The sequence below is a fragment of the Nipponia nippon genome, unplaced genomic scaffold (assembly GCF_047370975.1).
Source record: "Nipponia nippon isolate SJK-2023a ecotype South Korea unplaced genomic scaffold, ASM4737097v1 scaffold_5, whole genome shotgun sequence".
Lineage (NCBI taxonomy): Eukaryota > Metazoa > Chordata > Aves > Pelecaniformes > Threskiornithidae > Nipponia > Nipponia nippon.
In genome coordinates this window covers 5,301,699-5,445,877 of record NW_028262369.1, presented here as the reverse complement: position 1 = coordinate 5,445,877, position 144,179 = coordinate 5,301,699, and the positions used below count along the sequence as shown (strand labels likewise).

The 144,179-nt window shown below is 38.5% G+C and overlaps 1 long non-coding RNA gene across 1 annotated transcript; it reads left to right on the top strand.

Annotated features, from left to right (window-relative positions):
* Positions 1-50,234: 50,234 nt before the first annotated feature.
* Positions 50,235-119,525, top strand: LOC148052009 (uncharacterized). The gene is made up of 4 exons (XR_015699203.1): positions 50,235-50,313; positions 82,597-82,717; positions 117,854-117,938; positions 119,254-119,525. It is a non-coding gene; the product is annotated as an uncharacterized LOC148052009 (long non-coding RNA).
* Positions 119,526-144,179: the final 24,654 nt, after the last annotated feature.

Sequence of the window (144,179 nt, the reverse complement as noted above, 5' to 3'; positions counted from 1 at the left end):
GGCAAAAAACACTTTGTAAGTGAGGAACAAAACCTTCATTAGAGAAAAAGCACCTGAAAATCTCCTCTCCAGCAAAATAACCCTTTGCAATCCCATTAGCCTGCCATCAAAAAATTGTTCTCTGTGGTGGTATACTCTCTACACACCCTTGTTAATCCATTTTGAGATACTAAAAAAAAAAATCCAAATAAATAGTTTATTTACTGTTTCAGTTCAAAGCTAATACATTTAAAAAGTGTAAAATTGTTTCACAGTTGTGTAGGACAACCTTTGCTAAACTCAAATGGAAACAAATAACAGTTCATCGTACCCCAGCTGAATCTTTTCTTGTCAAACACTCAGATGCAGCCCTCTGTTAAAAATCTCATTATATCTCTCATCACATGGCTGCACGTTCAGTTTAAGTTGCAACAAGAATTGGCTGCAGTAGCCATATCTCGTGTAAGATATGACCATAATAATGAATGTAGCATTGCAACCTAATTCTCTGTCTCTTTTCCATCCCTGTATGACAAAGGGAAGGTGCTGGTCGGAGTCCTGAAATATGCTTTTGCTCTTGGGTTTGTTGGTTGTTTGGGGGAGCACTGGGGTGTGTGATTGCAAGCACGGTCTGTTTCATGGTCATTTGACAATTGTCAAGGAGCACATACAGAAAATAGGTGCTACTTTTTAATGGATGAAATTAAATGGAATAAGAGGAGCACTGTTGGAATGATGCTAATATATTTATTTTGTACCGTACTGGTGGGTAATTGGCATTGTAACAAAGACCACTTGTCCACCTACCTCAACAAAAGTTATTGGTAGTTGCCTGTACCAAGGGCTTAGGAAGAGCTGAGAAACCCTAATGTACTTAACTGATTATGTAATTCTGTTCCCTAGAGGAGAAAAAAGAGTTTCTCAACGCAGCTGGTGATGAGCTTGTTCCCTAGAGCATGAAACATTAATCTACATTTCTAAAGCCTCTTAGCTGAATATTAGTTAGCGGCCTGTGAACCCAAAAAGGTTCAGAGCAGGGTGAATTGTTAGGGGGTGGTTGGTGCTATGAACTTAGTGCTTCGTTTCAGTCACTGAGAGCTGTCTTTGTGTGTACTGAATGTTGTTCAAAATAAAAATTGAACGCATTTTCTTAATTGCTAGCAAATTGTTCACTTTAATTTTCATTTCATCACTTGTTTCTCATTCTTTTCATTGCTAATTTAATGCAACAGAAAAACACGACTTACAAACATCATTTCCCCTTGCCATCATCTTGGCAAAGTACAATGGTGTTTCATCTTGCCATTATTTTGACAAATGTATAAAAAGGATTACATAACACAAAATGTATGCTTTTAGAAGGAGAAAATTGAGTGTGGGGTATGAATCCTCGGGCACTCGGCATGTTGGTGTCACCAGGGGGGTTTAAAAAGAGACTAAAATTCCATTTGTCTGCACTACATTATATTGTATTAAGCTTTTGAGGTTTGCAGCATATACCTGAATAAGCGAGTACCAAACTACTTTGCCTCTTGTAGTTCCTGGGTTGACTTTTTTGTCCCCCTCCATCTAACTCTGAAACACCGAACCCTGACTGTAGTGAAAGACAAATTAGGATCAAATAGGCAATGTGATGTGCTATTATGCCTTGTGCTTTTAAGATAACCGTTTGCTGTGTGTTGATGATGAGCTAAAGCTTAAACTTGCACGTGGGATGCATAGAAATTTTACCTAGCTCAGAGTAGCCATACCTGTTGCAGGTTTTTTCTATTCTTCTACAGAAAAGGCGTGCAATTGGAGATGATCTGGAAATTTTGCTTGCCAAATCCCCTGCTACTACAGGAACCTAAAACCCTGGTGATAACTTTGCTCCTACCTCCACCCAGTCTGTAGCATTTTATGATTTCTATGCAATTTTAGCTATTCTGTTATTACTCGTTGAATACTGGATACTGCATTTGAGGATTCAGTCCAGTGTTCTTAAGCAATATTTAATATCTATTTAACATTAATATTTTTTCATCAAAGTCACAATTTTATTTTAAATAATGGTTTTTCTCATTATTTTTTTAGCCATTGATCATGTTATCATGGTTCTGTACTCGATATGACAGCTTAGAAATTTTTTATTCTCTAATAATGAAAACTGAGGTTCTTATGTTATCGCTAGCATCTGAAAATGATAGGTTTAGCCAGCATCAAGAATAATGAGACTTTCAGTTTGGTCACAAGAGACAGTAAAACTATTTGTTGTAGCATTTCCAATTTTTTGTCCAGGTGAGAAATACTAGAAAAAAGTATTCTAATGGGTTTTGACTGTCTGCTCTGTTCCCAAAAGGATTTAAAAAAACCTCTTTCATGTTAACTTAGAAGGAAAGGTTTGGGATGTTGTTTTCTCTGATACATTTCATACGTTTCAGTAACCCAGGTCTAAATAATTTGGAACTTCAGGGATATGTGGAATATAAACCAACCTGTGATGGCATCTAAGACAAATGGATTCATACCTTTGTTTTATGCCATGTCTTGTCAAATTGGGAATGCGTTCACATTTGCTGATTCTACAAGATATACAGCTTTATATGCCCGCATATCTAACATAAAAATCAAATCCTTTATCTTTTCCCATCATTTGCTAGGTAGCTCTCTTCTTCTTAGTCTTGGGTTTTTTTTTTAAAGGGAATTATGATAACTTACTGCTTTATCTAATCACAGAATGCAAGGAAGAATCCACATAATTAAGATTTTAATTAATTTTATGGCCCTAACTTTCTCATTTTGCCAATAATATCAAAGTGAAGGGAGAAATTTACAATTGAATGATAATATTAAGTTTGAGAAACTGTAAAGAAAATTTAGTCTAAAGCATTATTAATCAAGAAGACACCTTGACAGATCTATGGATCTGTTTGTGGTTCTTTGTCTGGTACCCCAAAAAAGGTTGATTGAAGGTAGAATTTTAACAGACTTTATGTGTATTTTCACACCATTAAAAATAAAAATGCAACATCATTCAACTGTTATCTTGAAGTAAAAAAACATGGGTGTACTCAAATGCTAAACAAGAGTTGGTCCTTCTGGGGTCCCAAGGAGGTGCACCCCCATGAGAATTTTATTGAGAGTCACATCAATAAAGTCTTTGTGAATTACTTGTCTCCCTTGCACCTGGCAAGGATTCCAGAGGCAGACAGCCACAGTGTATGTGCCAATAACCTGCCCAGCATCACAACGTTTAGAAGAAGATGGACTTAGTGCCTCCCTTTTGAGATCCCCATCGGGTAAAAAGAATGACAGCAGCCAGTGGAGTAACGTGCTGAAAAATAGTGGTCCAGGACACACAGTAACAGTGGGGCTCAGAAGGGCTGCCAAGGTAATTTGACAGCTGTTAGTGGAACTGTGCACTCAGCACTGATTAAACAGGTTGAGTTGCTGGCCTGGGGCTCAGGCTGTGCTTGGGGATGGGCTTCTGAGAACAATAAATCTCAGATACGTACCAAGAGCAGGGAACAGAAGAGGTTGCTGCAGCAAAGCAAGAGTGCAACTAGACCGCTCTATGAAAAAATTAAGTTCAGGGACTGGGGAGTCCCATGGCTGTTGTCTCAGCCTAGAGTAAGATTTGGTGTTCGAGAAGGAGAAAACTGAGTCATAAAGGAAGAGTGTATCTGACAAGTGGCTGTATGCACCAACAGAAGTGCTGCCTGTGTGTTCCTTCACTGAGAGCACTGGAGTGTTGTCTGGCTTCAGTTCAGCCTATAGTGAGGTTTAATGTTCAGAGAAGAGGACATGGGAGTACTGTAGAAAGAAAGGGATTCAGAGATGTTTTGGATAGTCAAGTATGGGTTACTCTTAGACATATCCTCTGTACAGTCTTAGCCTTGGACATCACCTGACTGCATAACTACAGGTGAAAAAAAGCCACAAACCATAATTATTTTGACCCTCTGTGTTAGAGGATTTGGTTTATTTTCTTCTTCCGGAACATGTGATGTTACTCAGGATTAGTGTTCTGAAAAGGACCAATGTAAACCCCATGGGAGAAGTACAGTTGTTACCTGTGTAGGCTTGTATCTCCTGGATTGCTGTTAGACTTGGCTTACACTTAGGGTTCAGAGAAAGAGAAATGGGAGCCTTAGAGTGAGGCTGACTTTGCCAAGGTCAGATGAGGGCTGCTATTAGATATATTCTCTGTGCAGCCTTAGAAATATTGTCCTGTGGCATTAGTCTCAACTCACAGTTAAGGTTAGAGTACTGAGAAGGAGAATTAGTAGACCTGTAGGAAGACTGGGACTGAGAAGAGCTTGCAAATGTCAGCTGAGGTCTGCTACTAGACTTATCCACTGAGCAGTCACGGTCCCATGGCATTAGTCTTTGCCTACTGTATTTGGCGAATTTGGTAAACCTTATATTGAGGCCTGAGGACTGGGAATTCTCGCCCCATCAGAAACTCAGACCCCTCTCTCTCTCTCTGAATCTCATATCTCCTGCACCAAGTGTTCTGATGCATGGCAGTGCCCTACTTGGCACTGCAGCACACCTGAACTGGGGGTATAGACCAGAATCTGCAGCACGCACGTCAGTGGATGAACGCTGCAATTGTGCATAGCCCTCAGGATGGCGAGTTCTGCCCTAGTCCAAGTGTGGTAGAGCTGCCATTGTGCTAATCTCTCCTGTGATTTATTTCAGTAAATGCAGTTTATAATCTACATTCGTTATTGATGTTTATGTGAATTTTGTGAAATGTCACCTGGTTTAGGGGTTTTTTCAGTGTTTATATTGATGATATGTTTTTCCTGGTTTGAGAGTTTTTCTTGTTAATCTATTTTTAATAAAAAAAAAAAAAAAAAAACAACAAAAAAAGCTGCTGTTTTGAACATGCCTTCAAGCATGGAATTGAGAGTCATATGTCTCTGCACAAGGGTATACAATGTGTGACAAAGATCCAAAATGCAACATAAACATTACTGAGGTTGGGAATGCAAAAGGAGGGGGATCCATTCCCCTAGTAAATAGCTTTTTCTGACATATAGGCTATTTTAATGATGTTTTATTTTGGATTGAAAGTGTTCTCACCATGAATTTTTGTCAACACTGGCATGAAGCATTGGGACTTTGAGGATAAAATAAATGATGTGTCTTGAGTTAAACCATTCATGACAGATTGTTAATAGGTAACCATAGGAAAAATTACTGGAATTTACAATTCTGGCGAAAGGAAATGGGACAAGACCAGCAAGCACATTAGAAAAAACAGTACCTGCTTTTTCATCATTCAGAAATGTGAAGTGAGCTAAGCTCTGCTTCTGTATTAATTCATGGCAAATCATTTGCCCAGTTCTGACACTAACAAGAGTCTATTTCATATTTGCAGGCCGCCAAACCTCCCATGGTAGTTCAGCGCATTTCAGCATGATGGCTGATCAGGCCTGCACTCTGACACATCCTGAACTGATCATTTATCACAGTCATATATGATTTATTTACTTCCGACCCTTCCTGAGTCGGCAGGCTGCCTTCAGGATAATATGGCTACTCAGTTTAGTTGTGCTGTAAATTAATAGATTCATTTCACTTCACACTCACAGATTGTGCTTGCTTGAGTTTCCTTTCGATTAAAAATATAGTGGGAATTACTATTGAACTTCAGAATGTTGATTCTCACCAAATTACCTTTGGGTGTAACTCTGACTCTGGAAGAATTTAGACTTTTGCACCTCTGTAAAATTTGGTGCTCTCTTTTCTGTTGGTTTGCTGCTTTGTTGTATGGTACCATTGCAACTGTTTTGTTCCTTATAGTATAGCAGAAGTTTTGTCCCACCATGTACTTGTATGCAAGTCAATCCGGGGGCATTTGGGATAAAAATGTATAGAGCAGCTGGAGGCAAATTTCTTTTAGTACCCTGCTGAAGTGGAAATAACATTACCAACCCCATATTGTTCCCGTTGTAAATTCCAGCATAAGGGAGCATGATGGAAGCAGGGGTTGCAAGGCCTGTTCCACGAGATGTTATTCCAGGGCTTCTGTTCTGTGAGGCTCCAAATTACTGCTGATCTGCATTATATCTATGCTGGGCATTTTTTTTTTTCTCTCATGGAAGAGCACTGATGAAGCATGGTTGAGCTTTACAAAGATGTCTAAATTTGCTTTAAAAAAATTTAGAAATGTATCAGCTAATTCTGGGGAGATATTTTTTCTATCCGCCTTTTTAACATACAAGGACGTGTTAATATTTTAAATCTCATCAGAATCTGGAGGTACCATGAGGCTACTTTGCTTTAGCTCTCCTTTGACTATATATGTGTGCATATTCCTGTAGGCATCTGTCATAAAATCCTTATGTGGTTATAAAGCTTTCCATTCTGCTGAGACTCCAGGCAAAGCATCACAGGAAGTATCTTCACTGGAACCCTTTCCTTTGAAGTAAAAACTCTGCCAGTCCAGCATTAACGAAATAGTATCAAAATGTATGACAAGTCTCTGGATCTTTGGCACACAGAGTATGCTTTATCTGTAATAGGTATGAGTTTAGCTCATCTTTCCTAAAACGAGTATGGTAGTAACACAGATCAGTAAATGTTGCAGTCAGTGCTGCAAATGGGAGAATTATAGATCGTGTGCATGTATGTGCTGTAACCTTTCAGAGTGAAAAGCAAATTTATTTATATGTCTTTCATAATTCTCTCCGTTTGCCCGATCATTGCCCTTGCTGTGCTGTGTTATAGCTTCTTATTAGCTTTCCCCTTTGTAATGGAATATTTTATGTTGGATACTCAAATATCTATAAAGACACTCTTAAAAAAGTCTACATTTACAACTTAACGCAATAAGGGCTGCTGGGATATCTGTAATGTCCCTGTATTGGTATTGGACATGGATTTAGTAGTAGAGAGATGTAACCAAGATGTTCCAGCAAATGGATTTATTCCGTGCCAGTTAGAGATCAGAATGTTTGCACCAGGCTGTTAGTAGCCTTTCCTGATAACCTTGATACTAGATCTCTTAAGGCTAGGGAGCTCTATGAATAAATGTGGTGAAGATTTCAGAATGTAGAGGTAGGTAGACTCATTAAATATTTATTTGTCTTTCAGCATTTTTCTTTTCCTTCTGCAGAATCATCTTGTCTGTCATGAGAGAAAATTGAGGTCTATACATTTGGGGTATCAGACTCTTGGACATGGCTCTTATTGTAGCAATCCATTCTTTTGCTCTTGGCAGCTCCTGAGCCCTTTTATAACTCACTACTTTGGAGTATTTTTTTCCCCATATCTCTGTCTGAAATATGGCCCTGAGCTTTAATCACTTGTTTGATTAAGCATAGTTCAAATTTATCTGTGGGCTTGGTAGGTTTTGTATCACTTTTTCAAGTTCAAAAGATGTGATCCTATCGTGCTTCTACAGCTATGGCATCATGTACATGAAAATCAGTGCACCATTTTTTTCTAAACTTTGACATAAAGTTCATGATCCACTGACTGTATGATTATCTGCAGTATTGTTAATTTGGACTAATTACACATCTTTTGTGAACTGATTTGTCTAGCTTTATCAGCTATCCATCACCATCTTTCCCTGGAATTTTGGTCAAGAGCATAATATCTAAAGATTGAGTTAAAGAATCTTGAATAAGCAGTCTGAAGTTAAAAAGCTGATCACAGAGCAGCATTTGATTAATTGCTTTTTAGTATTAATTGCTTTTGAAAATCTTGTTGAAAATCATGTTGTTTGTTTAGCCGCCAAAGTTTCTAGAGTCACATTCTTGAATTCTGGTATCTGTCTGTCTTTTTAAGATCAGCAATTCCATTCATCCTTTTAGCTAAGTATTTGTTGTCCTAAGACACATCTGGGTTATTCAGAGCCCTTCTTGACTAAAAATATTCATAGTGTCATAATTTTACTTTATTGGTTCAGTATTGGAAAAGCCAAGTGAAGCCGAATGCTTCAGATTCTTTCCTTTAAAACTAAAATATTAAGCTTCTGACAGTGTTTAAAAACGTTGCATTTGAAAAGATGTGCTCTGATTTAACTCTAAGCAATTACAATAAATTATCACTGGGCTAAGTCTAAAATGCTGAAGAACTTACTAGAAAATGTGTTCCCATTAAATCATGGAGTAGAAAACAATTTTATCTGTATCAATATTTATTGTGAAATTATTTCTTTTACAGGGAATAAAAAGGAGGAGGGAAAAAAACCCTCGAAAATAACTGGTAACTATGCTGCCTCAGAAAAGCAAGTTATGAGTTAATTTACTCCAACAGAGATGGATTATGATTATGATGATTATGTTAGATGTTGGGCCTTTTAGTGCATTAGAGGAGAGAGTCTGGGTACTAGAGCAATAAAAGTGGTATGAAAAAATCTGCAACATAACCAGCACCCAGAAACTTAAACTTTCCAGAGCTTTGCAGGCTATTAAAACACCCAGTCTGCAGATGACCAATGTGAGTCCCTGGCAGCAAAGGGTTTCCAGGACAGTATGGGGGTCTGTTGTCTGTCTCCTCCTGTGCAGAAGTCCGGAGCCCAGAAGCCTCTCACTGGGACTCGGCTCAGGCACGGAAGGTGAAGTTGTCTTTTCTTCTTTTTTTTTTTATCTTTTTTTTTTTTTTTTTTCAATCTGCTCAGGTCTCTGCCTTAATCCTGGTCTTGTTTTAATCAGGCGTTACTTCTGCAGTAATCAAGCTCTGTAGAATTGGTAATTATTTATCATTTGAGGCCTTTTCCCCTCTAAGCTCTGTCTGTTTGATTTATGTACCTGGCACCTCCTTTAACAGCTGCCACCATGGTATGTATTTATTTACAACTAAAGAGGGAAGAAAGTGTACTAAGTTCAAAGCCTTTAAGCAATCTGAACATTTCCTTTTAGAAGAACGTCACATAGCAATAAAGCGTGGAAATGTAGCAAGGCAAGCTGGGGAAACTGAGAAATGTAGAACACCTTACTTTTCTGACCAGGAAAAATAATGTTCCAGTTACTAAGTCTATTTTTTGAAATGGGAAGATAGCTTTTATTTAGTGAACAAGTTTTAACTAGGTAAGTTTGATGCGTAAGTTTTTAAGGGAAGATTCATGTAGGTTATTTTCAATTTCCCATCCTCAAACACAATTGTGAACAGCTTGAAATGTGATAATGGTCATCAACAATAAGCTCTCAAACCTGGACAGTGACTAGCAAACTCATCCTTAAGTACCTTATACCATTATATATTCAAGGATGAGATAAAATCTGTTCAAGACTGTACTTGTAGCCATGACCTGTTTTCCTACAGTAGAGATAAACTCATGTTTTAAGCATTGTGTGGAACTACTTGTGTTCATACAGCTTCTGAGCTGAATACTGACAGGTGGAGGCCACATCCGTGAATGGTTTTCATTTTATTGAGATAACTAGTTGGATGCTGACTCCTGCTCTGTGTGACTAGGAAAAAGAGAGGTTTTTCTCCAGAGATTTGTTAGCTCCCCCTCAAAATAGCATTTCCTCAGTAACACAAGGGGCTCAGGACATCCAGACAAAAACCTCTTTCCCTTAATACTGCCCCAGGCTTGCTTCATCCCATTCATGCTCGGGGACAGTTCAGTCAGATTTCTTTCTTTCTCAGCCCCACTCTTCCCTCACTGTGCAGGTTGTTTGTTGAGGCAACTCTTCCAGGATGCATCATCGCTCATCAGCTCTTTGTGGGTGGAGAGCTTTGGGGAACTGGGAGCAGGACTGATGTGCAAAGGGGTCCCTTCTTTAAATCAATCTGTGTTTCCATTTTCTGCATCAAAGAATAATACATATTTCTTCTGAGGTGTTTTTGAGACTGGGTTATATTTTTGGTTATCTTTTATTATTTTGTATCCTCTTATATGCACGTCATTAGAATTAGGGACCTCGATAGACTATAATTTCAAAAGCTTGCTCTGCTGTTTCGTCCTTCCTTTCCTGTTTAATGATCCTTCTTCAGCAAAATGTTTAAGTATGCATTTAACTTAACTTGCATAAGTCCATTCTTGTTCAGAAATTCACTTAACAAGCACACCAGGTAAAATCTTGACCCAACTGGATCCTGATGGCACTGACTTCCTAACACCATTTGTTTTAATGGGATGTGAGTGTATGTGTGTGTGTGAAAAGACAACAAAAGAAAGAATCAAAAGTAAATACTATATGAAGATATGATAGTACATGAAAATTGTAATACAAAGTGATGTGGTAGCAATGATCCTCAAAACTCTGTGGTGACTGTAAAAGAGAAAGGTATAACTGCCACTTGGTTGCAAATTATGTCTGTAATCATAATGAAATTTTAAAAAAATGTGGGAATATCTAAATAATCCAGAAAAAAGAAGTTAGGTGTTTGGGGGTTTTTTTTGATCATATACAACTTTGTTAGATGTTATCCTGGTATTTAATCCTCATAGCAAATCAGTTGGTAAAACAATGAGGCAATCTATTTACACAAGAGTTTTAACTAACTTTTACCTAATTACAAAAGTACAGTCAAAATTAGGATATTTTACTTCTCTTTCTCATAGAAGCTTTTTCCTGGAAATATTTTGAGACCTCAACATATATTTATACCATCAGAGACTTCAAGTCAAAATCTTGTCTTTTGTAATCAATACAATAAAGCAAAGACAACTGGAATGTTAAAGATGGTTTTCTTTTATCCATTAAATGAGGTTTAAAAGCTTTGCTTGCTTGCTTTCCACCCTTAAATCATTTATCACGTTAATGCCAGTGGCTCAATGTTGTGAATTTTGTACCCTGCAGCTCTAGCTACTTAACAAAATTAACAGAATGACTGCTCTAATGCTGTTTGAGGTTGAGTGAATGATGATTTGAAGGACCCTGTTTGGACATGCCTAATATTCTTCAGAGTCTAAAACTGTGCTTCGCTCTCAGTTCTGCCTGTGGAAAAGATTGCTGTTCTCAGTTCATGAAAGGAGAAGTCTTTCCCCTCCTACCCCCACCCCTCCAAAAAAAGAAAAAAATATATCAGGCAGATGAAAAGAATTACATACAGGACTAAGAGATATCTTAGGTATAAAAGAGAACAGTTTTGGTTGTTTTTTGTCTGAGCATTTTGTGTGTATTGATGGGGAGGGCCTACAAGACATGGAAAAATCTAAATTAGGTTGTGGCCTGATCTCTGGAGCTTAATTTGGATTTGGAGTCTGGGTTCAGCATCCTGGAGATCTGAAGGGCTTCTCCTCCTGCTTCAGTAGCATTCCTCTAACTGTCATCTCTCTCGTACATTACAGTAAGTTTTTAAAGTGTATTCTAGGAGAATTGTCTTGTTCAGTTAAGATATTAATACAGTGGCAAAAATACAAAGAGGCACTGCTGCATGGACTGTCCTTGATCCACGGTGTTTATAACAGTAGGTTAGAATAAAAAACAAACAAACAAACAAACAAAAAACCTGCAAATCAGAATGTTGTTAAAATCTGGTTTACTTCTGTTCATCTGAGATTGTTACTAAGACTGCTTCTTCCAGTGATCAAAAAGATGGAATGTTTTAATCTCAGAATCTGTCTTGGAATAGGGTTTCTTACAGAAAAAACAAAACAAAACCCAACAAAACAAAAACCAGTATGTTTTACCCTCAAGATAAAATTTCTCTATCCCTATAAGGTTACATTAAATAGATCATATAGATTTTTTTTTTTTGTTGTGAAGCTTTTAGTCACTTACATTGGTTAGTCTTTAGTCTTCCTTTAATAGTATGTATTCACACAAAAACGTTGCACTAGGATTTACCTGATGATGATGACAAGGAACCTCTGGCTACACAAATAGTATTATTATTTGTGTGAACATAGTACTTCAAAATTGATAGGCAAGTATACTGGTTAACCTGTGTTGAAAGTAGATGCTGTAAGTATTACTTTTATTTGCAGGGAGAAAAGAAACAAAGAAATGAACTGACTCTCAGAATACACTTAGAACTTGGGCACTTTTACGTTTTCAGTCTGTGATGAATTCTCTGGATGATGCAGCAGTACTGTCTCCTGGTAAATTCCTATTAAACTGTCAGAATATTCAACTATTCAGCCTTCCTCTCCTGATTTTGCTAGTCACATTGCAATAGCATATCCGAAGAAATGCAAACATTTCTCATGTTAATTAGAAGACTGGGAATTCTTTGTTATTTACTGCTTCTGTCATCAAAGGTGATTGCAGTTTTCAAAGAACTGGTGTGTTTGCTCATGTTATGATTTCTGCAGAGAAACTCACCAAATGTATTCTATCGGTTCAGCTTCCTGCGGACCAGAAAAAAAGGGAACAAGCTTTTATTCTCATTTATTACACTAATCTGGAACAGACACCCATGTGAACACTGTTTTCTTGTTTTGCTGAACAAAACATGGTGAAATGAACTTGACTAGGGCAAAGCAGGGCTCAGCTACCACTGAGGATTGCAGAGAGACCCATGATGTATTTCAGGAAAGAGGCTGTAAAGTCAAGGAGCGGATAGAGCTGTTATCTGAATGAGGTAGCTGTGTATGCAGATGGGTTGTCTGCACATTACCTACTAGCCATTGCTGACACCACATGAGACAGCTTATAGAGATTTGCTATGTTTCTTCTCCCTCCCTTGGCAAAATACTGTTGAGCTTCAGAAGTACAGAAGTCATGAGTTAAGGTCCACAACATTTTAAAATATGATCTCTGTTTTCTTTTCTGCTTCTTAGCATTTATTTCCTTATGTCCCTTCCCTCCCCACTCGCTTTCCAAAATACCACCAAAAGCTGATTGAGATTTTCAGTGGAATTACTAGAACGGGCAATGCTGTCATAAAAGCTTGTTGAGATTATCAAGGTTTGATGCTTTTCAGTGGTGGGAACTTTGGAGAATCCCCACTAGCTTGGGGTTGGTTCATGGGGCATTAAAAAGTTCAACCAAAACATTTCTCACAACCCGTCTCGTGGTCATAACAGATGAACAACTTCCAGATCACTTGATTGTTCAGAACCCCAAAGAATCCATGCTGCCTTTAGTTAGTAACTTGTTAATATCTATACCTAGACATTTCTTTTTTCGTGTTACTTTTCCTTCTGATCAACTGAATATGTAGCAGGAATTTGGCAAGCTTGTCTTCAGAATGAGAGTTAAGGACAAAGCTTATTGAGAATTTTGTCTTGCAGGTTTGGAATTAAATGTGTTTCAGCTAGAACTAATGCACAACTGTGTACCAAGCCAGCCTTGCAAGGTAGTAAATTATTGCTTAGAAGCTTTTACAAATTCATATTTATGTTATAGCAAAGAAGTTTACCTTGGGAACAGTATATTTAAACTGTTCTCTGAAAAATTGCTTTAATGGATTTTCACATGGTAAAATGTATGTTTCACAGATAACATCTTGTTTGTGTCAGATAGTGCTGTGTAAATAATTGTAGGTAATGTTTTTAAAGTAAAACATAAATCCCTAAATCCCTAATATTAAAGAATTTAGTAATATTTTGTGTGTTTTGATCAAGAGATTTGACACAGCTAGCTAAATAGGCTATTTTGAAGCAGAAAATATTACATGGTGATTAAGACAGATAGAAGACCTTGTTTAACATTAAGAGTTGGCCAAACTCCTAAAATAATGTTCAGAGCTCTCAGAAAAGGTATTAGTTGATATCTAAGTAGCAAGGATATTTGGAACGTTTTTTGAATATTTTAGAGATTTAAAATAAAGTTTGTGGACTAATGTTGGCACTAATTGTCTTTAATGCGCCAATGCTAATGTGGTAGTTCTGTATCTGCAGGCTTTACATCCTGACTGTATAGCATCATTGGGACCGATTGATCTTTCTCAAAGTAACTATATTACCTGTAATAATAACAGAAAGTTGTTGAGTAAGAAGCGCAGATAGACATAATAATCCAGGAGGGCTGGTGTGAATGAGATGACCCAGAATTAAAGTTTTTCATATGTCCTCACTAATCAGAAGTATGGACAACAGTGAATTTATTAGACGCATGCACTGAGCTAGCCACAGTCTGTAAATGAGCGATTACTGCTTTTGCCTTTTTGTACATCAGAAGCAGTTAAAAGCACTACAAATGTACCAATGAAAATGAAGGAGAATCAGGACATGTTTCTTCCTATTTGCTGGTCATCAGAGTACCCTTGTGGGACTATTTCATCAAGACCAACAAAGTTTAACCGCTTAATTACTTCCCTGATAACTCATGGAGGAGTTGTGCTCTGGGAAATCTTCTGGTACTGTCATATGTTTTGTGTTACACCATGAAGATTGCATTGGTCATAGTTATTAAGCTTCTGTAAAACCCTCGGAGAGTTTTCTCTCAGAAGCAATAAAGTTAGTTCAGCTTATTGATACTCTATAATCTCCAGGTTTTTTCTTATCTCTGTTACCTATCTTCAAAAAGACAGAACTTTCCAGCAATCATGGATTGTGACTGAAGTCAGACATGAAGCTACATATCAGAATTTTGCTAAACTTGGTCTTTCCAGTCTGAGGAAGCTTTTATTAGGGAGTTACATTTAAAGTTTACAATAAATATCATACTTCCTTGCAAGGCTGGCAGCACATCCTCATGCTTCACTCTGGTGACCTCATCATTGTGTGAAATCATTGCTGTAAAGCAAGGTGACAACACTAAAAACTCTACTAGGGAAAAATCTGGAAAACAAAATGAACAGAAAATAGATAGCGTGTCAAATCTTGTGACTCTGGCTTTAAGCATCTTAAAGGTTAAGAAGTATAACTAGAGTAGTAGTAGGAACCACAGTTTGAAAACGTAACCCATTTTTTAATCAATAATGTGTTTTTTAAGTGTTCTTGAACACGATAATATATTCTACAGTAAACAGAAAATCTGCCTTTGGTCTTATTTTTTCTGTAAAAGCTGTGGTTTTAAAGAATGGTGATAAGTGACATAAAGTCTTAGTTGTGCATATAAGGTTTCTTTGTGAACACAAATTGTATCTTGATTTTTAGGTTGGGTTTCTGCCTTCATTACATAGAAAAGCTATTGTTCATGTCTTCAGTCTGAGACTTTAACTGTCTCAGAAGAGTTGAAATTGTTTTAAATTGTCATTTTGCTAGGTATTTGATGACCATTTGATGACTGTTATTTTAGTTATGGTACAATACGCTCACTAAAGACAGGAAACACTTCCAACTTCTCTGCCAACAACCAATCATCTCCTCTCATATATTCTCAGCTAGTGTTCAAATGTAACTTCTATTACAATGGTCCTTTCCCTTCCTTTGCAGAATTCTGTGTGAAAAAAGCAGTGTTTAAACAACAAGTAGAAAGCCATTCTCCTTCAATACCATGTCCATTAGACCTTCTGTCCTTCCCCCATGTGGTGAAGCATGAAGAGCTCAGGTATTGTTAAATTACTCTGTATTCATGTGAGGTCTAATCGCAAGTGTATATGTCCATGTACGATGCAAACACCTAGACGTGCTGTTGGAAATGTATCATATGGAAGTAATTTTTTATCCAGTAAGACTGCAGCTTGTTCAGTTCTCTGGATTTTGGAGTTCCTTACAGTTTTCAGACGCTAGCTGGGTTTGTTGCATCCAGAAGTGGATGCAATTTGTAGCTTTGGACTTAAACAAACAAACAAACAAAACCAACCAATCCCCAAATCCTCAACTGATTAGAGATGTCAGATGATTTTCTCTTTGGTCTCTCTTGGTACAATCTACACCTTAATTTTTTCATTCATATTGTTGGGTATTCTGAGGTCAAGAATTTTTATTCTCTTTAAGTCTCTCTACATAAAAAGCCAAACGTGGAGGAGCTATTTTAAGTAAAAAGCTACCATTTTCAGTTAACAAAACTAGGGGTTTAAAGACTTCATTAGACATAATGAGACAAGCAATAAGGATTCAGCATTTCTTTGATTTTTTTTAATTTATTACTTTTCCTGTCTTAAAGTAAAGAGCACTTACTATCTCAGCCCTTGTATTTGTAATAGTTTCTGCCCTTTCTTACTTAATTAAATCTCCTTATCTGCCCAAAGTGTTATTTTCAGTAGTGAAAATGAAATTTGGGCACCATGTAGAATGTTTACATTTACAGCAGAAACTAACTGACCTTTACATAAAGCTCAGTGAGTGCTCTAGATTGATAGTTCATTTTCCTCACTTTGAAATGGGTATAGCTATTTCTGAAGAATACCAATTCATTGTCACACAATGATCTAAATCCATCTGAAATTACTGTATTTGAATACTTAGAGGGTGCCTATAATGGCAGAGAGGGAGGCAGGAGTCCTTGTTTAGAGTTCAAGGATAGAAAAGGAATGTCAGCAAGCTCTCTCAGTATATCACATTTATTGTGTTCTTATGCTTTGTTGCAAATGTCACAGCACTACAGTTGCATGGAAAGTGAGTCTTAGCTAATAAAAGGCTTCACCTTTCTTTTCTTTCTCTATACAGTACTTTGTAATAAATATCTAATAAAACAGCATTTGTTATTTCCAAGTATTTCTGATATACAGTTATGTGGTTTCCTCACAGGGGAAAGTCTGTGTTCTGTACAATGCTGTTCAGCATTTGGAAAGAACTTTCACAGCTGTTTTTCTTATGTTAATGTGCCTTGCTTGTGGTTTTCACAGTTTAAATTTTGCTGAGGTTTTTCTTTTTTTAATTAATTCATTTGACATTTGCTATAACTTAACATTGATCAGGAGGAAGTCATGTGGTATTTATAGAAAAGAAAATATGTAACTAGTTTCACAGGTATTATCTAACGATTTAGAAAGCTTAAATATCATTATTTTGGTCACTGAAATGGATTGGTGGCTGAATTCATGCTGTGTATCTGTGTACGAATTACTGGGGTTGCATCCCATGCAGTGAAATTCTTTTAAAGAAGTGAATTGTGTTTTATGTCAGTTCTCTGAACATGGAGAATATAGTACAAAATCTAAGAGCAGAATTAAAAAATAAGAGTACCACTCATCTTTATGCTTTGCCAAATATTTTTCTTGTCTGGAGATGAGCCTATATATCTCTGTGAAGTCAAAAAAAAAATAAAAATCTAAACCAAGAAAGCTAAAGATATGTAAAAGATGCATAAAAATAGATAAAATTCTGTAAACTCCATTTCAGGATCATGGGACAGCGAACAAATAATCTTTGAGATTGCTTGGTACCAGGGAATCCTTTAAATTGAAAATTACAAAAAAGTGCTGACTTCCCTGATGAGCTGTCAATAGGAGATTTAGGGCTCCCCATGTGCCATCAGCATGCTTTAATTGATTACAGTGTTACTATCCTGGAGTGTGCTAAAATAAAGGTTAGAGAAATCCTGAGGATATCAACTACCTTTATCAAACTGCACAATTAAGAGTACAGTACATAATCTGAGAACAGAAACCATCATTCTGAAATAAGTGATCTGCTTTACTTGGAATGAAGACGTTTTTTCTAAAAGTCATGAAATAGTCTGCAAAATGGCTGCTCAGAGGAGTGGACTTAAACTGGATTATTATATGTTTCAGAATAACACCGTAGATTATATGCAGAATTGCACAAAGGACTCGGAAAGATGCTTGAGTGAGAATCCACATGGTACCTGGTGTAAAGTGGCTGTGTTAAAATTGTTCCTTACTTTTGTGAGCAATTTGAAAGTTGATCTACTTTTAGTATCTCCACAGAGGTACAGAGAGGCACCACCTGTGGACCAGTGGTGAGGCTGGTTAGGATTATATTTATGCTTCGGAGTCTAAGTTGGCCAGAGTTGTCTAAGTAGTCTAAGTTGGTTGTAGTTGACCTACACTTGATTCTGACTTCTGAGTGCCCTGAACTTCTGCAAGGTACAGGCAAGGAGCATGCAAACAGTGGAGGGAGATGCTCTGAAGTGTGTTCCGTGGTTGTGCCTCAGATCTGAAGGAGAAATAAGCAAACAATACCTGGCAAGGTTCAGGGGCAGTGTGCCAGGAGATGGTCTGCACAGGGAGTGCCCAAAGGTCAATTGTTCTTGGTCACTGTGGGATGTCTTTATTCCACACTGTTGCCTATGGGTCAGTTTTCAATTAGAATCATAGAATCGTTAAGGTTGGAAAAGACCCTTAAGATCATCGAGTCCAACCGTTAACCTAGCACTGCCAAGTCCACCACTAAACCACGTCCCTAAGCATCACGTCTACCCGTCTTTTAAATACCTCCAGGGGTGGAGACTCAACCACTTCCCTGGGCAGCCTGTGCCAGTGCCTGACTGCCCTTTTGGGGAAGAAGTTTTTCCTAATGTCCAACCTAAACCTGCCCTGGCGCAGTGTGAGGCTGTTTCCTCTTGTCCTATCGCTTGTTCCTTGGGAGAAGAGACCGACCCCCACCTTGCTACAACCTCCTTTCAGGTAGTTGTAGAGAGCAATAAGGTCTCCCCTCAGCCTCCTTTCCTCCAGACTAAACACCTCGAGCTCCCTCAGCCACTTCTCATAAGACTTGTGCTCCAGACCCTTCACCAGCTTCGTTGCCCTTCTTTGGACATGCTCTAGCACCTCAATGTCTTTCTTTTTAAAGAAATGTCTATTGAATTTCTTGCTGAAACAAAATGATCTCAAGCTATCTTCCCAAACTTTGTCAGTAACTAGTGTTCTTTACAAGACAGACAAATAATGCTATGGGAGCTCATCTATTATAAAACTTTTAACTAAAACAGGTATATACCTGGAAACTGTGTTTTTTTAAAAGAGAGAGAGAGAAAAAAACTTTCAGGACCTAAATATTGGGCAAAATACTATTTCCTGCAAATGAGAAATTATACTAATGTTCCTTTATGGATGTGGATTATATTTAAACTCTCACTCCTATTTTAAATCTAATTTTGGTTTTTGATCAGCTACTTTAGCCCAATAAAGATATTAGGAAAGAAAAAACATCTAATAATTTGCTCAAGGAAAATATGATGTCATAATACTTTATCTTCACAAATCTACTTCTCAGTTTAGATAAATATCTGCTTGATATGATATTGAAGCATTTAACATTTTTGAAATGGATTATTTTCTTTAAAAATATGTTATCACATAGTCAAATACAACACTTCAAATGAATCAAAATTTATTAAAACTATTTTCTAGGAATTTTAAAAACACTAGCTTTCATCTCAATGAATAAAAAGATTTTGAAATGTTCTGATAAACGAAAATTAATTTTTCTCTATCAGCTCTGAATGTGCTTGTTGGAAAATCTTTCAAGATATTGAGAATGACAGTAGTGTATTGTGGCTTTCATGAAGAGCTGCAAGCAGAGTGGTGGTGTAATACATTTATAGCTATAGTAAACTTAAGTTGCTGTAGACTCAGTGCTTTTTTCCAGACAACAATTAACACTTTCTAATGTTGTACTTTAATATATTTGTATAAATATATGATACTAATAAAAGGAAATGAAAGGGGCTAGGAAGATTTGGTGTATAAAAGAGCCGTTCAGAGTTTTGAATCCAGAAAATCAAACCACTACTGTCTATGCAGCTTTTTCAAAGAATATAAACAAGATGGAATCCCATGTAGTACATGACTGAAAGCACTTTTGATCGGAATGTACGGTAGCAATCATTAAATATATCATGTGCACTGACACTGGGGAAGACATTGTTCTCCATTCTGCTCAATGGACCATGCTGGAACACTTGTTTCATATCTTGAAACCATTTATGATTGCTGTTAAAGAAGTCAGTGCTTTAGCAGTGCAATGAATCTAGTAAAGTCATCCCATTCATCTGTCTGTTAAAAACAAAATATTGGAGAGAATAAAGACAAACACAGAATCTAACCGTACCAAAAGTTGCATTAAAAATTCCCTTTATCTGCTTGTCAGTGGAATGTGCCAGATCAGGAAGGAAGCAGTCTGTATTTTGTTCAGGTTTTGGGGTTTTGCCTCCACCTCAATCCTTAGTGTTAAAGTAAACTTAATGAAAGGAAAAGTTTCCAAAGAATAAGCTGAGTTTGTCTTTTCAGAAACTGTCCACCTGCAAATTTAGCTCTTTGCAAATCAAATGTAGGCTTGTTTGTTGTTTTGCCTATTTATTTAGTGTGACCTTGTCTTCCTCCTTTATAACAAGGGCATAAAACGGAAAATGGTTTTATCTAATCTTAATTCCTGTGAACAGCCTCAGTTCAAGGTGAAGCTCTTTGACTGACAGACTTGTGCAAACTTGTCTGAACTTTTTTTCCAAGTAGGTAGGTCATTGTGCATTCAGCTCTCACATACAGAAAATAACAAATTCTAGCCAAGAAGGACAGGGTATTTTGCTTCGTTTGTGAGTAGAAGAGGGTTGCCTGGAGGATTCCCTCATTAACGCCAGTAGAAGCAGACCGCCAGACAAGCTAGCCTGCCTGCAGTTCCAAGCTGTAATGAGTGGATCACCTCTTACTGTTAAACAGAACCACATTTCCAAATGGATCTCTGAAAGGCATGAAGAGGTGGCCAGAGTGGATTCCCTGCACTTTAGATCATATTCTAGACAGCATAAGTGGCATCCTGGAATACATGTCCATTTAAGACATGAATTCTGGCTGGTTTTTAGATATTTGTATGTTTACAAGATGTATTTGGAGCCCCCTAAGCAGATGCTGCTCTCATCAAACTCATGCTTCAATTGCTCTTTGTCCAGTTTTCTTGTATTTACCTTGCATTGAACTAAAACCTGCTTCTGAGGTGCCCACACTGAAATATGGGTATGGAATATCACTAAATGGGGAGAAGAAAATTACATAAATCACATGGAGAATGTATCAGGTCACCTTCCACCTATTTGTGTTTGACACCTGGCACATCTGATACTTCACAGTTGAGAAAAAATGGGAAGAATGGAAAACCTCCTCCTTTAGTTGCATTGGTGCAAAGCATGGAGACCCACGGTACGTGCCATTACAGGTATTGCTAGGCAAGGTCTGAACTCAAAAGTGTGCAACCTGTGTGCTGGTGATGTGTATAAGCACATCCGGAAGCGGTCTAGTTGCTATTTGGTAAATAGCTTCTTTTTCCCTAGTGGTCACTGGAAGGAAGCTGTATAGTTTGGGAGCCTGGAGCTTATCTATCTACCTGACATCTTTTATTAGAAGAATGGCTCCAGGATATTAATTTCTAAAGGACACAGATCTTTACAGAAAGGAGGGAGAAGCCCAGCTTTCCTTGGCAGTGAATACCAAGGGTCCTTGCTGTTGACTGGCAGCATCTTTCACCACCTTTATCAGTAACAGTGAGGAAGAGTGTTATCAGCTGCATATCAACTGTATGTTACTGTATCTTAAGGTGAAATGTTCTTGCTGTGCACATCTGTATTGGATTGTTTGACACAGTGAATTTGGTGTGCAGCCTTAAAATCACGGTACTGTCCATTAAGACTGCCTTCAAGGCTTCTGTTCCGCAAAGCATGCAAAACATGTTCATGGTGACTGTTTGGTGAGTGTTGGGAATACTGGGAAAATGAATGACATGGAATAACATATTGACCTGAAGTCATCAGGATTGAACTGGGTGCAAATAACTTTTGAGATTGATGGGAGTAACGGGTGTAACAGAGAGACTGGGAAGTAGGAATTTTGATATCTTTGGGACATGCTGTTATCTGATGGGACCTTCCATTGAGAAAGGGTGAATGCTTCAGAAATCAGGGCAAATCTGATTTTTTAAATTCCAGATTTACAAACAAGTGAACACAAAAACTTGTTATGAGTTTAACCATGTCATTTCATCTGTGCCCCTTATGCTAATGTTTGGTGGAGAGGTAAATTTTCTTGTGGTACTTCCAATGTGTTCATTATTGTATATTCCCACTGAAGCTATAGTTCAGAACTGCTTTGGATCAATAGTTGGTTATTTATGCTTCATTACATTCACATGTTTAGACTGTGAGGTTTCAGGGAGAAGGACCATGCGAGGGTTTTTTTCTGTGTTTGCATGGTAGTACTATAATTAGTTTTTTATATCAGGCTAGAGTTAAGAAAATTTATGATGGCTCTGAGCAGTAATATTGATGTTCACATTGAATGCAAATAGAGGAATAACAACAAGGGCTTTTTTATTTCTTGATAATGAATAACACGTATTGCTAACACAGAGTAGAGGTGTACTCCTTAGTAAGTCAGTAAGAAAAGTCAGTCAGTAAGAAAAGGAACTGCATAAAAACATTGTGTGGATGTATTCATTGTTACCTTCTGTATTTTGAGATATTGGACTGGGGAGAGGAGATAGACTATAGACTGGAACTTATTGGTTTTTTATTCAGGGTCATAACCTGGGATAGGAACTGTGTGTGCATGCTACTTGCTGTGTATTGAAAAGGGCAAGTGGAGTGGAGCATTTAGCATACTTGCCCAGTGCCTAAACAAATATCCTCTTGCTTAGTCCTAGATGTTTATATGTGTGATTCAGTTTCATCCTCAATGCATGGCAGTGGTTGCAACAAGCAAAGATTTTAGATTTCTCATCTACGCGCTGAGACAACATTGTAATTATCATTTTACTAATTTGTCAATTATCGCATCTCTTATAGTTACTGTCACATTGCTTGTTAGAAATCCCAGATCACTGGAGTCCCAGATAAGCTGCTTCTGTAAACTAGGTAATAAATGACCACTATGGGAGCTCCCCAGCACTCTCTCTTGATTTCATCTGACATTATAAAGATACTTGTTGTTGAGATTGCAGAGAACATAGAAAAGTGAAGCATTACAAATGTGCTAAAAACGTGCTTTGGAAAATGGAAAATTGTTTCTAGACTCCTCTGAAATGACAGGATTAGGTTCTGAAATGACTGAAATCAATAAATACAAATTAAAGCTAGCTCAGCATTTGCCTGGTATTCTCAGATTTGGAAGACTGTCATTTCAGACCTAAATTCATTGTTAGCTTGAATTCTTGTGGAATAAGGAGCTCTTTTGCAATAAAGCTGTATTTGCTAAATATTTATGCGTGCGCACACACACATGTATACACACGAATTTACTACTGCTTATTACATTAGACAACATACATGCCTGTAAGAAATGCGCATATCAAGCTCATTCCCATTTTAGATATAACTGTCTTGTTCAGGGATCCACGATCGATTACGATGTCACTGGAGACTTAAGGAACTCCTTTCAAAGCAGGTGTCAGAAAAGTAATTTGACCTGTGTTTTCTATGGGTAATATCCATATCTGATAATGTCAGTTGAATGGCTCCAATAACTTCCACAGATTTTGGATCAGGACTTATATGTCATGCAGCAGCAGGCAAGGTCTTATATTTAAAATTCCAAAAGAATGATTGCTGAAGAACTAGATACAGCTAATGAGAACCAATTCATTTCTACAACCACATCACTTAATTTATATCTGACTTTAGGGATCTGTTTAGTTTTCATTGAATTTAGTGCTTGTGAAACATGTTAGATTCACAAGCCTCCAAACTGTAGCTTTTTATCTGCCCACAGGGCACGTATAACACAAGCAAAAGCAAAAGAAATTTCCCCATAGGTCATTGCCAATAAGCTAACCTGGAGCATCACCAATTAGTGTCAAAGATTTTTACAGCACAATTGACCCATATCCACTGGGACCAAGACTGAAACCATCAATTGTTGCTCGGAGTAGGACAGTGCCTTCTCCTACAATCAACTTTCAATATGTCAGTATATCATTGGGTTTTATAGTAGATCCTTGGATGTAATTAAAATTTTCATACCAACTGCTATGTATGAAAAATTTAAAAATGCTGCCCTAAAAATTATACAAATATTGCCCATAAAAGATTCTAGGCTTTAATTTAGACCTGTCTATCAAATATTAATACAATGAGTCATTCCATAATGGACCTTACTAGCTAATCTTAAATAAACTTCAGCAGAAATCATCTGAAATAGCTGGTTTTCAACCATCTGTTTACGGAATAACTGTAGCAGTAGGATTGCTAACTAATGGATTGCAGGCTGATGTTGTATTGTTCAGCTTCCAAGGAAAATGTCTAGGCTGAAGGACATGTATGCAGACTGAGTGCTTGTGCAGGACTGCACCTCACCAGGAAAAACCTTGTTTACCAGGTGGCCCTAGATTATTCCTTTGCTTAAGGGCCGATTTTGTGTCAGAAGACAGTTCTCAGCCCTTCCTTGGTTAAAAAGTAGGTTTCAGTAGTCTTTTGGTTCACATGGAGCAATGAAAAGGCAGCAGGTTGAGGCAGACGTGCCAGAGGTGAAGCAGTGTGCGTACGTATGTTGGTGCAGGGGGAACTGATGCATAACTAAGAGCGTGACAGTAGGCTTTGTCCAGTGAAAGTGAGTTTGCTGATTTGTGGTAATGGTGTTATTATCCAGCATTACAAAATTTCTCTTAAGAGCTTTTTCATGTAGTCATTCACTTGATGAAAAATAAGGGGGGTTTTGTGCATTATTAACTGGAGAAAAGACAGAAAATTAAAGAAAGCGCATATGGTGTTGCACTTGGCTCTTGGTAGCGCTCCTCTTGTATGCTGTAAGCTTAGCTGCTGAATGCATTGCTGACACAAGCATCTGAGACAATGTCTGTGGCTTGGTGCTTCCTTTCTCTCATGAAGACCACAGTTTTCACAAACTTTTATTTATGCATCTTAGGATTAATAGCTTGATTCTCCTTTTTACTTGTTTTCCAGCTACTGAAATGCTCGAAAGTTTTGAATTAATTCAACGATACCCCTGTAGACAGGCTAAGATTTCTCTGAAGCCAATGTGAGTTTTACTTCTGTTAGGGATAAAGGGTTTAGCCGGAGATGGTAGACTACTTATGTAAAATATTAAAGTTTCTCTTTCTGTTTCAAGTATCATACTGTACTAGGCTGAAGTCTACTTGTTTTATGCTATTAAACAACCCATCTTTTGTCATACAGGGGAACGATACCTGATTTAAGATGATGTATTTTCTTTGCTGGGTCTGTTTATGCTTGGAAATTATCTTGCTGTATCCATGTATTGAAAATTTATGAAAGGCACTAACATATTTCTTGCTATATACTTTTTCTGAGTACACTTTTGTAACTTTAGCATGGTTTGAAAACTATTTCTTGCCCACAGCTAGCAAGAAACAACGATTTCATATTTCCCAAAGTGGAAGCCAGTCAACAGCATTCCTCTTTATTGCAAAGAGGGGATACAATAATAAAAAGACATTTGCTGGTGGAATATTGCCAATAAAGTACAATAATACATTAAACCAGATACTTAAAGTTGAAATTTATGAGTTTGTTTTTCTGTGCCAGTCAACGTATTTTCATGTGTTAACATCAAAATGCAGACTCTCAGCAAAACCTTTAATAATAAAAACAGCAGCCGTCAAAAGCAAGTGGAGAATTTTAACTTTTTATATAAGGACTTTATCTTGTGATTTTGTTTCTTCTTTTTTTTTTTTTTGATTCAATTTTATTTTTGTATACTTTTTTTTTCCTAATAACATATTCATCAGCTTGTTCCTTCATATACCCTTCAGTGGAGCTCTCGGACCAATAATGCCTCTGTTCTGCCCCTTCTATTTGCAGAAGATTAATTTGGAAAGTGAGTGTTTCATTTAGAGAATAGCAAAACTAATCAAAGCTGGGAATAGCATTCTTTTTAATGAAGCTAAACAGCTTATATATTCCATGTGTATACAGTGCTAAGACCATAACTAGCTCTGCTTATTTTCTAAGTAAAATCATCCAGTATAACCTTTCCTTTTTTATGGGATCTTTTGGAATTTAATAAACCATTTTTGTACCGAATAATTCCAGAAACAGTTACTTAGAGTAATGCCAAACAGGCAGTGCAAATCATCTAATAGTTCCATGGAGTTACCATATTGTTTACCCTGTTGTTACTGAAATCTGAGTCTAACCTGGTTTGCTAGACTCCATGGGCACATGTGTGCACACACTCACACAACACAGAGTATTCGGAAATGAAGGATGCTGCTTCAGGACCAGAAAAGTCAGTTAGGGTCAGGTTGTTAAAGTACTCGCCAATTTACTCCCTTAATGCCAGCCAATCTGTATGTACAGCCAAAGATACTGTATTGTCTCTAACACGCTTAGAACAAGATAAGGTAAATTTATTTTTATCGCTGCATAATGTCATCTGGAGCCCTGTGAAAGGTATAATTAGGTTCCAGAAAAATTAGTTTCAGATATCAAACTGGCCGAGTCTCATGACCAAAAGGATAATGACTATTTTTCAACCTGCAGACCTCTGCTTATAGATGGCCATATAATGGCATTGATCTAAAACAGATCTCCTATTGACTTTCATTTGAGCTCTGCAAGGACTGAAGACAGCATGCAGCCTAAAGTTCGTCGTGGAGAAAAATAAGACAGGCAACTGCAGTATGTTCACATTGCACCCAGCGAACTGGTGCTGTCTGAAGAGGAGCATGCAGGATAACTAAACACAGTAAAATTATGCTGTGATTTTACATTTCTATGAATTTCATCTGATTTGAAGACACAGGAGAATGTCTTTTATTGAAAAATAAATTAGGGTTGTATGCTTCTTACTTTTTTTTTTTTAATGTGAAGATTAACCAAAGGCAGTTCACAAGGTTTGCATTCAGTCATCATCTGTGAGCATATCAGGTAGTCAGGGAAAGCAGCATGGCAGTGCTTCAGGTGCTTGGCTTAACCTCAGTACAGATGCACATTGCAACGTAGTGATGTATGTTATGGCTTAGTAGGATCCAAGCCTTAGGTACTTAGATGTTTTGTTAAGCTTTCAGAATTAGACGATAGGTAAATGAGGTAACAAGCTGCAGGTCCATAGGAGTATTTTTGAGGGACTGTGAGAGCATTGGAGATTTGACAGATTTCTTGTACTGGAGAGTCAGAGGAAGCAGAGGTAAAACATCTTCTGGCGGGCTTTCGGATCATGTAAGAGCAACTAGGAGAAGACATTGCTTTTTGAAACAATAACTGGCACTTTTATTAATATATAATCGGGGGGGAGGGGAGGGCAAATGAACACGGATCCAAGTCATTACCTGGCTTGAGTATTCTGTGAAGCAAAAGTCAATGTTTTTACCTTTATTCACAGCATCTCTTTAATTGACTCAGTTTGGACTACGTAGAGTAAAAAAACCATTGTGTGTCACTGCAGTTGTTGTCACAAGGGTTCTGTTATTTTCCCTTACAGACTTAAGTGTGATAGCAGGGACAGATTCACGTCTGTTTATAAGCAACAATAAGGCCGCACTTATGTGCAATAAAAAAGTGAGACAAAAAATATAGTGAATCATAACTTCCAGGCAACTTAAAGTTATTCTTCTGGCTTCATCCCCACTTCTGAAACTGTTCAAATTTACATCATAGTACATAAATTAGTAAGAACAAAAAAAGTTTACTTTAAAACAGCAATTAATGCAAAATAAGTGTTTTATTAAATATATCCATAACAGTGACTGCCTGAATCTGGCTGGTTTTTTCAGCCAATAAGCAGTTTCTTTTTATGGACTGTTTTTCCCCCTATTTCCATTGTCTGACATTAGCCTTTGCTAAATGGTAGTAAAGGAAAGGTTACAGTTCTGCAGGAGACTAGCTATAGCTTTGCTCTTGGCTGGTAAGCATCTATTGTGTGGGCCTTTGTGTCTGTCATTCATCCGTGATTCCCTGCTCCCCCCAATTATTCAGGTAGTGATACTTTTAATAAAAATTGTTTGAGATTTCCTTCTATCCCGTTGTGTGTGATACAGTGAAAAGATTTGCTGTCTCTGCTTTGAATATCTAGTGGACAAAGGAATAGCTCTTGTCTATCACAAATACCATGTAGAATAGACTTCCAATCCTTATCAAATAACTTTCTTTTAAAAAGAAATTTCAGCAAGGAAGCTGAACTTCACTGTGCTCTCAGTCTCCTGGTGCTTTCCTTGTGCAAGGTTACATGTTGCAGATATTTTTGAGCCTCAGAATTTCTAAATTGAATATGTGTTTAACGCTGTGTACTAATCACGTTTTCCAATTGGTGATGATGTTAATGATCAGCAATTATTGTATAAAGCAAAGTGGTACCCTTACTATTATTTTACATTTAGCATTGTTTGTTGTTTTTTATGTCACTAGCAATTTTCTCTCCTCTACCCTGCTCTAGCTATGTTCCACACAGAACATCTTTGCAAAATTATTGCATTACTTGCACATTTCTGTTGTTTTTTTGTGTTGCACTTTGAATCTTTGAGTGAACCCAGACAAGAAACCAAAATTGTTAAATACCGTAGGGTGAAGGAATCCAAAGAAGACATAATAATTTGCCTGGGGTGACAAGTCAAGTTCAAGGTTATTTCTCAGTAAATGCTTCAGAGGATGAGGCAAATGAATTGTAGAAGCTAGAGGTAGTATCAGAATGTCATAAAGGACAGAAGGAAAGGTACCCGGGTCACTGTCAAGCTTGCCAGTTATTTCAATCAGATTGATACTGGTTTATTTTCAAGTTGCTATTTTGCTGTTACTAGTACTGAGTTAGAAGGAACTTGCAAATAGATAAGATGCACTGAGACATACTGGCTGCACATCACAGGGGAAACATGAATATTATTTAATACCTGATGATAATATATGTATGTAGACCTGTAAGGTCTTGTATTGCCTTCAGGAGATTTGTATTTGATTTCCTCTCTGCACCTTAGGGCAAAATAAGGCCATGTACTGGTCCAGGATGGGAGCTGATCAGCTGAAAACAGCCCTGCTCAAAAGGAGCTAAGGTTTAGAGCAGGGCAAACAGTGTGCTCTTGTCACAAATACCACAAACCACATACCTGCAACATCTGGAGTCACAAATACCACAAACCACATACCTGCAACATCTGGAGTCACAAATACCACAAACCACATACCTGCAACATCTGGAGTGTGGCCAAACAGGTTTGGGAAAGTTATAACAACCCTCTCTGTGGTGCTGGTCTCGCTACTCGGAGCATGAGTCTTGTTTTGAGACCCACAGTTCTAGAGTGATACTGAGAAACTGGACAGGGACCCGAGGAGGGTTATCAAGATGGTTGCAGGCCGAGAGCACGTGACTCATATGTGCAGGTTGAGGGACCTGTGCATGTTTAGTACAGCAAAGATGAGAATAAATCTGATAGCTGCCTCTGACTGAAGGTAGCTACAAATACGGCAGAGCCAAACTCTTCCTTCCTGTGCTAGTACCAGCAGACACAGCCAGGGGCAATAACCATGTATTATGGCTTGGAAAGGTCAGGCTGGATGTGGGGGTTTATCACTTGGTTATTTTGCAAGGGTTAATTCAGGCCCTTTGTGCTTGGAGATCCATGTTTGTGCTTAGCTATCTATGTGATCCTCCTGAGTGCTTGAGGATGGCAAAGATTATAGATCAAAGTTTCTAAATTTACAAGAACAGCCTTGATAACTGAGAGCCCCTGCAGCAGGACCTGTGGAATATCACCACACTGTCATCAGTCTCTTGATTAGCAGTCATATCCTAGGGTTTCCGTCTGATGACTTCCTGGAATGCAAATCTCAGAGTTTTCTCATCGTCAGCCTAATAAGATACACTGTACTGAGGGACGCAATGAGATGGAGGCAAACAAATGCCACATAAGGTACTAAGTGCAAGTATCTCAAGTAGAAGTATATTTAAGATCATAGAATCATAGAATGCTTTGGGATGGAAGCGATGTTTAAAGGCCATCCAGTCCGTCCCCCCTGCAATGGGCAGGGACATCTACAACCAGATCAGGTTGCTCAGAGCCCCATCCATCCTGGCCTTGAATGTTTCCAAGGATGGGACATCTACCACCTCTCTGGGCAACCTGTTCCAGTGTTTCACTACCCTCATCGTAAAAAATTTCTTCCTTATATCCAGTCTGAATCTACTCTCTTTTAGTTTCAAACCATTACCCCTTGTCCTATCACTATTGGCCATGCTAAAAAGTCTGTCACCATCTTTCTTATAAGCCCATGTCACACATGGGCTACAATACTCAGCTTGGTGTCATCTGCAAACTTGCTGAGGGTGCACTTGATCCTGCTATCTATGTCATTGATGAAGATATTGAACAGCACTGACCCCAGAATGGACCCCTGAGGGACACCACTCGTCACTGTTCTCCATCTGGACATCGAGCCATTGACCACTACCCTTTGGATGCGACCATCCAGCCAATTCCTTATCCACCGAACAGTCCACCCATCAAATCCATATCCTTCCAATTTAGAGAGGAGGATATTGTGGGGGACCATGTCAAAGGCCTTACAGAAGTCCAGATAGATGACATCCGTAGCTCTTCCCTTGTCCTCTGATGTAGTTACTCCTTCATAGAAGGCCACTAGGTTGGTCAGGCAGGACTTGCCCTTGGTGAAGCCATGCTGACTGTCCCGAATCACCTCCCTGTCCTCCATGTGCCTTAGCATAGATTCCAGGAGGATCTGTTCCATGATCTTCCCAGGCACAGAGGTGAGGCTGACAGGTCAGTAGTTCCCAGGGCCCTCCTTTACACTCTTTTTAAAAATGGCTGCAATATTTCCCTTTTTCCAGTCCCCAGGGACTTCGCCTGACTGCCATGACTTTTCAAGTATCATGGTGAGTGGCTTAGCAACTACATCAGCTAATTTCCTCGGGACTCTGGGATGCATCTCATCAGGACCCATAGACTTATATACATTCAGGTTCCTCAGGTGGTCACGAACCTGATCTTCTCTTACAGTGGGAGGATCTCTGCCCTCCCGATCCCCATCAAATGGCTCATTTACTCGGGAGGTGTGAGGAGAGAGATTGCCAGTGAAGACTGAGGCAAAAAAGTTGTTGAGTAAGATACCTAGACAAATCTGCTATTGTTTAATAAACAGGTTTTTGGATCAAGTGACTGTCCTGGAGGTTCACCTTTAGTGGTGGTGGGATCATTGGCCTGAGATTAAGAGACAGTTTTGGTGGTTCCTGCTCTCAGTTAATAACAGAGTAAAATGAGTTTTTTGAGATAAATAAGCTAAGGTATTACAAAAATTTTCATGTGACATAGTCAAGCCTTTGCTGTGTCACAGCAGAGCCCGGCTGTGTCAGGGTTGGCTAATTTTTCTCCCTGTATGTTACCAGCAGGGCTTCTTTTTTCTGTTAAGTATATTTTAGAGACCTTTATTTAATAATTTTCACCTTTCTGTAGATAAAACCCAGAGATTTTTAGGCTTTAAAATAAAAGTACATTGTAATAGGAATCAGTTTTTCCAGTATGCATCAAAATCCCATTGAGAGCAATTCTCTCTCATGTTTATTTTTCTAAACCCTCTTTGACACCCACAGCTGGCTTGTGGTGCTGGAAGTGCTTGGTTTAATGGTAGGATTCTTACCATCTCTGATTTGAGGCAGCAGATGTTTGGTATTCTAGTAGAAGACTTCCCAGATTGTAGATTAAGTCCTGCAACCAGAGCCGTCTCCAATCTATTGCATAGCATAGTCCTGCCAGGAATACAGGAACACATGTAATCTGGCCTTCTTGTTCCATGACATCTTACAACCTGAAAACATATCCTGTACAGTCCTTCATAATTGTGGAGTTCTAGAAGAAGAAAGGAATATGCTATGTGTGTAGGGAAAGTGGGAATGGATTAAAAGTATTGAGCATAAATACAAGTCAGACTGATGCCAGGGGACTACATATAAGGCTGTAGTTAATGCAGAATTAGAAATCTTGTTTATTACCCTCCCTGTTTTTTGGAATAAAAGCAATGCCATTCTTATAGTTACTTAGTAGTTAAAAGCAAGAATTTGAAGTTATACTGTAAGTGCCTGCTAGTGACCTACAGCTTGTCTCTGTAAGCATGTTCATGTGGAGACCCTAGATTTGGGAATGTTTTTAAATAGCACCAATACAAGTTACCTATGTTCATCATCTAGTAGCCTCAGTTTCATCATGTAATTACTTAGAGCTATGTTGGCCAGCCTTGCTAATTCTGTTTTTATATTGGAAAGGAAAATATATTATGCCAAGTTGACTACATCCCAGAAGAGCTTCTGAGTCTTACTGTGGTCTGCATAAGCAACTGGCAGCTGTAAGGAACTACAGATCTCTGGGACACTGAGAAGAAAATGAGTGCTGAGAAATGCCAGTGGGAAAGAAAAACCCTTTACTAGGTAAAAAAGCTCCAAGGACTGGTGTTTTGGTTTGTTGTTTGGTTTTGTTTTTTTTTATTTGTACCTCAGTAAATATCTGTATCTTTCATTTCTAGCAAGCATAAATCTACCAATAATAATGAGCAGTATGTATTAAATGAACCAATTTATGCATGCATAGAAATCACCGCCATGTGATATTTTGCTGAGTATGGTCGTCTTGACCAATATGAGATTTGGACCACTGAGAACTGGACACCTGAGTCCCATTTTGAACTCATCCTATCTTGTTCCCTTCTGGAGATATTCAAAACCTGCCTGGGCGCGATCCTGTGCAGCCTGCTCTAGGTGAACCTGCTTTAGCAGGGGGGTTGGACTAGATAAACTTCAGAGGTCCCTTCCAACCCCAACCATTCTGTGATTCTGTGAAACTGAGTTCCTTTTTGAAATACTTTTCACTGGAGGCTTGCTGTACATCACAAAATCACGCTAGAGTAAATACAGATGGAATATCGAGCTGCTTCATTAAAATCACTGTGATTTGTGTAAGGAGCTCTGGTCTATTCAAATCTGACTTGTTAGTTTAGATTCCTTTACTGAGATATAGGTCAGATTTAAATTAATAAGTGGTGGCTGCAAAATCTTAATTAAAATGATACAGTTTTGTGAGTAGACAAGCACTCTTTAATTCATGTTAGAGTGGGAATATCTTTTTTCTATTGGTAAAAACCTGCTTGTAAAGGTGTCAGACCAAATTAATTCCTGTGGTTAATATTAGTGACTTAATTAAATTACCAAAAATTATAGATCTGACCCTTCAATTACAACTACCTTCAATTATTTAGGGAAAAATTACTTTTTTGGGGTGTGTGTTTTGTTTTCTGTTTTCCCATTGAACAGCAAAAAGCTTAATAATAATTTAAAATGATCCCTCATATTGTTCAATTATCTCCTTTATGTGGGGCTTGATTCTACACTGCTTTGCAGTTTTTGTGGTACACTAGCAGGGCGAATATAAAATAGCTCTGAATTACATTTTTAAGAACGCAGTGCCTTTTCCTGCCCATTTGCCATTCGCACAGCACCGGTATAAAGTCTGAAATAGTGTGATGACAGTGTGGGATGAGATCCTCAGGCAATCTGATCTCCTCACACTGGAAACCTGAGAAATCATGCTGAAGATGTTAATGCCACGCCATTGCAACTGAGAGGTGCATTTTGGCCTGCTTTGCATAGGTGTAATGGTCTGGTTATACAATATACTGAGGGCAATAGAGAAACGGCACCACAGGTTTGGGGGTTTGCTTATACTCTGCTAGAATTCTAGTTCACACAAGTTCCTGAGTCACCTTCAGAAGTACTGCGCTGAATATAAAAATTATTGCTAATCTCCATGCAGTTCTCCAGCAGGCAGAGGCAATAAAACTCAGGTTGCTATTCCTCCCCCCACCACCACCCCCTTTTTTTTCCCTTTTTCTCCTTTGTCCTCTGCAGAGTTCCTTACAAGTAGAGCTGGGAAATAATATAATGTCTGGTCTAAGAATATATTGTGGAAACCACTTTTTATCCCAAGAAGACTGTTTTATTTCTTTGCAGTAACTTCCGTGGTAGGCATAGTCTAGATTCATTATGGACACACAGAGGAAGGGGATTGTGTGATCCCTAGCATGACTGTTGCTATTCTTTTGTCTCTTCCTCTCACCCTAAATAAGTATAAACAACATGTAGACAAGACGAAACCTCAGCAATGAACAAAAGCTGCCTGCATGTTATCCATCAGTATTATTTAAGTAGGACATGCTGGGCTGTTCATGATACACTCATACTGTAAGTGATAAGCTATAACGTATGGTATTCATTTACTTCTCCATTCCAACAGTAATATAGGGAAGACAATAAATTTTCCTGTTTGTTCTCTGACCCACTGTTCTTGGGTTAAGCAGCATGTTTTGTCTACATTTGTCAGTTGTTACAAGCTTCTAGCTGCTGTGGACTTGGGTATTGATGAACCCTGGAAAATGGAGCCTTGAATAATGTATAAAGCATTAAACATGCAACCATTTCACTGGGAAAAAGGGGGGAAAAGTGTATTATATGTTTTCTCTGTTGTAGCTCCTTCATTTACAAAACATATTTGTCAAGTCTTTTGCTAAGAATAATGCCAGGATGCAGTTTCCCATCATTCTTGTTAATGGGACTGTCTTAGTGTTACAGTAAACAACCATAAGTCTTGTGTCTCAGCCATTGTGAAGCACGCTTAGTTTTTTCAGCTTCCAATTAAGGGTATTTTAAATTTGCTGTCTACAGTCATAGGAGTGGTTGTGCAATTTCTGGTCTTGCATCAGGAGAGGGGCACTAAAGAAAAAGGTGTTTTAAAGACAACGGTGTGCTTGCAGGATTACTCTGTGACTGAAGTACATATATTACTGGATTCTTTAAAAGCTCGGAACTTATTCCTACCTGTTATAGCAATTTATTACTAAAAAAACAGTACTGATTCTTGCATTTTGCTGAATGAATTTATGTGATAAACCATCGATATATATTTACATTAGCAAATGGAACTTTCTATCATATTTGTGAGACCAGAGTCCAAGACTTCAGTGGCTGTGAATCAATGCAGCTGCATTAGCTTCAGTGGAATGGTGCTGATTTATATCAGCTGAAGCTCTGGTTTGTTAAATTCTTCCTCTTTTGGAAGCATGTATCAGAGCAGTGGAAAATTGCTGGATTTGATTTAGCCCCTATTTGACATGCCACAGAATTCACCATTGCACTGGGAAACTTCAGTAAACGTGAAGATTTTATTGACGTGGAGTTTGAATTAACCTCTTATCCTGGCCAAGGTTGAGAGATTTTGGTGAACTCTGTGGAGGACAGTCATGGTACTTCTATATGTCCTGTATCAGTTCTATAGGTAAATGGGAAATGTGATGTTTAGAGCTGGCAGTCTGTTTCCACAAGGACTAAATTCATGTGCTAATTCAAAGATCTTATTTAAAAAGAGCAAGATTACTTTCTGCATATACATGTGAGTTTTCTAATGTTAAGTATTTCATTATTTGATATGCTTACCTCTATAAATTAAGAATACTGTCTTATATTGTCACATGTAGGTTTCTGCACATAAATCCTATACAGAGAGATCTGGATGCACTGAGATGAGAATACAGCCCATCGGTTTCCTCAAGTCTGACGCTCCTGAAAGCCTAAAGCACTGTACAGAGTTGAAGACTCCATGCATGCACAGAGACATAGGTGCAAGACTCCCATTAACTTTAACATAATCACACAGCTAAATCCCTGCACATTGTACTAAATATTTGCCCCTCTGTGTGTTTCTTCTCAGCAAATTATTTGTCAACAAGAGAAGTAGAAATGTTTATGACGCAAGGAGAGGAATGTGCAAGTAACTGAAGGCAGAAATATAAAACATGTAGGATGTGAATCCTCTTTTCTACCTTTCTTGGAGGTCTTCGCTATCCTACGGACGTGATAAGGAAACAGCAACCAGAGCAGAATATCTGCTTCACATAGACAGTTGATGGGATTGGTATACAAGTTATTTTGGCAGGGTTATTCATCAAGAAAACAGAAGGTGTTATTAAAACGTTTATGCAATAAATTGATATGTGTACCATGTATTACTAGTGAATGGTTTTGGTTAAACAGGATCAATACAATTGCTCCTAAAGGTGAATATGATGGCTTTGGAGTGAGAGTTTTTATTATGTTTTTAGGATAATTTCTTTTTTTTTTTTTTTAATAAGAAAAATTATTTTCTAAAGCTATGAAGTTTTCTTTCTGTTGCTGTTGAACACATAGCTTTCTGATTGTCATGCTGGGGAATATTCCCAGTGGTAACTTCCCAAAGCTCTGTGGTTATTAGCATTGTTTTTAGGATTTGAAGAGATTACCTCTCTGGGTTTTGATGCATATAGGCTCTTCCTTTTAGAATTAGTTGTCTGAGGCTTCCTTCTCCTCCACGTATGCACTAAGGGCGATTTTGTTGTTCCTAGGAGGAGTGCAGGTTTATGGTACTTCAGCATGTGGGTGTCGATGACAGGCTGATGTTTAACCTCATGACTTCATTACCAGACTCCATCATACCTAGTATCTCAGGATATTGTCAGTCTATGATTTTGAATCTCTAGCATTACTTTGAGTTTTTGATTTACTGACTATGTTCTTAACATGAACCTTGCTAGTTTAATTCTCATCAGCGCTGCTGTCTGCAATTCATCTTCTGAAGAAAATTATGGATCCACTGAAAAGCAGGAGGAGATATATAATTCAAGAAGTTTTCAAGATTCATTTTCAGGAAGATGAAGTGCCGACCACATTATATGCTGAGTAGGGTTCTTTGAACAGTAACAATGCCACCTGCAGCACTAAACATGTATTATGAATAAATGTTTTATTGCAAGCAAGCCAGGAAAAGAAATGGTCAATCACTATTGCCATGTCTTTCCCAGCAGAATAAAGATTCTTCTTTTGCACCTGTAATGACTTCTGCAAAAAAGTACACACTAATATAGAACTGGGTTCCATTTCTGTGACTCTCACACATTTACATTAGGTAGTACAGTCCATGCATTTCTAGAAGAGATAAGTAGAAAATACCTAAATACAATGCTGTAAAAGAGTATAGAAAGCACATTTGCACTGCTGCAGTATGCATGATTAAAGTGGTACCTTCTCCAGAGGGAATATATGAGGGTACCAGTAGGTGCTGCTACTGACTATCAATAACACTGGAATAACGTGTTCTGTTCTCCATCCTACCATGTAATTAAATTAACAGTAGCCCAACTTTACATCATAGATGTTGTGCAGTAAAACAGAATATGAAGGGAGAAATGCTGAGCATTTTGATTTCAAGCAAGAAGCTACAGCTAGGTGACAATGCTGGATGGAAAAATAAGAACAGACTGCATTCTGGGATTGTTTTATACATTAGGTTATTGAAGGCATAGGCCCAGGGGAACCTGAAGAAGAATTTGGCCTAGGGTACAACACTTTGAAAACCTGATGTTTATACTACTTTCCTGCCACTTTATGTCTATATTACTCCACCAGTTTCAAGACACTGTAGTGATGTAAATCGGGAGTGCAAAAATAACTAGTTCCTGAAGAACAGGGGTCCTGATCCTGCTTCTCTGAAGTCAACAGACACATCACCAGTTTAATCCCAGTAGAATCAAGCAGAATAAAAATTGAGATTAGTATATTGTATGGCTTATGTAAAAAGTTAAGAATTTCACATTAAAGCATCAAAAATTCTGTTCTTTTCAACAACTGCCTTCTATAGCCAATTGGCTTTCCAGATCTTTAAGATGCTGAATAATTTGTAACAGGTAAGATACCTAATAATCTTTTTCTTGCCCTTTACAAATTGTCTGGGAACACTTTAAAAGGCTTCCAAATGATCTCCAGGATAAGAATTATTTTGCTGCTCTGCTTTTTCTGACCTGTAGGTTGTGTGTGTGAATACTCAGTGGAATACTGAGTGGAGCTTGGAAAGGCTTTGGGAACAGGTCCTCTTCTGTCAAGGACAGGCTTGGCAAAAGAGCCACTCTTCTGAAATTCAGAAGTCTAAGCTAGAGGTGCTAATAATTAAATTATTAAATGAATTATTAAAATTGTTAACTTACTAAACCCTTTGGGGGTGGGTTTCTTGCAGAGAGTCACCTTTATGGATTAGGATAAACTCTGAGTTTTGTGAATTTTGGACTTCTTAACTGAAATACAGAATCTAAGTCAGTCCATCAAATTTGTTGTTCATTTTTCCATTCCCATTGTCATCATTCTTACCTTTACATATATTTTCTTTCTTTCTCCCTATGAATGTATTTTTGGGGTTACTGTCACTGTATGTCCTCCATAGAAAAATTACAACAAAATCCTTTGCGAACTTCCTTTAAGGGCTGGTATTTCTTTCATTTTGTAATTTTGCTTCAGATAGGACTTTTGTCTTAGAATTTTTTATTAAACATTAACGATTCCATTCTTTTATATTGTACGTTGATGTTGTGGCCAAGTGGATTAAGAAAAATGGAATGTGATTGGAATACATATTCCCATTGATTGGGATACATATTCACATTGTAGATATATGTAGGCTTCTGATTTTGCAGACGAAGTTGTGCAATGTTTTTCAAAAAAATTTGCTAAATGTTTTCAAAATCTGATGGAATTATCATCTACCCATAAAAATAGTCAGAAAGATAAATGAAAAGTGACTGAACCAAACAATAACTGTAAATACACAACTTTTTGTGTATTAATGTAGATGAAAACATTTCTTTTCATCAAGCTTCCAAAGTTTCTCTTGGGTGCTTTTCCTTTCCTCTCACATTTGTAAAATTAATCAACCCAGAACAATAAATTATGACTTTTGGAAAAGCTAACACTTGGTTTGTTTATAACAATAAATTGAAAAAAAATTGGTCTCTCCACATCTTTTAAGGATCTGATTTTTAATACAGTCAGAATTGGTTACATCATTCACTTGAGACCAAATAAAAATATATTGATCACATGAGTAATTCTTCCCTAATTGGGCACCTCCCTCAAAAGTTCTCATTACTTCTTAGAAAACAAAGTGTGATTCTTGGTACTTTCTCATTCAAAGCTGCTAGATGAAAATGAACTTTTAGAAACAAACCAGAATCCATTTGTCAGGATAATAACAATTCTCTGTAACAATTCTTTCTGCCTCTTCTCTCTCCCCCTACCCACATTAATTATAATGCTCTAACAGAACAGAGCTTGATTCCCTTTTTTATTAAGGTTGTTTCACTCTATTATTGATTAAGCTTATTTCCCATGATAAATAACCTTGCTGTCAAAAAATGATTTATGAAAGCCAGTGGTCTTTCTTTTTTCAGTTTGCTTTTCCTGTGGTTACATATTACATATTATCTCCTGCTGACTGGTTTGGGCAGCCTTTGAATCTACAATTACTGGTCCTCATTAAGAGAACTGAATTTCAGTGCTATAAAAGGCTTGGAGATTTATCAGGTGAATCATTTGATTTTAAGTTAGAAACAGAAGTATCTTTATAATGTGGGTATATAGTCTTGTGATATGCCTTTAAATCTTCAAAATGTTGGTAAAGTAAGGTCACCCTGCATTGCATTTGTGGAGACCAGCTCCTTGGAAGTGGCATACTTCATTAACTTTTTTCTGTGTCTTCCGGAATATAACAGCCATTGACCACAAAGACAAAAAAGAAAAAAAAAACATCTGCTATTGAAATCATACACTTCTGCAATGCTCGCAGTCCAATTTGGATGGCAGTCTCTCTTTTTCCACCATATGTATTTCTATGTTTATATATAAAGACAACAGTTCCATTTTATGCAGTTCTTGAGATGGAGTAAGTGTGGTTTTGTTCTGATATGATTTGTTCTGTTCTGTCAACAAACCTTTTGTCCTTGGATTTAAGATAAAATGTGAGGTCTTGAGAGTTCTTTTTACTAGGCAGAAAAACTGAAAAAGATACAGGGTCCATCTAACATGCTTTATTGTACAGGATGTATCTAACCTGTTTATTGATGAAAACTGTTCAGAGGTTTATGTCTTGACTATATCAAGAGCTGAGCACCTTTCCAGGCAGTGGTTTGTTCAAAAACTCTGTCATGTACCTTTCTGTCATGGTCTCAAAACAAAGTCTTCATCTATGTCTGGGCTTCCTCCACTGCTTTTTCTAATTGCATCTGTGTTTTTTGTTTTCCATTCATGCAGTTCCAAATATCCAGTCCTCTATTTTAAATATATGTTTCAGGACAAATAGCTCAAGTCCAAGGGGAAGGTAGCTTGTCTTCTGGGTGGCGGGATGGTGACTGTCTTTTGTTCTGTGCCTGGCACTGCAGAGTTCTGATCCGCAAGCAAGTTTTCTCAGCAATAGAATAATACAAATGAGCAGTCTTAAAAAAACATTCTATAAAGGAATGTCACTGCTTTTCAAAAATCCTGAAGAAGGCTGACTGTACAACCCCAGCTTTAGTAACATTTTCACATAATTCACCTTACAATTCTGTATAGATAGATATTGCATTAAACGGACCTAAAAAAAAAAAAAAAAGATTGCTCTTACATACCCTTGAACAGTCTCATGAAAATCCTAGTACTTATAAGTGAAAAAGCATAAAGCAAAACCTAATATTATCATTGCTTTAATTCTCAGTGTTTGTTCCTTCCAGTTGGGGCTCTTAATAGAAACTAATGGTAACTACATAATCAGGATATTTTCTTTTCTGAGTCGGTAGCAGAATTAGAGTCCTGGAAAGATAGCAAGCTGACATTCGATGTTTTTAATACCCAAAGCCAGCTTCAAAGAGAATGAGTCAATGTCACAAACCTAACAAATCAGCAGAGACAAATACTTTTTTACCTGTAGTAGCTCTGTCCTCAGAATTAATTTTGATAAGAAGCATTTTACAAATGTGATATTTTTTTCTCCTTGTATCCTGCTTACCTTGCAAAAAAAAAAAATTAGGGTCATTTTTCTTGTCTACTGTTGTGGGGCCATAATATTTCAACTCTCACAAATTTTGAAAGGACCACTTGATCCTGTGACAGGTGATAAAATCAAAGGGGCCAGTAAAGGACAATCCTTTCTCACTTTCTTTTAGAGAGTGGTTTCTCTTAACGTGATATTCGCTGCTTGTGGACAGCAGGTCCTTGGATTTCTGAGATCAGAGGTTGTCCTCTGTGTCAAAGATGTTTCCGTTCTTACATTTTCCACAGTAACTGAACTCCCTGGATCTCGTCACTGTATTACCCCTGTTTTATCACTGTATTCTCCCTGTTCAGGTAGCCCTTAGAAAAGAGTGAGTAGGAGCTGACTCTCAGGCTCTGATCCTGCTCTCTAACACAGCCTGGGTGGTGGGATCTTGGTTGGCTGAGGTGGTGAATATACTGTAACAACTCAGTGGTGGATGCTGAGAGTAAGAGCTGTGCGCCAGCCGCCTCAATAGCCATTTTCTGGGTAACCGAATTTTGTTACGTATTAAAGTAAATTAATTCATGATTGTTATACAGCTACTCAAAACTCAAAATTTCTCAGAATGCTGTCTGCAGTGCAATAATTAACAACTATTAAATCTAAACATAGAGCTTTGAGACTCCGAAGTGAAAATAAAGGGTCGTTTTGTGCCCTGAGCTGCTGTGTGGCTGTTCATTATACAGAATATTCTGTAGAAAGGACCTGGATTATAAAGATGCACTCATAACCTATTGCAATTAGGTAATAGTGGAATGATTATTAAGTAACCAAATCAAAGAAAACAAGTTGTATTTCAATACAATAGGGCAATAAAGTTTAAAAAAAAAAAGTATGTGGAACACATTTAATTTTACCTCCTTGTGCAGGTTTAACTACTAGAAGTTATTTTGTCTGAACTCACTTATACATTTTAAGCATTTCTGGCCTAGGTTCCTTTAAATCTATTTAGAAAGTTGGAAAAATGACTTGCTGAAGTCACTGTTGGTCTGGAGGGAGATATGAATTAAACACTGAATTGTGAGATTAAAGGGACTGACTCTGTAATGTGCTTTAAGGACTTAAAGCCCAGTGGAAGAGAAGACTATGTATCTTTAAACCGCCTTGTCTCACTCCTGATTGCAAAGTGCTCTGGGGACTGGGAAGGCCTCGAGCACCGTCTTGGATGTTCATGGTGTCCTGTTTGAGGCACATTAACTTTCCCTGGTGATCCTATGCATCATGCAGTACCTCTGGAGCTATTATCAGCATCCTGCTTATCCTGAAACTTGTGCATTGGTTGCTCTGACTGTGCCTCTTTTTGGGAAATCTTCTAGGAGTGGATCTGAGGAATTCTAAGTTTTGCACCTTTGGCAGGGTTAGGAATATTTCATACTTTGTACTGTACATTTCCAAAACAACAAGGCTACACAGGGACAAAGCCATGCATGTGACTCCGGACTTGTGACTGCTGCTACAGTTCTCTCACTTTCAAATTCATGATTGCTAGCTCAGACACTTTGTCACTGTTTCACACTTTCAGTGAACATGGGTCTTTATCTTGTAAGTGGATCTGTTCCTGCTCAGTCCAGATCTGCACTAGGTTTATTCATTGCCCATGTGTTATAAATCATCACTTGACAGTAAAAGTGTTTATGCCTCTAAGCATTCAGAATTCACCAGTCTTGAAATAACCCACCATCCTTGAAATCATGGGGACTGATATGTCCTTTTTGTTTATTTCTTAGAAACGTAGATAGTGTTAAACAGAGAAACAGAGGAATTCAATTGCTTCTAAACTTTCAATTTGAGGTAAAGCCTCAAATGATGATATTTGTAGTCACATTCTTTCTCGCTCACGCTAAGGCATTCTATCTGGAGGGTTTCCTAGAATTTCAAATCTTAAGAGTTTCTTGTTTTTCTGGGATTTGTGTTTTCTTAAATGCTTTCAACAGCACAGAGCCAAAAACGTGTATTATGCGTGGCATCCACCGTCTTACCAAAGCAGAAATAAGAAAAGAACACTTATACTGTGTGCTTTTGTCTCCCAAAAATCGATTTTATTTTTAAAGCATGTTTAGAGCATTCTTTTTCTTTTGTGCTATATTTCAATGAAGTCTGCCATAAATATCTTTTTGTTGTAATAGGAGGTGTAACATCTGAGAGAGGAGCTTGATGTTTCAGAGGCAGTGAATTGTTCTGATTTCCAGAAATAACCATGCTAGGAAGTAATGCTCTGATTAGTTGAAGTGTCTGGCACTAGGGATTCAACCATAAAAAATGGCCAAGGAGGAATCAAGAGGCTCTGCAGGGACATTGGAGATGCAGGACATGTACATATTCCACAAATTTTGCAGTGAATGTATTGAATTTAATCTTCAAAAAAGGATGGCTGTTCTTCTAAAAATAAATAGGAAGATATTGCCTAGGGTATCATGTGTTCTGACCCATCACTATGCAATATACAATGATTGTTATTGTGTTTAATCAGTCAGATTTGCTTTGATTTTTTTTTTTTTATATCTGTGAATGATTTCATATTCTTGGTATATTGTATCTAGAACCTGCTAAAATCTGATAGTCTAAAAATAAACCCTCAATTAAGACAATCGTGCACAGATATCTTGCAAAATGTTTATCACTGTGTGGTCACTTGAAAATTATTACTGTGTCCATGAAAGAGCTTCAGCCTTTTGAAACCTGTAAGTTTAGAACCTGCAGAAGGCTTTCTTCCCTTTCCTCCCACAGCTCTGGGGCAAGTACAGGAGTAAGCCCAGAACGTAGATGAGTAAATACTGCAACAGGACGTATTTTGTGCAAACGTAAATAGGAGAGACTTATCTGAGAATTACATCGTTATACTTTAAAGGGGAAAGTTGCTTTTCTTTGAGCTTGAAAATCACTCAAAGACTTATCTTTCATGTGGCAAATCATTATCATTCTGTTTTTATATGCTTATGCTTGTTTCCCTTTAAAATGTTTTGGCTTAATAGTACTGAGCAAAATAATGTTCAAAAGAAAATTCTCTAAGAGTAAATAAATGAGGCACTTTCCTACTAGGAATATTTTTAGATAAGGTAATTTCACCACATCGAATCTCCAGTCATCAGGTATTTAAATACCAAATACATGGAATGGATGAAGAGAATTTACTAGGAGAGTTGAATAGCCACTTCAGATGCACTTGACGGTTTTATTATGCGGGTATTTCGTTGTTGCTATGCTCAGTTTTACATGGCAAGGAGTTTATAGATATTATGCTCAAAGTTTGAGCACCATATTTGTCTCCTTGACCATACATAATAAGGGGCCTAGCTCTACAAAGAGATCCGTAAGTCCTTTCCAGAATGCCTCTTCTCTCTCTGGGATGTATGTGGTGCTTTATTTTCTGATATACTTTAGGGAAGTGCAGTAGTATGTTCTCATACAGTTCAGCTTCTGAAGAGCAGAACCTTCAGGAGCTGGAAGACAGTGAAATAGGTGGAAGGGAGTCCACAAAGAGAGGAAGTCCCCCTCTTATGAGGGGAGTAAAATGAGTTCCTGACAGTTTGCAAAAGGTCTGCTTTTATGAAAGAACTGGTAGAAAACTCTGCTAAGCACACAGCTCTTGGAGGCTCTTTTCCTCTTCTTGACTATTCATGCATAAGGAAGAGCTGGCTCATTGCATTCTGAACCCATACTTCCCTGCTAGAATAGGCACCTTACATGCTATGCTACCAGAAATCAATGTAGAATTTGGCTTACATACATGGCACACTATACGTTGTATGGAAAAATGTTTCTTTATTTCTTTTATTTTTTCTTTTCAAAAAAATTAAAGAAACAGCTGAGGGGAGAAGTGAAATAAATATTGTTTGTACACAACCACAAACAGGTGAATGCAGAGGAGCAGTTCAAGGAACACGAGCTAATGATTTGTGACTTTGGTTGCTACCAATGATACACCTTTTGACTGCTGCTGAATTTAGAAGTCCATTACCACCTTGGCTTGTGGTTCATAACTTCAGAAACCATGTTTACCAGCTAGTGTAAGAAAGAGAGAACAAGTAGAGAAAGAGATGTTATTTTCAAACTGTTGAGAGGTTATTATACAATCAATGGAGAGTGAAATGCCTACATTAGAAACCATATAAAAGCACTTGACATCATCCTTTTACTCAGTTTCAGTAAAGTGTATTAATATGATTATTATACTACTTGCGTTCTAAAGCATGATGCCATTATTTAATCTGTAAAAGCAAGGTCTTACTGAAAAGTACTGATGAAAAAGCTTTCACTCCTCTCCTATGTTGGCAGTTTCTGCCATCCACTTTCTATCTACCTCAGCAAATATGAATACCTTTGTGGGATACTGACATTATTTTATGCCTGGCCATCCCACCGGTGCACAGATGTTTTGTGAAACAAGGTAGAGCAATTCATACATTCCTTATTGATTGTCCCTTAGTCAGAACATTCAGCAGCAGAATCAAGTCAAGTCTTCTCAGCTATGTAGGCAAAACCAAAATTTGTTGCTCCACAGAGGAAGACAAAAATGAGCTTATTTGCCTTCACTGTTGGGTTGACAGCACAGGGTCCTATGGTGATGAACTGATTTCAGAGATGAGACCAAGACTGGGTGAGATCACTGGCTTTTGGGGGGAAGGAGTTCACTGAAGGCTGAGAGATATTGCAGAGTTTTGATTAGGGAACTAGGAATTGTTGATGAGAGGTCCAGGAGCAAAGATTGAAGAAGCATTAGACGAAGAAAAGCAGAGAAGACAGTTGTGGGCTAGAAGTGGTCAGTTGTTCTTGGCTGATTTTTGGAAGAGAATCAGTGAGTTGCACCAGGGGACTATAAGGAGGTTTATTTCTTTTCTGTCTTCTCCATCTACCACAATATTAACGCTCTATCTCCTCCTTGGGCCTCGCAGCACCTCCTCCAACAGACACGTGCAGTTAGATGCCTTTCTCTGCAGCATCTTCTCCCTTGTCAACCCTCACTCTCTTTGACCCCGTATATGGTCTCCCCTCACATTCTAGCAAAAACGTTCTCAGGAGCAGGCTTTATTCACCTTTCCGCTGTTTTGTGAATGACTGCTAAGAGTGATCCAGTGCCTCACCTGGTTTATGTCTGCCTTGAGAAGAGGAAAGATGTAAGGTCAGGGCACAAAGCTCTGCAGGGCTACAGAGGGCCTGGGCAGAAAGTCTTGCTGCTGTGCTGCTATTGAGAAGGATGCTGCAAGTACTGCTGCAACCAGGGGACCCAGCCACCACAGCTGGCTGTCCCACTTATCTGGATCCTGCCTTTGGTTACAGCACGGGGCAGAACGAGGGGGAGAGAGGGGCTGACTTTGTGTTAAGCAACTATCTGCTTTGCCTCTTAATGTCTAATTATTTTCAGCAATGCATATTTTTGCATAATCAAAAAGAGAATATTGTCATGAGGTTGAACTAATATAGTTTCATAGCACCAAGACCACTGTATCTAATACCACCATGGAAGCCCTCTTCAGCGGTGGGACCTCATATTGCTAACCAATCTCATAGTTAAGGTGCAAATTTTCAGCTGTTTTGATTTACTTTTAGGCAACATAACCTGATTTGTATGTCAAATGAATCTCATTAAAGCTTTTAAAGTGCTTTCAGATCACTTGGATGGAAGGTACTAGGGAGATATTATTCTATGCAGCCATAACTGTTTGTTCATTTAACAAGTTTACTTTTAGCTGCTTTTTACAATTACATAAACATTTTATATTTCTTCCTATTGTTATAATTTATTCCCATTTGTGTTCAGAAAGGAAAGTTACAATGTAATTTTTTGGCATTTTCTCAAAGCTTTTCAAACAGGTTTGCTGACATCCCTTTAAATTTCCATTGACTCAACAATGTTTCCCTCTTTGCAGGCCTCCTTAACATGTATAAACAATCAGGATGAATGAGAAATTGTGCTTAATCAATTCTGCAGTAATGTGGTTTGCAGTTTTTATTGTGTAATTTGGTCTAGATTGAAGTGATACTCATATTATTAATTTGTTTGCAACAAGGCAAGCAATAAGGCTACATCCATGTTTTAAGTAAAACTTAAATTTATAGGTGCTTCTATCCTGGAGCTTAACAGTTCCCTCCCCACTTCTACTCCAAAGAGTGAAATCTAATTAGCATCAACAATCTGGCTATGGCTAAAGTGTTTCCTTTAGCAAAAGTTTTTAGGAAGTGCTCTAAAATCATCAAAAATGGAGGTCAAGCAATGGCTTTATAACACTCCATTGAGCCCTTCTGCGTGCCAATATACATTTTTCATCCTTAGCTTAAGGTTGTATTAATAAAGAAGAGGTCTGCTGCACATTATGCATCTCCTGATCTCGGCTATTTCACAGGAACAGTAAGCTATGAAACTTCAGAGTGATTTTTTCTGTAATAATCTGCTTCTGTTCTTACTGATGAGGATCCAGTGCTCCTCTTTCTGACCTTCCATGTTCGCCAGCCAATCAAGCCTGAACAGTTTCAGCAGTGTTAAGCTTCACAGCTATTTCTGTTACTCTGAGGTCTGTCCCCATCGATTTTTAAAAAGTCAGCATGCCAGGAATTCATGTCAGATGTCAGCAAGCTTCAGAGTCACCAACGATAACCTGCTGTCTCAGCACATCGTAGCAGAACAGAGCATTCATGTTGTTCTGTTTCTGATTGTCTAGTGAATTGGGAAAACATTGTGCAAAATACAGCAGCTTCACTGGTGGGAAAAATTGCTGAACAGCACCTGCATAGTAAAGCAAGACCATCTGCTTATTCTCCCTACCCACTATTTCTGTATCTTGGTATCTGTCTTTTTCATCAGACAGGACCATGCAGCTGTTTCCATGAGAATATATATGTATCTATGTAAGGAAGAGAGAAAAGAGAGAGAGAAATCAAGAGCTGGACTGTGTTTTCATACAAATGGGGTTTCTCTGTGGAACTCACTGCTACAAGATACCAGCAAGGACAAGAATTCACCAGTGCTCATTAAGCTGACTGGGCTATTTATCAAGAAAAAGTACACATTTTAGGATTTTTTTTTTTTAAATTCATATACTTTAATCAAAAAGTGTTAATGGGATGTAAACTCTTCTTTCAGAGCATAACTCTTTTTGCTAAGGGCGATGGGAAGAGATACTTCCTATTACCCATATTTATTCTTGTTCTTATGTGTGTGGCAGTTTTTATTTTTTCTTGTATAGCATACAGTAGTGATTGCTGTCACAACCACTATATTAGATCACGAGTTTATTCCAGGTTAGTAATTTTTACACTCAAATATAAGTACTGTCCTTGGACAGTAAGGACACCTTCTGCATTTTCTTTTTGTTATATGACACCTAAGAAAGTAACACTACACTAAAATTTAGCAACTTCTGCTGTTGTGGGAGCAATTGTGCTCTTCCCTACTGGAGGCTTCATAAACCTATTCACTGTAACATTCTGGTTAAACTGAAGACAGCTTGTATTGATTTTTTCTTCCTCTTCTCCTCCTCTTTTTTTTTTTTTTTATTTCTTGTGCTTATCCATGTGGAGGACAAAGAAAGTATCTAACTAAGTATTTTTCCCTTAATCAGGCTGAGAGAAAAGGAGGGTTTCAAGGTCAGTTACAGTGCAAGATGCCTTTTATGACCTCCATCATCCTGCCTATTTCTTCTGACTTAAGAGGAGAGGGGTTTTTTTTCCACGACACCCATTATGATACACTCTCTCACACAGGATTTTTCCATTCGGGCTTGTATTTGCTCTCACAGTGGAGTCCCAGCTCTCCCCCAGTGTTGTTTTGGTGATGTGAGCTTCTGACCTTTGGGAAACTATCCTGAACTTCATGAATTCCTTCATCCCTCACTTCACTTATTACAGCTGGTGGTTATTATTTGTCTTATGCTGTGTTAGCAAAACACTGTGCAGATGGGGAATATAGATTTCTTCACTGAGGCTAAATTGGCAAAATATATAATGCAGTATCAATTGCCCTCGGTGCTCCAAATTCCTGCCTTTGTTAACTAGGCTGCAGCAACTGTTGAAGTTAATCTGCCCACTGGCTGGGGAAGGAATGTCAGAAAAAGTGAAGGTGCTTGTCTCAGGTTTTGTCCAATTTATCCTTTATTTATTTGGTGTAGTTCCCGACTGCAGTGTTATCTGAGGTGCTTGTGTGCTCTAAAGCAGTTATCCTCATAAATCTCTCACAATGTAAAGTAGTACTGTATTCATCATTTACATAGAAACATTGAAGCATGGTGAAGTTGCATGATCTGCCAGATTTTCCATGACATCCATGACAGAGCTATGTGAATCCAGACTTTTTGACTAATCTGGTGCTCTAACCTCAGATTTTCCTAATTTGGGACATAACTACACATTTATTTGGAAAGCAGCTGAAACACTTCAGAACATTCCTGCTTTCTGTTTGTATGTTCAGCTGAGGTTAACACCGAGCTTGTTGAATAGTGCTTCTTAATTTGCCCAATTACTGAAGGTGATAGGCTTGATTGCCTCAAGCTGTGGATGATAACTTCCAGGTGATGGCATTGTATAGAGGAGGTGGTGGGTGGGGGGGTGTGTGTGGGTGTGTTTTTTAAAACCCCATCTTTATAAGATAGGAGATGTTGTTGAAATATTCAGAGTTTGTTTATAGGAATTCTACTTTATGGAAAAAAAAATTACACAAAATCTTCCTGAATTTGTGATAAGCAAAGCAGTTCCTACTACACAGAAACATGAAGAGTTAGCAGGGCTGTTTTGGAGATAGCAAAAGAGTTCCTGCTTTTTCGTACTCTATGTTGTCATCTCCACCTATACCTGAATGAGTTACTTTATCCAGTCGTTATTCTTTTCTTCTAAATTCAACTGTGAGCTGATATATCTGTTTATCTTTGTGTGTCTTTATCGTAGGAGTCTCTTGACAGCATGGGTGGAACTAGTTCAAGGTTACTTTAGATGGCAAGATTAATACTTTGCATTCAAAAAAGGCAATATCCCAGTGTTCTCTTTCTTGTCTAGTGAACTAACATTTCAGCTTACTCGTGACACTAACAATCACTAATGCAGTCTCTCCCCCCACCCCTTCTTTATGCATTTAAGTAATTTTACCTTTACAGAGTTTTAGAAATTGTACATTGCACAGGCTTTTTGTACGAAATGAAGTTTAGCACAGTTACGCATACAGCAATGTAATATAGTCATACCATATGCCATGAATGATCAGATCAATATCAAACATTACTTCTTGTGCATATTAAACTAAAGCTCTGACTGACATGAACATCGTACGTGATGTGAGAAAATGAGGTGGGATCAGTTACGCTCAAAGCTTGGCCCTATGGTAGTACCTTGCTTGCTTGCTTCTTTTTCACAAATTTGGTGGTTGAGTGGTGATTCACTCTGGTTCAGCTGTTAAAAATTGCATCCAAAAAGCTATGCTCCCCTTCCTTTCTCCCAGAAGCTGGGATGTCTGTTTGAGGCCGCCCTCTTCCTGCCTGAAGCACAGACTCAGAAATACCCACCTCTCAAGAGGGGGCCCCATCCTGGAGACCAGCCCACATTTCTTTCACAAGACATCTCCACTGATGAGCAGTTACACCTTGTCTTCCTCTGGTTCTAGTTTGAAGGCTTACCTATATGTCCTCTTATATGTCTCACTGAAGAGCTACTACCCTTTCTTAGAGTCCTACATAACACCTGAAAGTCTTACACACCTGAAGCAGTGTATTAGTCAATACAGCTGTGGAAAATCAGGAAGAATGCCTTTTGAAGGAGGAGCTTCTAACATAGGAAGTGATAGCTGTGAGCAGGGGTGCTGAGCTTTTCTTCTCACATACGTGCTGTGAACACTGAGAGAGTGCCTGAAGGTAAGCAAATTCTGGTGGTTGTTGTGTTTTATTATTTACAGAAGAGTGGAGCCTTAAGACTACAGTCTGGAATGACAAAAGGGCCTATGTGGTAGTGAAAATTATAAAAGGCCTTCCCAGTAAATGATCAAAATGTATGGCAAGAGATAGCAGGTGGATGCCAGTCAATTGCAGCAGCAAAAGGTAACAGAGACACATTTCTGTTTAGTGTGATAAACAACACCTTGCCTTTGTAGTGCTGTTAATCTAGTATACACCAAAGATGTTTTGCTATCTAATTTCAGGAGATACACAAACTTTTTTCCCCACAACAGTCAAAGGCACTTAAATGAGAGTTAGTCATTAATGCTGCCTCAAGAGTTGGCTTGTCGGTCTGCTTAAGAGCACGGGGGCCTGACTCCACAGATACAGGTTTGGGTACAGGCGGTGTACCGTCCTTCTTGCCGCTTTGCGAAGCAGAACCTGTCTGTTACTCTGCTGTCTTTTTGGGACCAGAGGAGCTTTGCTGTGTCACAGGGTAGGTCCGTGGGGCTTGTGACTGAGGATGGAGGTGTGGGTTGTTTATTCCCTCTGGAAATATCCCAATTCTGAAACACCACCAAAAGAGAGACTGAATTTACAGTGAGAGGGAGGAAGAGGGAAGTGGTGGCAGGGCAGAGATGAATAAAGTGAATATGAGAGTAGAAGAAGGGATTTTTTTAAGCTTTCCAAAGACAAATCAATAGATTTACCTTAGGATGAAAGTGAATTTAGACTCGGAATCTTTCACCATGTGCAATATTCTGCAAGTACAATTCAAGGCCTATTTATATTACTGCCATTATGATCAGAGTAAGACAGCATTTATCAGGAGATAGCTCTGCTTCTTAGATCAGCTGGTGGGTATCTATAATATTTACATTCTTTACACCACTCAGGTCTAACTTCTGAAGTGAGTTTAAGAAATTACAGCTTTCCTTTTTCATTGTTTACTGATTTCAGGAATAATAAGTGATAATTTCTTTTAAAGACTACTGCATTGCAACAATGTTAACTATCCAGAGAAAACAAAGATTAGCATGTTCAGAATTAAGCATGGGATATTAAAGTAAATTCTTCTCTCAGGGCACATGCTGTTAAGGGGAATTATACCTGGTCATTGAAAGAATAGTCTCCATTGTTTCCAAGTTACACAGTTACCTCTGGTTACTGCAGTGTGCTCTGCAGTGCACTTTACAAAAAATTATGTCCTCTGGTGAGGTAAGAAACGACCGTTGCATTATGTTGGTTATTAAGTATTTATTGTGTCTTTATTCCCCATAGTTTGCAGCCACAGCAATAGTTGAGTGTTAGTTTACAAAGAGGCTGACTGCCCCAAAGTTCTCACTTACACAACTGTGCAAAATGAGAAAGAATAAAGAAGTTTTCTTCAAAGGCATCCCATCCGAGAGCTGGTCAGAATCAAATGCGTAGCTCTTCAAGAACTGTGTGATCTGCACAAGAGCATGGGGCAGTTGAGAAGGACATGGGGTCTCTCTGCTGCTTTGAATGTTTGGTTCTCTAAAAGGGATATTGCTTGTGCACAAATTACAGCAGATGACACTGTGTGGTGCGGTTAAATGCCACAGCCTGGCTCTCGGGATTGTGCCAGGAGTCATCTTCCACCAGAACTACAGAGCACAAATAAAACTTTGGACCCCTCATGTTCAGCCTTGCCCTTTCGTGCAACTGCTCATTAAGGGGTGCAGCAGAATTGCTGTGATCTCCTAGGAGTGCAAGACAAGGTCTCTGTTGCTATTTGTGGAGGGAGTTTCTTCTGCTGCTTGAAAGCTTTTAGAACTGGTTTTCTAAAAAGAAAAAAAAAAAAAAAGCTCCTTACCATCTGGCCATAACCTTGTACAATATGTTACATTTCAAACTGTAAGAAATTTTTTATGATCAGGTTATAATTTGTCAACCACTTACAGATCTGTAAGTTAAAAATGTACGGTGTAGAATAAAGTTGCTCTGTATATTGTTTTCCAAGATGAGTGGAAGGAGAGGGGAGGAAAAAAAGACACTTGAAAGTGTTTTAATTGCACAGGGATGTCATTGCCTCTAGCAAGAGTTCTCCTGCTTCTGTCATAAATTTTTCATATTGCCTCGTGAGAGTGAAAACTGGAAACTTTACCCTCTAAGTGAAAGTCGATGAACCTCATACCAGCCTCAGATCCCAGTAGCCTTGCACTCAGGAATATTAATTTAATTAAGATCGCTACAATAAATTCTGCAAGGGAACTCTCCTGGCACCTAAGGTAACTCGTGCAAAGAAGGAGGGGAGAAAAACAGCAGAGCCAGATCTGATAGAGGGAGCTACAGTAGTACAGTGTCCTCTGAGCAGTTGTACACTTATCAGAAGTGACAGCTAAGAGACATGTGAGACCTCCTAAAATAGACGACAGAGGTTTTAGTTGGGAAAAAGCACATGATCACGCGCAGTGTAATCCTTTTATTTTCACTACAGTGACCCATCTGCAGTCTGAGAAAACAATGCAAAATATCTTTAAAAATTGCCTCTCTCTTGAGAAGTAGGAAGGTTTTTTACAGCACAGTGTACATTTGGGAAGTTTGCCCCCCATAACAGTCACCTAAACCTGCACACCCAGGAATATGCTGCTTTGCAGTGGCATCTGCAAAAGGGAGCTAATGAGCTCTTTTCACTCTGCAGTGTTTATGGAGACAAGGGGGATGGAGCTAAAAGCCAGGGGCCCGTAGTCATCTGAGGCTTTGGACTAGACATTTTAATTTCCTGCGTTAGATTAGAGAGGTAGGATTAATTAGAATTATATCATAGGAAGTGGCTGGCCTGATTTACCCAGGTGTAAGACAGGAGTTGGGCCATGGCAGTGGATGGTACTGCATCTTTAAAATCATGCAGATGAGATCAGCTGAAGCTCCAAGGGGGGTAACAAGCAGATACCACATGCCAATTACTAATTTTTTAAAAAATTTTTTTTCTTCCTGAAAATGGAAGCTGGCCATAAATAAGAGTCAATCCCACACAAGATATCAGGATTCTGCAAAATTCTGAGGAAAATGATAACCCAAAGTTAAACTATTTCACATTATTGGCTATAAAGCTAAAACAGAGCTCCCTGGGAAGTTCAATCTGAAATGACAGGCTTAATAACTGGGCTTATTATGTGGCTTTTAAAGGCTGAGATTTGCTTAAGAGAGCCTCTGTTGCAGGGGTTGGGCAGAGTGTGTGTGTGTGTGTCACCACAAAGGGAAAACTTCTGGGTGCAGGCTCTAGTTCTAAACCCAGGGCTATACATTAAAAATTATTTTAATATAAAGAAATATAAGTAGTTACTGTTTTACTTTCTCAGACACTTTTAAAGTATTTTATTATAAAATTTGGGTGCTTGGTATTATGAGAACAAACCAAGAATGAAGTTTTTCTTTGCCCCTCAGGCTTTGCTTTTCTTATAAATCTGTTGCTATCTAAAATTATAGAAACGGCATTGTTTGCTAACATCTTTCATGCATAGGGACACAGCTCAGCACTCTGCTCAAGCTGGGCTGCTCTTCACATCATCTAGTTGGAATCTTGGTAGGTCCTTTTAGTTCCTTCTAATTTTTTGACAGTTTTGTTTTCTTCAGTAGGGATACTGATGGTATGATGTACTCTCTAGAACAAATGAAGGTATTGGAGTCAGGCCCATAATGCCTCCTAGAATGAATTGTCTCCAGTGGGATTAACCACATGCTTGGCAGTAAAAAAAACTATAGCATGTGCTCTGAAGAGGGGTGAGACAGGCAGATATGCTTTCAAGCTGTAGGCCACCTGTGAGGTGAAAAGGATTATGGAATTTAATAGATAGTCTGCTTTTTTTATTTCATAAAATGTTCCTTGAACATGATTTGTATTTTATTCATGAGATTTAAAAATTGAATTGAACAACTAAGCTGCCAGAGACCATGCAAGAGCTACAAGGGTACTAAAAATAAAACAGTAAGAAGTAGAAAGTAGCTAGTTGTGTGTCTTGGGTGGTTTTCTAATATTTTTTTTTATTTTAAATTAAGTAAGCTTGGATGTAGCATGATTTTCTTTCTTGCCTATTCCTCTATCTGCCCTTTGCTAAATGGCACAGTTCAGTAAGATGCATAGATTGGTGTTACTGCAGGCGTTGTAGAGCCCTTAACTGCAGTATCTGTTCCTCATATTCCTTCAGGGTTTATTTGCAAAAGGGCAACATAGCCAAATGTGATATTTAGGCTCTGTTTCCTATTAAAAGAAAACAAATGCAGTGCTACAGGAAGGCTCCCTTGTTTCAAGGCAACCTGTGATTACTTTAACAAGTAAAATAAAGGTCCTTTTCTGGTTTTTAGATTTTATGCATGAAGGTACTAGGCAGGAACTATAGAGGGAAAAGACAAAAGTAAACGTTTCCCTGGATAATCTTGCAGTCACTGAATATCAACTACAAAAGCCAATGATTGCTGGCCAGTGAAGTGGCTGCCAGGTTCAAATATAATTATCTTCTTTTTTCAAAATCCTACGTTTGTCTTATAGTAGCTTTGGATCAACCCCTTTTATTCCCAGGAATAATAATAACTAATTCTGTTCTTGTTAGTGCTGCAATAAATTTTGAACAACTCTTTGAAGCTGCATGTATGCGTACTGCCTTGGGAACGGGGTAGGCCTAATCTTCCATCTGTTTAAGCTATAATCCTTCAAAATTCCCATTTGACATGGTTTCTGTGGACTTGAGACCCAGTTCCCCACCCCTCTTTTTGTTTGGTTTCCTTTATTCAACCCATTCGTAGGTCAGGTCCATGTTTTCGATTGCTTTTTCTTACCTTCCCACCAAAGAGAAGGACATTCAGGTCATTCTTTTAAGGGACTGCATGCGGTGGTATTAACTGAAAAAATAAAGATAAAATGCAGTAAAATAACAGGGAGTTTGAAACTGTTATGGCAAAATGAGGTGTTAATTTCTAATGTTTTCTTACTTGTATCACAGTACTGCTAATAATGATAGGCACTTTTTCAATGGTAAAGGGGATTGTGCATGACCTCAAACATCCAATATTCTGCTTCCAAAACACATCAAATGGAATAACACCTTTCTTAAAAAAAGGGGGAGGAATATTAGTATTTATCATCAGGGCAAATATACTGTTTTATTTGAAAGGTTATTCTGGGAGGTTCCTGAACAACCATAAGAGACTTAGTTGTTGCAGTTGGGTATTTCTAAGCCGTTATTTCATATTAAAGGGCTATAGTGCTTTCCCATCAAAAGTGTTTGCTTTGTGCATTCTTTGTGGCATTTACTATTATTCTGAGTATCTCAAATGTTTGCGTTCAGGATCATGATCAACTGCCATTCTTCACTACAAGTGAAGAAGCTGTTATCATTCATGTATGACTTCTCAGGAATTTTCCTATAGGCTTTTCAAGTTCAAAATTATAAACTTGACTTTTGGTTGTTTGAAACTAACTCTTCTCTCCTTCTACTTTCTAGCTACTTTAAATATTGCATTCTGAACAGAAGCTTCTTGTCTTGTGGAGTAGTTAGCAACTACCCTGATCCATGTGCGTAGGTTTGCCAGCTGAATTATGCAGCACTTACGAGACAACAAAGTTATGAGCTGGTTTCTAGTTAGCTTTCATCTTTCCATGTGTATACGTTTCATGTATTACCCTATAATTTCTCTGTAGCACATGGAATCTTCAATATAACTACTAATGCCTATACAACTTTTCCTTGTATCTTTTTAGTATAATCTAATAAGATTATAGGGTTTTTTCACTACAAGAAAATTTTCTGCCAAAATACATTTCTTCTTATTTTATACTTTGATCAATTGTTTATCTCCCCCTGCTCTATGAGCTAATGTCTGGTTTCATTTTAATATTTTTAGTTTCTTATCGTGCACCAATATAACATGGAAAATGCTGATGTGATCCTGAGATAGTCATACCATGAGAATTTTGCTTTCAACAAGAAATAATACAATTTGTAGAAAATATGAGAGAGGACCCAAGGTCTCCAGATCATATTGGTTAATAGATTGATCCTGGTCCCAGGGGCCAATCTTATTAGTCTTGCTCACTTGTGGGGGTGTGAGCAGCTTGCTGAGTCAGCATGCTCCAGCATGTATAGGTACTAGGCTTTCTCTGCTATTCTTTCGACACGTTTGTTTTTTGTGAGATTTGAAGCTTGGTTCGCTGCAAATGAGAACCTTACTTTTTAATACAGATTCAGATAAATGTTTAAGATGTATCTCTTCTAGAAAGATGTCCAAAAATGTATTCACTAGGGCTGAACTTCTGAGTGGACAAAATTGGCCACATCTCTCTTAATGCTTTTATTTATAACTGTATTATTTGGAGTAGGAAAAGTGAAAAATGTCCTGAATCTAGGCCTTTGGCCAGAGCTGAGCCCAAGAGATGAATTATTTAAGAAACAAAGCAAGACGATAAGTTCCAGTAAATGTGGTAGATATTTTTTTTTTTTTAATGAGCTATCATACTGAAGTTGAAGAACACTGTCAGAGCTATGAGCTGCCTGCCCCAAGGGCACTAATGGCCCTGAACAGCCTCACTTGGCCCTAACCACCCCCTGGACCCAGGAGCCCCAGTGATGCTCGGCCCCAGCCAGCCTGGCCTGAAAGGCTTCAGGAAAGGCTGAGAGCTGGGGTTGTTCAGCCTGGAGAAGAGAAGGCTGTGGGGAGACCTTATTGCAGCCTTTCAGTGCTTAAAGGGGGCTTATAAGAAAGATGGGGACAGACTTCTTAGCAGGGCCAATAGTGATAGGACAAGGGTTGATGGTTTGAAACTAAAATAGAGTAGATTCAGACTAGATATAAGGAAGAAATTTTTTACAATGAGGGTAGTGAAACACTGGAAGGGGTTGCCCAGAGAGGTGGTAGATGCCCCATCCTTGGAAACATTCAAGGATTCTATGAACGGTGATGTGGGACTGCCGCGGGGGACCTGTGGGGCCTACGCTGCGGCTCCTCTCCAGTCCTCCATTCTTGCTGCTCCTGACAGGGCTCCCTCCACAGATAGACTGTGGGTCTGGTTCACCGCCTCATCTGGGACTGCCGATGGTCCCTGCTGGGACACCCAGCTCTGCTTGCGGTGGGCGAAGCCTCTGGGGCTGCACCCTGTTGGGGAGGGCATGGCTGGCACTGGGGTCAGCCTCCACTCCCAGCTCCCTGAGACCCCCTCTGCCAGCTGAAGTCTGCTTAGAGAAAACTCCTCAAGAAGTTTTTTTACAATGAGGGTGGTGAAACACTGGAAGGGGTTGCCCAGAGAGGTGGTAGATGCCTCATCCTTGGAAACAATCAAGGCCAGGCTGGATGGGGCTCTGAGCAACCTGATCTGGTTGTAGATGTCCCTGCCCATTGCAGGGGGATGGACTGGATGGCCTTTAAAGGTCCCTCCCATCCCAAAGCATTCTGTGATTCTATGATAGTTAACTTCTCCCGAGTGCTGAAGCTTTCTCGCCTCTGCCAACAGCAGTATGACCGAACAAAGACAAGAAATGACGCAAGTGAACTGGGGCCTTCTGGAAGTCACTCCAGTGCCCGAGCAGCATGTCATGGGAAAAGCCAGCAGGGAGCATGTTATGCCATCGTCTTGGGTTCAGCCATGAGTGCAGGCATTCATGCCATGCAGCACAGCACTTCACCTAGGACATCTTGGGTCATCAGGAACCCGCATCAGCTATGGGATGCCCACAGCCTTGTGCTGTGGGGCAGGGGAGAAACACAGGGTTTTCGCTTTTTCTGCTGTGTGAAGGCATGGTGGCGGCTGTTAGATGGTGGTGCCCAGTGGATGCCTGCCAGGAGTTGCCAGGGCTCCCCTTCATCCTGCTGGATGGGGAGATTTCCCTTCACCAGGAGACAACCTGCCCATTGTGGGGCACAGAAAGCAGGGAGGAGAGGGTTAGACTCAGTTCCTCTCGCCGCATTGGCACAGGCTGACTCTCCCCTCAGCCTTTAAAGTAAATTTGGGTTTGAGCTAACTGCTGTTTTGAAGGTAGAAGGTTTCATAGTTTCACCTTTCTGATAGGCAGTCTGTGGCTCTGCTTGCCCCCTCCCACAGCCGTGCCTGCCATTTTGTTCCCCCTCTTCCCCAGCTGCGGGTAAAATGCTAACAAAGCAGACTGTCTTCCTCTCAGATGGGTCTTTCTTTTTCCCCTCATGTTGCTATTGTGTTGGCAATTCCAGCTGCAAATGTTGTGTTTGACCTTCAGTAAGGGAGCCTGGTGATTTGAATTCATTTCAAGCAGTTTTCTGACAGCAAGCCTTAACCAAAGCCCTTAAGGTTTCCCCTACAAAAGCCTCATGACAGCTTTGCTTGAGGCTTACAATGGTCAATGGAAGTGGAAGTAGTTTGTAAACTGTAAATGGCCTTATTAACTTCTTTGCAGTACTGGAACGAAGCCCAGGTCTTTGCTAGGCTAAGTCTCAGGAGCTGAAGCAGGAACCCCCTTACACTTCTCATCATAGCAAATCAGGCTGTGTGGGAGATGCATGACGCTCCTGACACAAGAATGTGATGGAAAATGGGAATGTTTGGAAAATATGTTAATTAGTCAGGGTTTCAACCTTTTGCTTATTCATTTGTCATGGTCAGAGCCAGACAATTGTCAGTTTTCCTGGTAAAACCAGATGGTTGCATTACTGATACACTGCTGTGCCTGGCCACGCTTACTATCAACGTGATAATACAAAGGGCAGCCTTGCACTTTGTCCTGTTTCTGGCTGATGGGCTGCTTGCCTGCTTTTTTTGATTCCAGTTCTGCAGGCACAGCATTAGCACAGTTTCATTGGAAGGTCCAGGAGGAAATAAGTAGTGTTCAGACTCCTTTCAGGGTTAGGTGCTGGGACCTGGCAGTTTAGCTCTAGTGTGTCAAAAGATCATTGGGCGAGATGCTTATTTTCCTACTTCTTGATAGTTCCCACCTATCTTCCCTTTTTTTTTTTTCTTTAGACCAGATGCCTGTAAATACTGATTATGATTGCTAAAAATTCTGTCTTGCTAACCATAATGTTAACATCTATGCCACGTGTCATATTTGTTAGTCACCAGAACTGCTATGAATACATATGACAACTACAAAAATAGCATTCTGTCCTCAGAAACAATTGCACTCCTTATGAGAGCCAGAATTTTATTCTTAGCTGCCCAGGTGGGCAGCCACAACCATGAAATGTATGTTTGTGAGCTAAATTACAGATGATAATCTGGAGCATCTAATCACTGGCCTAAATTTGTAGTCAATTTATACCTGCTGTATACTTGTCCTGCTGTAAGTGCCTTCAGGTGTCAATTTTTTCCTTCTCAGTCTTTACAGTTTTCTTGTCCCAGTATATTTAGGGAGCATCCTTTAAACTGTTATCATTAATTTTTCTCCTTTCAGAACTTGTTCCATTGTTAGACATACCAGCTTGCAGTTACCCAACTTGCTTTTATTTTTTGCTTTTTAAATTCAACATTTGCTATTCTCCAGCTATACAGTAGCAATTCCAACATCAAAAGCCTATTTAAAATGCCCTGAAGCCAAATGAGTGACTTTGGAGAGAGCAGGCAGATCCAGCAGTTTACAATTGATGTGAGGTCAGCATTGGATCCTTTTGTCTATCGCATTTTATATTTCCTTGGTTTTGTGGACTCAGCACAAGCCATAGCTGTCTTCTAACAGAACTTGTGTTCTTCATGGTTTCATTTATTTTAAAATGCTTGTAATACAAGAATAAGGTTGGAAATGAGACATTTCTCTACAGAGAATATTGTAGTCCGAGAACATACCTCTATAGTATTTCCAGTTTCGCTTTGGAAACTAATTTACTAGTTTATTACCTAATGTAGGAAATTAATTGTAGAAATTCTTGGGAAACAACAAAAGGATTGGCACCATGTAGTTTTATTATATGAAGTAATAGGAAAGTTTTCATGAGCAGACATTTTTGGCTTAGGAATTAGAACCAGATGAAATATTGAAATTCGACTCTGGCAGAATTCCAAACAAAACCATTTTGTCTGGAAAATTCTCGGGGAAAAAATTGTCATCTACAGCAGCCAATGTTGTCTACATTGCTTATAGCCTTTAAGGCTGGAAGGAAGTCAGAGAAAATTGGGGATGAAGATATCAGTTACGGTGGATAAGAACCATTCTCATCATCTTTTGAAACTTAAGCAAGATTTTAATACAACCTTTTAATCTGTTTGTTTGTTAGGTTGAACAACTTGATACAGAAATTCTCAGTATGACTGACCAAAAGTAAAAGTCTTGTGATACTGGCATATTGAGAGTACCTGCATTTCTTTTAGTTCAGTTTCTGGATATAAACCAAACCTCTAAGCATTCCAAACGCTTTTCTAAACCAGACCTAAAATGACATTATAATATGGCTATTCTCAATTAGTCTAGTTGTTCTTCATCTTAGGGAACTTGCAACAGTCAGGCTCTGTACTGAGTTCTCCTAGAAGTAGGAGCTTGAGTTGTCTCAGGTGTTCTGGGGAGCTGTGCTCACATATGGAGGAGAAATTGAGCAAACCTCTGGGTGTCCAAAACAAGCTTGAAAGACTTCAGCTTACTCAGACTGAGTGTTTTGTTTTTACATTGGTAGATAATATATGTCCTGTACATATTAGTTAATTGCTAATGTTTTAAATCCATATTAAAAATAATGTGTTCTAAATTTAAACAGATTCAGAAGGTCTAGAAGAAGCAGATAGTGAAACTGCACCAAAAAGAGTATCTTGCTTAATATGTAGTCATTGTTTTTATTATTTTTCTTCTGTACTAATAGTACCAAAGAGGTTTATGCTGTTTGCTCTTCAGCTAGGAATTCTAGGCAGGCCATTCTGTTCTATTCTAACATGACATGTTGTATAGCTCCACCTGCTTGACATGTTTGTAAATAGGTCTAGAATTATTTTGATGCTGATATGTGACATTTTACAGAAATTTTGAGCAAGTTCATGGAACTCCTTGTGGGCTGTCCAGTGACAGCACTATATTTCACTGTGAGTACCTACTTCCCAGAGCGAGCTCCTAACCTTTCAGAAGCATGTCCAGGGAGACCTGTCAAAGATGTGAATGTCCTTCCTCAACTTCTTCCCCCCGTAATTTCCCCTTGTGGATATTACTATCAAATCCAATACGGTTTGGGGAAAAAAAAATTCCAACTTGTTCTATGGCAAGAGAAATGTCTTTTCAGAGGAGCTTTGGAAGTTGTAACTTGTTACTTTCTAAGCAATTTGGAAACACCTAACTTTGGATGTTTTATTGACAGCGCAGGAATTGTGGATTATGTTTTCAGGAAACTTAATAGCATTTTATATACCTGGAGAACTTGCTTTCAATTAAAGACTTCTGTGGAAAAAAAATTGAAGGCAATGTTATTGTTGATATGGGAACCGTACTTTTCACAGAATCTGTTTTCTTTCTCTTCCTTGCAGCAATTCAGAAATCTCTGTAGAAATCTCTAGAGAAGAATGACAATGTGGCTGACTTCTCTCAGAATAAACGTGTAGATGATACACACAATGTACTTGTGATCTGTCATTTCCTAAACATTTGACTTTGCACAGGAATCTATTTCTATTTAAACGTGTGGCACCCCTTGACTATGGTTCAGATCTCTGTGAACTGGCTGACCAGAGTCCATGGAAAACCTCCTAGGTGCTATGGAAAGGTGAAACCTCTGCTCAATTAACTTTGAGCATTCACTCACCTGAATGATACATATGCAAATTTGAGAAGGCTTTTTAAACTTTAGCTTGATGTGGGCGTGACGGGGTATCTTGTGATATTTTATTGCCTAAGCCATAGGGTTAATGTGAGCTACTGATTTTTCTCTTTTTTTTGGAATTAATATACTGTCATGCAACTATAGCAAACAGTGTTGTGTAAAAGTGTTGAATTATGAAACCAAAGTTGGATTAAATCTGAGCTTCCTAACAGAAAGCGCACTTAAGAAATCATTTCCTCCTCAGTGGAGTGTCCCCTCACAGGCAGGAACAGTATTTTTGTGTTCTCTTTCATCTTGCTCAGATGTCCAATGACAAAAATCAGAGCTTGATCTGTGCACTCTACGTGATCCTAGGCAATGTACTGGTTCTGCCATCTGTAATAACAAATTGGAGTCTGCAAACATACTTAATTAACATGATAAAATATTTACTGTTCAAAATTTTAAGAAAGTAACACTGCTTTAATGCTTTAAAAGAAATACTTTTTTGTTGTTATTGTTACAACTAAGTGGATAAATTGCTTAAGGCACCACATGCTTAGAGAATTGAGGCTAATGGAATAACTTCAGTTTTGTAGTGTTTTGCTAGCTGGTAGAATTAATCTAGAAAATGCTTTTAAGAGGCACGCTTTGTGCATTGTGGTTACCTCTGCTTTTTTTTTTTTTTGTGAAGAATTAAAATGCTTCCAGAGCTCTTACATTGTTCTTAAAAACACAACCAAATTTACAAAAAAATTGCATTCATTTCAGAGAAACAAATAAGTTGCTAGATACTAGATTTTAGAAACTTTCAGTGGAGGGAAGAAATACTTAGCAGTGCTCTCTTTGCAGCAGGAAAGAAACTCTAAGCTAATTTAATTAGGATTTTGAGCTGATGCATGTGTGTGACAAAAGCGTGACCTGTATATGTGAATTTTTATTTCTTTATTTTGGGTGACTGAATCTGGAACCAACTCTGAGCTTGTGACATAATTAGTACAATAGTGCAAATCAGCCATTTCTGAAAAGAGTAATTTACTCCATATGCAGCTTCTCAGTAAGAGCCCTCATTAATCAAAGAAGGCCATGTACATCAAAGTGCTCCTTGCTTGCTACAACAACATCCATCATACAGCTAGTAAATGTGCTGTGGCAGGGCTTGATAAATATAATGCCTTTGATGTGCTGATAATTCTGTGTATTGGCATGCTGCTGCCTGGAACTCCCTGGGTATGCACAAAAATCTAAACCAGCCCAGGTCTCTGTTCTAAAATTGTACCTAGGCTCACTCCGAACTCTCTCAAAAGCCAGCTATGTCTGAAGTAGGACTCAAGTGCATTTTCACTCTCACTTATGATTCAGTGGGGCCAGTATTTTTATTTAGTTTTAATCTAGGTTCCCAGACGCTACAAAACTCCTTTGTGGATATATTTAGGTATAGATGCAGCTTTAGCTGACGAGAGCTTCTGTTTGTTGAGGCGCTTGTATTTAACATGATATATTCATTATTCTGTATGAATGTGCAGTAGATATTTAGTGTAAAACTTGAGAGACCTCATATGATATGAGAAGATAAAGCATAAAGTGGTGGAGACTGGAGGGGGCATAGTCTTATGGAAAAAAAAAAAACATAAATAAGCTTTGTTAGATGAAAGTGAATTTGCTTTTGGGAGCTTAGTCCTTCGGACACACAGAATGTGATCCGTTTGTTTATATTAATCCACTGCCCTCCCTACAGTTTTTCTACTGCCAAAGTGAATGACTAAAAACTCATCTTCAGCAAATAACAAAAATGATTGCATATGAAGACTTCTGACATGTCAGAGAGGGGAACTCAAATTTTTGCTCTGTTTAATACAAAGCATGGTGTTTCAGATCTGAATCCATAAAGAATAGCAGCGGTGCACTGGAAAGCAGTACTGGTGCATTTTCAATTACACTATTTACTGAATTATAGTTTAATTGATTTACTGAATCATAGTTTCATGGAAGGACAAATTATAAACTGAGAATTTTCACCCTGACTGTGTTACAGGTACAGTATGTCAAGTCCCTGTTTCTTTTGCTTCCTCACAAGCTACAGAAGCTTGCATTCCACTGCTGCTTGCATTTTTTCCTAGAGTACAGTGTGAAAGCAAAGCAGGGGAAGAGGCTTGGAGAAAAGGCTTTGCCCCCTGGGTGTAGCAGAGCCCCTCAGCAGCTGCCACGTCAGCCTGTGGTTTAGAAGAACATCTGCCATCCTTCCCTCCTCCCTCATATGTGGTGTGTTGGGGGTTACAAGACCAGTGTAAGTGAAGATCCCAAAGCCCTCTTCTCTCACTTTCTGGCCTGCTGGGTCCTACTTTACCTGCTTGGGCCTGTGATGACCCTTAAGTGGAAAGCAGGGGCAGATGTTACTTGCCAGTGCTACAAGCAATTTCATTTACTCGAGAGGTATCTGAAAAGAAAGGGAGGGATGGGGAGCGTGGAAGAGTGTTTCTATATAAGATCTCAACTGGCTGCTCCTCTGAGAGGCTTAACAAACTTTTCTTGGCACCTCTAGGTACTTTGACTGGGCAAAATTTGTCTGCCTCGTGGTCCTGGTGGAAGCTGGTGGGGAGGAGGGGAAATCAGACCAACTGATAGACAACAGGGCTTTGGGCTTTCTGCATTACCCTGATCCTCGTGTTAGGGCTTCTAGGGGTTACTGCAGTATGATTAATTGGAGGGCAGGAGAGAACTGTCTTGCTTTATGGTTTTATGGTAGCATCATATTTGGGGGAGGGGAAAGTCCTGGACAAAGCCTTTTGCTCACCTTGCTCTTGAGTATGTGTTTGGTTCAACAGCATTTGCTAAATGCGGTCCTCCTGTGAAAGTATGAGGGCTGCTGAATACCAAGAAGCTTTCCAATGCATCTCAATTACAATGCCAGCTGTGCTGAGCAACTGTATGCTCCTCAATTGTTAACATTTGTAGAGTGTTCAATCATCCTCTAAATGTGTCATTTGTTATCTCTGATAGCTTGCAGTAAGAAAATATGGAAGGACTTCAAGAAAGAGTGCATGTGGTTCATAAGCACCCAGAAAATGTTGAATAGTTTGGTTCTCCTTTGATTGGGGTTTTTTTAAAGTTAAGTGACAACTGAGATATAATTTTTCTGTAGCTTATGGCATAGCAATTACTTCCTAGGAAAGTAAAACTTAAAGTGAACAAATCTTTTAAAAAATGCAGTAGAAATTCTAAAGGAGACTTGGCTGGAATGTACTCAAATTATACTGCAGGCAAGCCAATAAATGCATCTCAGTGGATACAGTGGTATTGATGGAGAAGGATAATCTAGACTAGTTTGTAGCCTAAAAGTTGTTGGCTGTGTGCTTACTGCATGCTTGTTACAGTTGGAATGTAACTGGAAAAGCACAAATACTAATGCTGTGACTCCTGCATTTTGTTAGTTTGAATATGCACGTCTGATGTGCAAAGTAGGAAAAACTGAGTACAGTGTGCTGCTTGCATTATTACTTCTCTCTAAGCTAGCTCTACAATTAAATATTAAGATATTATTGAAGTAATTAAAATAATCAGAATGAGGATTCACTGGAGTTTTTTCTGGTTTCTCTCTCTCTTGGTGTGTTCTCTGGTGTTCTTGGATGCTACCTTTGATATTGAACTTATAATAGCAACTGACTAAACATCTCTGAAATAGTTGGGCCTCTGCTGAACAATGTGTTTATATAGATAATTGATTAAAAGTATCTATCTTGTACTACTGCATCATGTAAAAGAAATTAGGTGCTACAATTCTGTCCTAGGTGCCTTGAGTTACCAATACTAAACACTTTTTCAGTAGGTAGTATTGGGTAGAAAAAAGGAATTAAGTTGTATCTACAAGATGACTAAAGCCCAGGTCGCCTAGACATGCAAATAGACTGAACAGTCTCTACTCCATGTGAATAGGATGGAAATTAAGATGAGGCTTTGGCAACTCCTAATCATAAAACCACATTTTAATTCATTCATGGTTATATCAGCTCTGTTCTGAAGGCTGAGATGCTGGGGTTTGTTTATTTTTCTGATGATAACAGGGTAGCTTAAAAATCACACAAGAAACACCTATCTTACCTTTTTCTATTCCATCACCTCCCATATGCTTAGAAATACCTTCTTGATTGGCATCCTAGTTTTGAATAAAACTAGGAAAAGCCAGGTCCTTCTTGCTTTAGACACAGTATCTGAAGCTACAGCTTGGTCTTTTGTCCTTCCAAATAAAGCTACTGAACGACTTCACAATTGCCTTAAAGACAGTAATGGGTATGTTAAAATGGTATCATTTTGAAACTGTGTAATATCTGGAGAAAGATATCCATTTTAATGGAATAATCTAGCTAAACCATGATAAAGGTAAAAATGTTCCAACCCACCTTCTCTTTTTTTTAATACATTTTAAAAGCATAGAGATTTAATCTTACTCTGTCAATCATTCAATTTAAACAAAGCCTAAACTCTAAGATTTTGAAACCCTGAGGAGCCACAGAAAAGTATAGCCATGTAAATTGTTTGACATTGACAGTGCCTTTGCCCTATCCCAACTAGTTCAGTAGCTTCTGAGACCAACATAATCGTTGTCAAAGCCAGGAGAACGAGTGGATTCAATTAAGCAAATGTCTCGCATAAATATATTAACATGCACACTATGACTAAGCTTTTCAAAAGTGACAGGTGATTTTTTTTTTATTATCACGTTTTTGATTGATTGATTAGCAAGGATAGTTGGGTCTGCTTCAGGATGTGACCTACATCATGAACACAAGAGATGAGTCATTCTAAATCAGTTGATTACTTTTGAAAAATCTTTGTTTGGCTGTTCTATCCTGTTCTATAATATCGCTGCTAGGGAGTGCACCATCATTTCTTTAGATAGCACGCAAAGTGCATGTCATATGCTGGAAAAGTGGCCTTTATTCTGCTGTCACAACATGAGGAAAGAGAGAGAAAATCACTTATGGTGAGAAACCAACTAACTGTGGGAAGCAGTGGGCTTTTCAGAGGAACTTGAATGGGGACAGGACATGGCAATTACACTGCTAACCATGTTTCTTGCTGTTGTACCATTCACAGGGTAAAAGATCCAGTGAAAATTGTCTTCTATTGAATTTAAGCCTCAGGTATGCTATACACAAATGTGTATAACAATGAAAAAATGTAACTTGAATTCATATATCAAAACAGAGAATATGGTGGTTGTTTACTAATTTTAAACTGTCAACAGTGATTTCCTGAACTTGGAGCAAAGAAGCTACTGATCAAAGGTTTTCCTTTGAGTGATATGACAGCAGCCTGATTCTTGTCATTTTTTTTTAGATGATGAATATTTTATCATGATCTGTGCATAACAGAACAACACCTATTCACAGTGCAGCAGACACATTCATCAGCATATTGAGTCTGGCTGTTCAGTGCAGGTTCTGGAGATGCCAGACAATTCCAAACTTCAGCTGTGTAAAGAACATTCATTATTATTATTATTATTTACCTACTTTATGGGCAGAATACAAATGATGATACTTGTAATCAGTTTTTGTCTCTTTCTTTGTAAGACTTTCCCCAGCCACAATCTGGCATGCATGTATACTGCCAACAGAAGAGGGTCTATCAGGAAAATATAACAAACTTTATCTTGTGAAGTGGGGAGCATTCCCAATTGCAAGGCACTCCAGGTGAAAAATCATTCATCAGAATTATTAGCTTTCCAGTGAGAATTGTTTTTTTTTTTTTTTTTTTTGTGCCTGTATGTCAGGCACAAAAGGCACACCTTTACTCAACTCTTAGTAAATAATTTTTTCTGACACCCCCCCCACCCCCCCCCCCCAAAAAAAAAAAAAAGTCATACTCTGTGCATGGACACTCTTGTACTGCGAGGGGAGAAGCTGTGGCACCAAAACCTGTTGTTTGTTCTCAGATGTTTTAAAAGTGTGATTCAAAAATCTTTTCTTTCATTTGGCCATGAAGCATTTTGAGTTGGGCCACCAGGAGTGCAGCTACGCTAATGTTTTGGGTCAGATTGAGGTGTGTTTATGAAGGAAATCTCCTGGATTTTCCCTTAGTGAGCATTGCCTTGGAGCAGTCATGGAATATGTGATCTGGATACTGTACAAATGAAACTTTACTGGAAGATATTATCCAGGAGCACACATAATGCATCGTAATCCATGGGATTAGACTACAGCTAGTTTTGAGTTTTACATGCCCACACACATGGGTGTCTGGGCTTCAGTACTAACTGCTTCGTTCATAGATCTGCTCCTCCTGATCTGTACTACTTGCTAATGTAATGCTAATGTAAACACAATCTAAGTCCATGGGTTGTGAATATCTAGGATTACGTTTAATTTGTTCTTTAGTATCTCTTTGAAATTGAGATAAGGCAAAACTAGGTAGCGGTGAAAATGTCTTATAAATTCCCTGTCTATAGTTCGGGTAGCATATACCTGAGCAGCAAGAATTCAGCATTGTTCAGATCTCGCTTGAGTCTATTGCAACATATTTTTTAAAAGTAGGATGATGCTCTAAAATATAGAGGAAAAATAAATTGTATGAAATGCGTTAGAAGATAACAATCTCATAGAAAATATAAAAATACAATGTTATTTGTCCAACTGTAACTGTCGACTTATTTTTGCCAAATTACATTACACTGGCATGAATTTACAGAGCAGGAGACTAAAGTTTATGGCTCATTAACAATAACAGTTGTACACCTACACTGTAATTCCTGAAAATGTATTTTCTCCTTTAGTGCTGCATATACTGTGTGGAATGGCAATAATTACAGAAACTAATTGAATGAGACAGTCATAACTCTAAAAGTCATATTACTCATTTCAAAATGGTTTATTTCCTGAAATAAACAATCTTTACGAAGTGAACAGACATAACATCCCTTTAAGTTTATTAAACTCATTAAATTTCCTTAAATATGTTGAAAAGTGAATGCTGTGCATGTATCTATACCCTCTATTAAATGCAAGTATGACATTCATAAAAATTAAAATCCTTAAAATGAAATTTCAGTGAAACAGTTTTTCTCAAAAGTTTGTTTTTCTATAGCTAATGGAAAATAGGATAGGTTTTCAGAATTTAATAGCAAAAGTTTGTTGAAAAATGAAATCTATGTTTTTGTCCTTGTATGGGCACAGGTGATATCCTCACCCAATGGAAGTTTTAATGATTGCATGGTCAAAACCAATCAATCCTTCCTCATTAATGCAGAGTTATACCTCCTCAGCGGTTGTCCCTTCAAGTGTGTAGTTGCAGGTTTGAGGAAAAACTCTAAGTTCTGAAAACAAGGCATGTGGATCCACACACATCACCTCCCTCTCTCCCCAGATCTCACAGTAGCCTGTAGGAAACACCTATGAACAGTGTGTTGGGTGCTCCTGCATTGAAAGGTGGAGGGATCAACTGCAGCGCTTCAGCAAAGGCTCAGTGCGGTGTGAAGCGGTCTGGCAGAGCCCTGCTGCTTGGGGGCCTTCTACAATCACAATTTAACTTTGGAAGAAACAGCTTCTGAACGTTTCATTTCACTATAATGTTGCGGAGGCCCTTTCAGCTGAAAGACACAACCCTTTTCATGCCTTAGAAGGGAGATGACTGTAGGTTGAGGTTTTGATGAAGAAGAGGTAGAGACTTATCTTTCACGGCGTTATAGGTAGAGACTTGTCTTTCATGGCGTTATAAGGAGGAATGCGAAAGAACTGTTGTACAGGAGAGTTCCTGTGGTGCTGTGTGTGGAGCACAGAAAATGCTACCCTGTAGCTCCTGTTAAAAGATGAGCATGTAACGGAGCACTGCTTGATGAATGCGTGGTTGGAGTTGGATGGGTCCACCATCGCCCTACGGTTATCTTCAAAAACTTGGGGTATACCTGTTTTTTGGTTTGGTTTTGTTTCGTTTCTTTTCCTACTGAAAAGGTTTGGGAGTACATCAGGCAATCCTAATTCTGCACTAGGTTTTTTATTTTTTAATTGCTGAGTCTTGCTTTTTTTGTTGTTGTTTTAACAGATGATGAAGGGTTATTTGTGGGAGTTGGTAATGATTTCAACAATTCTAATTTCCAGAGGTTGTTTCCTATTTCAGTTGAAGATGCTATATATGAATTTGGACTCTTTTTAGTTGATACGCTGTGGTTTAATAGCAATGGACTACTGTAAAACAGTGTAATGTATAATGTCTTTACATTTAGTGCAGTTTTACTATTCCCACTGCATGCTTCTGGGATTATACTTGATTGTTGCGAGTTGTGCACTCATTGTTTAATGCATTGGGTTTTTCTAATGCTTCTATTATTTTCAAAGATATTGGTCTGATTGCTGTATGCTTACTGCAGCTGTGTCGTCTTCAGTAAACAGGAGCTCACATTTAGAGCAAAGTAAAAAAATGATCTTTAATCCACAGTTATCTGCTTTGTTCCATTTTGTACATTTTTTTATTTATAAAATAATCATGTGAATTTCCTCCTGGTGGAGAGTCTTTTAATGCAAACTCTTTTACTTGTGGAATTGCTTTCACTGACATTGATGCTGACAATCTTCATCAACATTCACCCAGTGTGTCATATAAAACAAGGTGATAAATGTACCCTTGCACCCTAGGGTGTTACGTGCGCAACCATTTTTCTCCACTTTGCTTTCTTTTACCAGTCGCTACATCGCTGGACTGCAAAACCTAATTGTAGTATCTTCTGCTCTCCTAAACAAGCTCATTTTTCTCCAACCTAACCCATCAGAGATGCTGTCAATCAATGAGAAACATGTCACACACAGATCAGGGTGGCAAAGGGCTGCAGTGTTTAAGCTGTTCACAGGAAATACTTTAAACCATTTTGCATTAAAACGTAGATTTTTCTATTTGCAGTCTTATCAAATGAATCCTAAATTTGCATCTGCTCTGTCTTTTCAACAACAAATTGTAAACAAAACAGATAAATGCCAAGAATAGATCTGTATAATGCAAGAAAAAAAATCCGAGGCTAAGAAGGTATTTCCTCCTAATAATTTTGAATATGGTACCTGGATACAGCCAATTTCCCTGTCGTATCACAAGTGACTATAATGGAATCTAATAACCATTGGAAATTATATTACTTTGCCCTCTCCCTGTATCTAAGGGGGACAGAAACCTAAAAGCAAGTGGATGGGTCAAAATAGGGTGACTTTGACTCAGACTCATTGGCTGCAAGTATTCATTATAAACAAAATCTGTCAAATCTTTTCACTAATAAGGGTGTAGATCTTATTACAGCCTCAGGACAGTAGTAACTTATTCTCTGACATATTATGTGAATTTTATGTGCCTACTCTATAAAAAGTGCACAGGTTCCATAGCAATTTTCATACTTCTATGATACATGATGTGACAGCATGTACCATTTTTCCTTCTTCCATGATAAATTGTCCCTACCACTCACACTCATGCTAGACTGCTGCTAGAAATCAGAATTTCATTTTGATGTCACTAAAAGTTAATATCAATAATTAGGCTTAGATGTTTGCTCTGGCAAGAATAACTTCTTTATTATTATTGCATTGCTTCATTACTTAGGTTAGCAATTTTGAAACCATAAATCAAGAATGAAAGGATGAAGTCTAAGAATTGATTTAGAAAACTTTAGGGATAATCCCAAACTTACAGGAGGAAGAGGTCCCATATTAATGTTGAAAATTTAGGGGTAGGGGGCAGCTCATTTCAGAGTCTCTCTCCACATTTCTTTGTCTCTGATCAGCATTTACACATACCTAAACAAGAGGTACGAAAGAAAGGCATCAAATGGCTCCTTGCCCTTGGTGACTAATGGCATCTTACTACAGATGTAGAAGCACTGACCTGAGGTTTGTTCCAAACTGCTGTGAAACTCCTCTCCCCTTAGATTTGGGTGTAAAAATGACTGTGTGATCACCTCAGCTGGGAAATTAAAACTGGTGGACACAGTGCTATCTGTTTTGCCCCTTTCAGCTACAGACCGACAAAACTTTGTTAGCTCCAGCTGCTGGTTGAGACTGTATAGACAGTGGTAGGATGCTCTAGGTAAGACTGGAGAGTGTTCTTTTTGGTCAAAACCACGCACCTGGGTAAAAGGCTCCGGAGCCTGGCATGCTCTGCACTTTTCACTCAGCCAAGTCTCCGTAGTGCACTGCTGCTTGTCTGAAACAATGGTGATGTGGAGTGCTTGAAATTCCAGGTTAGTTTTGTTTGGTGGGATTTTTAACCAAAAATATAAAAATGGCTATGATTTTGTTGTTGCCATGATGCTCATGAAAACTGATTTAGTGGCTGGTTTGGTGAAAGCACAAAACCAATATGGGCTCGCTGAGATCCTGGGAAGGTTAATTCACTTTCCCATGCCCCAGTTTACTCATTTGAAAATTTAATACTTACAGTTATTTTCCTCGGCGGGTACTCTGACGAAGTGTTAACCTAAATATCACATGTTTTTGATTATTAATGAATCAAAATATATTTATCAGTAAATAAGTAATGTACGCATTTTGCTAATACTTTAATTTTAATAAGGGAAAATATAGACTATATGAAGAAATATTGACATATGTTGTTAATATAAAGGCATTTTGGAAAAAAAAAAACTATTCAAAATATTTCAGCCTTGCTTGTTCTGTGCATATAAAAGTATCACTTCTTGAATTTCAGTCTGAGTCACTTGATATCTTGCTTGAAAGGTATCATAGAAGACTCTTGAACTAAGAGAATGATAAGTCACTGAACTGTCATTACGGCAGCGTTCTATTTGGTAAAAGATAAAAAGACCTTTCTTTGAAAGCCTCTCGTGGCATGGGTAGCTCATTGGGTGAGGACAGGGTAACTGAAACAGGAGACGTAGTAGTCGTGTAGGCTTGTAAAGCTATGGCCCCAGACAAGAGGATGCTAATCTACTACCTGTAAATATGTCTTCCGTTAAAATTTAGTGCCAAATCATACAGAAGTATCATCAGGTGTGTCTAACTGAGTTTATATCCCACTATCTCCTGCAGTAGTTGAAATTAATTGTTAAGGTTAATTTTTCCGGGAGAAACTTTTTATAAAGTGAACAGACCATAGATTGCCAAGCATGCCCGCTGTTGCTTCACTTTTAATTAGTCTACTGTGTACTTTCAAAGTTACATGTCAAAGTGGGTGGAGATGAAGCAGGAATAGGAAAGACATTCACTGCTAATGAATGTGATGTTAACCTTGAGGGGAGGGTTTGTTTATCACACTGCTGTAGTTCTTGTATCGATGCATCAGAATTTTGAGACTGGTCATGGCTTAATTTTTTTTTTATCTGTGAGAAATGAACATTGTTTTGTTTTGGTTTTGCTTGCTGTAGTGACTTTAGCTACAGTGTTTTTCTAGCTGTAACACGTCCAGCAGTATGGAAAGTCAATTAGCAAAGAAGTTCAGTAGATGGCTAACCCATCTGAATCCCAAAAGAATGAGTAGGACTGCAGCAAGATGCCAAAGTTGAATAGGAATCATGTACCTACTGTGCGCAGGGCTGAATTTCTTTTTCTGTAAATCGGATTTTAAACACGTGTTTAGTGCTATCCATGTTAGTACCCAGTGTTGTTCTGGATGAACCAATGTTTGTTTGTAATAGATCATATTAAGGGTAGAATATGAGTTTGCATAAAAATCTCATTGTTTGATGTTATTAAATTATACAGGATAGAAGGTACATTGATTTACAGGTGTAATATACTTTTATGTCAGAGAGCTGTATTGTTTTCTGTTAAGTATATTTTCAGTGAAAATTACTCATTCTACATAAATATATGGATTAATTTGTAGGGTACTTGGAAGCTTTAGATTTATGTTGATTTTTATGTACCAAAAAGTGTTGTTCCGTGGCGCATGCCAGTAATATTGGTTTACATTTTTTTGTATTAAAAAGAAGTTGATCATCTCTCATTTATTGATTTAGCAGTTAATTGTATTGCTTTTACGAAAAAAGTCTCAAAATAGAATGTAATCTTACTCTGATAGGCTAGCATAGATTGCAATTTATGAAAAGCGAAACAGGAGGAACTTGTCAGCATTATTATTGCTTTTATTATAGTTGCAAATATAGTCTTGTCATATTATTTTTCAGTAGAATAAATGCTCCTAGCAAAACAAATTTGACATGACCTTGCTATTGCACAATCCCAACTAGTTAACGTACTTGGGGGTTTCAGCAACTGATATTTCAGTTTCCTGGTGACCCAGAGAAAGCTGTTGAAAAGCCTGGCAAATGTCCACTAAAAAAAAGAAGGGAAAATTGAGCTTTGGAAATACAGTCCACATTTTTTTTTTTTTTTTAAATATCCCTTATTTCTTGTGTAGTTATATGTATCTTTTTGGAGATAGTGGGGCTGTGTTCTAGGTGGCATTATAATATATATTAACTGTCTCTTTTTGCTGACAGTGTGGGTTCAAGCTCTTGCTGTTCTTGAAGCCTTTTCCACAAGGGCAGGGCAAGCATAGAGGTGGAGGACAGGGAAAGAACAGTGACAAAGGAATGCAGCTCCTGTCCCTGATGCTAACTCTCATTTATAAACCTGGTATAGGAGAGACAGCCCTCTGTCTGGGCTGAGATACTACTGCCCCTTGAGAGAGGGTCTTGGAGATTACTGTGAGAGCAGTCTGAGCGCGCAGGAATTAAGGGGAGGAGGGTGTGAATGGAAAACAGATCTTCTGGTTTATTCTCTGGCATGACTTTAAACTTTCGTGAACTTACAACCAGCTATTTCAATTGACTCATTTACCTTAGTTTTAGACTTGCATCGTAACAATACAAATCCTGGAAACATAACTTGCTTCTGTTTTCTGTTCCATGTCTTGTTTTCTTTTTTTTTTATGGATTTTATTTTTGTTGGGGGTAGGGAACAGTGGGACAATGACCGATATTATTCTTGTTAAAATTTAATCCACCATCTCTTGGTAGCAAAAGCCCTTCACCTTACCTTGTTTGCATTGTACTCTCCCCCAGCATATGTGCTAACATGGTTGTAACTTTGTTCTTCTGCACCCTTTGCAAATGCAGTTTAAAAGAACAATAAACTGTGTAACAATAGATTGCATTATCTGACAAAAAAAATTGCCTAGACAGACAATGGGGGTAATTTGGCAGAGCTACATTGAAGCCACAATGAGTTCCCGAACTCTGCTTTGTTAAACAGAAAGGCAACACCTGAATGGTTGGTGTTGATTTTTATCATTTTTCTTTTTCTGTTAGAAGAAATTTTGCTGAGATGCAATGATCTCATCCTTCCTGACTTTCTGCTCTCTGCTGTGCTTGCATCTGCCCCACCACCCTAATCATTTTGCCAGTGCACAGAGCTATGCAAGCCAGATGATTGTTTAGCAGAGTTATTAGAAAGCATGTTTATTTTTTAATGGAGGCTTAATGACACATTTCATCATGTTTTTTTCCTGAATGTAGAATTCCAGGTTGGCATGATCTTTCAAATTCAGCCAGACATTTGGGTTAAATAGGAAGTTGCTGAGAAATTTTGAAGAAAAAGTAGTTTGAACATAAGACGACTAATTTGTTAGAAGTCAACCTGTTTTCTGCTTTCACTAGGTTCAGATTTGCTTTAATAATGTAATTTCTGTCTTCAAAGGGTTAGAAACCCAAGAATTCATTTTGTTTGTAGTACATTTATGGATTAGATGCATCCACTTAATTATCTTAGTAGTTTTCAGTTCCGTGTTATAATGAATTCTATCTGCAAGTATTGAGAAATGACAAATCAGAAGTGACAAGTATTGATCAAATATTTTCTGCAATCAAATTTTTTCAAGCAAAACTGAAATGTGAAAACTGAAGTGTTTTTTCTGGACCATAGCTCTCTCCAATAAGTTTTTCTATGGAGAAAACTCTATAAAGATTGCATTTGGTCTCTTTCGGTTATGATTAATTTCATTTTGACTTTTTTGTAAAGTGAAATCAATACAAATACCTTACAAATCATTATAATATCATGGAGCGTGCTACACATAAACCAAATTATATACATGTAGATCAGGGAACTGCACAGTAAAATCAAACCCAAACAAATAACTGTAAAGTAACAGCCTGGTAGAGATCTCACATAAACCACCATGTTTCATTGACAAAGCAATATATTTAGTAGACAAAATAATATGTAACTCTAATGAGGTGTTTAAATTTCAGTCCATGTTTCACCTTGTAGTATTTCTATTTTATGAATGAACAGAACCATTAAATTAAAAATGAAATGAGGTGGTAAATCATTGATTTGGTTGTATGTGAAGTTGTCGTATGCCTCTGGATTTTTCTGAAAGGAAAAAAAAAAGCTTGCAAAGCTGTTCTACAAGTGTTGCCTTCAGCTTGGCTGTTTTCCTATTATTTAACTAAAACTTCATTCCTTCTTTAAATTCTGGTCTCTTGGAAATCAACAACGAATAGTCAGGCACTCTAACTAAGCGTGGTTTAGTTTAATGGTCAGGTAGCTCAAATTGCTGGAGCGTTGGTTGTCTCATTACTTTGTTAAGGAGCGGCACTCTGGTATTCCAGAAATCCCTTCTATTTTGTCATGTAATGGTTCCAACTTTTCCAAGGATTCTGGCTGCTTTAGAACAATCAGAATTTGAATTTTACAATATTAGGCAGGTCTTTACATGTAATTAGACAATCCGGACATTGCAAAAATCCTGATTGACACTCATGGTTTCACTTGTTGTGCAGCAACAAGTTAGTTTGACTCCTGGTTTCAGGAGTGCAGTGGCTGGTCATCTTCCTGCCAGGGCTTGTCCTCATACTGTCCCCTCAGAACAGCCCAGTCCTAGGGCCTCCCTGTGAACTGATTGCTGTAATATTGAAGTCTTCGTGGGTTTAAAGGCATAGTGCCATGGATCTCATTTCAAGAAGTGTCTGAGGCCTTGCTAATGCTGTGATTATTTAGAGGGAGCATTAAAATGGAAACATCACACAATTCTGATCGTAGTCAACATATTGAAACCTTTAGGCTGCATAATGTTCAGAATTTCTGGTTAGACGTAGCATGGTAGAAAAAAAAGTCTTAAAGCCTAGGCTTAATAACTGGCTATCTACCTATTTCTTCAAATACCTACCATTGTGCTAATATTCTACTTCAGTTTCAGCACTTGAAAGATAATGTACTGGATCCTGTTACAGCAGGTGACACTGACAGGAAAAAGCAGTGTGCCGTTTCTTTGGGCAACTGATATTTTCTCCAGGGAAGTTGCCATAACTCTTTAGCAGTTCCCCTTGAACCTTCAAATCTGCGTGTCTTGCTGGAATCTGTGTCTTCAAGACATCTCTTAAATCAAACGTACTGTCAAAATAACAAGAAGTTAAACCAAAAAACACCTACTTCCTTTGTGAAAAGTGGTCATTCTCTTCATCTTGGTAGTGGCCCTAGGGGAAAATAATTGCAAGAAATCTGTGAGTCCTAACAAGACTCTTATTGCACTTGGCTTAGTTCTCTGTCTTCCAGTTTAGCTCAGAGCTGCTTAGTGGCCTCCAACAGATCACACGCAAATCATTCCATCCAGGTTGTTATTCTTTTTCTGCTGTTAGAATAAAGGCACAACAGTTGTCTACAATTCTAGCCTCCATAACATTTAAAGACTTCTTTAGATTCAGTAGCCACAGAAGTGAGAGTATTCATATGAATTATGATGGCCCCAAAGCCTGCAACTGTCACCTTTAAGTGAAACAGAAACAAATGGTACTGTCTGTCTTTGGAAAAATTTTGATGGGTACAAGGCATAAAAACCAAAACCTTTTTCTGCCATCAGACCCCAGTAGTACTGGTGTCTCCAAATGACTTCTAGTATTGCAGCCGTGTTAGTACGATACTACAGCCTGTGTAATGGTAGAATTTACATTTGAAATAGCAACTACGTGATAAACATCATACTTAGTGGGGAGACTCTGAACTTCAAAGTTTTTCTTCTTTTTCCAGTAAATCAGCTGGATTAATAGAAGATAGTGCCTCTCCCTGGTACCTTGAACACTAAGGGTTATTCTGTCACTGACACATGTAGCTGTTGGAAGTAGACTCGATTAAACATGTGGTAAGGATTTTGGTGACTGAATTTCTATATGTGAGTGTGTGTACCTGCATTTCAGCTTTCCAGAGTTCAAGATCTTTTTCTGTTCACTTTCTCTGAGCAGCAAGGCCTGAGTTTTCATATTCAACATTCTGGTCTTGATGTCCAAATAGTCAGGTCCCAAGTTGTGGAAGGGAACTGACTTCACCTCTGAAAATCAGGCTCTCTTAAGTGCCTAAAGGTAGTCACTGTGGGGAAACTTGAGCCTGAAACAACAAGTCTTTACTGATACAGAATGACCTGTGAGTAATTTAGCGTTGTGTACTCAGTCGTAAAATGTATGTTGGATATATAAGACATGACATTTTTGTTCTTTCTTTTCCTGATTGCATGATCTATGTACTTTGCTGTCATGCCAAAGAACTTCAAATATGCACATGCTAAGTGGTATATTCTATTCAAATAAATTGCAGAGAAGATTGTGTAATTTACTTGCTCTTTTTAAGTAAGCAGTCCATGGAGAGGGAATAATTTGCTGAAAGAAAGAACAGGTAATTTTGAGTGACAAAGTCAGGAAAGGCGCTTTTGCAAGACAGTTCATGAACAGAAAATGCCAAGATCTGTTGCAAATCATCTTTGCTCTTGTTTAATACAGAAAAAGGCTGGTTGTTCCGAGTTGGTATACTTACCAAACTGATTTCGGACGGTTGTGTACCTTTAGCATGTTCCTCAAAGCCTTAGATGTCTGGTAACCTCCTGATCAGGAATCATAAAAAGCAGGGACAACAAGATAGTTAATCGCTTTCAAAATTTAGGCTGTCGTCTTAATTTTTAAAATATGTTCTTTTCCTAGGAACATAGTGAAAATATAACATGCTGTGAGATTTGTGTACGTACAATTGGTCTTAAGCTTTGTAGCACCCCAGCACAGAAATGAGCCGTGGTTCTTTTGCGGAAGTAGTGTGCCTGTCTCCTGTGCCACCGAGCCTTGTCACTGATGTGATGAGACCTGCATTTGCCAAAAGGGGCTGCTGAGTTATCATTTCTTGGTCATTTTTCCATTGGAGGTCTCTTACAGCCTTTTTTTCCCCAATGTTTGAAAAATGCTTTGTGAGTCTGTAAAGAGCCTCTGAAATGAATAACAATGAGGTCAAAAGAAATAAAATGAGCTTGTTACCATGATGGTTGTTGAAAATTTATGAGACCTGCTTTGTGCCAGCAAAACAAACTCAGCTGCCTCCTGCCTATCTGCAAGAAAAATGCCCTTTATAAAAAAAACAAACCCAAGAAATCTTACATAGTTTAAGTGCAAAGGTGTGGGAACTTCTCAGCTGGAACAGCTGTTAGATTTTTCATGCTTCAGCCTTCCTTTTTCCTCAGGCATCATTAAAGAGCTCTTTCTGATATGGATTGTCTTTTTAAGGAAGCCCATTCAAAAATCAAGCAGAATCTACTCATTCATTTAAGGAAAACGAAACAAAACCAAACCAAAAAACACCACCTAAAAAAACCCCAAAACAAAACCAGAATTAAAACTGATCTGCATTGATTGATAAAATCCTAAACAGGGTATTCTGTGATCACTTATTCTATGATTATCCATTTATATCTGGCATTGGAATATTGTGGAAACTGGGGCCTTGTTGTGTGAAGAGCCCCATAAATTTACACTAGCATAGTCCCTGTCTTGAAGGCAAAATGGACATAGAGGAATGGGAGGAAAAGGGTGTTTACAGCAGGAAACGTACAGACATCAAGTGACTTAAATTTAAGGTTATAGCAGGAATTTGTGCTGGAACTGGGAGCTGTAGATTGTCTGAACTCTAGTCCATGTCTTTGTCATGGGGTTATCTAGTCTTCTGGAGCTGTAATTTTTTTTTTTTTTTTTTTAGTTAAAAGTATTATTTATGTGTCAATGCTTACTCAGTTCCATTCATGTTTGCAATGATAAATATTAATTTATGATTTTAATTCTGATGAATGGATGCTTACCACAGCGTCCAAGATCCAAATTATTATGAAAGTATTTTTGTCTTATTTTCCTTTGAAAAATCCCTTAAGGTCAGGGTTGAGGCACAGTGTTGAAAGTAAGGAAACCCAGTTCTGCCATTGCTTATACCACCCCTGTTTTGCAGATAGACTGCCATATCCACAACCTCTTTCCTGGGATTTCAGACGAAGCATAAAGAATGGCAATATGCTTCAGAAATCTTGAAGATCAGTTTGCTTCGGAAATCACCCAACAAAGAAAGCTGGGGTAGTCTGTAGCCTTTAAGGAAGGTTATTGTATTGACTCTGATTTCTCCATACAGTGTGCGATGCTGCTACACCTCATGCATGCTGACTGGTATAATAGAAATATAAATACCAGGTCTGGTTGGGATGGAGTTAATTTTCTTCATAGCATCCTGTATGGTGCTGTGTTTCTGATTCATGACCAAAATGGTGTTGATAACACACCAGCATTTAATCTGTTGCTGAAGAGTACTTACACAGTGCCAAGACCTTCTCTGTTTCTCACTGCCACCCTCCAGCAGGTAGGATAGGTGTGGACAGGAAGCTGGCAGGGGACACAACTAGGACAGTTGACTTGAACTGACCAAAGAGATATTCCATACCGTATAACGTCATGCTCAGCAATAAAACTGGAGGGAAGGGCAGTTAGCTTCGACCAGCAGTTGACGGCACTGTCTTCAACTTCCTCTGTTTTATTGGTTGGTGTGTTATCAACACTGTTTTGGTCATAAATGCAAGGTGCAGCGCTATGAAGGAAACTAACTCCATCCCAAACAGCCCCAGTACAGTTTGTGATCTCAGCTTGTCCTTGCTGAATGCAAAGTTCTGGGGTAATACCCCTGGGTCGTGTGAACAAAGACATGCATAGCAGTTAAAAGTGCAGGACCAGTTGGAGGAAAAAAAAAAAAAAAAAAAAAAAAAAAAAAAACCACAACAAACAAGCAACTATGCACAATCGTTTAAATGAAGTGTCCTAAAACTAGCTTTGTGAGGCATGTGGGGCTTGCTTGGTGGATTACTGTTATGCTACTCACAGCCAAAGCCCACTGGTTCATTTTCTGAACCTACTTGCAGAAATGAGGGGACAGGGTGAAAGAGAATGGGGAATTTAGATCTGTGAAACAGTTATTATACACAAACTGGGTCTCTTTTGGTATTCTTCTTTCATTGTTACACTTATAATGTGATCAAATTTCTGTGTCTTCAGCTGATGAATCCAATTTCATTAGAAACTCAGTTTTCTGAAATGTATGTTGCTTTCTCCTCACTTTTGAAGCTTCCTCTTAATATAATTCATTTACAGGTTTGACTGTTTATTTCCTTCGTTGTCCTTTTTTTTCTGTCTGCATTTCATTCTCTTGCTGAGTCTTAACAGGACCCATTTTTCCCCACAAGGTCTATATCAGTACAGTGCCACCGGTGCAAGACACTCCAGTGATGTATTGCACCTATACATCATCAAAGCAACAGGGTTTTGATAAACAGCTTTCTAATACATCATTAGATCATCACTGATGGCACTTTGATGATGTATTATATTAGTACATCATCAGAGCACTGTCATTCCAGTGATGTATTTATAAACAGATGGTGCTGTCATGCAAGAAAGAAGGGAAAGTAGAAGAGAACATTTCACTCTGTAACAGTACAAAATGTGTCCCCACCATTCATACAATGAGATTCCAGACAAAGACCCTGTGAAGGCATAATTGTCTCATTAGGTGTGCTGGCTCTAAGGCCATTGACTTCTCTATCCCAGCACCTGGTAAGCAGGCAGATAATCCTTTCTTAGCCAGAGCTCTTTGAAACATATTTTCGCATTTGTTGTCACTCAGTCATAAAGTTAGGGTTATATATAATTTTTCATAGTTGCATGTTTGCATGTATAATTAAAATAAATTTTATTTTATATAGTCATACTGAAATTGTATTTCTAGCATAGGCTGTTGTGCTCAAACAATCAAGTTAGGAGACTCCAGCAGCAGCAGATGGACTTGGCGCACCACTGGACATCAAGTGTTTACTCCAGAAGCTCACTAGAATGTTTCCCCCTCATTCTGTAGGATTCTTTTCTCCCCTCAAAGCCATCGCTTTGAATGAGTTTGAAGCTGCAAGACAACATATTGAAGAATCTCTGATGCTCCTAAGAATAATTCTGTTGTGAAATACCTATAGTTTTTAAGTAATCTCTGTAGCAGGGGCCAAATTTTTTAGAAAAAAAGAGTAAATTATCATTTTCATTTTAAGATGCACAGATCTTGTTCTGTGTAGTATCGTAACTGCTAAGATAAGTATTGAATTTACAGTCAATATCAACCATTTCGAAAGCTAGCTGTGTAGACTGTTAGAGAAACTTTTCTGTTATTAATTCCCCTAAATGAATAGGATCATCAACAGTTTCATGGGCTGGTTTTGTGCATCTTTTGCTCTTGTGTTGTCTTGCTGAACTGTACCGGTTTAACTACTTTTGCTGAGGAAGTCCTTTTCATGTTTCATTTATAGGTGAGGAAATAGAGAAAGACAAAGGTCAGGTGAACTGTTGAAATCACGCAGAAGTTTACACTGGGGCCGACAAACTCCAAATACTCCCAGCCTTGGTCCAAAAGCACCAATGATGCAGCAGGTAGGCCAGGTTTATGCCATGATGTATTTACAAGGCTATGATTTGGGATGACTGTGGTGAAATATGACAGAAGTTCTTATCTAATGTTATTGTTGAACGTCTGTTTTGGAAATTTGATTTTCACACACTTTTGGTAGAGTTCTCCCTTTCTTCAATTAAAAAGGCACATATCTGCAGGAAAACATTTTTCAAGATTCTTTACAGGATTAGTCATCAAAATGAAAATTTTGTCCCTGCAAAAGATAACACTTGCAAATATATTATATATATATATATATATATATAAAATATTTATTAAAACAATTTATCACAAAATATATATTCCAAATACCTACCTGTATTGTAACAGGACAGGAGGTGATATGCAGTGAGATTTGCTTTCCTAATTGTGTTTTATTCCTATAAGAGTAAAAACTTATTGTGCAAGAGGGACTTCAAGGTTAAACACAGTTTCATTTTGCACATAGAGAAATTTGCCACATAGAATTATAGATGAATCTGTGCTTTCTGAGAAAAGACATTCCATCAAAATTGCATATACGGCAGTAGATACATAGGGGAAAAAATGTACGTGTTTCTTTCAGCAAAGGTGCATCAAAAGGAACATAAGCATGCTGCCTAATAAAAACAGTAGCCAGTACAATGTAGTATCTAGCTAAAACTTTATAAAATCACTGGCAGTGTGGGGCTAATTCCCTTCTTTGCATTGTTTGCCTTGAGTAATTATTGTTCTAATTCTTGTATTCCAATATGCCTGGAAATAATTTCAAGACAGTGAATTTCATAAATGAAATACATGAGACAAAAATTAGGAAAGAAGGGGAGATAGTTATATTAATTCTACAGATGGAGAACTGAGCACAGAGAAATAGAATATTTTCCTTGAAGTTCCTGTGTCTGTAGTAGAGATGAGACGATATGCAGATCTTCGGTGTTCAGTTCTAGTGTCTCCACGATAATTTCATCTTGCTGCTCGGCACATGCAGTGAAAGCACCGTTCATATATAGAGGGAGGAAAAACCAAATCAAAGGTGTACTGCAGCTGTATTTCTTCTTAAGGCAGGAGTCTCTGGCCTGGGGAACACTAAAGCATTCCCAGGTTTGCAGGGCCCCCTCAAAAATTATGCTGTTAAACTCAAGAACTGGGGCAAGCTCCAGTCAAGCTGAGCTTGTGCCAAAATCCTTATTGCATTGGGGGAGGAGTTTGAAATATATTACCATATTGCATTTTACCAGACCTGAAACCAAGTCACACAAGACATCCGTACTGCCAATGACATGCTAGGTTGTGTTAGCAAGAGTGTAGGCAGCAGGTCAAGGGAAGTAATCCTTCTCCTCTGCTAGGCACTCAAGAGAGTGCATCTGGAGGCTTCTGTGTGGTTGAGGGTACAAGACAGGCGTTGACAAACTGGAGCGAGTCCAGCTAAGGGCTACCAAGATAGTCGGGGCCTGCAGCATGCGACATGAGGAGAGGCTGAAAAAGCTTCCTCTTCTGAGGAAGACCTTGAACTAGTTCAGTGCATCTTCAGGGACAGCTCAATATGCCTAAATATTGCGCAGCTTTCTTCCCTAGAGGTGCTGTTCTATGTTGCTTGGAGATTCAACCAATATGACATCAAAAAGGGAAAATAATGTTCCAGCTGTGTTTGGCAGAGGTAGTGGATCTTATACTGTGGAGATTTGCTGGCCAAATAGGAAACAGAAAACTGTGAGTATATGCAAGTCTCATGAAGCTTGGCATTTGGAGAAAGATAATTTAGTTTATTGGAGGTAATGAAAAATATTGCTTAGCAATCACTGTTTAGCAGTGTTTTGTGCTCAGAGAAGAAATAAAACTGGTGCCAAAATTATTCATGTTAGATTTATGCAGTCATTAAAATTGAAAGTAGTGGGGTACTCTGTACTTAACAGATCTCCTAAAGTGGGGATGCAAACAACTTCTTTTAACCCTGGTGGCCATTTTCCACCTGAAAGGTCTATCAGGTTGAACTCTAGTGTGTAAGCTACTACCTGACTATTCAAACAGAGCATCAGGCTCTGAATTTTTCATAGCTCTTTCTGTGTAGCATGCTATAGTAGCCATGACACTTGTAAGAAGAGCAGGCAGGGTCATCTAAGTCAGAGTAACAATGTGATTAGGTGGTTTTAATCACACAAATGTGTTTTGCTCAGTAAGGAGTGGGGGGATGGTTGTCTGTAAACCTTCCAAAAGTCAGTTCTCGGAGAATACTGTGACAGTTATTGTAACAAAAGAGGAATAACATGATGTAGTAGAAACAGACTGCTTTCAGGAGGAAACAGTTTTAACGTTAACAAAACAATCTCGTAGGTCATTCAAGCTTTCTTTTATTTCCCAATTATAGACAATGTGGTTATCTGTTTTAAGATATATTAAAATCAAAATTTGCTGGCCAAATAGAAATTGCCATCACATACGAATATCTGATTGCTTTTTATACAAAAGGAAACAGGAAAATATATTCTTAATGGTGACTTTCCCATTGTTTTGTACAAAATGTGGATGAAAAGGAATGTGAAATTCCATTCGTGTTTTAAAAATTCCATTTATTGGTCATCTGCTTCTTTAGGTTACAGTCTATCTGTTCTAGTCAAAGACAAATGCATAACTAAATGGAAAAAATCAGCTTCAAGGAGTTGATGTGTATAGGAGCATAAAATAGTGCTAGTGCCTGCAGTCCAGGCAGGCTCGCCCCAAACTGAGGTGTATTTTAGGCACAAGGGTGAAAGCATATCTAAAGAAAGCATGAGATTTTCTAATTTTTTTTTTTCCTTCGGTGAAATTGGGAGAGGTAGCAGTGTTGGGTTACTTGAAATACACAGATTTCTCTGAGGACAAAATTTTAAACCAACATAAGGATTTCTGCTAAATGAAACAAGACAGTGTTCTCTGGTAGACAGAAGTAGACTAGATCATGTAGATAGAAGGAAGTAGACCATGAGATGCAAACATTTGCCTTTACTTGGCACTTTTTAACTCAGGTTTATGATACTGTGTCCAGTTTTGGACCCCCAGTACAAGATGTTGGTAAACTTGATCAAGCCCAGAGATGGGCCCCAAGATAGTCGGGGGGCTGGCTGGAAGGGACGGAAGCCAAGGCAGAGAGGCTCCACTGAGAAAAGTTAAAGGTGGCTTTAAATTCATAGCTGTAGCCTTTCTCTGGAGTTTTCTTGCTGGATAAACCAGTCATAACCCAATTTAAAGCATATTCTTTCAAAATGTTACATTTATTGATATGACCTAACAATTTTACTCATTTGAAATGTGAAGCCTTCCTTTTTGAAACAGTGAGGTTTAAATGGGAAAGGCCAAAATCTTTTGGCATGTGGGCAATAGGGAAATATGTCCAAAATGGATATCTGAGATCATATGTGAAAGGATTGATAAGATATTTTCATTTTAAGTATGCAGAATAGAAATCTGAGATATTTGGAGTCATGGTAGGATTTGTCAGCTGCAAGAGGCAAGTATTATTTAATACCAGTTATGAGTAAAATCTAATCATTTGTTATTCTCATCTTGTCTCATTTGTTTTTTATCCAATATAAGATGATTCCACAAGCTTTCAGCAATTATTTTCTATATTGATCGAGGTTAAGGAAATAAACCCTTTTCTGGTCTTTTGCTTTAAAAGTAAAATGGAAGTGTTGGATGCCTTAAGTAGTTTTTCAGATACAAAAGAACATTTATATCACTGTAAGAATAAAGGAATAGATCTGAAATGTTGGTCAGCCAACTGTGTGTGTCGAAATTATTAGTGAAAATGGAAATCATGCAGTTTGTTGCTGCAAATGGGACAGACAAAGGGAAATCATGCTTTCTGTCAGAAATGTGAAATGAGATTGATATTGGGTAGTATTCCATTATTTCAAGATGCCAACAGTTTTGACACTCCAATTGCAATTACTGGAGATAGTGGCTCAGCAAATTGAGAAGGAAATTAGGTTTGATCACATGAGAGTGAGCGAGCCATAAAGAGCCCTCCCTCCCCCTTTTTAAAGGTATGCAGATTTGCCATAAGCTTTTTTCCTCAAGGCGGGGGGGCAGGGGATAAAAAAAAAAAATCATAAATCAGAGAAATCTCAGGCACTATGGAAATTCAAGCGAGTTCGTCACCTCCCTACAAATAATGTTGATAAACACTTTCATTAATGTGGCCTGCTGTTCTGTGTCACATCTAATTTTCAGCTAGGGCCAGGCTCAGGCTAGCTCCTTGTGTCCTGCCAACATACTCCGTCAACTCAAACAGCAACACAGAATATTTTCTTCTACTTTCGAAGCCATCATCTTGATGAATTGCTTTCCCTTATTGACATATGGAGATTTTATACAGTTCCAATAGAGATCTTTACAGTTATCTGTAAGATTAGTTTTTCGGAAATTTCTCTGGGGGAAGATGCAAGGTTTCTTCCATGGTTGAATCAAGAACAAATAAAGATGACATATATGGCAAGATCAGTTAGGCAATTTCAAGTATTTAGAAATCTAAGTAAGCCTAGTACTTTGCATTGGGTCTGCAGAACTGATGTAAAGAAAAAAGGGATCCTCTTAACATCTCCCCCTGTAATATCATAAAAGATATTTTAATAGTTTTGATACTGGCATTGGTAAAAATGAAATGTGAAGATAGAATGCGATGTTTGATGTGGAGAGTCGGAGAAACCCCGCAAGCCAAAAATCAAAGCTGAACCAGACGCCATCCTTTCCAGGCCAGCTGAATTTAACACTCATTACTATGTATTTAGGGAGGTTATTTTTTTAAAGACTCACAGAAGTCTACCATACTGCCAAACAAAATAATAATCATTCAGTTGTCCAAAAAGATAAACATACAATATTAGAGGCATAACAGCACATTGTTGCATGGTCGCATCTGAGCTGCTGCTGTTGTGGTTCTGTAACTCATCATTTGCTGGTCATTGCTATATAAACACATTTTTGCATGGTATTTTAAAGTCTGAATTTAATGTTGTCTTTTGAACCTAAGGGTTGATGATCAACATCTAATGTGTCTAATTATGTGCTTAGATGTATATGGTTAGCAAACAATTTCATGACTGTTTATTTCAAGCCAAGACTTATACATGGGGCTTGATTTCTTTTCATAAGCGAGCAGAGGATCTAAATCATATAGAACTGTGCAAATTCCCCTGCCTCTGATCACTGGTACCCTATCCAGTCCCCAAAAGATGTTTTGGGAATGTGCTGAACCTCCTCTGGGAGTCAGGTTTGTAATGGCCAAATTTCAACTCATTTTACTTAGTCGGTCATGCACTATTAATTATGGCTTTACAAGCACAGCCTTTCCTTAATGTAATATAGGATTTTAAAAGCTCATGCAATTAAATGGGCATACAACGATCAGCAGATACTACAGTTTAGAAGAATAATATTTATTAACTTGTAAAAATTACAGTGATTAGAATCCAAGTAAATGTTACAGAAAACATGGAAAGCTCTGGCTCTGCCTCAGCGGTGAGGAGCTCCTATGTCCCTGCCCTCAAACAACCGGACCTCACTATCTTAGAGCAAATTTGTTTTCCCAAGTAATCTCCTTGAAAAGTTAAAAAAAAAAAAAAAAAAAAAAAAAAAAAAAAAAAACCAAACAACCATTGTTGTGGGCCTCCTCTTCTCAAGGTGGAACTAGCAGAAACAGCAGATGGGCATTACATTGTTAAAAGAAATGGAGCACACATCTGTAGTAACATTGTTAGGTGAATGCAGTGCATGATAATGCTGAACCCAGGACAGTTTATCTAGTCTCTAACAACCTGCATATTCTTGAAAATGTGGGCCTCTGATCACCTCCCAGTACTACAGAAATAACTGTCTAATGAAAGAAGTAGGCTTTAAATGTCATTGGGCATAATAGAAAGGTCGTAATTACAGCAGAATGCTGTGTGGTCATGCAAGATGTCAAAGTCTGAGGGGGTTTTGCTGTAGCGTTTATGTAGCCTCCAGGGACCGTTATTCTTTAGGAATATTCTAATTCATTACACTGTTAGCATCAACTAAGATCCTCTGTCACCTTGGCAGTGGGGGTACCTTGCAGGTGGTTATCTTGAAGATTGAGAAGTGTGTGCAATTTTTGTATGAGAGTTTGGGGGGTGAATCTGCAGTCAGTGCCGCCCTTTGTTCTTCTGACCACATGTTTTTCTCTGTGAGGAGTTAAACTTTGATTTCTGAGGCAGCAGGCTACTGCGGTACGAGGTGGAAAGAGAAATTTCATCTTCACCAGCAATGAAAGCGGGCAGTGCAATTCACTGAACAGCAGCAGCAAGAGTAGGTTTTTGTCATACCAAGGCTGTGAGAGGGCTTCATTTGTCTTGGGAAGGAATTATGTTCAGAAGAGCGGTTGTGCAGCGTACCCTGCCGCTTTCAGAGTCTGTGTTACTATAGAAGAGGGCAATGCAGGTAATATTGACAAAAATAAGTGTGTTTTTGGTCACTGCAATTAAATTAATTCCTTATAGATACCAAAAATTATGCTAATTGACCATCACAATAATAACATGAAGAATTAGTTCTGAAACACTAGATGTAAAGTAATGTTGAAGTTATAATCAAATAAGTACACAGGAAGAACATTTATTTCAAAACCTCAGGTACTCTGCTTACTTACATGGTGACTTAACCTGTCTTCCCAGGAGACAACTTTTTGTCACTTTTTAGTAGTGAAAGTATCAATCAAAAATTGTTATAATTTGTGGTTCCAGCACAATCTAAAAATTACAGGGGATGATCCATTACATGTATGTATATAAAGACACAGCTTTTGCAACTGTGTCAGGCTGACTCCTGCTTGTTGACCTTTATTGACCTTTCTGTGCCAGGGAGTTCCCTTTATAACCTTTTTTCATTTATCTGTCTGCCCACTGCAGTCCTTTTCTGAAGGACTAAGGGAGGTACTATTAAATGCCTCTCAAAAGCCATGGATAAACAGAACAAAGGTGATACAATAGAGGTGGATTTTCACCATCTTTAGATAAAGGAGGAGAGACTTGCAAGTGTGCATTTTGGTGTTTTTAATTTGTTAATATAGCATCTACGCTGTTTAAAGAAAATTATCAGAACCTTACTAGGTAAGATTTATACACCATGTCAATGGGAGGTTTGATTTAATGACCTCAAAAGGTCCTTTTTGGAGATGTTTCAGTGATATCTGACAATCTGCTCTAAAAATGACCTTTACTATCAACATAGCATACCTGTAGGTTTCTAAAATATGCAGAAGGAATAAGTGTATTCTAGACTAGGAGGATTTATCCATAACTCTTGAGGAAAAATATTACTGGCAGATAGCATGAGGCATTTTTAGGCAACAGTCCTACTAAATGGTGGGTTCATTGGAGACATTTAAACATACAGTTTCCTTTCCCATGAAGAAATAGTGTTAAATGTCACATTTGATTTTTGTCATTATTGTGTCTTAACCTTACATTGCTAGTAAAAAATGGGAATGTAAATGACCAAACTGGCAATTCATTAAAAAAAAAAAAAAAAAAAAAAAAACAACAAACAAACAGAAATTTCTGGACTTAATTCTATCTCTTTTGTGAAACAATTTCTCATTGGAAAAAAGTCATTTGTACACAAAACTCAATTCTTATTGGAACAGAAAGCCCAAAGGCATTTCAGACACAAACCGTAGGTGGTATCTGTGCGTGTATGTTTGAGAGAAGGAGAATATTTGCCATAGGTGATTAAGACACAAGATAGTTTATATTCAGAATGTCATGGGTCATAACTTTTTTCAGAATTGTTTAGCATTACCTATGTTCAAAACAGCCAAAATTACAATGTGGGGAGCTACAGGTAAGCTTCACTTCGGTCTTCCTGGTACACATGAAAGATTATGAGCAGGAGCAGTCACATGAATTTACCAGGGTAAAGCATGCCTGGCCAACTTGATTGCTTTCTGTGAAAAATGACTGGATTTATGAACGAGGGGAGAGCAGAGATATCATTTGTCTTGACTTCAGCAAGGCGTTTGACACTGTTTCCCACGATATTCTTGTATCTAAGTGAGTATATTCCAGTCTGGATGGGTGGACAATCAGATGGGTAAAAACTGGTTGTGTGATAATGGTCAGAGGCTAGAGGCCAATGGATCATACTCTATCTGGAGGCTGGTACCAAGCAGAGCACTGCAGGGTCTGTATGGAAAACCTGTCCTGTTTAACATCTTTATTAGCAACGTGCAACAGGTGATGGATTGCACTTATGTCAAGTTTGGAGATGACATGAAACCGGAGGGCACCAGTTAATAGAGTGAAGTCAGGGCTGCCATCCAGAGAGACCTGGATAGGCTGGAGGAGTGGGCTGACTGGAACCTTACAAAATCCAGCAAGGAAAAATGAGAAGTCTTGCTCCTGGCGAGGAAGAAGCCCTTGCAAAAACACAGCCTGAAGAGCAGCAGCTCTGCTGAAAGGGATCTGGATGCCCTAATGGACACCAAACTGAACCCAAGACAGCAGTGTGTCTTGGCAGCAAAGAGGGCTGACAGAATTATGGGCTGTGTTATAAGGAGCATAGCCAGTAGATCAAGAGAAGTGATTATCCCCCTCTACTCAGCAGTCGTTAGGCTGCGTCTACAATGCTGCATCCAGTTTTAGGTCCTACAAGACAGGAAAGGCACTGATAAACTGGGGGGGGTTCAGTGAACGGCTCCTCGGATGGTCAGGGCTGGACCACATATTCTGTGAGGAGAGACTGGAGGAATGGGGCTTGTTCAACCTGGACAGGAAAAGGCTTAGCAGGACCTAACAGCAGCCCACCAGTACCTAGAAAGAGGTCATCAAGGATACAGAGGCAGGCTTTCCACAGAGGTCTATAGCAGGAGGAAGAGACACATACTCAAATTGAAATGAGAGGTTCAGACCGGAGGTAGGGAAAACATCTCTGCCCCAATAATGGCGAAGCAGTGGAGCACGCTGCAGAGAGGTTGTTCAGCCTCCATCCTTGGAGGTTCTCAAACCCAGATGGGATCGAGCTACCTGGTCTGATCTCACAGCAGACCCTGCTTTGAGCAGGAGCTTGGGCTAGATAACTCCTGAAGTATCTTCTAACCTGAGTTTTCCTCGTGTCCTGTAAAGGTCTCCGAGTTTCTCATACCATAGGTTGTCAGAATTAAGATAGAGTTCCTCAATTTACCATTGTATATCTAGAAAAGTTAGCAATTTAATTTTAATCTTGACCAAAATTCCTGGCTCTGTAAAACAACTTGTCTTTTCTACACCTACATATATCTTGCACATAAGGTACCAAAATTGGCTCCTTAAATTAATTCAGAGCATGTTTCTATCTAAAAATTAGAATACCAATTGTAATAGATATTGTATGCTAAACTCCTCAATACAAGCTTTTCATTTAAAATCTACTTTCTTTCATTTATGTCCAGGTTATTAAAATCTAGAGTTACCTGGCTTTCTCAGGTGGTCTTTTGTTTGTTTAGGGAGAAATTACATAAGCACTTCCAAAACACTCAGGCCATGCAAAGAAATATATATTGATGTATTCTGAAATTGAATGAACTACAATATACAGATGATATACAGGGACAAGAAAATTATGATTCCTCAGCATTCTGATTGGCTACTGATGATGCAGTGGTGCATTATTAAGTGATAATTGTTTTATTTTGGTGTTTACAAAGAGAGAAATGTTTTGTGAATCAATGTACATTGAGACTGCAAAACAAGTTGCTTATTGATCCACAAGCTGTTTGTGTCAAAGTTTGCTACTCGGAAGAGAAAACAAAGACAGTGTACTCCAGGGTGTATTCATAAGGATAATAATTTGAAAGCACAGAGTCTGAATTTACATTCTAAATTGGCTCAACTCTGAAATATGCTTTGCTCTTTAAAATATTGAATTGAAACACAGATACTGAGCCATGGAAAGCAATTCATAGCATACCTTTCTCTGCCACTGACTTTCATCAGCCATCAGGTTGTGGGGTTCAGTAAACTCATTTCTGTTTCCTCATTTCCTTAAGTTGTGTCAGAAGTATACTTTGTCATTATTTTTCTAATGCGTTACAGTTAAAAATACTTTGCTATAAAGACCTCCCTTTTTGGAGATTGCAGACCTTTAAAAGTTGGTAAAATCGGATTAGTAGAGAGGCACACTTCCATGCTTTCAGATGGTGGAATATTAAGAGAGCCTAAAATTGTTGGCCTGCATAAACACAAAGTGCTAGATCAGTCCTTCAGTCTCACGCACACAACTTCCACTAATTTCAAGACTACTGCACTGGAATATTCCACCAATGTAATCTATCACTGGGTTTCTGATTTTGCAGATCAGTGTCTTTAAGAATTCATATCCACAGACAAGTCACTGAAGCTTAATCAATCGCTATCCATCTGCTGAACAGACAAAACCCCATTTACAAGGTACTGCAATTTAGCTTATATGTTGGAAACCCTTAGAAAAAAGCTTCAGCAATGTCAGTTTAACTTGCAACTAAGATTAAAATAGGCAACACAGAAATAGATATTGAGCTTAAGCAGGGTAATGTAGTGAATCACCTTAACTCAGCAAAATGTTTGAGTCTTCATGGCTTAATAAGACACTAAAAAAAAAATCCCCAATCCCTCTTCTCTCCAAAGTCATATTACATTTCACATCGAAGAGAAAGTTTGCATAAAACTAAGTACCTGAAAGAGGAAAAGAGTTGAATGACGTTTTGTACCTGGGCACTTTTGGTAGAATAGAAATATTTTTATTCAAGGCTAAGGAGTAGTTGTGTTCCTTTGTCTGCTTTTTCTTTCAGAAGAATCGCTCGGATATTTGAGGGCCTTCACAAACTGATGCTTGCTTGTGTTCAACAGCTTGATCTTTTGCATTCATTGTGTAGGGACTATTAGAAAAAAATATGGATCTATTGATATGTCTTTTCTATTTCCTTTAGAGAGGTTTTTAAGCACAATTTCAAAGAATGTATTAGCAGATGAGATAATTCTGAACTAATAGTTAAGAAGAACTACAATCTTTTAACTACTAAATGATAAATATCTTGGGTTTGATTGTATATAAGTACAAGGTGGGGCTTTATAAGATGCAGGTGATCTCACAAATGTGTATTCTGTACCCAAAACAGGCACGATTTGAATGGCATGATCATGTACTGATCATCATCCTCTGCAAACGCCTCACTGCAATCAGCAGAAATTTTACGATGCTTAAACAGACACTATAAAGCTGTAAATTTCAATATGAGATGATAACTTGATTTTTTGCATCCTGACACTTGTGCATGAAGTCCGAAGCCTGAATAATTTTACTCGAGCCTTTTAATTATTCATGTGCATAAACATTTTCAGGATTGAACCTTTGCTTTCATTTTTACAGTTTTTGTTTTTTTAACGTATCAGTCAAATCTAGTAGAATAATTCCAACTTTTGGCTTCCTAGTGAGAAATCAAATGTTAAGTATTACTTTATTTAAGTTTATTTTACTTCATTTTTTTATTTTTGTTTTATTTAAAGCTGCATGAGCAATGCTACAAAAACTCTTTGATATGTTTAGATCAATTTGCAGAAAAAATAACCCAATTAGGGAAATTTTTCTAACAGTCTAACAATTCTAAGTTTTAGCTCATAGAGTCTTCCACTACCTGCTCTTACGAAAATGACTGTTCTTATAAAACAGAGGGAGTAATAGTGAATTGTATTGGACTAAGAGCTATGGGATTACCAATATTTTCTTAAAAAGCGAGGAAGAAAAAAAAGAAAAAAAGAATCTCCAATGCTACGTCCTTTGCAAGAGTAGTCACTGTCAGATTTTCTCTGGTCTGCTGTACAACCACTTCAAATCTAATGCTCTCTCCGTAACATAAGACACAGGCAGCCTGACTTTTCCTCTTCCCCTTTGAATTTCAGAAGCGTTGGAAGATCTCGACTGTTTCTGCTAGTAGAACTTCTTGTCTCCACTGGTGCTTTTTTGTTTCCACCTGCAATGCTGATTTAGAGCCTCTTTCTGAGAAGACAATTAACAATATTTTAAACAAGGCCTGAGCACTTACCTAAAGTTAAACACCTTGTTGTATGTTTTTAGAAAGAGGACTGACCTTGGCATATCTTCAGTTGTTTTCCTAAATCAAAACTTATGTTCTTCCAGTCTTAAGTCAGGTCTAGCAGATACTTGCACTGTATCTTTACATTAGCTTCATTTTCTTAACATCACTGTTTCTGTAAGTCCCTAATTTATCCATTCTATGAGCAAGGGAGACTGAACTTTTTCTCCCCAACAGCATCCACAGTGATCTTCCGTAAATCTTTTCCGTGCCGAAAATCTGCTTACCTTCTTAACAAACCATGTATTGTAAACAGGTCACCACTGTGTTCTGGCTTAGACTGCCCTCTCGCCCACTATGCCACACATACAGTTCCTGTGGAGAGCAGCTCTCGTAGGCTGACCTGTGTTAGCCTTCAGCACCTTGTACAACAAGGATCACAGATGTAGTTCTCTGAAACTATGCTTGCAGACAGGAAGGCCTGTTTTGATAGCCGAGGGAGGAGTGTGTTGAAAGCTGACTGCCACTTGCTGAGAAGGAACGTTTGAGGGAACATATATTTGTACAGTGTGTAATCACAGGCATCTCAGATTTGCAGTCAAAGGCATTGGACCAGGGTGAGTCACAAGGCATCAACTATGTATATATAATCTTTTTATAGAATCACACGATGACAGAATGGTTGAAGTTCGTAGGCACATCTGGAGATTGTCTAGTCCACGCCTCCTGCTCAAAGCAGGGTCAAATAGGGCCAGTTGTTTAGGGCAACGTCCAAATGGGTGTTGAATATCTCAAAGAATGGAAAATTCACAGCCTCTCCAGGCAGCGTGTTCCAGTGTTCAATAACATCTGAGGGAAAAAAAGCTTTTTCTGGGGTTTAAATGGTATGTCTCGCATTTTGGTTTGTGCCTGCTATCTCCTTGTTCTTTCATTGGATACCACTGAGCTCCACCTGGCTTAGTCTTCACTGCTTGTGAATAAGGAATTGATAGCAAGACTAGAAAACGCCTATTGATTATTTTTATTTAAGTCAGCAAAAGGACAGTTTTTCAGGCTGAATAGGCAAAGGTCGACTTCAGTAGTGAGAAATAGACAGACATTGAAAAGAATGGTACAGGGCTTTCTGGCACCCAAGCAAGTGGTATGCTGCATGGTAAGGACCAACTCAGGAGTGGAACATAGATTCTGCTATGTGGTTATGTCCTTACTGAATTATTTGGCAAGATGTAAAGATCTGGTTCACAAATCTCTATGACCCCAGGTGCACGGTTAGAAAGCCAATTCTTTTTGTTAAATAAAAGCCTTTGCTACCAGACTAAGCCAGGAACTTGTAAAAACTGTTTGTTATGCTGCTTTCTTCATCCACTATCCACCTGCAGACTGTGTTCTCTGAAGCATAATCCTGCAGAAACATTTTTATCAGATTGTCGCCTGCCTTCCTTGAGACACGACCAAACTACCTCTGCTGCTTCGCTGTTCCATCGGTAGTACATCAGTTGTACCCAGCTTTTGAAGCATTCTCTCATTGATCTTCCCTCCTTCAAGAATATGTGGAGAAGCTGCTAATAGCATCATATCTCTAAAAGCTTCAGTTGACACCAGTTCTGACATTTGTAAAGCAAATGACATGCATTCATGGGTATAATACTTTTTAAATCCCAGTAATTGTATTACTTGCAGTATTCTCTGTTCTCCCCCCTACAATAGACTTTTGTAATATTAATAAGAATCACAAGATCCCAAGATATGCTCAGGAGAGATATTGTGCTGAAACGTGATGTATAATACTATGCTTTTCAATTCTTTTATCAAAAATAAAGATCCAATAAGGAAGGACTCAATTTTTGTGAAAAATGAATTATTGTCAGAGCTAATCAGGAAAAATAATTCAGCAGAATTACTCAATTCAGTTTCAGGTTTTCCCCACCCTGGGCATAAAGTGAACATGAAAAAGTGAATAATGGCGTCTTACGTTATTTGGGTGGAAATAATTTTCTATGGATTGATTATGATCGGAATATTAGGACATTCAGCATTCAAATATTTTTTTTTTTTTGTTTACTACATATTTTGGACTGATCATAAACATTTCTGAGTCCAGCATTGTCCCTGTTTCTAATTACCTTACCTCATGAAGTAATGGTAATAGCACTAAGCTTGAACCATTTGACACTTCAGTATATTACATGGTTTTCAGAAATGCATCCATTCGAAACACATCCATTACATTAATACATTATTATTTATTTCTGAATCATTAAGCATAATGTGATTTTTATGTAGGTTTATAGATATATCAGTAAGTAGTAATGACTTTTATCTCATTTGAGTGTATGCTTGGAAAGTTTCTGGGGTGTATCAAGCTTTTATAACCATGATGAACTTATATTTTTAGCAGGTGGGAAAATCAGAGGCAGGATTTTTGAGAACTGTCAATTGAAAATAACTGGTTTATGCAAACTCTTAGGAAAATGGTCGAACACGTAAAATTTATATCTAGGCTCAAAGACTAGTCTCACTTGACAAATTTTTGTGATCGTGTTTGGTATCCATTCCTTTCTCTCTTTCTTAGATGTTTTGGTGGTATGTTTCAGCTTTTAAAGATTAATTTGCAGTCTCCATAATTCTTAACTTTTCATACACTCTAAATGGCAAATTAGATCCACAGTGACAGAGATTTCTCCTCTGAGGCCACGTAGTATGCATTATGAAATCAGCCCAACTTATGACTCGGTTACCGTTTCTTCATACGTTTTTCTCCAAGATAAAGTGTTATATATTGTACTGGTTCAACTCAGTGTGTTGTCTGAAATTGCAGTTGACTAAGGCATCATATACAGGTGTGGCAAAGAACTACCTATATAAACTGGATGCTTATAACACAGCAACTTTTCATTTATCTTTCTTAAATTGCCTGGATTCTCTTCCTCTTCAATGCTGTACTTGAAATTTTTTCTCTGTTCACCTTGTACAAAATATGTAGCAAGTATTAATTACATTAAGCATAGTTATTATTGGTTTTTACTCAGGAGTTCAAGCACCCCCTTTATAGTAACCTGCAAAAAAAAAAAAAGAAAACTTGAGATATTATACTCTTGAGAAGACTGAAGAGCAGCAATACGCTGTGTCTCAGTCTCTTAGATCAGACTCTGCTTCCTTTACTTCCTTTCAAATTACTGTAGGACTGTAAATAATTTTCCAGATTAATTTTTGAATAAACAGTACAGTAATAATTTTAAGGTTGCATATGCTCTGTAGGTGAAAATAGGAATAGCTGGGTAACTCTGCATATGGACTGGAAAGTGGAATAATATTTGATGTTGAATTGAAAGAGGCAAAAAACCTTTCTCTCTATATAACTGTACCTACGTACATACATATACATATGTAGCACGCATTTTTTTTCTCTCAGCAGGTACATTTAAGTTAGGTTACCATGAAGGTTTCTGTAACATACTCCTATTTTATTTCCAGACCTGCCTGCCTCCCTTATACGTTTAGCAAGTTGTGAGCTACATCAATTGCAGCAGGCTCTTTCCCAGAGAATTGCGCTGGGTTTCAGCAGCAGCAGAACACTCAGTATTTTAGTACCATGCCCTGTGACTGGGAAGGAGAGAGGGGGAGAAGCCATGGCTGAAATGCATTTGCAAGGGCTCTTTTATCACTTCTATGGCACGAATGTCAATTCAAGCCATTTTTTTACCAGCTGGAAATCTGGCCTCTGATCATACTGCTTGCCCAAATGCTTTTGCAAAATGGGTAATGTTTGTGATTTTTCTGATTTAAATTAAAATTTCCTTTCCCTGCAGTTTTTTATTGTAAGTCGAATGCAGAATATAGCGTACTTGGAAGAGTGCTCTACAGAGGAGCCCCCCCAGAATGTTTTATGTATTCTGATGCCTTCCACAAGGCAGAAACAAGTAACTTAAACAATACAATAAATTTTACTGAGACACAGATACAGGTCTTTTCTGGCTTGTCTATAAAGTGAAAAATATGGAATGATTTGCTTCCCCTTTAAGAAGGTTATTAGCTTGCTTGTATCTACCAGAGGAATAGAGGTGCACACAGTCTCCCATTATTCACTGGGTTTTTAATCTTGATCCCTGGCTTCTGCGATAAGTTATTGCTGGGGACTGGAATTGCTTGGGGAGTGATGCAGGTGCCTGAGGGCCAGCAAGTGGCTCTGTTATGAGAACTGGCTCTAATGATTAATGGTAGGATGCAGTGCACTACTGCTGACTTCATTGGGAAATACAACATTGTTAATTTTATCATTATAAACTCCCAGCACTGCAAGAGAATGTGTCTGCCTCCAGGATGGTGAATTTGATAAGAAGGCTTTTCTGATAAGATATCTCGTACTCCCAGGGAAAAGCATTCATGTTTAATCAGGGAGTATTTAACTTGCAATCCAAATGTTACCAAGTAATATGTACAGGTCATTTTAAATTTGTGCTCTACAGTTCAGGTCATAACATTATAAATGAGTTTGTATACACACTGAAGAAAGAATCAATATAGCACTGCTCTTTACAAAGACTGTCATAAGCCAGAGAAACTAAATATTTTTTTCACTTGAAAAGGGGACAGACTTTTTAATGATTAGTAATACTACAGGCAGATAAATACACGCATACGCACACACGGAACCATCCTGTAAAGTACTCGGCAACTTCTGCTCTTGCTGATGTCAGTGTCTATGATTTCAGAGCAAAAAAAAAAAAAAGAGGCCAAGAGGGATTCCATACTCTCCCTATTGAATACAGAAAACAGGTCATAGGACTAGTATGCAGTATTAGGGTAAGAAAAGACCTAGTCCTTAGCGTCCCAATTTCTTTTTTAGATGTTTGTGGGGTCAACATGTACGCTGCCTTCTTGCAGAGATATTTGTACTGGTTTTGGCTGGGACAGACTTAATTTTTTTCGTAGTCACTTGTATGGTGCTGTATTTTGGATTTGTGATGGAAATGGTGTTGACAATACACTCGTGTTTTAGTTATTGCTGAGCAGGGCTTATACAGTGTCAAGGCCTTTTCTGTTTCTCGTGCTGTCCCACCAGCAAGTAGGCTGGAGGTGCACAAGAAGTTGGGAGGGGACACAGCTGGCACAGCTGATCCCAACTGACCAAAGGGCTATTCCGTAATATATGATATCGTGCTCAGCTATAAAAGCTGCAGGGAAGGAGAAGGAAGGGGTACGTTCCCCCAAGATGAAATTCCTCGTCCGCCTCAGTAAATACCTAATTTATATTGAGGATTTTGTACAGTCTTGGCTCAGCCTCACCGTAAGTGTTCCTACATCTTCACTACTCTTTACAGTAGCTTCGCCCCAGTTTGGATCTGTACCTTTCCTTCCATGCCCTCATCTCCCATGCCTCCCCAATGCCTCCTACCCTCCTAGCTACTTTTTTGTTTCCAAAAGCTGTTGAATGATCAGTGTTTTGTTCATTCTGCTTGTGTTACATGTATTTCTCCTATGTATGTTTTTTCCTCTCTTAAAATTAAGATTATGGTCTTTCTGCCTTTTTAAACAGTGCCTGGAACAGTTTGGCCATTAATTAGTAGTTCGTTAGGCCATGCTAATATATATGATGAAGACTTCATCAAATTTGTCAAATTTTCCATGAAGGTAAAGTTAACAGATATAAAGAAAATTTTGAAATAGTGAATAACTTTGTCTTTTCATGAAAGATATCTAGTCTAGGAGTTATGACATAAAGCAGAGAACAGCATTTGAAGGCAATAAGCTGATTCTTATGGAAAACCTAATGGGGTAGTGTCATTTAGTAGGTCATTTTAAAACTTAGTTGTCTTGAAACTGGCATAACTTTATAAAACTGAATGCAGAATGTCTTGCACTGTGACTCATGTTCTTTATGTACTGTGTTAATCATTTGATCTGACTCGCTCTAACAAAACAGATTTTGTTAATAATGTAGATGTTGCACTTGCCTTTTGTGTGAATGCGAACTACTGTTGTGACTCATTTTGTAACCTTGTCACACCTTTTAAGTGATCTATTTTGTACACGGATGGGGAAAACTACAGAAACCGAGAGTCCTATCATTTAGTGGACCAACTGAACAAAATACTAGAGTGCGAAGAACATGTCTGGTTCTCCCATTCTGGTTTAGATCTACAGCAAGTGGTTTTTTGTGAGGGAAAATTTTGACATATCAGTACTGAAACAAGTAATGGTTATCTACTGATAACCAAAAAATGAAAATTATAGCTAACAAATTCCAAAGCTTAGGTTTTGCCATTTCTGGTTGTTTTATAAGCTCTAAGTGAAATGCTGCAACGCTTCCTGACTTTACATCCTCTGGAAGAGAGAGGAACGGCAGGTTGATGTCTAACAACTCCAGTATTCGTAACACAGAAGTAATGGCAGCTGGTAGTATCAGCTTAAGTTAAGTAGATGATATAGTAAAAGCATGTAGCTAAGTGGATAATGGGAATGCCATCCTGAATCTCCAGAGAGATGGTAATCCATACAAGTCGAGATGACTCAGAGGCACAGAAGAAGCGCTTAGATGACTTAGATGTTAATGTGTGCAGACAGAAACTGCTGTGCACTTTTCCTGATAGCCCTGAAACTGTTGTATTATCTGTGTTGTATACGCATCTGTTTGTCAGCCTTGGAGTATTCTTTGGCGCATTATTGGAAATGCAATTTGTGTATTTGCACAGAAGAGCTTCATGGTTTAGTAAATGAGTAGCGGAGAGAGACAGCTGACTACTGCAGAGGTGGGTCTCAAAAAGCTGAAGCTTTAGAAATCATCACAGGAAGAAAGAGTTGATGCAGGCTTGAAAAGGGAACGCGTGCGGAACTAGACCAGATTTTGAATTGCCTGACATCTTGTGCAAAAATAAACACTAGTGCCTTGTGACTGTAAGCAATTGTATCTGATCAAAATAGTGGGAATGTTTTAAACTCATTTTTCACTGGTATAATATTATACAATATACAGAGCCATTGAAACTCAGGCTGCGATTCCATGCTCAGTTACTTGTACCTTAGTCTCCTACAGGCATTAGTAGGATTTTTTTTCCTCCAGCGTGTACTTGGCTATATGTATTCTGTTTGTTTTTCTCCCTTCCTCTGAAGCAATAAAAATCAGCCATGGTTGGAAACAGAACACCAGATAGGACAGGAAAAGTGCTTTGAAGCAATACAGAGAATCCTGTATCCTCAGTGTCTGAGGTCAGGAATAAAGGCTTGTTTGGTTTAGGGGGGTGATTTTGTTTTGTTCTCCCCTTCTTACCCTCCCTCCTGCCCCCATCCCCAACAGCAGTCATATTGTCAGGGCCCGTTGAGGGAGATTTATTCTTATGGAAGATGGAGAGTAGTTTAAGAGCTGACTTCATTTAGATCTATATCTCTCCCTCAGAGTGTGTCTAGTGTCCTTAAGAAGAAAGTAGTAAAGCAATGTTTACCTCTGACAGCTTTATTAAGAGATTAAACATTAACTTTTATGTGATTCTTAAGAAACTGATGAGCTAGGGAGCCACTAGTCCCTCAAAAAGGCTGTTCCCTGACTTGGTTAGGGCTGCACTGGTTGTACAGCGCAGGCTAGTGCAGTGCTCAGGGCAGACCTGTGCTGTGCTAGGTGGAAGGCCTTCCAAAAGCCTTGACACTGGGAATATAATCAAAGACAAGTGTGCTGGCATAAAAAAGGCCTGAATGTAGTAAAGAAAGAGTGGGGTGAATCTGAATCATGTCAGTGTGCTTCATTTCTCTGCTAAAACGTTTGTCTCTTTTAGGTTTAACTTGAAACTTAACAAATGAGAACCTGAGCAGAGCACATGGATTAATATTAAAGTTCTAACTTGACTGAACCATGATCCTGTTTTGGGAACTAAGGCAGGCTGCAACCACCACATCACCTCAGGCAGTAAAGGGTGTCTGTCCCTATCACTTACCTACTCTGTGCTTAGATACCCAAATCCTCGTTGGTTATTTCACAGCAGCTGAGCTGTGGTACTTTTCTGTTTCACAAATATGAGGAAGAACAACTTAGGTTCATATAGGCTAATGCATTTAGAGGCGTTTTCTGCTGCAGGCTAGGAGTATGAAAACAGCACAGTTCAAGTAGTGAATTGTAACTAAATAATGCATCCTGATCCTTTAGTCTTTCTGCCTGTGCCATGCTGCTTAGTCTTCTGAGGACTAAAGTTTTTAGGAATTAGAGGGTATTTGGATGAAATGTGACAGACAATTGGAGTGGATAGTCAGTTTTCCCTCTCTAAAACAGAGTTTTATAAAAATCTACATATCGCTATATAGCATGTAACCCAGTACAAGTACTGCTGTCCTTGTGGTGTGACGTGCATATGTACATTATACTTCTGATACGTAGTTTACACGTTTAAGAGAGACAGAGATCTCATATCAGCACCACAGTCTCCTTGGGTTGCAGTGTATAATGGCAAAGCTTCATCTTGAAGGTGCCCAGACTACAGTGTTCCTTGTTTAAACAAAGCAAAAATTCTCTTGTAGCCTGCTTTTCCCATATCTGTCTGCAAAATGTGTATCTAACAAAACACTACTATTATATGTAACCCTTTCCAAAAGACAGAAAATTCCACCAAAATAGTAATAATCCTTCCCCACCACCACCAAACTGTGCACTCTGATCTTTGAGAGAGGGAAGAGCAGAACATTTTTGAGGATTTCATAGGCAGTATCTGAATTAATCCTGCATATTGTATTCCACTGTGGTTCCAGGGCTTGCTGTGTTATTAGAAATACCATTTTGCCCCTTATTTTCCTATTTAACTGATAAGATCAAACAACAACACATCTTCTACCTACACAGGAATGGTCTTGATCGCATAAAACATAGCTTAGATTTTTTTATTTTAGCAGACTTTATTGAATAGTCTGTTCAGGTGTCAGAGTAGTTAGGAAGTGATGCACTTTTCAGTAGAAACAAATTTGATCCAATTTAGAGGAGGTAATATATATTGAAATGCAATTTCAAAGCCCCCTTGAATCCTGAAGGCCGCCGCCTTTGTCAGCTCAGGTATTCATGTACAGCTGTACAGTTGAGAAGCTGACATTGTGATTAGCGTAGGTAGGAACAACTGCACAAAGGGTACGCCAGTGGAGATTCAAACTGTGAATTCCTGCTAAAAAAGAGAATCTGTATTTTTGTGAAACACTTTTAGATTTGATATGAATGCTGAGAAATAGAAGCATGCATCCATCTCAAAGAAGTCGCAGCCTTACCCTATTCTTGGCAGTCAGGCTTTGTGATCTATAAGAGCAGGAGTATGAAAAAGGAGCGAGACATGGAATGGGGTTTTTTTCTTTTTCTCTCAGAGATAACACTGTGAATCCAGGAGGCTGTTCTCTGCTCCGTGACACGCGTGTTCTGGGCTGGTGTGTTTGTATGTCACACAGAAGTTGCAGAATGACAAACTGAGGTAGCATTAGGGTTTTGCTATTCCATACCCTGTGGTGTATGGAAAATAGTCTAGTTTAGTTATTGACGTAAATAGACTTTGACATTTTGAGTTTCCATGTTTTACTTCATTGTTCGAAAAACCCTTACACTTCTCAAGGCATCTTCTCGTCCAGAGTTCTTCATAGAAAATGGAGAAAAATCATTGCTTCTAGGCTGTGATTCCTCTGACCTATTTTAGATGTCCTCCTTTGGACAAGATGATCCATGCTGTAGTAGAAATGTCAGTTGCCTTCCACTGGTTATACAAGGCTAACTAACCGAGATGTCAACCTCTACTTTGTGAGCTCCTAAGACTAGGTGAGATGAATCCTCTTGTGACTTCAGTAATATGTTATGAGTCAACATAGCGCTGCTTCTAGCAGCGGGAGGAACACAGGTCTTGGGCTTTTCAAGTGCTAGTTAACTCCATATATCAGTGTGTCCCTGGAGGCATTTGTTGTCTCTCCTTCTTACATACTTAGGATCATTGCCAAGAGTGGCATTGCTTTGTTTTTCTACTCCCGTAGTGAGAGTAGCTATTTAGTGCAGCATCTAGCCTAGAGTCTTATTTGTAGAGGCTCATGTGTGAACTTAGGACAAAACTTACTTGCCCTGTCAGCATCCTCGGCACTGCTGATTGTTTAGAAGCAAATGTGATAAAGAAAGTAGAAATGCAATTAACAAAGACCAATAGATACAAAAGCCCAGATCCAGTTTTAGCTACTATTTGTCGATCCAGGCTGCCATTGTACCAATGCTGAGACATGGAGTTATTGCAAAGTCAATAATAGTGGCATGGCTTTCAGTAATGATTTCAAGTCAGTCATGATATGCTGTGGAAAGTACTGCAGTCAGCTTGTAGTGTTCATCCTTGCTGTAAGAAGTTTTGAAGCAGAGTCTTTTCTCCTTGTTCTGGTGACATATGCTGCCTGAAAGCTTTGTAGCCTGCCAATGTATGCCACACATCTCTTCGTCTGCTTTATCCACAGAGAAGAGTTTGTTTTGGTGGTTTGTTTTTGGTTTTGTTTTTTTTTTAAAAAAAAAAAAAAAGTCTTGACCACAATACCTGTGCCTCTTTGGATAGAATTTACCAATTTACTTTTTACCAGTAACCATAGAGATTAGTCAACCCCTAGCCTATGGGCAATTGCTGCCCTTTACGGAGACCCCATTGTATTTTCCTATGATATTTTGAAGCTTTTTAGAAAAGAGTGAGTTTCCACTTCTGTTTTCAAGTGCTGAAATGTTAGGGTAATCCTTGTCATACAGTGGGGCTGCACTATGAGGATCAGACAGCCTTTAAACAAAGATCACAGGAGAACATCTGGTTGTATGTTAATATTAATGCCCTACAGTTGAGCTGAAGCTCTCTAAACAGTAACAAAGTTGGAAAGCATCTGTAAGGAGCATCAGGGACCTTGTGGCCTGAGGGCTTAAAGTTTACTCTTTGTGTATCCCAGACACCATTTAGTGTTTTATAATATTTACAGTGCTTCTGGTGTACAGGAGATATTCAGTCTCTGTTCAGTACGCTTTAAAAATGTCTTGAGAACTGTTATCATCTACTTATCAGGGTTCTGCAAACAATATCCCTGTTGTTTAGGTTGCGGAAATACTTTTTGAAAAGTCCAGCACTGTGACAGAAGAGAACCGTGTGCAGGTCTTCAGTAGCTATTAAGCAAAGGTGCAGAAGAGAAAGAGAATCTTGTAGGTATATGTGATTCTTTTTTCAATGTTTTGTTGCTCCATAAAAATACAAAGGGCTGAGATAATCCTTGATATGAAAAACATAAAGGCTGAGAAAAGAAGAGCTGCATAAAGGAAAAAGAGGCATTTTTTTGATACAGAAAATTCAATGTAGTATTAGTGCTAGCGGTGTGATTTATACTTTACCACAGAGTCACCACAAATAAAGAAGAATCTTTTAATAGTGTAATATGCTTGCCACAATGGCAGAAGGAGCTCTCATGACAGAGGTTGGGTCAAGGTAATATATTTAAGGGTGGAAAAGCAAATTGCTTATTTGCACTGAAGATGGATGCTAAGCTGGACATCAAGACTTTCTTTTAAGCTAAGATTTTTGTATGTGTGAGGCTTTTTCATTACTTCACTCGTTACGCTTTATGGAGGTAATGTTTTACCACATTCACAGTCACAACAGAGGACCATGTAAACCAGAATCTGCCTCTTTGACAGAGACCATTGGGGATGTGACTGGAAAACATTGAACAAAAATTGTGGGGGATCTCCTTTCTTCAGTTCAGCTGTTTTGGAGATTGATGTGTTTGTCAGCTAGCCCCACACCTGAACGTCTTGTAGCAGTCAAAGAACTGCAGCTCTCGGTTACCTCACTAATTTCACTGAAGCTGTTTCAATGAAGGGTACCAGTAAGTCCAGTCCTCTTCACTGAGTTCTTATTTCCAATGCTCTGAAATTGGGTATAATTAAATTTAGAAGAAGAGGGAAACTCGGTGTTAGAAATTTTTGCTATTAAAACAAAACAAAAACCCCTCTATACTTGGCCATACTAAGCATAAGGTAAATAGGTTGATCTGGGATTGCAATCTACAAAGAATAAAAGAATAAGTGATACTTATTGCTTGCCTTTTGCTGATCCACCATGAAACCTGCATATTGCGGGTAGTTTATAATTTGCAACTAATAGTCAAGATGACGCAATTGCCTAGATTAAAGACAAGGTGAATGTAATTCCTACAAGTCTGATCTACACGAGATGGTAAGTACCAGGTTAAAATCAATTGGCTGTTGGAAAGAATTGGGTACATCAGGAGAAAATGCCAAGAGCCCTGTCTCCAGACTGCAGCTTTTGGGTTTTTGACTGTAGGTTTCAAAATTTACCTCTGGGTAGGATATCCTCGGTTGAGGTGAGTGAATCTGGTCAGCATGGAAAAAAAAAATTAAACTTTTTTGAGAGGTTGAGTCATGACCAAAACAGTAGCTTTGATTACATAGTGGTTTGTGGCATTGCTGCTTAATTATTATTTTTTTCATTTCAGAGTCTTGTTTCTTAAGGAAGTCTTTTATCTAATTACAACTTTTATCTGTTATGATGAATAAGATCCATTCTGCGTGCATCAGCCTATTTCAGCCAAGTCTGATGGAGAATTAGTAGTTTAAACATATTCACTTCTTGAAAATAGCTGCTACAATCGAGAATTAGTTCCCTTTCTCCTTTCCTTCCCCCACAGCAAGATTTCTAGCAAAGTTTCTGTTTACACTGTATTAAATTTCAATAAAATCTCATCACAAAATAGAAATCTATAGGAAACCAGCTTTAACTCTCCTGTGCGTTCAAATACTCCCTTTAAAGAGAAACAAAGACAACCTCTAAAAAGACCTTGAAACATCTGAGGTAACTCACCCACACTTCCCTGGAACTGTACCTGGACTCCCAATAAAATTACTTTCTTGCTTTACTTGATCGCTTTTCTGTCTGCTGAGAAGGACACAGATGGGCAAGAGAAGTTGCCACAGCAAAATTCCCCAGCTGACTTTTTTTTCTTTCTTCTTCTTTTCTTTAATTTTTCTCCTCCTTTTCTTTAATTTTTCTCCTTTTCTCCTTGCTTCTCTTTTGCTTTTTGCTTCCCCCCCTTCCCCCCCTCCCCTTTTTTTTTTTTTTTATTTTTCTTCTTTTTTCCTTCTTTGCTAGCATATGTAATCACTCTGCTTCCAGGTTGCAAAAGCCAAGTGCTTCTCCCTGTCATTGGCCCAGAATTTAACATTTATCTTTTCTCTGGAAACCTTTTTCCTCTTTGCTGAATTTGGAGCCAGCATAGCTTAATCTCTTTTAAACTCAAATCTATGTGAAGTGCAAGTAAGAGCACAGGTGTAAGTGGAGCTCTGGCTTAAAATAGCAAACAGTAGTAAAAGTAGCTTCTGTTCATTTGGGAGAAGATAACAAATGAGACCTCCCAGGAGTCAGCAGTGCGACTTCACACTGTTTCTCATCTATATAAATGATCTAAATAGAGATAGCAATGGTAAACAAGCAAATTCGACTGATAGCAAAAGTATCGGTGAGTAATAAGCCCAGAGCAAACACCAGAGTGTTCAGGGGATTTTGATCTACTACATCTGCAAATGTATAATTGTCAGTCTTTCCTGCAAAAATAATAGCATAAGATAATAAGCACAAATAAATGTGACTGAGCAGCAGTACGTTGTACAGACATTTTAGCAAAGACCTTGAAATAAAAAACCAGAACCTTGATCTGAACTTTGAAATGCAACTGAAGTGCTAACAGCAAGCCAGGATACCACAGCAGATTGCTATAAAATACCCAGGTTTGAAGGGCTATTGTTTGTAAAGTTGTACCATTATAAATAGGCCTTTCTGAATATGAGCACCATTATGATTAAACAGCCTGTCAAAATTAAATGAAAGTTTCCTTTTGTTAAGTTTGGGGTTGTTTTGCCTGGGATTTAATTTTTTTGAATTATTTTGATCAAAACATTAAAACCAGTTTAGACAACTGTGAATGACAGATTGTTCATCAAATAACAATATTTTGCTCCTGTGGGATTTTTTTTTTGTTTTCTCTCTTTTATAATGGTACAAGATAAGTAGGTATATATATACCTGAAAGGAGGTTATAGTGAGGTGGGGGTCAGTCTCTTCTCCCAAGTAACAAGTGATAGGACAAGAGGAAATGGCCTCAAGTTGTGCCAGGGGAGGTTTAGTTTGGATATTAGGAAAAACTTCTTCACTGAAAGGGCAGTCAGGCACTGGCACAGGCTGCCCAGGGAAATGGTTGAGTCCCCATCCCTGGAGGTGTTTAAAAGAAGGGTAGATGTGGTGCTTAGGTACATGGTTTAGTGGTGGACTTGGCAGTACTAGGTTAACGGTTGGACTTGATCTTAAGGGTCTTTTCCAACCTAAACGATTCTATGATCCTATATTCTGATGACCTTCCTGATGCAGCTGCTTATCATAAATGTCTTTAGAAGCTGTGTCTTATAAGCAGATGTTTTCCTTTTATTCTGCTGACTTTCCTCTATTCCTGTTGTGTGTTTTTTGTGAAGAGTGGGCAAAATAAAACTCAGTGGCTAAAGCATCCAATACTACTAGCATCTAGAAGACTGTGGTTAGAATTATTGCATGGCACCAAGTCATATGAAGATATATTGCATGACCTTAAGAAACACTGTCTATGTCATGGATCATGGAGTATGCAAACAGATGGGTCATAGAAAACAAAGCTACACATATACTTTTTTGTGAGGGACAGAAGCAAGGTGCTTATTTCAGAAGTAAAAGGGATACCGAGCTCCTGCTGAGCTGTGTTACTTAGCTATGTGTTCCTTACCTTCACTCTCCTTTGATCGAGCACTAGTTGGTTGGGTTTGTATGGTTAACATTCAGTGGGCCCTTAAAAAAGGAGAGAGAACCGTTTTCTTCGATGGAAAAGGAGTGCCCTCATGAACGAGCAGATGACAAGGGGACTGATGACTTGTTCATTGAGAGTGGAGTGAACTAGGCTGAGAAGGAGCAAGAGGAGAGCGCATGCCTGGAAGGATAAGGAAAAAATAACTGGCAGAGTGATTTAATGACTCTGTGCTCAAAGAGACAAAAAATAAAGATAATCTTACACTCTGCATTCGTAATCTGAAGGTGAGTGAGGTTCTTGGGTGTCTGAACAAAAATCAGACTTCGGAATAGGAGAATTCTGTGGATTTCTGGTCAGGAAGTGAGAATCCTGAGCATGCTGGCCAACAGAGCTGGAAGAGAAAGGGAAGAAAGTAAAATATAGTTTTGCTGAATATCAAAGTATTGATATTCAGCTGATATTGCAAGATTTTTTTTTTTTCAATATCTCAGACGCTCCCCCCTAGGATGAAGACTGTCCCTGTTTGATACAGTAAGGAAAATTCTAAGCAGCTGTGGAAGTCCTTTGCCAGGGAATAGCCCTGGTGTAGATACCCACAGTGCCAGGGAACAAAACATGATGCAAAGGAGGTTTGGGGATTTTGTTGGTTTGGTTTGGGTTTTTTTTAGGGGGTGGGTGTTGTTGGTTTTTTGTCATTTTTTTCCACAGTTACCTTATTCTTGCCAACCCGCTCTATCTTTTGGCATTATAACACAACTTATTTTAAGCATTACTACTTCTGAAGAAACTTCTCTACTTCAGTTGACAGTATGTCTTCTCTCTTGCGTGCTTGCGGTACTTTAACTGGTGTTTGGTACTTTTTCTGTAGTACTTCATACTCTAGATCACCTTTGTGTTCTGCATTCCCTCTTACCCTCCCACCTCGAGAGCTCTGCTTAGTTTGATGTGCTCAGAAAGCCCATATAGCACCCTCGTTTTGCGTGCTGCCACAGAAATCTATAGCATAATGTAAATAACTAATAATGACATGGTACTGGGGAGATACATTTAACACAAACTTAATGAAAGCAATACTGTTAATGATAGCTGCCCAAAAATGACTTTATCAAACCCAGTTAGGTGTTACCGTGTATGTTAGAAGCAGGTTCTCGAGTTTGCCTGTATGTAATCAACCATTAAGAGTTTATTTTCATCAGTGGCATTAGTGGTTTTGGCTAGGCTTGACACCTCCCTTCGTACAGAAACTATGAAGAACAGCTAGCAGCTATCTTGGCAGTAAATTACTGGTAGCCCACACAGACTTGAGGATTGAGAAAACAGCCAGTTGTCAGGGAACAAGAAAAAAAAAATTAAAGAGAATATATATGTTTAAAACTTTTTAAATACTGTTATTTTGGGACCTTTCAGGCTATTTGGTTTTCCTTGAATAGAAGGTATTCTTAAACATTTATTATTTATTTGTATTACAGTTGTGTCTCAGAGTTACTGTCATGGACCAATGCCCTGTTGTGCTAGAACTCCAGAAACATCAAACAGAAATATAAAATCAAACAGATAAGGAGCAGAAAAAAGCCACAAGGCAATCTTAGTTAGTCTCATGTGGCCATTGTTGAGATTCTGTAGGCAGTGTAAGACAGGAGCTGAAAAGACAGGAGCTGATTTGGTTGTTGTTAATGGGAGGTAAGGGTGGAGGGTCCTTTCACTTTCAGAAGGAAAACTATGAAAAAAACCTGGTTTGAAAACTAAAAGTTTAAAGCTTTTCACCCTTTTCATTGATATATCACCTCATTAGAGTATAAAGGAAGAGATAGGTAGGGTATATACTTGCACAAAAATTGTATAGTGGTGCTGAGCTGAAATATTGAATGAGCATGGTCCATCCTTCAGTTTTCTTTAATTAAAACAAATGTATTGAGGGCAGAGTGGTATAATCCATCACTGGATTAATGCGAAGGAGAAAAGCTTCAGCCCTAAATTCTATCTGAGTACACTAATTTTCCATTTTATCACCTCCTGATTTTTACCTAATTGTTTTGTGGAGATGTGTTTTCTCTTCTGCTGATATGCCAACGTGTTCTAGAAGCCACCCAAATTGAGCTTGTTGGCCTGATTCCAGCGTGTGCTCTGCTCTGTTTTTATGGTAATTCAGTTAGCAGAGGAACAAAATCCATCAACTGGGCAAGTGTAGATTTTTACTTTACAAAACTTCCTGAGAAACCAAAGCTGTGAAAGACGCCTGAAGTCTGATGCAACCAAATCTGGGGCAGAGGGAGGAATGAACACCCTTCTCTTTGACTCCTTGCTGTGCATATAAGTCATACAACTCAGTGAAGTGCATTGTGCTCCTATTCACACCTACAGCCAATCTATCCATGTGGTTTTATATGTAAATTATAGAGGAAGTGGGTTCAGATTCTGCTCTGTTTTACCTTTGATGTGGGTTATCGGAAGTATCAAGTGAGGCATTGCTTCACTATTCTCAACTCCAAAATCTCTTTTCCTTAACTCTTTAGAAACGGTGATGTGTTTTCTCTGAAATGCAAAATGCAATACCACTGATAGTGGGTAGTCTGAATGACTCCTAGAACTGACGCGATGTAATACAGGGCCATTTTCTGCTGGTGGTTGGTTCCTCTGTGAAGTCTTGGGAAAAGAAGCAAAAGCCTTCTGAATAAATTGCAGCATTTCTGGAAACTTTTCACTTCTAATTTTTAATTACTTTTTTGAAGAGAAGGAGCTATACCAAATTGTAAAGTCCTATTAAATAATTCTCACAATTTTTCTCAATCTTTCTAAGCTTATGGTATTTTATAAAAATTATTCTTAGAGGCTTTTCGCTGCCAATTTCTCTGTGTCCCATTGCTTAACTAGAGCAAAAATAGTATGATATATAGCATAACTAATTAGTGGCTGTGAGATAAAAAGGTACATTTGCGCTCTACATTTGCATCACACAAGGTTAGGCCTTGTAAATTAGATGAAACACCATTAATAATCAAACAAATGAGGTCAGATCCATTGTTTTTTTCATTGTGTCCACTTCTGTTATGATAATTTTACACTTTTTGTGCTCTACAATTGAACAATGATTACTTTCCTAAATACTGCATGAGTTTTGACAAAACGAATCCCTGTAGAATCAAAATAAGTAATTTCTATTCAGCAGAAATTATTTTCACATTAGCCTGCATGGGATATTATACAATCCAATTATCACAATATGTGGACATGTATAATAAATAAGATACAGGAGATCTAATACACTATGATGCTATATCAACAGTGTTTTGCTACAGAAAAGTGTAATGGTCCTATCTGTATTCAGTAAAATGTGGGATGTGAAGTAATAAATTGCTTCCCCCAGTTGAGTTTTTGATACCGACAAAGTGCAGCACTTATGGTGGGAACGTATGTCACCAATTCTGCCTAAAGCTTCTGGTGCTTTCTGTATGGCAACGCTCTTGGCCAAAAGAGATATGCTGATATTTCCTCTAACAGAATTTTCATGAATGATTAAATCTAGTCTAGGTTGGGTTTTTTGGGGGGTTTGCAGGGCAGGGATGACTTTTTATTAAGGGAGCAGGAAAGGTGTGATTTAATATCGTCAATAATATCTAGCTGTTTCTGTTTGTGAAGGTGAATGTGAGTATGGAACCAGGAGGAGATATTCCTTGAACAACCCAAGCTTACATCAGGGCTGGGGAAAGACCGCGGCTCGCGGGGAGTGACAGAGTTGGTTATGGAAATGCTGCCTGTCTCCTCGACCAGTTTGGTCGTGCATGTGGAGGCGCGAGTCACCTGGCAAGCAGAAGAGAGTGCAGCTGATAAAACTGCTTGGAGTTTAAGTAAAAAGAATAGAAAGAATGCTAAGTATTAATTGAGAGGGAGAGTGCAAGGATTGAGGGAACCTTAAAACTTATAGTTCCTAAAAAGATTTAGAACTAACAAGATGTACGGGGTGTCTGTGCCCAGGCGCTGGCGGGGGCCTCTGTGAGGAGAGGCCGGACTGCCCTGTGCCGGATGTAGCCGGTTCCAGCCGCCTCCCCTCAGGGCACAGCTGAGCCCCTCAGCCAGGCTGGTGGCACCTCAGGGAAAACATGTTCGTGAAAGGGCAAAGCCCTGCCCAGGCAGTGAGGAGTGAGGGAAAATGTGTGAGACCCAGCCCTGCCAGCACCCAGGCGAGAGCAGGAGGGGCAGGAGGTGCTGCAGGCACCGGGGCAGAGATTCCCCTGCAGCCCCTGGGGAGACCATGGCGGAGCAGGGGAAGAGCGTGAGGAGGAAGGAGCAGTAGAGAGGAGCTGCTGTGGGCTGACCACAGCCCCCATGGCCCATCCCTCTGCACCGCTCAAGGCAGAGGGACAGGAGGTAAAGGATTCAGGAAGGAAGGGGTGAAGTTGAGCCTGGGAAGAAAGGAGCGGTGGAGGAAAGGTATGTTAGTTTTTGTCCTTGTTTCTCACTGTCCAATGCCATTTTAGTTGGTGAGAAACTAAATTGATTGAGTCTGTTTTGCCCACAACTGTAGTTTGTAAGCCATCTCCTTGTCATTGTCTTGACCCGTGAACTTTTCCATCCTGTTTTCTCCCCCTGCCCTGCTGAAAGGAAGAGAGAGCGAGCCACTGGGCAGGCACCTGGCAGCCAGCCAAGGTCAGTCCACCAGACAACACAATGTGCAAAATTTCATCACCAAAAATCCTAGGAAGCTAATTCATTGCATCATATACTGTAATTTAAAGAACAGTTGTAACTCATTCCAAGCCTGGGCTCTAGTTTAAACGAGGATGATCTCTGTGTGTTGAGTTGAAGTTGTATCAAGTTACACTTTTGGAAAACTGAAGTTAGAACTACTGCGTAAAACTAACGTGTTAGATTTTATTATTACTTGCGATGGTTGATTTGGTTTGTGTCCCCAAATGAGACATTCTTTAGAATGTTTCTTCCAAACAGGATGATGTCACATTCTGCTTTTTCTGAAGCATAAGACAAAAGACATGTCCTCTTCACCAGCTGAATACTTTGGAAATTTTGGAGGAAATGTTACAGTATTTTCCCCTCATGGTTAGGTTTCCACAGGTAGCTTTATTTTCATCTGATGGCGAATCAGTTACGAACCTTCAGCTTAGGAAGGTATGGAATAAACAGTTGTTTGGGTTTTTTTGTGAGGGAATTCCCCTTGAATTATGAGATGGTGGATGACTGTAGTACTGATTTATCCCAAATATTCAGGTACCTAGATTCTTAAGATTCTAGAAATCTGTGAATGGGCTGTGCAGAACTCTGCAGAACTACTTACCTGGCCCTATTATTGTGGAGACCCAATTCTGAAAGATGTGACACGTTATTCACAGCTAGTGGCAGAAGAAAGGTGTTATTTCCTTTTATGCATAGGTATATAATTTTATCTTCATAAATTAAACACGTATTAGGAAGCCATGGATTTGTTATTCCTGCCATTCCTTTACCCTTCTAATTAAACTTAGCTCATGCTCACCTTTGTCTTCCAGTCCTATTCATTACTATTTTCTGGCTCTAAAATGCTCTAGTAGTCCATCCTCCCTTTCTGGCTAATTACATTTGCTCCACATGTTTCCACTTTTGCCAGTTCAGCACCTCTGGGAGCAAAACCAGCTGTTGAACACTTGAGACTCTTTCTTTGAAGTATTTTATTTAACATAGTTGGACAGCCAGAGGACAACAGGAGAGTCGGGATGAAACAAGAAAGAATTTAATGGTCTAACGTTTTTAGGCTAACTGTTCCAGGGTGATGCTTCACTTTTATTGCATGTGATATAAAACAGTATTAAAGTTAATCTGCTTTCCTTCCTCTTTTGCCCAAACCTATGTTGTTATTCTCCAATTATCTTTTTTTAAGAATACTTGTAATGAAAGTTTTACACCAAGCCTGTTTTGTTTTATACTTGTCCTTGAATCACTCAAATCACAAGTCTTGGCAGTAATTATCAATATTTCTTAAAATTTTCACTGCATGTTCAAAACAAAACAAGGAAAGCAAATTAGCCAAGAGACTGAATTATAAAAAAACTGTGACACAGCATAGTATTGTTTAAAGATATATGTTAAAAAAAAGGTGACTTTTAGAGCTTTAGAGCTACATGGAAAAGCAAAAAGGATCTAGATCTTAATTTGCTGGTTTTTCTGCTGATAAAGCTATTCTTTCTTTATAGTACTTTGCAAGTCCTATAAAAGTGTATTTGCAGTTAGTCCTAAAGGGAAATAGATTTAGGAAGGAATTAATTTTGGTGAGTTTCAGCAGAAGATTTTTGGGACATTGCAATTAGGCTGAGATGAAAAGGACTGCCAGGAAGTAATTTACCTTTGTTACGGATGTGTTGTGTGTATTATTGAGTAGTTCCACACTTCAGTCTATAGAAAGTTAGCATACCAAAGAGAAAGAAATCTCATTTTCACATACATGCGTTATGTTTCAGAGCTCCCAGATACCTTGAACAAAAGTGTGACCCTTACCCCTGAGCAAGATGTTAAAGTCTTGATGCATTTCATTTTAATTTTGGTTTCTTTCATATGTCAATAGTGACAATTGACTAAAAAAACCCAACCAACCAAAAAAAAAAAAACTCAACCCAACACAAACACAAAACCCCAAAACAAACAAACAAACAAAAAAACCAAAAAAAATTCTCTGATGAAAAATGACCCTTGTTTTCTAGGGCAATAAACTTTGTCAAAATCTTAATTAATTTGTGAAGAGCAGAATTTGTGCCTAAATGAGATTGGAATTGAGAGAGGGGGGAGAGAGAGATGTATTTCAGTGCTGTACTAATTGTAACCAGGTCATCTACCTGGCATAGCAAGTTCACGTAGATATCACCAGACAGTCAAAACAGTATTGTACTCTATCAATTTTGTGGGGATTTTTGTATACAAGCAAATTTACCTGAAACGAATGTTTCTATAAGTAAAGCTTTTCCGAATTTGTGCATTTTGTGATTGACAGTACTGTCAATAGGATGCGAGCTTCAGTGGATTGTGTTTGATCTACTAATGAGTGACTTTTGTACTGCAGCTTCTCTCCGTGTTTTGGTGTGTAGCTTCTTTACCTAACAACCTATATCCATAGAACACACAGGAAAATAATTCTCTTTGCCCTTAGGTGCCAATAGGTTCCAAAGTTGCTAGGTTAGGCATACTCTCATGCAAATGCAGTACGAATGTGTGCCCTTTGCTTTAACAAGACTTATTTCTATATGAAGCCTGGATAAAAATGGGTTTTACAGTGTGCTAGAGTCCTTGCTAGCCAAGTTAAGTCCATAGGAACCTTTTAATGTCTGAGTTATAAGCCCTCAAAGACTGATTTTTATATTGAAAATGCTGAGACAACCTTACTGTAAAAGCCTGAACAGCATCGTTCTAATCAGAGTTTACCTTTTCATTTTATCAGAATTCAACTCCCGAGTACTTTGTGTAAAGATTCCAAAAGAAACAAAGGATTAAATACTCATATCACAGCTTAAGGTCCCTTCAGAGGTTTATTGACTTTTGTAAGTTCTCATACTATGGACTAGTAGAGGATTCAGAATCCTTAATGACAGCTATGGTAATGAATAATTCCCTTATGGGCTAGCTGCCCCAGCTAAGAGGCAGTCCAAGAGATCTAAGGTTGATTTTGTCAAACACTATATTCCACAGGACAATTTTATCCATGCTGAACATGGTGACAAAATGACACAAGGGACAGGATGAGGAGAGAGGAGAGGAGCAATAAGGGGAGACCACTCCAAAATTACATTAATTAATACAGCTAGAGATTACATTATGTGTGACACTAACAGTAGAACTCCCATGAATAATAATAAGATTCAGTGATCAGTAGAAGCTTAAGACTTTATATTAATATATCTCCTTGAGAAATACTGTCTTCTCAATTAGAGATGCAAACATTTAAGAGAAGTTAAGTGGCCTCGTGTAGATCATACAATAGATAGCAAAAATTAAGCGTATTGGGGTTCACTGTCCTCTTTCATATAACCACAGAACACTCCTATCTTAATTGAGCAATTTTTGCGTGATTGTAAAGAATTAGTCTTTTTATATAACAACCTAATTTCCAGAAGTCATGGTCTTGATTTTGTTATGTTAGTGCCCAGGCTTTACTGGGATTAAAGCATAAATTAGAGCCATGGTTTCAAGTAAATTTTAACTTACCATCAACTAGTCTCTCTTTGTTGAGCAAACTCTTACAAACAGATATAAATTGAAAAATGTTTAAGAATTGACTGTGGTATACAAAATAAATAGAAGCAATTTTTTTTTTCCCTTACAGTAGCTGTGGTTTCCATAAGCAGATGAGAAGGCATCCTTAGAGACTGTATCACCATTTTTTCAAAGGGGTAGCATTCAGCTAAACTGTGAGTTACACTGCAGATTTTATGTTCTAATGCTCTTAACACATCTATCTTTCCCTCTAGTTTCATTTTATCCTCGTAATCTGACTGATTCTTGGATAATTTACTCAGCAGAACTAAAATCAGCTTTGAAAAGTGATCAAGGTTGGGAAAACTTGCATAGCGAGTTCTGTGTCCTAAATCGCATTAGAATATGGGATTTTTATCCTTAAATTCAGTATAATCCTACTTTACAAAGAACTCCAGCAGCTTACTCTTTAGCAATAAGCCAAGGTCTATATTTCCTTTTTTTCCAAGACATACCATACAATAATTCCCAAATAAAAAGAGATGCCTAAGCATGTTTGACAAATTGAACTGTTTCCTTCCATTTGTAGTAGCCCATTGTGTGCATACAAGGCTTCCAAGAACCTTCGTAATCATATCTTTTGAGGCATACCTGAAGGTGCTTTACAACTGACTTCCTCAATCTATATGCAGATTTATACTAAGCCAGTAAATAACTTGTAACAATTCGTATGGTTTGTACTCTTTGCAGTCCAATCCTGTTCATTTGTAAACTGCTTCTATTCTTGTGCACATCAACAGTAATAAGATTGCTAATAAAAAGCAGTTAATATAATATATAATGGGAATAGCAAGTGTAACTTAGAGGGGCGATTTTTGACACAAAAGCTTTTTCAAGCTTTGGGCAAAAATAGATTAATATACTTTTACTTGTTCTTTTGTTTTGCTTTTGCGGTCTAAATACAGCCTTGTGGCAAAACTTCTGTTTCTAATCCCATTTCTCTTTCTCTTATGTATGTTATAACCCCCTTGTTCATTTCAATATTTCTGTGCTTCGACAGTGTCTTGAGGTCAGGTGCCAAAATGAGTCAATTGTACACTTCTGAAAATGTTCACACAATGTTTTTGGTCAATGTTTTTGTTCCAAAAACGAAGCTATTGAAAACGGACCTCCTCTATACTGTTGACTCTGAGTATAAACAAAACTCACGGTTGCAAAGTATATCTACAGAGACTTTCTTGGTAACAGCATCATTAATGGTGCCCATGCAATGTTTTCAGGTGACTCTTGAAATTATTTTGCCATCTGTATTACTCTAGTTTACAAGAACAGCAGCATACGTTGATGGGAAGGGAATAATCTCATCTACTGTAAAAAAAAAACACCTCCAATCTTCCTCCTCTGAGGCAGTCCAAAAACCAGTTTACTTTCAGCCTTCTGTTAGTCTGATTTGTAATGTCTAAGGACTAAATTGTCTTACTGTAGTGATAAGAGTGCAGCACTAAAACTTGAAACCCTATTTTTTTCTAGCCAGTGCAATGCAGCCAATGCGTGCGGATTGTCTTATGTCATGCTGATTGTGGCTGTGTCCTAGCTATTGGAATTGCTTCTGTTCTCACCACCACCACTGCAGACATACTCTGGGCATTTTGATTGCTGTTGCTGTGACCTGCATGGCTGGAATGCTGCAACCTGATTTCTCAGAATCCTCTTCAGATCTCTGCACGTAGTGAAGTCACTGAACTTCTCCCCATCTAAACCTTGGAAAAATACGAGAGCTCATCAGGAGCTGATGTTGTATGGGTCTGAGATAAGGCTTTGTCAAGGGGCAAACTGGAAGAGCACATAATTTTTTCAGTTTCTCCTTGCGTAAGGAGAAACCTCTTTGATGAAGTACAGCCTAATGATTTTGGCTGTTGGTTTCTGTTGAATTTAATGCAAAACCTTTCACAGCTCTTAACATTTACTCAGAAAAGACCATATAGCCCTGATCCTGTGATGACATCTGTATGCTTATGTTTGAAGATCCCCACAGGAACTCGGGGACTTTAAATGGAACCCACTTTCACAAACTTAATTATAGGTGTGGGCTTCAGAACATATTTTTGTTCAGTAGCAAGATATCAAGAGACGCCTACACTCTCACTTTTTCTGCAGTTGAATCTGTGGTTTAATATTTTCATAGAATAGGGAATGATTGAGAGTGGGAATTGCAGATCAGAGGAGAGGTAGTGAAATGTCATTTGTGTTGCATAATTTGTACTATCACTTGTCAACAGTGATCCCCTTAATGCCATCCCTTTGACAGATGAGCAAAGCAAACTTTTAGAATTCTAAAGAGTAAAAGCTGGGATAAAAAGACAACCATGTTTGATTCCCTTCTGCAGTTCAAAGGATTTGAAAGTCATGACACTGGTTATTACTGTGGTCTTTGGAGAGATGCACAGAAACTTGATCTACCTGATCAAACTGTCTCAAAAGATAAACCTAATCAAAACTTCTACCGACAGTCACTTCTATGCTTTTTTTCCCCCGGTATTTATTGTTAGCCAAGGGGGTAGCACATTCAGCATATTAACAATACTAATTAGCTGCTTTGCTGCTATTAAATGCATTAGGTACATTCACCTGATATCAACAGCCTATGCTTCTGAGGACCTCAGTGGCGTAATGGGCAGATTTTAACTGCAGTGAAAGACATCACCCTGAAAGTCCTGCAGGAAAGGTGGAAAGTTTGGTTACATTGTCAGATAAAAGGTGCTGTTTCATAACGTGATTTATTCCAGTAACCATACTTGTCCAAACCAAATAGGAGTCCAGGAAAGAGAATCTACAGTATAAAATCTTTATTCAGGATTAGGGCTGTATTACATGTAGGTGCATATATGGGCACAAAAGTAAAGACTTCCAGTACCATCAGTGGGCCTTGGACTAAGGTGAAGAAAGTTCGGTAAGCTAATGCAAAGACACAGGGCACTTCCTCTTCTTTAAAATTCACAGAGGGTATAGACAGCCAGCCTAACCCCACTGGCAACATGGTTTTATCGAATAGATGGATAAGGCTGAGCTAATCTCTCTAAAACACATGATAGAGTGATACATGGGTGATTTTTAAAGCTGTTTAAAATGGAAGCTAATATACAAACTGAAATTGTAAGAAGTAAGTATTGCTCTTGCTGCAAAGAAGGTGAATGGTATCCTGGGGTGCATTAGACAAAGTATTGCCAGCAGGTCAAGGGAGGTGATCCTTCCCATCTACTCGGCACCGGTGAGGCCACATCTCAAGTGCTGGGCCCAGTTCTGGATTCCCCAGTACAAGAGAAACAGAGAGAGTCCAGTAAAGAGCCATTAAGATAACTAAAATACTGGAGCATCTCTCCTGTGACAAAAGGCTGAGTGAGCTGGGACTGTTGACCTAGAGAAGAGAAGGCTCAGAGAGGGATTTTGTCAATGTGAATAAATATCTGAAAAAAGGGTGCAAAGAAGATGGAGCCAGACTCTTTTCAGTGGCATCCAGTGACAGGACAAGAGGCAATGGACCCAAACCAACACACAGGAGGTTCTGCCTGAACATCAGGAAACACTTTTTTACTGAAAGCTCAGTGTGACTGAGCAATGGAACAGGTTATACAGAGAGGTTGTGGAGTCTCCATCCTTGGAGATATTTGAAAGCCATCTGGACGTGGTTCTGGGCAGCCCTCCTCTAGGTGACACTGCTTGGGGGTTGGACAAGATGACCTCCAGAGGTCCCTTTCCACCTCAACCTTTCTGTGAGTTTTGGAAGTGCTGTTTAATATTCTAATAACTAATCATCAAGTAAGAACTAGGCAGATGTACACTTAGGAAATTTGGGGGTGACATAGTCAGTAGGTATTCCCATTACTGTGGATGCCAAAGTTTCTTTGAAAACTTAAGGATGAAACTTAAGACTACAAAGTGCTATGCTGTGTGCTCATGAATGAGTAAGAGTGCTGACTAGAAGACTAAAATGTTGAAAGCAGAGGTGGAAAGAAAGGTCAGGATGTGTTATTCAGCTCCAGGATGACGGTGAGCCATTAGCACCATGCAAATGCAAAAATAAGTTAATGCAGTTTTAGAATTTTGTGGGTCAGCTAAAGAAGAAGGACTAAGATTATTAGAAAGATGTTGGTATGAAGATATGCAAAATATTGCATAACTACTTGTATCCTGTATTTAGAAAAGACAGATGTAAAATGATAAAAAGCCTATAAGGCCTAGAGGATGACCAGAGGAACGGAAAAGCTATTTTAGGTGATGAGACTTAAAGAACTCAGTTGGTTTAGCTTAGCCAAACAAGAGCTGTATGTGAATATGATTATTCTTTTATGAGTATGACAAGCATAAAAGTTAGTGCCAAGTTGGGAAGAGAACCATTTAAATTAAATGGCAATACCAGTGCAAGATCATATTTAAAATGACCAAGGTTTCTAACAATCACGGAAATGAAGCTCTAGAACTACCAGAACACAAAGCAATGTAGAAAGGAGCCTAATTTTTTTTCAGGGCAGTATTTAATAAAGTCCATGTAAAATGGACTGCTATATGCTTCCAGTGTACTTGCACTGCATTCATACACTGTTATTAATCCAAATGGCAGAGTTATTGCCAGTCACTCTTCAAGGCTGAAAATTTCCTTTATCTTTGGCTTATTAAAGCTGGAGTTGGAGTAGTCTTTGTAGCATCAGAAATTGTCTGCTGTTAGTGTGTCAGACAGTGAGCTTTTAAGCAATACTGATAAGGTTCTGAGGTATATAGTTACTGTTCCCTGCTCATATGGTAGAATTAACCCAATTACCACACGCAGTGGACGAAAGGATTGTAACTCCAGTCTGCTTTGCTGGGACCACTGGTGGTGTTTCACCAGTGTGTGGTAAATCTTTGATTACATCCTTAGGCTTCTTTACATGCATGGAACTTTTTAGGCGAAATATGCCCAAAGTTGTGCTTTTGTCTGTGTGGCACATTGTAGTTCTGAAGCTCTTGACTGCTTGCAATGTAGGTCTTGCATTTATTGCAAAGCGTTAGGAGATATTTTATACCTACTGTCACATGAAAGAGTTGGAGTAGAAGTCTTGTGTATCCTGGAATTAATGTCTATGACTTAGTCACTTGTCCATTACATGAGTCTGCCCTTCCAGTCCTGGGGCTGTAGAGAATAACTGCCATTTCTCACATGTGCACAGAGTACCAGTTGCTGAAATTCACTTTGATGTATCTCCTTTAACCTCAAAGTAGTACAAAAGTGGTAGTCCGAACCACTGCCAGAACACATGCGCTTGATCATAGGATATCTATGTGTTATATCACATCCTGGCCACCCTCAAGCCACTTACTTTTATGTCTCTGATCAGAGTCAGAATACTTAGGCTTCAGGAAGGTAAAGTGAATTTCATGGTAAGAACATAGAAATTAGTTAGCAAAATAGTTGCTCTTTTCTACATGCTGAAAAACATTTTAAATTACTATTTTATGAGTTGGTTCTAAATTTGAACTCTCATGTACTGTGTAATAAATTAAAAGTCAGGTAGCTATTGCAGCTTGAATAGTGTCTTAGTTGTTTGCATATCTAGTAAGAGAGAGTAAATAAATCCAGGATTTTTGCCCACTTTATTTGTTCTTTGTGTCTTTTTTAGTTTATTCTTTCATCAACTAATAAATGTTTCTAGTAAATAGTAATATAATACAGGAAAGCACAGCTATAGTTTCTTCTGTCTGAGAACAAACTTATTTGACGCTAGATAGAATGGTATGCCCAAAATGTTCCTCATTTTTGGCCATTACGTAATAACTTTGGACTGCTTCATGTATTCAATTATCTTATCTTTGCTAAATTGATAGTAATATGTTAATGATTAGTTGAAATTTTGGCGAACTTGAAGGGCTTGGAGGGTTTGAGTTTTTTAGTATTAGGGAGGCAGGTTTTGAGAATGAACTTGAAGTGCTGAATAATTTGGGGAGTGGAATGATAAATACTGCAAAAGGATTCAAAAGAATTTCTAATTTATATCATTTTTGATTGGTAGTCATGAGGGATATTTTCAAAGGTCAATAGAGAGGTGGAATGCATAATTAAATACAGATTATTCAGGGGAAGATTGGAGGTTGAAATATGAGCAGGTTAAATTTGTATCAATAAATACTAAACATAGGATGACATTATTTAATTTCAGTCCAGATTATATATCACTCCTCAACAAATGAAAATGATGTATAACTGCAGTTTCAGAGCTGCATATTAAATGTAAGAGGAGTGAAGATTTGATGCATGTGATTTAGAATACAGAAAGACAACAAAGTTGAGTATGAAAAGAACCTGCATGGCATGTGTATGATTTAATCCAAATATTTATACCTGTGTGCTAAGTAATGTGTTTAATAATGGAAATTTATGGAAGATGCAGGAGCAGGGGCAAGACAATTTATATCCCATATTGGATATCTCCAGTGTATATTGACTATTGAACAACAACAACAACAAAAAAAAATCAGTTTAATTCTGTTCTTTATAAACCAGAAATATCTGTTTAGGTTGAAGATGTTTCACTGTTAGAAAAAAATGATGTGAAAACAGAATCACTCCTATAGTGTGCCGCAAATTAGGGGTGTCAGTGCGTATTTCCAGTTAGAATTCGTTACTTGGTCATACAGTAAGAGAGGTGTTAAAGAACATACAAGACTAGAATCCAGTTTTAAATGTGTTATGTTGTTTAATGATTAAGTCATTTTGTTGGTAAGGTTCTTTTCTGATTCATCCAAGCAACAGTGCTCTTTTGTGATTAACAGTATTGTTCTTGTAAGCACAGTGGTTTAAGAATGTGAGATGGAGTTTGTAGGGAGAGGCAGTTTCTTTCCTTGGACTAACTGATGTGACTTGCCTGTGCACCTGACAGCTTGTCTGTTCTTTCATTGATATTTCAGTTGATCTAATAAGTAATATTGCCTACAAACTCTGCCTCGTTCTTATCGATACCCAACGGTGGGGGAGTTTCGTGTGTGTGTGCACGCATGTGAGTGTGATATACTAGCAAACTGAAAAAATGTTAACAAAAATTAATTAAAATCTTAAGCATTTAACCTGAAAACTTACCACTTTCAATTATTTCACAAAATTTTGCCTTAAAAATCTTACCAGAATGGTGACAGGAATGACAGTAGCAGAAATTCTTACTCACTGATGATTCTCTATGGAATCTTCAGAAACACTGCTGCTTCACAGTTCTTCTGTATTCCCCTGGGAAATGGCTGAGATGCATGTTCAGGAGCGTGTGTGCTGAACTGCTCTTTCAACTGATAAAGCTGAGCTTGTACAACCATACTACTCTGGACTGTCTAGGTGCTTTGCTGCCTAACTGACTTTTCTTTGCTGGACTGAAATCTTTAGGTGGTGTTTGCAGAAACAATCTCACAAAGTCCAATTTGTCATCTTACTGAGTGCTTAAATTTAAGTAATTTGTTAGTCTTCTGCTTGTGAAACCTTGGATAACTCTTTGGTATTGATTTACCCATGACCCTAATGTAGGGGAATGTGTGACTTAGTGTATTATGTCTGTGTAAAACTAGTACATTCAGCTCTAAGAGGTTCATCTTGAATTCTGGAGAGCTGATAAATCTCTGTCCTATGATACATCGATGGAGGGTGGCCTGGTACCCTTAGGACCGCAGTGATGAGTTGCCATCACCTGAGGCTGTTTGTAGCCAGTGGAAGCTGGAGTGCGGGGCTGAGGAGTGCCGCTCCCAAATCCACTTCAATCACAGGGCAAAGCCTCATGATAGTTTGTGTTCTTATTTAACTTAATATAGACTGGTTCAGCTTTAGCTATGACTCTGATCCAAGCCTTTACAGCACTTTGCAGCTTCTCAAAAAAAAAAAATTAAATGTAGCTTAATAACAGAAAATGTCTACTAATAGACTAATATTTTTTATGGCTCTTGGCCTAAGTACCTCCTCCTCATCTTTCATAGTAGGAATATTTTTATCTTGCCTAGGCTTGCTTAGGAGACAACATTCCTTCGTATACTTTTAATAGGAATGTTGTCTTAGTTTTTTGTTAAAAAAAAAAAAAAATGTGTGAGATACCTAGTATAGTTAATTTTAGTCTAACATACATCTCCCTTCTGAACTGAATATAGGTCTTTCATATCCTTTTGTTCATTCCACTCAGACTATCAGGCTGTTTGTCTAAGGTTTTGGTTTTTTTGGTTTTCTTGTTGTTGTTTTTTTTTTTCCATAACAGTAACATAGCTAAATGTCCTACATGATTTATAGAAAATTACTCATGTAATTTGCAGCATTTTAATAAGAACTTGTATATGACTAAGACTATCTTAATCCAATAATATACCACTTAATTTTGTGTTTCCTTCTTAGTGATTTTTTCTTATAGTTTTAGAACAATTCTGTAAAGATAAAATAGAAGAAGGTTAGATACTACAAGGTGTGCAAATATTTTTTAAAACAATAATGTTAACAATAAAAAGTGACAAAAAGTGAGAAGAAAAAATAGTAAAAAAAAAAAAAAAAAAAAAAAGAGTCAGGGTAAAGCCTGTCTCCTGAGGTAAGGTGCCATGGTGCACTGGGTGCCTGTGAGGAGAGGCCGGGGCTGCCCTGTGCCAGACACAGCCAGTTCCAGCCGCCTCCCCTCAGGGCACAGCTGAGCCCCTCAGCCAGGCTGGTGGCACCTCAGGGAAAACATGTTTGTGAAAGGGCAAAGCCCTGCCCAGGCAGTGAGGAGTGAGGGAAAATGTGTGAGACCCTGCCCTGCCAGCACCCAGGCGAGAGCAGGAGGGGCAGGAGGTGCTGCAGGCACCGGGGCAGAGATTCCCCTGCAGCCCCTGGGGAGACCATGGCGGAGCAGGGGAAGAGCGTGAGGAGGAAGGAGCGGCGGAGAGGAGCTGCTGTGGGCTGACCACAGCCCCCGTGGCCCATCCCTCTGCACCGCTCGAGGCAGAGGGACAGGAAGGAGGTAAAGGATTCAGGAATGAAAAAGTGAAGCTGAGCCTCAGAAGAAGGTCAGGATGAGGAGTGGGGGAAGGTTGTTTTATTTTTTTATCCTTGTTTCTCACTGTCCAATGCCATTTTAGTTGGCAATAAATTACATTAATTTCCCATGGTCCCTGACTCTGAGTTGCTCACGATGGTAACTGGTAACCAGTCTCCCTGACTTTGTCTTGACCCACAAGCTTTTCCATCTTATTTTCTACCCTCGTCCTGTTGAGAAGGGGAGTGAGAGAGCGGCTGGGTGGGCGTCTGGCAGCCAGCCAAGGTCAGCCCGTGACCTCCGAGCATTATGTGAAACTTGTTGCTACAGAGATTCTTCGAGGAAACTGAATTTTGAGACCTATGTCTTTTTGTGTCCTAATCTAGTAGCCCAATTCAAAAGCCATCCTGCTTTTTTTAAATATGTATGTCTACTGTTCGCTGTTATAATAATCTAAAACACATGCCATTAACTTTTCCTTTTGGTCCTCTCTCTATCAAGGATGAGGTCAAAATGAAGTCACAAATCAATGGACTGTACTAAACAAATTTTTTCTTGCCCTGCTCTTTTCTCTTGCTCCTGCATTAGAAATACATGCCTTTGAACTGACTGTGAGTGAGCTTTGTAATGTCTATTACATGCAATGTCATCACTTGTAATGTCTATTACCATTGACTCATAACAGGGGTTTCCAGTTTGGAAGGGAAGGGAGCAGGCACTGGGTTGAAGGTTCCTCCTAAATACAGGATCAAGCATGAGGAAGTCAACCATTAATTCCATATTCCATGAATTGTCTAACTGTACGTTACATTTTTCATCAATTACCTAGGCAATTAAACATGGCTAGGAGGTATGTGTGTCCAGGAGGCAAAATCAATTAGTATTTTCCCCCAGTTAATAAATGTTAATAAATTTATCAGGTGGAATAAAATAGTTTAATGACATACCTCACTGACCATAGAATAAGTTATGAAATTAGAAATACTCCCAGTTGTCTGTTTGTATATATATAGTTACTCCATATACTCTCTCTGTATTTGTATTTTAATATTTAAATATAAATTGCATGAAACATGAAGAACCCCAAAATGTTTTATCATATTCATCCTTCATGTAGATGAAATTCATCCCTGATGGACTACCAGTGCCATTCGAGTTAGTAGAGGGAATAATGATATTAAGTAACTTAACCAATCACAGTGGAGTAAAATTGCTTAATGCTGAATAGTAGGAGTCAACTTGTAGGATAAAGTATTTAAGACTAGTTAGGAAATGAGCTCTCTCAAACTCTGCAAGGCTGGAGCCATCTTTTTGTTACAGACTTTCAGGGATTTATAAAATCAATCCCTGTTTTAAATTAGTAGTTCCAATAGGAAGAAACTTTTCCCTGTAAGGAGTGTTGTAAATAGGAAAACATGTATGTGATTTAATTAAGAATATTTCATTGTCTGTTCTACTGGATTGCTTGATATCTGTTTTTATTTACAACATTTCAGCTGTTTTATCATCTTATCCTGAATTTACCCCAAATCTATCTTCTGATCTGTGAAAGTGCATTTCCTTCCTTTTATTCTTGAATATCTGATTATGTTTCGGTTCTTAGTCTCATTACCTTACATTCCCATACACTGTGTAATTCAGTTATCAGACCATAAGCCTAATTCATCCAAACAATTCCAAATTAATTTGCATTATTCCTCTTTATTTTCTGTGTGTCTGACTGTATTTGTGCTGTTCAAAGTAAAAGCACAAAAACTGGGCCTCTCGTAATCTCGTTCTTTTATGCCTTATAATCACTTTCTTGAAGATTGTTCTGCATTAGAGCCCTGATACTCAAATGTAAGCATACACAGGAATCAAATGTAACTCCTTGGTTAAGGTGCTATAATGGCTGACACAAACTCAGCTGCCTTTATTATGTTTGAATTGAAAATAAAGAAATGGCTTGAGGTATGATTCTCTTTTTACAGCATCTAAGGCACTAACGTACGCTCCTTAAAATATAATTTAAAAGGACTATAGAATAGTAACAATTTACCTCTAACTGAATGTTTTTAAACATTTGGTAGTCATTATTATTTTGCACCATTCACATAGTTTTGTGAACAAACATCAGGAAAAAAACACAAATGAAGAAACAAATCAAATAAATAGAAAAAAGGGAAAGGGCATATTGCATGTCATTAAAATCCTGTTATTACCATAACCCAGGGAAAAAAATCCCTTAAACTGTTCTTCGCTCTTTATTACTTCTGTGTGCTCTCATGCTGCTTTTCATCAATTTCTGATGAAAACTCACTGATCACTGAGTGGCTGAAATGAGTGCAGGTTTTGTGAGCTTCTGCCATAAGATGTTAAATAATGTGGTTCTTAAGGAAATCATGCACCAGCAGGCTATTCAAAGAGCTCGCAAAACATGGAGCATGTAAGACTTGACCATCAAAAAGAATTTCTACAACATTGGTTCTTTTGTCAGTCATAACAAAAGCCTGGAAAATGAGGCCATGTGAGATGGGCCGTCATTTCCTCTTGAAGCTGTGCTGGTGTTGGCTCCCATGCGATCTTGGGAAGCCAATGTGGCAAAGTGCAGCTTGCTTTTGTAACTTGTTCCAGTGGCTGGTGAGACAGATGCTCTCTAGAAAGGATAATGTTCACGCAATGCAGAGATCCAAGTGGAGTGTGCTCCCAGTTACACTTGGGTAGGGCTTGCTCGATGGCATCTGACGGATGCTACGCAACACCAGATTCAGTTTGTTGAAAAAAGACGAAAGAACTTTTATTACAGTACCTCAATAGTTGCAAGTTGTTGGGACCAAATGTGCCCCAAAGAAACTCAACTAAAGAGCACCCATCCTCTTAGCTGCCAGAACAACTTTTGGAAAGTTTGGTTGGGTGCAGCAGTACTTTGTGTTCTACTCTAAGGCTTAGTCGTGGCAGGTACAAACTGCCGATACCCCACTGGAGTCAGTCCTTCAGAAGCATGCTGTTTAGAGCAGCAGAAAAGCTTGCCATAGACTTGCTTTTTAGTGGTTTTATTGTAGCTTGTTTAAACTCATGCTTAAGCTCTGTTGTGAAAAAGATGCTTTCCAGAAACATCTGAAGACATAGGCCTTCACAGGTATTTAGGATTCTGACTCCTGTGGAAGTCAATGGGGTTTGACATCTAAATGGTACTGAGCCCTCTAACTTCTTTTGATGATCTGGTTTTAAGATACTTTTCATGCTGAAATCTCTGAACACCCTCTTCTTTTTACTGCTTCTGAACTCATGTTACAGAATATTATATCATATTTCTGTAGAAAGATGAAGAAAGTATGCTTGCAAGTTCAGGGTGGGTTGGCTGGATTTTCTTTTTGTGGTCGCAGTTGAATTATATTCATTCTGCCTTTACGAACAGAGAAATGTGTTTATTGGGTAATCAGTTTTGGGGAAGAGGGGCAATTTCAAGAAGCATGTTCCTGGAACTTTAAATATTATGTGGAGGAGGAGAGCAGAGTTAAGGAATTCCCTGAAGCAACTTGATATCTGTAGGCCAGTAGGGTGATTTCACTAGCTGGGGTAGGAGTGGAGGGGAACAGAAAGCTATAAGAAGTAATGCTTTTACAACTTCTTATTGGTAGCTTGGTTTTCTATTGGAAAATAATGCTGATGTCTCTTGATAAAGAGTTTTACAGTTCTTAACGAATAAACACGCTTACAACTACCCCTGTTCTCTACCTCTCCCTCAATTTTACCTGCAGGCAAAAAGATCCCTCATGTACCTATGGGGACGAGGCCAACCTGATCCAAGCCCTGCCCAAAAGGTGGCACAAAGCCAGCCCTGGCCCAGGCACTGGCTGTCTCTGCCTCACCTGGCATTCCTTGCCATCAAATTATTCTTAAAACATAGAATTGTTTTATTCTGCTAAGAGTACCACAGTGCATCTCACCATTAGCTGCTGGAGGAAAGCCAACCAAAACTGCACAATGTGTCATGTGTAGTTTGCCTTTTCTATGATATATTAGAAGCTTTTTAAAGCAGCTCACATCAGAGAGTTTAGCTGTGGAGGTCTTCCTGAAGCCTGTATTTCACTGGGGAAGAGGAGCTCTTACAGCACTGTGATGGTGATGGCTGTTTGTCAAAGGAAATATATGCAGAAAGTGGTGCCAAAGATCTACCTTGTAGTTAGGGTGGGAAAGGCAAAACCAATGTAAGAGGAATCTGTTGGGATGTTACTGTTATTAGACAGGCGGACAAATGAGCAGATAGTTCCTGCTTGTTTTCTTACCAAAAAAAAAAAAAAAAAAAAAAAAATAGTTCTCATCAGTGTTATCAGCTTAGCCTCAAAATGACTTTCCTCCCCATTATTGCTTATAAACAAACCTTTATCACAGATAGCTAGCCCGCTGAATTAAGACGCTGTATTAAACAGTATATTGCTTCTGTCAGGGCCGATCGGCTGTTTGTGCAGATAATAATGCCAACTGCAACAACAACAATCAGCTAGTGTAAATTAACTTAACTGTGTGAAATAATGCCTCCTATATCAGATTAGCTTGCTGAATGACTTTATCCTTAAATTAAAGCTTGCTGGGGCATAATAGTAAATCATTTAAATGGTGCTGGGCTTTTCAGGTAATGTCTTCATACATTACTGTAATTTCAATTCGCCAAGGCATGCAGATGGCTGTAGTCTCTAGTTCCTTGTCTCCAAAGCCTCTCCCGTGCTGCCATTTTGTAATTACAGCGCAGGCATGCTGTAATTACATGTAATCATGTAATAGATTTCCCATGGTGCACCAGCAGCCAAGGCAATGTATTTAAAAATTATTATTCTTGTGTGGCCCTCATAACATAAATGTAAATCTTTTATGCTAACGCTGTCAGGGGTTTAGCACTAGGGCTCCAAGGTGCTCTGATGTAGAAATCACCAGCAATCCATCAACCAAATATCATTTGGGATCCGGCAAATGACTTGCATTTTGGGAGGACTGTAAGCAGAGCATTATTGTAAGGTTAGAGAGTGATTTTGTTACTAGGTGCTTGGAAGCCCTGAAGGTGTTCTTTATTTATTTATTCTGCCATTGTACATGGGTGTTTAAGCAAGAAATTCTGCCCCAGCTCAAATGCCCAGTGTATGACTTGATGAAAGCTTACTGTACTTAATATGCTGAAGATAACATCTGAGCAAATAACAGCCTCCAAATTAAAAGCCTTAAAATATATCAACAAGACCAGACTAAGACAGATAGCTGTTATAAAAGCAATATAGAGAAAGAAATTCTCCTGGGTCTGTGCTGTGAGAAAGAATGGGATTATTTAGTCCTTCATACTCACGTGCAAAGGTTCAGTGATTGCTTGGTATTAAAAATTCAAGTTTTATTGCCTACTGTTTCATAATTTTTTTAATTTGCATTTTATAAAAGGGCAACAAAATCAAATGGCTTGAGAAAGCCTTGTGATCGCTGTTAACTCTGTGTGCAAGATATCCTTGCCACTGAATGCTATGTGTGTTAGAGCTCTTCTTGGCCGAAGGTGTCATCACCAAGTGTCCCTTCCTGACTGGGTGGTTCCAGAGCACAGTAATGGGACAAATGGCAATGAAGGTGCACCCATATATTTATGCAGTTGAGGGTAGAATGAAATTAGTGTAAGACTTTGAAGGTAAATAGCTGGGGAGCAGCATTGTGTCTGTGCAGCTACAGGATGCTCATGCTGGGTCAGCGTTAACTCAGGTGGATGCTGTACTGCTCTGCATTTTTTATTTTTACTGATAGCTTGAGCTGCCCGTATGTCCACTGCTGGGTGACGTATCCCACCCAAATTTCTGTTTCCAAAGCAGGGAGTTTGGGCACCCCTGTTTTCCTTGTCCATTTGCGGCAGAGCTCAGGAAAAGAACCTGCTCACAGAAAACCTGCAGGCCTTCAGGTGTCATGCAAACACAGTCACTTTTGGAAGCAGAAGCCAGGCTGCCTAGCTCTGAGTTTTTTGTACAGCATTGTGCATAAATCAGTCCAGGATTTTTCTGATACGGTTAGCCTTGGTTGGGTCTGTGTACAAGTAAAGATTTAAGAGCATCGCTTCTCTTGCAGGGAGCAATAAAATTCAGCTGTTTCAATTTCTTCCACCCGAGCACTTCTGAACCTATGCACTAAGTTTTGCTTCTCCCATGGTAGTTGTAACCCCCTTGCAAATTGCAGGTCAAAGCACATTAGTCTCTTTACACAATGCACAGGTAGAGAAAACAATCCTAACATTTGTAAGCAATTGTGGCATGTTGTAGCTCTGCAATTCCCAGGAAAGAACAGAAAAGTGCTAGGTCAATTGCCTCTTGTCTTTTGGCTTCTCTCCAACATTTGCCTCTCATCTTTTGGCAACCATCCAAATCTGCTTGGACAACACAGAGCAGAATATTTGAGGACTGGGCACACATGCTGCCACAAAGTGGCATTCCTCCAGTTTTATATGATGCTGCATGTGCAGTCTGATCCTCATGACCAGATCATTCCTCTCCCAGATGGACAGTCAAGACAGCAGACTCTTTAGAAGGTCCTGCTGAGCCCAATCTATTTCTCTTCCTCTGCCAGAACATATTAGACTTGCAGCTGGATAAAAAACTGGGCTGTGCTAACTAGCTGATGTATTTAAAACCAGAGATGAACGATCAAATCTTCTCAGCATGTAGCTCTATCAAAAAAATAATGGATGGGGATAGCATCTTTTTCTTGCGGGTTACAAGGAGTAGCAAAAGTCTGTTACAGATGAGAACTCTCTTGATTCTGGTGTTTTGAGGATGTGGGAAGTTAACTGTTAACTATAACAATGTAAACCAGCTAAAAACTTTTAAAACTGAAGGGCAGAGAGATATGGCACAAAAGAAAAATATCAGAAGTCTCACTACTCTTGCTGTGCTCTTCTTTGATATCACAGTAGCCGTTACCAGTCTTCATTCTGCTTCCTCTCTATCCACTAGTGGCTTCAAGTCAATACTGGTCTAATGTGAACATTGTTTTTTTCCTCTGCATATCTCAACAACTCTGCCTTTTCTGGAGATGGGCAACATAGCAATACTGTGTTATTCTGATTCTACTTCTTGCGATTTTTAGTAAAAGCGTGCATATTGAAAGTGTTAAATACCAGCATTATCAAGGTATTTATGACATTGATATGTGGTCCCACTCTGTTTCTGTGCCCCAGGGTGGAACTAATGCTTTTCACACAGCATCATAGGTCCAGTAATAGGAAGGGTGAAGTCTGAAGTGAGCTGAACTATCTCCTTCTACTCAGCCTGATGCCACTTCTTTTATCTGGCAAAAGGACAGAGCAGAAGAGAGCTGCTCCACGCTTGGGGTCTCTGGGTCGTGTAGGATGGTTCCGCAGTGGAAGGCTTTTCCATAGAGAGAGGAGAACAAAAAATCAACAGTGCTGACACCAGTATCACTGAAGGGCTCACTTGTGTCCTGCGGTGGAGCTGGCTGGAAGCGGCTGTGTCCGGCACGGGGCAGCCCCAGCCATTTCCTCGCAGAGGCCCCTGCAGCCCCCACTGCCAACTCCTGGGCAGGGACACCCTGTACACCAGACTTTCACAGCAGAACTACATTGTTCGTGCTATGGATAGGTACTACTTCTCCAGATGAAAGAATCAAGAATTTGTTTTTAGAAAGCAATAGCCTGCATTGAATTAAAATGACGATATTGAACTGGCCCTGTACCAATTGCTCTGCCATGAGCAATCCAGAGGCAAAGTCTAGCGAACTTGGCCTGAAAAGCTGCACATGGCACATCAAAAGTGACATGCCAGTGTCATGTATGCAAGGAAGTGATGAGGTTAATTTGAATGATGTTTCTTGCAACACTACTAGCCAAGCCAAACTCTTAAATACACTGTTCCCTTGTAGCCACTGATTGCTTTGTGATGGGTGGGAAGCAACTCTTTCCTGGTCACCTTTCTGCAGGAGATACTGGCAAGGTTAATATAGGTATCTTTTAGTATATGTTGAATGAGAACATACTTCAGCTTCTGTCAGCTGTTCCTGAATAAAATGAAAAGGAAAACTTGTATGATTTAACTGAGAAAAGAGTAATATGTAATGCAGAAAAAGAATGATAAAAACTCCTGTTGTATTAACAATGATAGATGGAAAAAAATACACAACAATACTAGAGACTAAAAAATATTACATAAGCACATGTGATGTGCTGCCTGATTGTATAACTGTTTTCTTCTCGTTACCGCGATTCTGTCATTTTTAACTGGGGATTGAAACCAGTGGTCTTCCTGGAGAAGATGATGGAAGACTGAGGGTTGCTACCTCAAAAAAGTATTCTAAACTTCTTGCTTCAGGGTTGCTACTCAGGAGGGATCACTGAATATAAGATCTGCTTTTCTTCTTTCATCAGCTCTAGCCGAGTACACTATATGTTCACTGTGATTTAACCATAGCTAATTAGAGCTGGGAAAGTGGGAGTTTTGCCGTTGTTTTCAGCGGAGCCAGGATTTCTCCTAGCCTGTTTTTTCTGCAGAGATCTAATACTCCCTCAGTGGACTTAAGATTTTGATAATGATAATGACATAGCCGTACTATATCTCGGGGGGGAAGACTGCTAATTGTCAGCCACGACAAAAGTGTGATTACTCTTTAATTGTGTTCTTCTAAAAAGGCATTATATGTATTTCCTGTTAATTGCCTAAGCACAAGAACTTTGCTCTGAAATATGTAAGTTTCTTGTGTTGGAAGGCCATAATAAAGCAATTTATTTGGGATAAAATTTTTGTTATAGCACAAAGAACCACCTAAGGCTCAATCTTCATAAGGGTTGTACCCATAATTTTGGTAAAAGTGGTGCTAGTAAATATTCAGCACAATCAGGTGGGACCACAGATGCTTTTCAGACCTTCATCTTGTCATAGTTCTGATGTTATAATAGTTTCTGCCATATAGTGTGAATTTATTGACTGACTGGCAGGGATCCGAGTTGGCTATAGGATTTCACCCTCATAGCAATTTTTAATATTATCAAAAGTCACTTAAACTTTTCAGTCTGGCTTGGGAGCTAGAAGTAGAGTCAGCTTTAGATCTTTCCCAAATTGCTTTTCAGAAGGTTTCCATATTAAGAAAATGTTACATTTGTAGGCCTATTTCATGCAGTTAGGTTTTTTGATAAAATGCTGCATTTTACATCTCTCTTCCCAGGCAAAGTGCAAACATCTGTTGCTAGAGTGCATGGCGCTTCTTGCGTTATGTCTTGCCATTCCCAGCCTTGCCATTATCTGACCTCGGGTACCTAATTCTTCAGCAGTCGTAATTCTCTCTAGGAAGTCAAAAGGCACACTGAAACACCCATGCAAAATTTTCTAGCACTCCCATTTCAAATGTAGATTGTTGCAAACGGCACTAAAATCAGATGACAGAAGTTGTAATCCATCTTTTTGTGAAATTAGGAAGGATTCTGTATATCTTTCCTTTTCAAATCTAAATGCAGGAACTTTTTAACATCTTTTTCTTTATAATCTTTATCTACTGTATATGTAATGGAAAACTAGTCTCCATTCAGTGTCTGTGAATTTTTAAAAAATTTGTTAATCAGTATGTCAAGTAAAATTTCCTTATGTTCAGGTGCTTAAGCTGGCAGGACATGATACATCTGTGATAATATTTGATAACATAATCTGTAAGAAAAGTTAGCGTCCTTGAAGAATAATGGAAGGCTAAAAAAGTAATTTCTTGAAAAGTTGTGTTAAATGGGAATTACGATAAAAGGAAAGTTGTAGTGCTGAAAATTAGCCTTCTCCCCTTGAATTTACAGGGATGTGGACAAAGGAAATGCTAATACTAATCTGTCATTGACTATCATAGTAGGCTTTGTTTTATACCCAAAAGGTTATTTGTTTTGAATCTAAGCAGGGTGCATTGAAGAGCATTCCCTGCTGACTTCTCAGTGTGGGCTGACTGATCTTGTCTCCTTTCTTGTTAATCAATATTGTCCTGTCCTCATGCAAGTGAAAGTAATCTGGGATTTCAGTGGCGTAAAGGGAAGAAGAATCTGATCCTCTGTATTCATGTGTAGTTCACTTAATATTTTGCTCATAAGTTTCTAAAACACTTTTTTTTTTTCCTGTAGAAAATACGTCGGGTTTGTGTAGCTTCACCTTTTCCTGATGATCATTTACCATCTTCCCTACTGCTCTAACCTGAACAGAACTGGAAAAAGAAACAGGGGAGGGGAGAATCCTGTTGAAGTGTGTGCGTGTGATTTATTTACATCACTGATTGCTAGGGAAATAGATGGAGCAGTTAATGGAAGAACACCTGCTATTGGGTATTCATATGTCCTTAGTAAGCCTTCAGAATCCTAAAAAGACTTTATTATCATTAGCTAATTGAAACCGAGTTCAAAATAAGAAATAATGGCTATCATTTTTCCTAGCACTAAAGCTTGGATTCCCTCCCCAGTCATTGTTTCTAATTGTAGCCTCATCTGCTGGTTGCATTTACCTTCTTTTTCATAAGATCTGCTGGAAACACTTTTGTATATAGCGTTAACAGAGAGTAGATAAATTGCAAGTTACTGGAAGCTGATTTTCCATAATAACAGAGATCATATCAGTTCCTTTTATTTATTAAAAATTAGACTAATTCTGGGCTTTTAGCACACACACACACATTCCTCCCTCATAAATAGCTTTTTGTACAGTTATGGGTCTGTAGAAGTCGATAGAATTTCTCCATTTACTCCAATGGGGCCAGAATTTCACCTTTACCTTTTATACAGATTTACAAATTATAATAAAAGAGCAATGCTTTTCTGTCTTTTTTGTTTGAATCTGGGGTGGGCACATCTGTGTGTAAATCCTTCTGCTGCATACACGAGTTCCTACTGAACTAGGTAGAGATTTTTGTGGATGGCAGGAGTCACTGCTGTTAATGACCAGTTTCAAACATCAATCAAAACTCTGGCATTTTGTAAGGTTGATGTGCAGCCCTTTTTCTTAGCCTCCAACACCGTCTTTCTTCCTGAGACTTGGTGATATTTTATGAAATCTATCATATAACCTCAGTTGCTCTGGACATTTTCTTCTAGGTCTGGAATGTAAGAGTCAGCAGCACACTACTATCAATTGTGCTAAAAGATACTGACAAGTCATGTATTACGAGGTTTGACCTCTAGCCATGATATAAGAAGCCTGTGCAATGTGCCTTGAATTTCTGACCCTGAAAAACAAATAAAGAACAGAGAAAGTGTTTCTTCAGCTTCACTTCTTATAGGAATGAGCAGGGAATAAGTGCCTTCTGTTTTATTGTGGGCACTGGTGGAACTTTCTTTTTCTCTGAAGTCTAAAAGTATGTGCCCAGACTACGAAGAAGCAGAGAAGACTGAATAGTAGAACATGAAATACATGAGGAACCTCTATATTCATCTCTAAATCTAGATGAGTATTTGGAGAATTTCAAGAGTCTGATGAAAAAGAAATAGTCCTTGCTTCAACGTAATGTTAATGTTTTGACAATGACAGTGTGTTATAAAAATGGTTTAGTGACTAGCATTAAGGTGAAAAAAATTTATCCTGTATATGGGGTAGTCTCTCACAGACAGTATGTGCTAAGAAAGCCTGTTGCTGTGGTCTATTTGGAATATTGGATTTGAAACCCTCCCAAACCAGCACATACCATAATTGGAGAAAACCAAAGGTGTAACTATTGCTGTGTAGAATGGATTATCTCACATGAGAGGTCGTTCCAACAATAATTTTGTGAGCAATGAATCTTTGATGTTAAGGGCGTGCTTATCTGGCCACGTGATTTCCTTCAGTGAGAGAATGAGGGGACACTTGGTACAGACTCTGACTTGTATTTGATGGATAGAAAGTTTAGGCCCAAGAGTCCTGGCGACTTTGCAGACTGCTTTTATTAATTCCATTGCAAAGATGGATTGCAGAGGCTTTTTCTCTGTGCTTTGCCTTTCTTGGCAGGAAGATAACCTGGATGAATTGCAAACTATGCAAATGAGGTCTTGGAGCTAGTTTTGGGTGCAGTCCTGTAGGTTATGTAAAATGAAATGGAAAGGATTCTGGCCCTCATTTAACTTTATTTTATGGTGAAAACGGGAAACCTTTATTAAAAAATTATTACAAGCACATTCTTCAAAAAATTATGGTGGAGAATAATTGGACTTGGTTGCAATTCATCTATGTGAGATGTAGGAAAATGACAGATGTTTATTGGTGTGGCGTATAGTATCCGTATTCAATAACTTAGCATATGGTTGTGCAAAAGAGTTACTGGTCTCCCTTTCCATCTCTTCCAGCCTGCACCCTGTGCTAAGCTAGAGACAGGGCATCCTGCTTTACCAGCGTGCTTCTGGGAGACAGGCAAGGTTTTACGTTTGTTGTGTGTTCCATAGGAGCGTGGTTTCAAACTGATCCTCATGGGGAAGTGTAGTGCTCCCTTAGCAATTGCATCTTTCTTTTTTTTTACTGAGATTTTGCAACATGATCATCTGAAGCAAAACTAAATGACTGTGATATACTAAACTGAAGTGACAGAACAGACTTAGTAGGGGAAAGTACTGTACTCCCTTACCTTTACTGCTTCAGAAAAAGTGGTTTTATAATCTCTTTATAGAAAACCTCACTGTAAGATACGGCTTCTTAGTGTAGTTGGTAAACAACCTGCCTTTTAGTCAAGCACATCTTTAAAAATATGATGCATCACCTTACAAAAACAGTTGAAGATTTTTCCACAAAAATCCATATCTTGTCCCATAAATAAGAATGTTAAATGATGAGCACTTCCTACATTATACACATCCCTGGATGTGATGTCCTTCTTGGTGAATTTTTGTTAAGAAACAAAATACAATTTTTATTGAGATCAATAAAAGATTAAGGTGACAAAGTGATTTATCAGCTGTACTGAATGCTCATTTTTTCCCCAACAACAACACAACCAACCAAAAAAAAAAAGAGGATGGCGTGAAGTGTTTTGTATTTAGCTTTGTTTTTACCTTGGGTCCTTGGAAAACTGAGAAAACAGAGCTAAGTCATCCATCAAATCTTAAAATAGTGCTTAAAATGAGTAACTGCTGCTCTGGCCCTCAGACTACAACATATGGAGGGACTTATTATTATGACCCACTACACACCAAAGTCCATGGAAATACTCCCATTAACTTCAATGAACATAACTCCAGTACTGCATAATGAAAGCAGGAGAGAAACCAATTTATCAGTGCATGAGAGATGGTGCTCACCATCAAGTCTTTCTTTTGATTACTGCAAGGCTGCAAAGCCAGTTTGCCTCCTTGATGTACGATTTGATGGGCCTCTGAAGAAAACTTTATTTAAAAGCTCTCAAAGAGGGGTGGATTAAACGTCCCAGGAAAAAGATCCCCTGAATGCACTTTTTCCCTTAGGACCAACATCTCATTGGTATCCCCCTGTGCGAATTCAAGTAGGGTCTGTAATGAAGCAGTATTAAAGTTGTCATTTCTGACTCCTGCAGCTCCTCCCCAGTGCTGGCAGAATTGCTTTCAGTGACAGATCCCACGTGAATCAGGGTATAGGAAATGAAACAGTGTTTTGCTATGTTGTTGCTGAGTATTCCAGATGAGCTATCACCACCGGTGCTCTGAGATGCTCAGGGCACTGCAGGGGAAGCTTCAGAGGCACTCGAAATTGGTGTAACTTGACTCTCACTGCAGAAAATTTTTGCAGAACCTATTGATTAAGTGGCAAATATCTAAAGCTGCTTCTATCTATTCTGGGAAGGAAAATGTTAGAGGGATCTTTTGCACCCTCAGCAAAGTTATTCACACTTCGCTTCTGTCTGGCCGTTGCTTACAGCCTGACCAAACACCTGACTTAGACGCTAGGGTGAGTGCTAGCTGTCTTCTATTTCTGCAAATTGCGATTGACTTGAAAATATATCTTTTGCATATATGCCAACAAATAGACCTTAGTGTGCTTGTTTAAGTGCATGAAGTGAAATGAAATGCAAATTTGAATTATTTACACTGGAAATGTTTGCTTGAAAAGTTTTGTGTAAAGTGACATCGTACCAGATATATCTGAATATAGGCCTAATCCCATACCTATTGCGTAAACTGTAAAGTGTAAAGTTTAGCATAGTTTTCCATAACATGAAAACTAGTAGTAAAATACATCTGAAATCCTAAAAATGGGATGACAACTCCAAATATAAGTAATATTTAACCACTTATATAAAAGCAATCATCCACACATCACTAAACACGGGTTCAATAAAATATATAGCATAAAACCAAACCATTTATAACCGTTTATGAATGCAGTCATTACTGTGCTCTGCTTTTAAATAACATTTTAAATTTGTGTATGTTTTACTGTGATATATGCTTTACCAATTTCTTAGAACACCATTGCGACATTTTATATTAAATTTAATGTTAACTGTAATTTCATCTTAATTTTAATATCAGATCCTTTCCATTAGTTACTATTTTATGCATATTTATTTCCACCGTTGTTGCAGTGTCCTTGAAACTGTTGATACCATTGACTGGAAAGGAAAACACAGTATTTCACAGAAGGCTTTGGGGAAGGCATGTTGTAAATGAGAAAGCTTAGGCCCATTTTCGTTGTCATATTCTTCTGTATGAGTGTTACAGATCAGAAGTGTTTCTGCTTAAACCCTTATGTCTTTTAGCAGTAAGATTCCCAGCCTTGTGAACCTGCACCAGTTGATTGTGCCATCCATCAGCTATTTTTGTCTTTTCATGAGCTTGGCTTGGTTTCTTTTCTTTTCCTGCTGTTTATGTAGGTTACAACCAACTGTAGAGTATAAGGCAGGAGGGGAGGACTATGTCATGTGAGCATGGCAGAACAAGGTGCTGGGTTCTGCCTAAGTTCTTACTTATCTTCTGGGGCTGCTTGCCCCTCTGCAACCCCGTCTGAACACACAGCAGAATTCGATGGACTTTAAAAGCATTGGTGCACCACATTTTGCCTGGTGGCTATTTGGTGCACCTAAACAAAAAGGAACTTTTGTTCACTGCACATACTGAGCATCAAAACTGGGGATTTGGAGTTTAAGCACTGATTAGGCTCAGCCCCTAAAGAAGGTATGGAGTAGGAGAGGATCCCTTATGTATGTAAACCGTGGCCAGCTGAGTATCAGTGAGAAGTGCCTGGAACAAGGACATCAGTGCAACACACAGGTGGCCTGCCGCTAAAAGCAAAATAGTATGGTGGCCTCAGATTTTTTTTAATATGTAGTAAAAAATTAATGTGCACAGAAAGTAGTTGTTATGTGCTTCTTATTCTCATCTGGAATATATAGAGACTGGGTTTTTATCAAGTTTGGTAATTCCTGAGACTTCAGAGTTAAAGCAGCCATCTGTACATTGCTTTAAAACAAGAACTGACTTTTCTGCATGCATGTTTATCCAGCTCTATCAGAGAGGAAGAATATGTGAAATGCGTAGTATATCTTTGAACTAGAAAAATCTCAGCTGGCAAAATAATCTGTTGGGATGATATTGCTTTTGAGCATTCTGCATATTTAGAACGAGCTAGTTCGTGTGTGCTCATATGTATATGTAGAGTAGAAATGCTTGCATCAGCCTTCATGCTTTTTGGAGTGTTCCTGCTATTAGACAGTCCCCAAGTCCAGTTACAATAGGTATCATGGTGTGCAACTTCAGTGGAAAGCTCACTGGAGCTCTCTTGCAATGGAGAACAAAAGGAAGTGGGGTAGAACGGGACAGTCAAATCCAGTTATTAGATGTTCTGGAGACCAGTTTCTGCACTTAAACTTCCTGTATGACTGTTGGTCAAGTCATTTGCACCTCTGAGCCTCTGTTTCTCCCACATTAAAGGAGCTAGTAGTAATGCTTTACTTCACAGATGTGGGTTTTGAAGGTAAATGAAGCTCAAAATTCAATTTTTAAAATTCCATTTTAAACTGTGTGACTGGTACAATGATGAAATAAAAACAGGGTTATTGTAATTATTGAACAATTTATGTCTTTCTGCTGAGATAACTGTATCAATTTGGCTTAGCTATGCATGCAAAATTGTGGGAATGCAAGCCGATGCCAATGTGTATCACTTGTTTGTTTGGCATGTTAGCTTGGCCAAGAAACCCTGTAAAGCATGTTTGTAAAATACATTTTCATGTCTTAAGGCCATCTTGGAGCACAAGCAGGTAAGAGCCTATCTTCTTCCAAAATATTATGTAAGTCCTTAGCACAGATTTGTGATATGGGCTGTGTTTCCCCTGCATCACCCCTCACGGGGTATTCATCTTTCAATTTGGTAGATGTAGCAGCTGCCAGTCTAAATGTGCCATTTTTTTTTAAATCCATCTACACGTCTTCCTGCTAAGATAAACACTTTTTCTTCTCTATCTTTTCTTTCTTACTGCAGAGAAAAAGGCGTATTAACATCGTTTTCTCTTTATGCATCCTATGCATGTTAATGAACGTGTGTTCTATATTTTGTTTGTTCATTTTGTGATGCTTTCCAATGGGATAGTAATCAAAAGTGTGTGTAGCAAAATGTTAGTGACAGCATGTGAATTGAAAAGTCTTTGCCCATAGATGGTCAAAGGATTTTGTGCATTATTTTGGAAAGAGCAAGAATAACTCCAGTGTTTTGAGGAGCTACTCTGATTTGCACAGAATAATTCATAGTAAAATATGTGCAGATGTGGAGCTCTTATCTATAGATATCTTAAATTTATTGCTTTTTAATTACTTGAAACTACATCCTTCTTAAAACAAGATTCAAGGAAAGTCACAGACTGCTTATTAGTGTATACGTATTTTATTGGAGGAGATTAATAAATAATTTCTGTTTAAGGCAGATAAGACATTCAAAATAGTACTACTGTTAATAATTGAAAGTTAAAGCAAATGTACAACTGTGTTGCCAGGATTGCAGAAAACAATGGATCATGCATTTATTATTTTAACTGATATGATACAATCAGCAGGGAACTCTTATTTAGAGCTGGTTAGTGTCTGCTGTGCTGGTTAAAGCCAAATCCAGGGTGCTTGTATTAATGCGGCTCATGGAATGAGTCTAATGCATAGAAATCAGAGGGCGGAGAGAAAGAGAGCAATGTGAGGGTTTTTATGGGTTTATGGGTTTCGTTTAGTTTTTTGGTTTTTTTTTTTTTTTCTTTTTTAGAAACAGGATACTCCTGCTTGACATATATTATTTGGCTTGGTTAAAGAGCACTAGTGGAGGACAGAGGATAAATAGAAGTCACTTTCCTAACAGAGCTGGGTTTTGCATTAATGCTGGGCAAGGCTTGTTGTGCTATAGGGAAGTATTTTGAAACAGGACAATACCTAAATGTCCTTCACACAGGTGTCATTGCAGGAGGATATATCTCTTATATGCACTTCATGTAGCTGCCTGAGAGGGAGAGACTAGCAATGGTACCAGGTAACTGTTTAAGATGGAAAATGAAATTGCAGGTGTTCATGGTCTC